We start from the raw sequence: 130,449 nt of genomic DNA on the forward strand, positions 1-130,449 counted from the left end.
ACCTGAGGCTGAATCCAGAGCAACTTAACTTCATGGGGCCCCCTGTAGCGTGGGGCCCTGAGCAATTGCCCTGCTTGCTACCACCTAACACCGGCCCTGGCTTTTAATCTACTAGATATGCAGAAAACCAGTTGTTGTGGCACAAGTGAGCCATGGAGTTTTTACAGCATGTTGCGTGCGCAGTGGGGGGCAGGGGGGTGTCAAAGGTTGAGAACGCCTGCAATACAAGTCTGTAACAAACATCACTCTCCTTTTTAAAAAGTGGAATTTAAAAAGCAGGCTGAAAAGGAGCAGGTGTGTGTTATGTGTGTGGGGAGGGAGACAAACTTTCTTTCTTGGAAGTAATATTTATCTGATGGGCAATGTCACTCTCTAACTAGATAGGGATTCACTTGCATCACACTTGAACAGCCATGAGCAGGCAGTGAAACTGCAGCATTTTAAAATCTGGTTGTCCCAAAGCTCCTGTTAACATCTCTAGCAGTGAATGCCATAGCACTTGGAAGTACATTTTATTCTAAGCTGGGATGCAAGTTATGAAATGGGAAATTACTAGAGAACTTCTAGTGCTCACCAGCAGGGTCCATATTGGCCAGTTGGTGCACAACTCACTAATTTACACCCCTTTGGTGCAGACTAAAGCACCACATAGAGAAGTCCTAGGAATATAAAAAGCAATCACTATACAAATACAATTAGAGCAGAATAATCAACAATGCAACATTAAGTCACTAATTTGTCCTTAGGAAAAATACCATATGAAAATTTTTAAAAAGATTCTCCAAGTGGACAAAATCAGTAACAAGATGGGATCTATTAACATTCTTTCAATGCTCAACTTCACTCAAACTTACAGTTCAATGCAAAAAAGTTGCTAAATAAAATAGAAATCAAGGAATTTGAGATTATAGTCCTTAAAGCAACCACAACTCTTATAGCACAAGTGTAGCACCTATACTGTTCAGAGGTATCATTTATGCCAAACCAAAACATATTCTCTTCCACTGAAGAGTGTTTAAGACACATTCGCTAGCCCCCCCAACGGTGCACACACAATTGTTTAAAAACCATGTCTGACACACAAACCATCTACACATTTATTTCAGTTGAATTGAACTAGGTTTAAAATTTCAGATGTGTACAGATAAGTAACGCTCTTCCTCTCACTAATCCATCCTTTCTTTCTGGCAACATTAAAAGCTACTATAAATCAAACACTTGAGTAGGTTTAAACTTTCAAGGAACCGCTGATGTTTCTCCTTTTTCCCATAGCTCTCCTCTTGCTCAAAACAAAAAGCAAACAAAAACCCAAGAGAAGGCATCTTCAAAACTAGTGTAATTTTTTGTATGAGCAGGCCTGTAAGGGCAAATCACTATTGTGGACTGTCAGATAAGCAAAACTATATATATTTTTATAACTGATGTAATAAATGGAGTTAAGGTTGAGAGTATTAGTACTTTAACAGTTTAAAAAAAATACAGGGATGTTGTAATTATCCCCAAACCAAGCATTACAAAAACCCAAAAATTCAGAGTCAAGTTTACACTTAAAATAAATCCAAGATCACACTACCATATGATTAAGGCTGATCGTGGTCTCAGATTAGAGTAATGCATCCATAAAAATCAGTGGTAGATTTTTCTCCTTCAGCTGCATCACTGAACAGTCTACAGAAGAAGAGTCTACTAATGAGTGATCTTGCAATGGAGCCATCACTGTCATCAAAACATATCCAACCCGCTCCAAGCCTTCCAGCAGCTCTTTAGCACCAGTTCAAGTGCTGACCCTTTTAATCTTCAACACCCCAAAAGTGGCAAAGATCTATCAATCAATACGGTCATTACAGCAAGTGAAAGGCAGAGTTTAACCGAAGAAAGTTGCAACCTTCTTTTAATGTTAATAACACCTTCTGTGTAATAAAAATAAGCAATTTAAAGAAATGATTGAAACAATTCAACCTGAATATATTCTTCCTAAACTTCTAATATACTTATGTTCACCATACTATTCAAATCTTGTTGAGAAAGGAGTAACAGGTAGCATAGTTCTAAGCCACATTGCAGAAGTTCAACATTTCTTCTGCAACCACCAGCTTTGTCAGCGGTATCTGAAAAAGGAGGACTGATACCCCAGCTTTCCAATGGCATTGAGTGGAACTCTCAAAGATTGTCTTTCTGTATTTTCTATAAATGTGTTGAAATATCCATGGATCTCAGGACAGTCTTTGATCTAAAGATAGGATTTGTTTTACACAAAAAGGACAGAACTCTATGGAGAGACTCAATTTACAAAAGCAATTTGAAGGTTGCTTTTCGCAATTCGAAGGGCTTGACAAATTACAGGCTGAAGATATTGTTGTTGCTGTTTCGATATGGCTTGATTTAATTAACAAAACATTGGAACCACACACAGATACTTCAAATAAAAGATTCTGAGCCAGCAGGACTGAATTAAAAAAATAACTGTCATAGCATGAACCCATATGAAGATGCTAGCATGAGGACAAATAAGCTTAATGCTAGCTCATGAAACAAACATGAGTTCCTTCCTTTTCTATCATTTAACGTCGAAGATCCAGATTTGTATCCCAAATATAGATTTGCAAAGGTAGTTTTTCAACAATTAATTATATCAAATTGTTGACAGTAAGTTCACAAAAGCCAGGATATGTTGAATTCAGAATTTTATACAATTCTGAACACCTCTGCATTCCTTCCAGCCAGCTCAGCATCAAACGGAACATGTTTTAACACACACAGATTGTTTTGGATAAGGATAGGTATTACAAAAGCAAATAAGTTGGTAAAAGATACTGGTATCTAAGGACAGGGTGAAGATTGGTAGGCCTACTGAATTATCGGACCGAGGGACTGTATTCTTACATTTTAATGAACAGAAAGGCAACCATTATAATTTGGAAAATGCGTGCCTCTTTAGATTTGAGAAATGCATACACATACAAGATGAACCAGACAATATGCCTTTAAAAAAAATCTTTGTGCATTTGGGAGGGATGGGAACCTGTTCCATTGTGCTTTTTCATGAAAGAAAAAAGCCACAATAACCTTGCAGATTACACTTTGGGGACTTTTTTTGGGGGGGGGGGCAGAGGGGGAGGGTCTCATAATATAGAATACATGAGATAATGGCGAAGAAATGAGCAAAGCTTGCCATGACAGTCTTCCTACTAAAACTTCACAGCTTGTGTATGGTTTAGCCATATTACCTATATAACATTTCTTTCACAGGGTTATTCATGCAAATATTCTAGAAATATATTGTGCAAGGTTCTCAGTGAAACAAGGTATTTTGCTCTAGAACACACTAAAGCAAAACTCCGTTAATTTTATACTTTTAACTCATGTAATATACTAAAACAAATAAAGCATTAGATTTTTTGTTATGTAAAAAGAATTACCCAAAGGGAACAAAGGTATCATGATGCTTCCAAGCAATTTCCTGTAAAACAGGAAATTAAAGACTGTGGAGATGCTGAGTTCTGAATCCTTGACTTTTGCTGAATGAGTTTTTTAGTTATTAACTGATGAGAGATAACACACTGATGATATTAAAAACAAAATCTGTACTGATTCAACTAACTCTTTGCCATGTTTGCTCACAACAGGTGTGAGAAGTTGAACCAGGTCTCCAGTCATTGCAATGATTTGCTTTATCGACTGAAGCCTTTTTGTGTCAATTTAAGTATTTGCTTTGGACAGTTCCAGCATCATTTATAATAGTAAGTTGTTCCAAAGTAGGAGGGGGAAATACCTTCTCTGCCTACTCACTATCAACAACCGCCTTGAGATGAACAATATATTCTGTTCTGGAGAAATCAGATTTTTCCATTGCCCTTCGTTACCCATTCAAAACAAAATTTAAGTGACTTGGAAACTGCTATTAGCTATGTCCCATCTTCTATCTGTTTTCTCATATCAACAACCATACAATTAAGTTTTTTCTCTAAATATGATTTAATTAAAAACACTAAATTGGTTTTGAGGTTTATTTTATAATATGTACAATAGTTGCAAAATAACAATGAATATATTGAATCAGTTTTGTTAAATACCACAAGACTTAAGAAGATCATACAGCATGGCATGGTATAAACTCACACGGCCTTTTTCATATACAAAAGAATGTTTTATTAAGATCATTGTGATTACTATTTTCCAATAGTTTTGTACCTGCTTTTAAATGCCCTAAGGAGTCGGACATAGAAACAGTTTAAGTAGGAGTTTACTGATCAGTTAATATACTACTAGCAAATTTAATAAACATTATTGGTAAAGATAAACTTTGCAAGAAATTAATTGTAAAATTACACCAGGCGTAGGACTGATCATGCCCACAAGAAATAGTTATTATTTAGAAAATAGTTTTCAAAAAGACCCCAGGTTGAAATTGTTGTGTATTAATTTGGTCAAACTGACTAATGAACAGTGAAGTTTATTCAAATATTGAAAATATGCCTATCCTTTTAGTATTCACAAATAATTGCTTATGTAGATAGTATATATATGTAAGTGAAGAGATGTTAAATGTAAAAAATATATTGTTTGTCCATTTTGGGTTACACATAATTCAGCATCTGGACATTAAAACGTCATAAGTCAAAACGTCCATTTCAAATCTACATTCAAACAGCAACAAATATTTTTGTAAACATTTGAGAAGGAAAAACCTCTGTTCATTTACAAAATGTTCCTCTTCTGGAAATCAGCATCTTTTCAGCATGGAAATGCTGTACAGGAGCTTCAGTTTGCCCATTTTGAATCTGATCAAAACCAAAGAATCACCAAAGCTTAGAATAATAAAAGTCAAAATTCAGCAGATGCATCATTTCCAAATCACCCACCTTGTAACTATTAGCCATTTCCAGTTCATCACCAAAAAAGAAATGCACTTTGCTACAAAAATAGTAAGGAATGTTATTGAAAACAAAAGGCTATTTCGGTAGAAGTATCTACAAAAATAGTTAGGTCAGGTCATGTTGTAAAGCTTTAATGCAAGAGCATTACAGTACAGAATTTCTTTCCAAAACCTTAAAGCTTAATCAAACACCAAATTTTAAACATCCACCTCTCAAGTGCTTGAAAAAAGAGCTGCAGTAAAGTGTCTCTTCAAGAATTTAACCAAGTGTAATTATGTAGGTGTCAATCTATGGGCAATATGTGTCACAGCCATATGTTGTGCGTTATCTTTTGTTCCGTTGGCAGCAGTTACAGGCATGGAGATATTTTGATATGTTGATGCAGAACGACTCATCATAGTAACACTTTCATCTTCTCCAGTGTCTGAATCTGGTGTTGTTACAGCACTGTTCTCCATCCCCAGGATCTCACAAACTGCTTGAGGCAATTCCTATGAGGAGGAAACATTTATCATTGTATTTTTTATTCTATTAAACAAATTAAATTGAAGAGTTAATTGAAACACATTAGCAAGCATATTATGCTTAATAACTTCTTGAAAGCACTTATAAGAATAAAAGTCTAATCTGTAGTGAAAATGTGTTTAAATATTAATTTTGCATAAGGGTTGCTTGTTTTCAAGAAAATTACCAGCTGCTATCTTTGCTCCCTGAAAAGATCTTTAAAGGTGATAGGGAACCTTTATGCCACAGTCTAAATTATATTAATGTAATTATTATCTGATTAACAATGCTATTCATCTTTGCTCTGAACCCAAAGTATAAGTCAAATCAAATCAAACCAACCATTATAAATTTCATAACACTGCCTCAAACTTTTTCTACCAATCTATCAATACTCAACTTTTCAGCACACAACAAAACTAAGTCTATGTGCTTTTAGTCCAGCAGGCAGCAGGGTAACTCAGACTCCCCTCTCACCCCTCCCCACACATCAAAAATCAACTCAACTGTATACCAGCTAATCTAACCTGAACGAAGTAAAAATAACCTATCCAAGAGCAAAACTCCAGCTTTTTTCACACAATAATACACTTTTGATAGTGAATGTACAACTCTTGCCTGGACAAGTATATGAGGCTTTTGTAAATATCTAATCAAAGGCTGACAGCATATTTCCATCACTTCCAAAAACTGAACTATTTCAAAAGGGACTATTTCAAAAGCTATACATGTATATGAATATAGACAACTATGTATTTTTTTACTATCTCAAATACTCATAGATATACTTTAAAATAACTTTACCTTGCAATTCATCATCTGGATAGAAATTGCTTCTGCTTTACAGAGTATATCTTCCACATCAATTTTCATAGACAGTTCATTTATATGCTAAAAATATATTCACAAAAAATAAGAATGGAAAACAGTAGACTAGAAAAAAATATGCTGTTGTATTAAAATAATAATATTCTCCTCTATTGTAAGTGCCATGATGGACATTAAGGGGTCAAACCTCCAAAATGCTCAAAACACTGCACATGCATTGATAAACAGGAGCTGAATGTGTTGAATATCTCAAAGCAATTGATCAGCATTTTATAGGATTCTTAAAATGAGTATGTATCAGTGTTTCTTACTCTAATGTAATATACAATAGCATATCACACCAGGCAACCATAATTCCCAGAGCTGAAGAGGTAATAAATAAGCGTATAGAAGATAAGGTAACAATGATTTAGATTTATGCAACTTCCTAGACGGTTTAAAAAGAGTAAGTGCTGAATATTCTATCTACTAGAGTGAAAGTATTATTGACACTTATTAACCCAACACTAGAGGTTTAACCTCTAAATATAGGTGAAAAATTACTGATCCATAATTACATTTGTTGGGTTGCCTTGCCCCTTAAAGAGTTCTGGAATGAAGTAACTGTAACTGCTCAGGAGACACACTGTACATCTATGTCTTTTTCAGCGTAGAACCAGAAAAGAATCCATTCAGAAAGTTAATTTACACTTAAAATTAAGAACCTCAGCAGATACCTTTAGTATTTCATTAAAACCATAATGCTTGTCCATTATTTGCTGCTTTTCAGATTCCAGGATAGCACAACAGATGAGAAGATGAAAATTCTGGCAAGGCAACTCTGTCCACATTACCTGTTAAAACGTTAAAACTGCTTTTTAAATTGGAAATGAGAATTTATGCCTTTCTTCTGAAGAGCAAGACAGACATTGAAGTATAACAACTTTTCACATTTAATAATAATATAGCTTCAGTATGCTTCCTAAGCCTAATGGTTTAATTAAACAACAAGCTCCTTTTTTAAACCAACTGAATATTACTATCACTGGCCGAAAAACAGTTAGTGATAAATAAGTCTAAGTAGTTACATGCACAGTCCATCAAGACCATAGGTCCGCTGAGGATGTCTACGATGGATACTCTCAAGCCCAATGTGCTTTTATGGTCTTACTGATGCCTGCTGGTTCTGTCCTAGTTCAGGAAAAAAAATCTCTTACGCAAACAAGAGGACAGGTAATTGTGTACAAAACATTTATGAATTCTAATTGTTTTACATGGCTTGACAGGTCTTGGTATAAAGCCTGGAGAATCCAGCGAATTGACAGAAACGCTTACTGTGCTTTCAAATCTTTACAAAAGGTTCTTATAAACCAAACTGCCCCTCCATCCTCACCCTACCACTCTATAACAAGCCTGTAGTCAAAGAGCATGTATGCAAACTAATGGCTTGCTGATTTGGGTCAAATACTGATCAAAGAAATCAATAGAAAAACCCTTCATTGCGTTCAATGGGACCAAGATTTAGCTCTTTGAACACAGTACACTTATAATTATGATGGCTCCATTTTAACATTAGGATTGGTGACTAAAAGGGTAGATTATAACAATTGTTTGACGGAAGGGGAAATCAAAAATGAAAGACCGAAACCTGAAAAATCTACTTGCAAGAGTAGTCCTTATTCAAGTAAGTAAAACCACCGAAGTTAATGGGACCTACTCCTTTAGCAAAGATTACAAACAAGAGTAAGAGTTCAAAGAATCAGGCTTTGTTTAGATATGACATGGGGGGGGGGCGTGAAGAGCGAGAACCTTATATAAAATAAGGTTCTGAAGTTGCTGCTTTCCACAAGGCCCGCACAAGTTTATCCCCCCCTCCACCCCCCACACACAGTCATCTTGCATTCTTAAATGAATATTCAATAAAAGAGGATATTTTCTAACTAGAAAACTCTTCACTGAACATCCTTCAGGGAATAGTATGGAAATGATTAATCAAACATCTTTTGTGCCAGGTATTTTCCCCCATATACATACAGGCACGATGGCAATCGACAATACAATCAGTAAGCAATATTCTTAACATATTTCAATGAAAGAGTGGCCTTCCTGACAGCATCTTATTGGATTTTTACTTTTACTAGTGAAACAAAGCATTTTACACTTCCAAGCATTGTACAAACATCAATCAATCAATCCTCAACACGCTTTTGTGGGAAAATTGAGGCAGAATGATTAAATGACTTGGCCCAGGTCACAGTGATTCAGCAGTAGATCCAAGATTACAAACACAGGAGTTCTTGATTCAGAGGTCCAAAATCAACCCACCAGACTATGCTATCCAAAGACAGCTTGGATTCTGGGTTTTTACACTGAGCTGTTCATGTTCTAGAAACACAACTTTTTTAAAAAAGGAAGCAAAAAAACTGAACACTACACTAACCATATGAAGATTACGACCTAAAAATCTAAAGCTGGAGGCTATACAATTACATATAATTCATTACTTATATTAAAGTACTGCTTTGCAATCCCAGCTCAGACCAATGTCACATTGTGGCTGTATGTCCAGTGGTGGATTTAGAGTTAGTGGGCCCCGTGTGCAGCTTCATTTTCGGCACCCCACCCCAGGGGACCCAGCCAAGAATAAGAACATTATATCTCCCCCGCCCATTTTTCATTCTTTTTTCCTTCATCCTCCTCCTATATTATAAGTAATGGGAAGTAAATGAAAATGAAGTGAGGTACCTTGATTGGGGCAGAGGGTTGGGGTGTAGGAGGCCGTGCAAGGGTTGGAGTCTGGGAGGGAGTTTGGGTGCTGGGTGCAGGCTCTGGGCTGGGGCAGGGGTGTGGGAGGGGTTGGGCTCTGGGAGGAAGTTTGGGAGCAGGCTGGAGCTGTGGAGTCGGCACCCAAGGCAGGGGCAACGTACAGAGACGCCCCCACCCAGAGGCGGCAGGGATATGCCGGCCGCTTCCGGGAACGACACAAAGAGAGGGAGGCAGAGCGGGCAGGGAACCACCTTAGCCCTGCTGCTGGCAAATCTCTGTGCGACCCTTGGGGGGAGGGAGGCAGCAGGCCCCTGTGCACTGCCCAGGGTGGGGGCAGCATGCAGAGTTGCCTCTCCCCAGCCAGGTGCACACAGAGAATGCCAGCAGCCGGCCCCTTCCGGGAGTGGCATGGAGCCACTGGCCAACGGCATGGAGGCTGCCTGCCTGCGCCTTGCTGTGCCACCGGCCGGGACTCAGGCAGGTTGTCAGATGAGATCTGTCCTGCATTTTGGGGGCTCCGTGCCATCGCACAGTCTGTTTCATGGTAAATCTGCTCCTGCGTATGTCTGCCGGAGCTGGGAATTACACCTCCCAAATGCTGTAACCTAAGTGACTTGCCTGATGTCACACAGCAAGTCTGGTAGAGCCAGGAATCTAAATCAGATCTCCTGAGTGAGTGCTTTAACTGCAAGACCATCCTTACTCTTAAATCAACTAATGATTAAGAGACCGTCAAGCAGAACTAGAAAACATTTAAAATTCCCAGAGCAGATAGCCAATTGTATAGGCTAAGCCCCACCATTCACACAGTAAGGGTAATGGCAAGAACTCAGCAAGAGTCACTGTTACTTTCTATGTTTACATTTACCTTTTTCAAATTTCCTGCCAAAATACTCTTTTGGTTTAGAGTAATACCATAATAAATATATGAAATGTCCTTTCCCCTTCACCTCCTTGCCCATGTTTCAACAAGTATCCAGCAGTTGTGTTCCACATTTCTTTATATTACTGTGGTATCTCATATAGTCCAAAAATATTTTTTTGCTGAATTACAGAAAAAACAAGTGATTTTTTTACTACAATAACTTAAGACGACTAGAGAAAAACACACATGAGTTTTGTGTCACTTTTTCCCAATCTACATGTAGAAAGTAAATGTTTTCATTTAGGTATGAGCAGCAGTACTTTCAGCAACAGTCAGGAGCCCAATTTTGTACAACTCTCAGAGCAAACAAAGGCAGCCTCAAAACTGTTCATCATGTTAAGAGTCAGCAGAACAAGCAAAGGATGTGATGTTCTGCTCCTCTGCTTCCAGCAAATGCTTCATTCTCTGGAGAGCAGAAATTCTGATTTCACCAAAGAACTCTGCAGCAATCCATTTATATTCCAATTTTCTCTCCATGTCTTTGGAGACCAATTATCCCATTTTCCTTCTTCATGCAGATTATGGGAACCCACTGGGCTCTAGGAATTGTAGGAGAGGGCAAGTTTACAGTCTGAGGCCTAAAAAAGATCACTTTTCCATGATCCTCTCCTGAGAAACTGTCAGTGGACAAAGGCCATGTCTACACTGCACACCTCTTGCAGTGGCATGTAGGGTATGTGTAGCTACACGCTGCAATGAAAAGCAGGTGTCAATGAAATCACAATTGACTCAGAGCTCTCAGATTTGAAGGTAACTATTTCCACCTCTCAGTAAAATAGGATCATACGTAGTTCTCTGAAGTCAGTTCTGACCATTCCTAACTCATGTTCCCATTTGGAGTGGGATCAACACTCAGTTTTCACCACCTCTGGAACTAGTAGCCAACCACTTCTAGTGACAGTGGTGTAGTTTTTTTTTTTTTTTTTTTTTACTAACTAGATGATTTGTCCTTCAAAGAAAATTCCCCTCAAGGAATGTGATTAAAATTCTAAGTTAATTGTTCTATTTCAGAGTCTAGGGCAATCAAAATAAATTCATCTTCTAGTTAACAGATAATGTTTACAATAATCACGCCGGGATTCAAGGGTATCAGCTGCATTCCTTCCTTCTGACTTTTTCTGGAGTTCTAGGTAGCAGCCTTGACAGCAAGAAGATTTCAGCTAGAGACATTACTTTTTACTACTATTTATTTATTCTTATTTAACAGCCTCATGTACCTCCGTGACCCCCTTTGAAAAGATTAGTACTGGGTGACCTCATCCTAAATTTATGCCCACCCAACAACCTGGGACCATAAGGTACAAGTTGATTTAATAGTATCTTCCTCACAGGGATATTAGCCATCCCCAGCTTATAGGAGGAGGACCGGAGAAGAGGCCCATCCGCTATTTAGGCAGTTTTGGAAGCTAAGGGAGGCCATTTTGGGTATAAGATTGCCGCTGCAGAGCTCTCTTCCCACAAACCACAGGAAAAAAGTGGTCCAAGTTCTCAAAGACAACACAACTACCACATATGTGTTTGCCTTGCCTCTGTCAGGAATTAGAACAATGATGCAGAAAAATGGAGGTTCCCTAAGTGGTTTCTGAATTTTATCAGAATATAATCATGTCTTCCAGTTAGTTTGTTTGGGATGTTTCTTTGTTTAATACACAAAGCAGCACAGCAATTCTGAGGTATGTTATGCAGAGCACCAAATCCTTTGCATCAAAAAGTATTATGCAAAAGCACCAAACCCTTCTGGAAATCATCCTAGTTCGAGGTTTTTGGCAAAAAGTCTAAGGTGAAGCAATTTTTGCCCCGAAATTATTTAAACAATTTAAGTTTTACATTTAAATCAGCACTAGAGACACATGATACTCATTCTGCCAGAATAGCAACCACTTCCAAGATTTCTCTCTGAAAATGTATTTATTATAGATATTTGTCAGATTGCCACTTGTCACTTTTACTCAATATTACTATTTCATAACTGGAGCCAAACTGAATGCTCATTTCAGTGAAGTAGTCCTCCAGTGTTTAATCAGCTAACCACTTTTCAAGTAGTATTTCTGAGGAATATTGCCACTTGTTCATCTCTTGTAGTGTAGATCTGCATAGGTAATTTCAGGTTGGGGAAAAATTACTTGCATATGGAATTCTCTGAACATATTTTCTTTGCACAACCACACTGACCCCCTTTCCTTCCCTACTTCTTCAGATTTGTACAACTAGTTTAGAAGAGGCAGGGAGGAACCAAAGGTGGTTATGGGATAGTACCTTTTATAACCATGTTGGAACATCTGAACTGTAGGACAGCATTTACATTACTTTAAAATAGTTCTGGGATAATAAAGCCTAGCAAATGACTCTTACAGTGGGAATGTGAAGAGGCAATATATTTTGAGAGCTCGGTACTGGCAAGTAACCCTTAATTGTTTGAATTTTTTTTATTATTATTATTACAAACAGATTAATATGTTATTTCCAGCAAGATTATCTCAAATCCCTAAAGTTCCACTTTAGCTAATATCTTGCAAGCTATATTATTTAAATGAGATGGGCATATAGTTACTACATTTATCTCCTCTCAGTCTCAAGTGTTATAAGTGCACTCTTGTGAGAAACAAGCAGTAAACCCTCTTGAAGGCTGTACTAAAAGTGTTTCCTAAATTTTCAAACATTTGAAGGAAAATAGAAGTTGAGACGTCATTTAACATGCCTGTCTTTCTACAGCTCAAATCAATTTAATACCAATTCCAGAGCTGCAACTGATTGACCTACATTATCTTTCTGGGAACTTAATTACCTTAGCAAATATATTTTTCAGAAAAAAAATCATTCAGTTGGCATTGGCAGGGTGACTGACTATTCTTTTCTGATACAGATTTTCATTTGAAGATATAAAATATTTCATTAACATTATCAATGGCTCTACTCAAACCTTTTTTCAACAGGTCATAGCATGTCCATTTTATTGTTATTTTGCTTGTTTTTTCTATAAATTAAAGTTTCCCTGCGTTTTCTCTCAATTCAAAAATTCATGCTTTACTACAAATAATGAAAACAGTTTAGATTTTCTTTCCTTACAGGCCTCAGGTCTAGTTTTCATCAGTTGTGTTAATAATTATTAATGAGGCAGAAACTTTAAGGAACCTAGGAGGGAAGCACTTAGAAGTCCTGAGGAAATTCCTCTACAGAACATCCAGGGCTGAAAAGAACCAGAAGGGAGCTCCATTATAAAATTCTACCACATCCCTTTTCGACAAACTCAAAAATAGAGTGAAGAATTCTTAGCTCCAGTCATCCCTGCCCAAGTATCAAAAAGAGGAACATTGCCCATGTTTTGCAAAACCTTGAAATGATGGCAACCTGGAAAAGACCTTGTTTGAAAGGCCAGGATTTTGTATTACTGGCACTGGGTGCCAATCTCTATAGCAAATATTTGCTTGGTGGTGTTCTCAATTATCCTATCACCAATGAGCCAAATCTCACAATAAGAGATGGGCAGATTTCCTTTAGCCTTCATGAGGCAAGACAGATGGCAGTTTGACTGGGCCAACCTAATATGCAACTTAGTTTTCCTGGTACACAGTGGATCTGACAAATAGCAGGAAGTTTTGATGCTTTCTGTAACGATGCTTTGCTTTTCAAGACTTTCTTATTAGTTGACATAGATGGCTAACGCTATGCTATTGATAAAGAGAGACTTAACTGACAAAGAACAGTTTGAGACTTCTCAGGGATAGCACAGGAGTAGCTTATCTATTACAGATCAAGTGCAGCAGCTGCCTCTGTGTCTTCTCTTCTTAGAACCATAGTTTAACCCTACACCTAAACCAAAAAAAAAAAAAAAAAAAAAAACACACCTGCACTTGAAGCATAAACAAGAGTACAACAAAAAAATAAAATCCAACAGAAGTCCAAAACCCTTTACCTCATGAGTGCAGGGCTCACCCCAGGTAGCTCAGGGACTCTCAGAAGTCTTTTGCCAAACAAAAACTTACCCCACTCTGAGGCTCTGTACACAACTCCCTGCCTCCTCCACAGACCTTTAAGAGGCTTATTCTGACACCTCGTCCAGGCAGTTCTTCCCTGTCTCCCTCTCAGCTAAAGACCCTACAGCAGGTCATGGCCAGTCATCAGTCACTGGAGAGCCCAGCACATTTTTGCTTGGCCACCTCACCACTCAGTGGTTTAGGACGACTTATTTTAAAGAAGCCAGCAGAATGACAAACTAGCTATGCTTCAAAGTTTCAAATACCTTAAGTATTGAGTAATGTCTACTTAAACTACATAAAAACATATTTATATTGCATTTATGGTTGCAATATCCATGTGATGAACACCACCACCATACAATATATCATGCACATTTTACCACATCAGCAACAGTCTGTCCAATAATCCCTCTCTAATGAGACTACTTGTAACATTCTAAACTTTTGAACAGCTTTACACAGCTGCCTTTCCTTCTTATGTGGAATTTCCCTGTGTAATTATACTGGTCTACAATAAAGAGCAATCCTATAAAACAACTACAAATTTATGGTTTGGTATTTGGCAAACTATCAATGGTAGAAATGGATGTTTTATAGCATTGAAGCACTGGGAATTCCCCCTTTCCAAAATAATTTGTCATTTATTTTTAGCCCTTATTGTGTGTGAGATAGACATTAAAATAATATTAAGATGATCTATAATAACTTTTTAGAATATACATTATTAGAGGCTTCTAAAATGAGTTAGCTATAATTTTCCTCCCCTTCGAAGACCTGGTATCTTGGTAGCCTGGGAGATCACAAACGATACAATATTTTATTGGCACTATTTTTTGTAAAGGTGGTTTGTTTGTTTTTTGAAGACTTTCTAGAGTTTTTCTGGAAAATAGGTGGCTTAAACCAAATACACACTTATATGGCGAGGTATAAAGGTTTTACTGCCACTGCATAATCTACTCATAGTATTCCAACTCATGAATAATAAAAGTCATTCCAAAATCATACTGACAGAACATTTCTATCTCAACTAACCATCATAAGAACATAAGAACGGCCATATTGGGTCAGACCAATGGTCCATCTAGCTCAGTATCCTGTTTTCTGACAGTGGCCAATGCCAGTTGTTTCAGAGTGAATGAACAGAACAAGAAAATTACTGAGTGATTCATCCCATCATCCACTCCCAGGTTCTGGCAGTCAGAGACTAGGGATACCCAGAGCATGGGGTTGCATTCTTGACCATCTAATAGCCACTAGTGGATCTAGTCTCCATGAATTTCTCTAATTCTTTTTCTAATTCAGTTAGTTTTGGCCTTCACAACATCCTCTAGCAACAAATTCCACAGGCTGACTGTGCATTGTGTGAAGTACTACTTGCTTTTGTTTGTTTTAAACTTGCTGCCTCTTAATTTCACTGGCTGACCACGAATTCTGCGTTATGTGAAGTAGTAAAAGACAGTTACCTTTTCTGTTACTGGTGTTCTTCAAGATGTGTTGCTCATGTCCCTTTCATATCAGGTGTGTGTGCTTGCCACATGCACCAGTGCCGGAACTTTTTCCCTCAGCAGTATCCATAGGGGACTGACTCTGACACTCTCTGGAGCGGTGCCCACATGGCGTGGTGTAAGGAACGCCCCTGGCTTCCCCAGTCCCTCCTCAGTTCCTTCTTGCCGGAAACTCCGACAGTGGGGAAGGAGGGCAGGTTGCGGAATGGACATGAGCAACACATCTTGAAGAACACCAGTTACGGAAAAGGTAAATGTCTTTTCTTCGAGTGCTTCCTATGTCCATTCCATATTAGGTGACTCCCAAGCAATACCCCTGCAGGTGGGGAGGAGTTAATGGACATGTAGATTACAACACAGCTCTGCCGAACTCAGCATCATCTGTGGCTTGCTGAGTGATGGCATAATGAGCGGTAAACGTGTGAACAGAGGACCACATTGCGGCTCTACAAATATCCTGGATAGCAATGTATGCCAGAAAGGCTACCAAAGACGTCTGCACTCTCATTGAGTGGGCTCTGACAATCGGCGGCAGTGGAACCCCCACCAGGTCCTAATGCACGAGGTGATCCAATTGGAAATCCTCTGCAAGGACACCGAGCGACCCTTCATCCTATCCGCTGTAGTGATGAAGAGTTGAGTCGATTACGGAAAGGCTTAGTACGTTCTAAGTAGAAAGCCAAGCCTCCCTGAACGTCCAGGGCATGAAGATGCCTCTCCTCACTGGTCTTGTGTGGTTTGGGACAGAACACTGGGAGGAAGATGTCCTGGTTCAGATGGAAGGTGGAGACCACCTTTGACCGGAAGGCTGGGTGGGGCCACAACTGAACCCTTATCTTTGTAGAAGACTGTGTATGGAGGTTCTGAAGTCAAGGCTTTACTTTCAGAGACTCGTCTTGCCAACGTCACCGCCACCAGGAACACGACCATCTACAAGAGGTGGGAAAGGGAGCAGGAACCCAGCTGCTCAAAGGGTGGGCCAGTGAGCCTAGAGAGGACCAAGTTAAGATCCCACTGTGGGACAGGGGCCCGTACCTGCGAGAAGAGTCTCTCAAGCCCCTTCAGGAATCTGACTGTCATGTCATGAGAAAACACCATCTGTCCTTGGATCAGAAGGTGAAAAGCGGAGATGGCTGCGAGATGCACTTGAATGGAAGTGTGCGCCAGGCCCTGGTTCCTCAACTGGAGCAAGTAGTCCAGGACAGCCTGTATGGAGGAATGTAAGGGAGAGATGCCCCATTCAGACACCCAGCAGGAAAACCTCGTCCACTTGGCCAGGTAAATCAGTCTAGTTGAGGGCTTCCTACTTTCCAGGCGGACCTATTGGACTCCTTCCGAACAGGTCCGCTCCTCCAGGTTCAGCCACACAGACAGGTGGAGAGACCTGATAGGTTGGGGTGTAGGAGTTGACCGTGGTCCTGTGACAGTAGGTCCGGTCGGTTAGGCAGGGGCCAGGAAGGGGGCGCTGACAGGTTCATGAGCGTGCTGAACCAGTGCTGGTGAGGTCACGTTGGGGGTTCATGATGACCTGTGCCTTGTCTCGCATGATCTTTGCCAGGGCTCTGTTGATGAGTTGAATCAGAGGGAATGCATACATCAGGCTTCCTGAGCACGACAGGAGGAAAACATCGGAGAGGGAGCCCTTTCTCAGACCTTGCCAAGAACAAAACTGGTGGCATTTCCTGTTCTGTCTGGCAGCGAACAGATCCACTTGGAGAGTTCCCCATCTTTGGGGGATCATGCAGGCTACCTCTGGATGGAGCGACCACTAGTGGTCAGAGGAGAAGTCCCTGCTGAACTGGTCCGCCAGCGTATTCCTAATGCCAGGAAGGTGACAAGCTTCCAGGTGGATCTCGTGGCTGATGCAGAAGTCCCAGAGACAGAGTGCCTCCTGACAGAGAGCCGATGAGCGTGCTCCCCGTTGCCTGTTTATATAGAAGATTGAGGCTGTGTTGTCTGTCAGGACTCGTACCATCTTGCCCGACAGGTGGGGCAAGAAGACTCTGCACACCAGATGGACTGCTCGGAGCTCTCTGACATTTATGTGCAACCACATCCCCTGAGTCTAGAGGATGCCGGTATGTGCCCCCCCAGCAAAGGTCCAAGGCGGCCAACACCAACTTGATTGAGTGCTGAGGGTTGTCAAACAGAACCCCCTCCAGGACTGTCCTGCGGGCGGTCCACCATCACAGCAAGATAAGTATCACCTGGGAAATGGTAACGATCTTCTCCAGGGGGGTCTCGGGACTGGGAATAGACCATTGCCAGCCATTGCTGCAGGGGCTGCATCCGGAGCCTGGCATGGTGGACCACGTAAGGGCACGCTGCCATGTGACCCAGGAGACGCAGACAGACCCTGGCTGTAGTCAGAGGGAATGCGGAGACTTCTGTGATGAGGTTTGCCATTACATAGAACCTTTCCAGCAGCAGGAATGCCCTAGCACAGGTCAAGTTGAGGACTGCTCCGATTAACTCTATCCTCTGCATTGGCACGAACGTCAACTTTTTGTCATTTACCAGAAGGCCCAGAGAGTGGCACGCAGCTTGAAGCACCACAACATCCCTTTGGACTTGAGACCTGGAGCTGCCCTTGACAAGCCAGTTGTCGAGGTACGGGTAGATCTGGATACCCCGGCGCCTGAGGTAAACCGCTACTACTGACATGCACTTGGTAAACACTCTCGGTGCTGTTGCCAGGCCAAACAGGAGGACCGCAAACTGGTAGTGGTGGGGCCCCACTGTAAACAGGAGGAAGTATCTGTGTCCTTGAAAGATCGCTATGCGGAAGTATGCGTTTTTCAAGTCGAGGGTGGCATACCAGTCTCCAGGATCCACAGAGGGGATAATAGAAGCTGGGGAACCCATGCAGAACTTTAGCTTCTTTCGGTACTTGTTGAGGTCTTGCAAGTCCAGGATGGGCCACAGACTGCCCTTGGTCTTTGGGATTAAAAAGTACAGAGAATAGAACCCCCTGTTCCTGTACTCAAGAAGAATATCTTTTATTGCACCCAGCTGTAGCAACCCCTTTACCTCCTGCACGAGTTGACTTTCGTGAGAGGGGTCCCTGAAAAGGGATAGGGAAGACAGGTGGGACGGGGGCAAGGTGGATTTGATTTAAATCACTAGGCAGGAAGACTATTTAATCATGGATTTTTACATAAAAGTGTATTCTTGTTGGCTGTTACAACCTTATCTACTCAGAGATAGATGTAGGTTTCATTTTTAGAAGGTACACACTATACATTTTTAAAGTGATTTATTTTGAAAACTTTTCAGATTAGTTTTACAGCTATATTAGAAAATGAATGATTGTTTGGTTATTTCATTTACCAACGGTAACTGAAGCACGTATTTATGAAGTCATTGGGAGGTGAACTATCTCCAGTTTAACAAGTTAATCATTAATATTTGGTTTCAGAGTAGCAGCCGTGTTAGTCTGTATTCGCAAAAAGAAAAGGAGTACTAGTGGCACCTTAGAGACTAACCAATTTATTTGAGCATAAGCTTTCGTGAGCTACAGCTCACTTCATTGGATGCATTATTAATATTTGGAGGATTTTCTTGCCTGGCTGTATTAGGAGGAAAACATCACCAGACAGACATTTAAATTGTTTTATTTAAATAAAACAACAACGTTATGTACTCTTGATTTTTTTCTTCAACAGCAAACATAATATTTTAACAAAACAAGCATATGAATTTTTGAATTTAAACAGTTTTTTAAAATCAGGTTTGTTTTTGTTAAAATTGTTAATTAAAATAGTTAAATGAAATAATTAAAAAAAAACAAATTAAATTAAATGGACTATGTCAGCCAGCTCAAAGGTAACTGAAGCAAATATTTATGAAGTCATTGGGAGGTGATCTTCAATTCAGAAAGTTAATCATCAATATTTGGAGGATTTTCTTGCCATGCTGTATTAGGAGGAGAACATCACCAGACCTTGCATTTCTTTGTTGCACTGTTTGCATTTTGCACACATGCCTGTCTTAAGGAACTTCACTAAAATATTCCCAAACTGGGTCTCTTTTACGGCCTGCTGCCATTATAGGTTTTCACTTCTAGTGAGAGAATGGTATGGTAAATCTCAAATCAATGAAGGCTACACTCAGAAAGACCTCAAGACTTCTGGAATATGCTGCTCAAAGACGTTTCACTTTTGTTTCTACTGCCTGTCCCTCCCTTCTCACATTTATCTCCAGACTTCTTCTCCTTGTCCAGATCTAGTCCACCCCCAACAACCTTCTATTCATTGAACTTTTTAAAACATTGTACTTTTAGAGAAAGTTAAGGGATTGACAATGTGTACACAAATTTGCAGAGGGATAATAGGGTTGAGGTCTGTTATTTCTCACCTCTATATATTTAGATATTTATTTAAAAACATTTTTGCTGTTAGCAAGCATGTTATCTCTGAAGAGACAAATCCACAGTTTGAGAACTGCAAAAATAAGCATCTCGGATGGTATCTTCTAGACTGAGCACTGAGTCCCACTGCGTAGATTGAAAGATTAACCTAAATAATCTATACAGGAGCCCCCGGAATCCCATAAGATTGGGTCCCTAATCCATGAACTACTGGAAATCATTTACAAAACTTTTCTTAAACATTACATGAATATATTGTCTCATACTATAGAATTAGAATTTATAATCCCTATTCCATGGTGAGATATCTTTGAGCTATAATCAGGGCCGGCTCTATGTTTTTTGTCGCCCCAAGCTCCAAGAGCGCAACTGCCCAAGCAAAAAAGGATGGCCAGAATGCTGCATATGCTTGGTTTGATGGTGCCTAAAGCTGGTCCTGGCTATAATGTATCTTAATTAAAAATATCTTCAGATCGGTTTTTTTGATAAAATGCTTTTTGAGGAAAAAATACGATTTTTATTTATTTATTTTATTTTTTTTAAAAAAAACATTGATTTTTATCCACCCTGGAAAGGGCGGGTAAAAAGGAACTATAGGGTATAACCCTGTTCCACTGTGCTGAGAACCCAGTGGTCCGAGGTTACAGCCTTCCGACGGGGAAGAAGAGGGAAAGGCGGTTGGAGAACATTGGGAAAAATGGATCTGGGGAATAGTATGGTAGGTCGCCCTCGGGCGTACCCTCAAAATGACCATTTGGCCCTCTGCTTATTCTAGGTCGAGCCCAACTGAGAAGAGGGTGGAGGTGGGTGGCTCAGACGGTGCTTGTAGCCCTTGGCTTGTTTATGGGACTGGTCCTGCCGAGTCTGGTTCCCCTGGCCCTAAGGCTACTGCGGTTTCAACTGCTTATGCGCCGGGGCTGGGACATAGAGACCCAGGGTCTTCAGAGTGGTGCAGGAGTCCTTGAGGCAATGCAATTTTCTGTCTGTTTGCTCTGCAAATAGGGCCCAGCCGTCGAAGTGCAGGTCCTGCATAGACGCCTGGGCCTCGGTGGACAGCCCAGAGAGAAGCAGCCAAGAGACTCACCACATGGAGATAGCGGAAGCCATAGTGTAAGCAGCAGCAATGTCTGACACCACCTGGAGGGCTGCCCTGGCTGCGGTCATGCCCTCATCGAGGATCCCTCGGAACTCCTTCCTGGAAGCCTCAGAGAGCAATTCTTCCAACTTGTTAAGTTTTGTTACTTTTATATATATATATATATATATATATATATATATAGCACTTTTATCCCAAGTGCTTTACAACAGTTAGCAAATGGTACAAACAACATTTGGAAAGATCATTAAGTGGTTCGATGAGACCCTCAGCAATTTTCAAGTGGTCTGCGAAAAAAAAAGTTTAAGAACCACTGGTATAAACTAATTTAATTCCTCTCATTTTGTATGTATAATTGGGATTATGTTTTCTATTGTGTATTAATTTGCATTTATCAACACTGAATTTCATCTGCTATTTTGTTGTCCAGTAACCCAGTTTTGTGAGATCCCTTTGTAACTCTTCACAGTCTGCTTTGTGCTTAACTATCTTGAGTAATTTTGTATCTGCAAATTTTGCCACCTCACTGTTTACCCCTTTTACCAGATCATTTATGAATATGTTGAACAGCACTGTCCCAGTACAGATCCCCGGGGGACACTGGTATTTACCTCTCTTCATTCTGAAAACTGACCATTTATTCTTTCTTCCTACAGCATATGAAGCTCTTGATTCATGAACTAATGTCCTACACCCAGCATTTCTAAGATATAATATACTATGCTCAAAACATAAATCGAACTACTTTCACATTTTATCAGAATTTTCTACACATCCTAAACTGATAACATTTAATTTGTATCAAACAAAGAGAAAAGGAGTACTTGTAGCACCTTAGAGACTAACCAATTTATTTGAGCATGAGCTTTCGTGAGCTACAGCTCACTTCATCAGATGTATACCATGGAAACTGCAGCAGACTTTATATACACACAGAGATCATGAAACAATACCTCCTCCCACCCCACTGTCCTGCTGGTAATAGCTTATCTAAAGTGATCAACAGGTGGGCCATTTCCAGCACAAATCCAGGTTTTCTCACCCTCCACCCCCCCACACAAATTCACTCGTTTTCTCACCCTCCACCCCCCCACACAAATTCACTCTTTTCTCACCCTCCACCCCCCCACACAAATTCACTCTTTTCTCACCCTCCACCCCCCCACACAAATTCACTCTTTTTCTCACCCTGCAACCTGAAGCAAATACTCACCAACAACCACATACCACACAACAGAACCACTAACCCAGGAACTTATCCTTGCAACAAAGCCCGTTGCCAATTGTGCCCACATATCTATTCAGGGGACACCATCACAGGGCCTAATAACATCAGCCACACTATCAGAGGCTCGTTCACCTGCACATCCACCAATGTGATATATGCCATCATGTGCCAGCAATGCCCCTCTGCCATGTACATTGGTCAAACTGGACAGTCTCTACGTAAAAGAATAAATGGACACAAATCAGATGTCAAGAATTATAACATTCATAAACCAGTCGGAGAACACTTCAATCTCTCTGGTCACGCAATCACAGACATGAAGGTCGCTATCTTAAAACAAAAAAACTTCAAATCCAGACTCCAGCGAGAAACTGCTGAATTGGAATTCATTTGCAAATTGGATACTATTAATTTAGGCTTAAATAGAGACTGGGAGTGGCTAAGTCATTATGCAAGGTAGCCTGTTTCCTCTTGTTTTTTCCTACCCCCCCTCCCCCCAGGTGTTCTGGTTTAACTTGGATTTAAACCTGGAGAGTGGTCAGTTTAGATGAGCTATTACCAGCAGGAGAGTGAGTTTGTGTGTGTATGGGGGTGGGGGGGATGTGAGAAAACCTTGATCTATGCAGGAAATAGCCCGACTTGATTATGTAAAGAGTTGTCACTTTGGATGGGCTAGCACCAGCAGGAGAGTGAATTTGTGTGGGGGGGTGGAGGGTGAGAAAACCTGGATTTGTGCTGGAAATGGCCCACCTGTTGATCACTTTAGATAAGCTATTACCAGCAGGACAGTGGGGTGGGAGGAGGTATTGTTTCATGATTTCTGTGTGTATATAAAGTCTGCTGCAGTTTCCATGGTAAACATCTGATGAAGTGAGCTGTAGCTCACGAAAGCTCATGCTCAAATAAATTGGTTAGTCTCTAAGGTGCCACAAGTACTCCTTTTCTCCTGCTGGTGCTAGCCCATCCAAAGTGACAACTATTTACATAATCAAGTCGGGCTATTTCCTGCATAAATCCAGGTTTTCTCACATCCCCCCCACCCCCATACACACACAAACTCACTCTCCTGCTGGTAATAGCTCATCTAAACTGACCACTCTCCAAGTTTAAATCCAAGTTAAACCAGAACATCTTGGGGGGGGGGGGGGGTAGGAAAAAACAAGAGGAAACAGGCTACCTTGCATAATGACTTAGCCACTCACAGTCTCTATTTAAGCCTAAATTAATAGTATCCAATTTGCAAATGAATTCCAATTCAGCAGTTTCTCGCTGGAGTCTGGATTTGAAGTCCGAAAGCTCATGCTCAAATAAATTGGTTAGTCTCTAAGGTGCTACAAGTACTCCTTTTCTTTTTGCGAATACAGACTAACACGGCTGTTACTCTGAAACCTATCAAACAAAGGTTAATTATAAAGGATGGTGTATACAGGGTAATAACTTTTTACAATATTTTCATTTTGTATGCATATGCAATATGAGAACATTCCAATATTATACTGGTAAATGCTGAAATTATGTACTCGGATGTAACCTAACAAACTTTTCTACAAAAAATGTCACTATACATATATACATGAATGAGTCAATTTGAAAAGACAGCTTGTTAGCTCTATCCCATTCCAAAAGTTTTAGCAAGACATGTAAGCTCTCTTCCAGCTTACTCTGAAGAAGTTGCTTAATTATTACAATTACACGGTAAGAATGGAAAGTAGTAGTTTAGTACTTTGGTGTTGAATGACCTTTCACACTATTCTATTACATGTTTTCATTTTAAAATATTTTTGCACAGTATTACTTTACTTGACTATTTCAAGTAAGAACTCTTTCACTCAACCTACTGTATTTAGTTATTACAGGAGCATGAAAAAATGGGTTTACTCCATGGTTAGAAGTTGATCTTGCAGCATATAAAGCAGGGGTCGGCAACCTTTTAGAAGTGGTGTGCCGAGTCTTCATTTATTCACTTTAATTTAAGGTTTTGCGTGCCAATACTACATTTTAACGTTTTTTAGAAGGTCTCTCTCTAGAAGTCTATATATTATATAACTAAACTACTATCGTATGTAAACAAGGTTTTCAAAATGTTTAAGAAGCTTCATTTAAAATTAAATTAACATGCTGATCTTACACCGCCCGCACGCTCAGCCCGCTGCTGGCCTGGGGTTCTGTTCACCTAGGCCGGTAGTGGGCTGAGTGGGGCCTGCACCCGGTACCCCGGCTGGCGAGGGGTTGGCAGCCAGAACCCCAGACTGGCAGCGGGCTGAGCGGGGCCAGTGGCCGGGACCCCAGACCAGCAGTAGGCTGAGCGGCTCAGCCCACTGCCACTCAGCCCACTGCCGGTCTGGGGTCCCGGCCCTGTCCACATAGAGTAGGTACCTACTTTCTCCCTGATTCTGGCCCATTCTCTTCCTCTCTCTGCACTGAGATGAGGGTGGGAGTGCCCTGAGAACAGGGCTGGGGGTGAAGGAGCAGGCTCGGGGTTGGAGTGCAGGGTCTGGCCAGGAGCTAGAATGAGGGAGGGGGTTCAGGGTTGGGGCAGGAGGTTTGGGTGTGGAGCGCTTACCTGGGCAGCTCCCATTTGGTGCGAGGGGTGCAGGTGTTTGTGTAGGAGCTCCCATTTGGTGCTCTGGGTGGGGATGTGGATGTGGGGGGTGCAAGAGTCAGGGCAGGGGGCTGGGTATGTGTGGGGGGTGCCGGAGTCAGGGCTGGGATTGTGCAGGGGTGAGGGCAGAGGGCTGGGGTGTTTGGGGGGTGCAGGGGTGAGGGCAGAGGGCTGGGGTCATGGAGGTGCTCCCAGCCGCCTGCCCTGAGCAGCTTACGGCAGGGGGCTGGAGGGGATATGCCGATTCCACCTGCTTCCCCAAGGTCCCTGGAGCAGAGAGCGTGCTGTGGCTCCGCTTTTCCTTCTCCCACTCCATAGCAGGGGCCATCAGCTGATCGGCCACAGGGCAGGAGAGAAGGAGGGGCAGGAACCCTGCACGCTGGGGGAAGAAGCGGGGGTAGTGGGAAGCTTGCCTGCCCTGCAAGGAGAGAGCGGTGAGTGGGAGCGGAGAAGAGTGGGCCGGGCTGGGCAGGATTTTTAATTGTATTAAAAATTGGCACGCGTGCCATAGGTTGCCAAACCCTAATATAAAGTAAGGAGAGACTGCCAGCCTTAAACTCATAAGCAATTCAGAGTTACAGCAGACCTTTCAAATTGCTGTAAACACCTGTTGCATTTAATTTTACTACCATATAGATCTCACTTATTTCCTGTGGCAAGCTTTATGAAGGATATTCAGCTCTATACAGGAACTGTTATAATGCATCATTAGTTTTATGCTGTTACATCCAGAAATCAATAAATTCCCTAAAGCAAATGCTGCACAGAAGGCAGACATTTATTAGGCCAGTTAAACAAGCCTGGTAACAGGGAAAAGGTATAAGCAATTCCTCCTCGAAATCTTCTGGTGCTCCGTTTGTGTCTTTGATGTCAGGAGGTTGATATTAGAAGTAATTTCTGTCCTAGCTAGCACAATTATAGTTTCTGCACTATTTAAGATTCGGGGTCACTGCTATTGAAGCTAAAAGAATAGTCTATTTCATTCTTGCACAATTGTCATTGCAATGCACCCAGCCCTTCACTAGAACTGCATAAATCTGAGTGATATCCAAACTAAATTCAATTAAAAATGTTTAATTATAATGCAATTAACCTTGACAGTTTCAATTTACTAAGCCATGACACAGATTAAGAATCTATTTCAAATATCCGATATTCCTTTTTGTAATTAACTGTAATTCATTCTTTAGAAAGAAACAATGTAAAAGGGTTGATAAATAGAACAAACTGTATCAAAGTGAATTGCATGCAGAGTCCACTTCTGTGATAATTTTCTTTTAATTCTGTTGTTCTCACACTATAAAATAAACACACATTGATTGCCACGCAAGGATGTTGCTAGCAATCAAATTGTTGCCCACCCCCCCCCAACTTCCCTGCAGTATACTCATAAATTCCCCTGGTAGATACATCATTATTAAGGTCCTAATTAATTCGCAATATTGAGGAAATTGTGGATTCCAGAGTATTAGGCTTTCACCGTAATTTTGCTTTAAATTAGCTTACTTTGCACAGTCCACAATTTTACGTACATTTTGAGGTTTGCAACACACTTTTTTCTCCACTAGTACATTAAATAATCTTGGAGAGTTTTGGGTAGGGCTCTAACTAGGGTGAGGCAAGCTGCGTATCCGCCCAGGGTGCACAGCCGGATGTGGCAGTGGTCAATGGAAAAATGACTAAAAAAACGGAAGGGGGTAGAACCCTGCAGCAGGCATGGTATTGCCACCCTTACTTCTGTGCTGCTGCTGGCAGAGGCTGCACTACCTTCAGAGCTGGGCAGCTGGAGAGTGGTGGCCGCAGGCCAGGCGCCCAGCTCTGAAGGCAGAGATGCCAAGAGTAGCAGCGCAGAAGCAAGGGTGGCAATATCATACTCGTTTCAGGGCTCTATCCCCTACTTTTTCTTCTTCATTCCCACCCCCCGTGTTCCACCCGTCCCCAGCTTTGCACCCTGGATGGCTGCCCCACACACCGTACCCTGGTTATGGCCCTGTAGTTGCATCAAATTGTCTGGTTATCAAAAACATTTGAAGGCATAACATAATAGTTGAGTGTTTATATCGTTCCAGCAAATTTTTCTTAAATACATCTACTGTGGCTTTTCCAAATTACTGCTTTTAATAGAGGTCTATTACTTTTCTGAGATTTTCCATATCTTGAACGCAATTATTTGAAGATCATCCTGTGATTCAGGTAAGGTCTTAATCATTATATATAAACATAATCACTAATGTAACAGGTATAGTTACTATTAACAGAGATCTAGCAGCATGTTAAAAGGAATATGGAGCTGAAAATGTCACCTCCAGGAATTTAAAATTGTACATCAAAACACAAATGATGGACACCAGCCTACAGTAAAGATAGTGGAAGCCTATCAAAATACAGCTTTGGTTAAAGATCTGTCAACTTGAATATTTTTTCAAGTTTAAATTTCTTTAAAAAAATGTGGTTTTCTAATAGAAACCCCTTTAAATCAGATATACTGAATTTTAAAAATATCTTTTAAAGAAGAAGTTTTTATAAGAGGAGATTACTCACCCTGTGCAGTAACTGACGTTCTTCAAGATGAGTGTCCCTGTGGGTGCTCCACTTCAGGTCAAGGTGCATCCCAGCGCCTTCGATCTGAGATTTCTACAGCAGTACGCCTACGGACTGCACATGTGCTGTGCCTGCTCCTTGAGCTGTCAGCGTTTGAATAGCGAGTGCATAGCCCGGGCTCCTCAGTTCCCTCTCTACAACCGTGTGCGTTACTAATTCCAAAGTAGAGGGGAGGAGGGGGGCAGTGGAGCACCCACAGGTATACTCATCTCAAAGAATGTCAGTTACTGCACAGGGTGAGTAACCTCCTCTTCTTCGAGAGATGTCCCTGTGGGTGCTCCACTTCAGGTGACTGAAAAGCAGTATCCCTTAGGATGGTTGGGACTTCGGATGAGGCAAGAAGGCTGTTGACAAGACAGCTCTACCCCATCTGGTGTCAGATGCTGCTGTGTGGATGAGAGCATAGTGATGAGTGAAGGTAAGATTCAATGCCCAGTAGCTGCCTTGCATATGTCAGACAGTGGGACATTACGGAGAAAGGTCGCGGAGGTGGAGACAGCTCTGGTAAAGTGGGTTCTAATTGACATAGGAGGCTGTATTTGCTTGAGTTGGTAACAAAGGCGTATGCAGTCAGCAATCCATTTGGAAAGTCTCTGTGTAGAGATAGCATTTCCTTGTGAGCGCTGAGTAGTAAAGACAAAAAGTCTGGGGGTTTTCCTAAACTGTTTTGTTTTATCCAGGTAAAATGATAATGCTCTGTGAACATTAAGAGTGTGCATTGTCATTTCAAAGGCGTTAGCATGAGGTTCTGGGGAAAATGTTGGAAAGTGTATAGGTTCACTGAGGTGAAAGGAAGAGTGTATCTTAGGTAAGAACCTTGGATGCGTTCAGAGTGTGACCTTATCGCAGAAGAACATGGTATACGGAGGGTCCGCCATAAGCGCCCCCACTTCTCCTACTTGTCTGGTAGACGTGACTGCTATGAGGAAGGCAGTCTTCATGGATAGGAGGAGAAGGGAGCAGGTAGCCATCAGTTCAAAGGGTGTATCCATCAGGGCTTTGAGGACTAGGTGTAAATCCCAAGGTGCAGCAGGCGGTTTCACGTCTAGGTATAACATCTGGATACCCTTCAGGAACCTTTTGGTGATTGGATGGGCAAAGACCGTTACGTTGTCAATCTTATGGTGGAAGGTGGTGATTGCCGCGAGGTGGACCTTGAGTGAGCTTGTGGAGAGGCCAAGTGTAACAGGTAATCCAGTATCAGTGGGAGTGAAGCAGAAACTGGAGAAGTCTGCTTGTCAGCGCATCAAGATGTGAACCGTTTCCATTTATGCAGGTAGGTAGTGTGCGTGTGTGTGTGTTCTGCTGTGTAGCAAGACAGTGCATACTTGGTCCGAACATGTTACCTCCGCATTACAGACCCATTAATCATCCAGGCCCTCAGGTGGAAACGTTGTACGTTGGGGTGAAATAGTTGTCCCCTGTGTTATGAAAGAAGGTTGCTGAGTGGGGGAAGGGGAATAGGTGGCTTGACCAACATGCAGGAGGAAGGGGTACCACGGTTATCTGGCCCACGCTGGGGCTATGAGAATGATGTTGGCTCTGTCTGTGCGTATCTTCTGAATTACTCTGTCTCACAGAAGCATTGGTGGGAACGCATACATGAGAGTTTCAGTCCAAGGGAGCATAAAGGTGTCTCCCCAGGCCTACTCTGGAGCAGAATGTCGGGCATTTGTTTGTTTGTTGCTGTGGCAAGTGGATCCAGTTGGGGATAACTCCAGGTCTGGAAAATGTTGGAAAGAATGGTGTTGTTGAGTTCCCACTCGTGCTGTATGGGGAACGATTGGCTGAGCTTGTCCACGGTGGTATTCTGAGAACCTGGCAAGTACAAGGAGGAGATATGGATCTTGTGTTGAAGGCACCAGTTCCAAAGTTTTACCGCCTCTGCGCAGAGGGAGTGTGACCGGGCTCCCCCCATCTGTTGACATAAAACATGCATATGATGTTGTCGGTCATTATTCAAATTCGGCAGTTTTGGATGATGGGAAGGAAATGGAGACAGGCATTGCGTACGGCCCGGACCTCTAGCAAATTTATGTGAAGCCTGGTTTCTGAAGTGGCCCAGAGACCCTGAGTGGTGAGGTGTCCGATGTGGGCTCCCCATCCTGTGAGGGATGCATCTGTGGTGATGGTAATTCAAGGGGGATCTCGTCAGAAGGGAATCCCGGTGCAGAGGTTGATGGGAGAGGTCCACCAGACAAGCGAGTCCTTGACTTTCTGGGGCATAGTTAGTAACTGGTTTAGCCTGTGCTTGTTTGGTTTGTATACCATGGCTACCCAACCCTGAAGGCATCACATGTACAGGCGAGCATTTGCAACCACAAATGTGCAAGTAGCCATATGTCCTAAGAGCTGTATGGAGTCTTGGACTGCAGTCTGTGGGCTGGCATGTATCTGGGTAATAAGGATGCCCATTGTGTGGAATCTGTCCTGGGGGAATTGAGGTGGGTGCCGATGAAGACGATTTGTTGAGTAGGTTGTAAGGTAGATTTGTTTTTGTTTATTTGCGTGCCCAAGGTGCGGAAGCAGTGAAGGGTTGCAAGAGTTGCGTGGTTTGCTTCTAACTGAGTGGGAGACTTGAGGAGACAACTGTTCAGGTAAGGAAATATGAGAATTTCTTCTTTCCTGAGATGTGCTATTATAACTGCTAGAATCTTGGAGAAGACACGTGGTGCAGCGGAAAGGCCAAATGGGAGGACTTTGTACTGGTAGTGTTGCGCTCCCACAGCAAACCTGAGGAAATGTCGATGGGCAGGGTGGATAGAGACATGGAAGTGTGTGTCTTGGAGGTCGAGGGTTGAAAAACAATCTCCTTGTTCCAGCATTGGAATTATCATTGGGAGAGTAACCATTCGGAATTTCTGTTTCTTGACAAAATTTTTAAAACATTGAAGATCAAGGATGGGGCGCCAACCACCATTTTTCTTTTCCATCAAGAAGTAGTGGGAGTAAAACCTTTTCCCTCTGGGTTGAGGGGGTAACTCCTCTATTGTTCCGAGATGTATGAGATGTTGTACCTCCTGACAGAGCAATTGTTCATGGGAAGGATCCCTGAAGAGGGACGGGGTGGGAGCGAGGTAAGGAGAGGAAGGAGATGGCATAACCCAATCTGATAATTTCCAGGACCCATCTGTCCATAGTGATGGTTTGCCAGTTGGCCAGGAACGGACGCAAACGGTATAAAAAAAAATGGTTGGTTGGAGTTGGTGCTGGAGAGGGTGCGAGGTTTTCCATACCCTCGACCAAGACTTCAAATTTGTTTATTTGGGTTAGGAGGGTGGGTTGCTGTTGTTAGCAGAGGGCGACGTTGTTGGTTCCTGGGCCTGTGTCGTTGTTGCGTATCATAGTGTCTGAAAGGTGGATGTTGCACAAAGGTATGGTAATGTGGTTGTTGGTATGGCTGATATCTATATTGTCTCTTCTTTGAGGCAGGTGTTTGGATGCATAAGGATCGGAGTGTGCCACAGGAGCCCTTCATAGAGTGAAGGACCTCATTGGTCATAGAGATGAAGAGCTTGTCTCCATCGAAAGAGAGATGCTTTCCTTTTGCCTCTGGAGGGTGTCACAGAGGTTTGCTGGGTCAGACGCAGGTCTGAGGGAGTTTTCCAGGAGAAACATTGTAACCCTGAGCTCCCTGTCCTTGCGGGTCCGCGCTTTTAATTTGTTACAGTGGATGCATTTTTGGGGTACACGAGACTCCCCCAAACAGCATATGCACTGTGAATGCCCATCTGAGATGGGGATGGCATCCTTACATGAGGCACATCTCTTGAAGCCTGGGGAGCCACGCATCTCCGAAACCACAGAGGCTGCTGGTTTTTTTGGTTTTTTTTTAAATAAATGTATCAGCTAATGTAACTTATCACTCTAATGACTGAAACTAAACAAACTGAGAAACAAACTAACTTGTTTCTAGTTAGAAACAAACTAACTAGAAACAAAGAGCACTGCTAAACTCCATCTCTAGCTGGGGACAGTAGTGAAAGAATTGAGGAACTCAGTCTGCGCACGTGCTATTCAAACACTGACAGCTTGAGAGGGAGGCACAGCACGTGCGCAGCCCGTAGGGGTACGGCTCTAGAAATCTCCAGTCGAAGGCGCTGGGACACACCTTGACCTGAGGTGGAGCACCCACTGGGACATCTCTTGAAGAACAGTTTTTCTGCTCCATGATGAAATCTTATAGGGCCTAATTTAACTACCATGGAAGTATTGTTGACATCCATCAATTTTACTGGGAACAGAATACGGCTGAGAGAGCAAATGAATGTGCTGGGCTTATCCATATCCTATCCATATACACAGCTGCCAGCTGCTGCTTCCGTTCCAGACTTTCTGATAACAAGTCTTTCACAAAACAAGGAGAAGAGTGTACACATGAGCTCCTCCAGGGGAGTGCATGACAGTCATGTGCCAGATTAGCAGATGCGAAAGGAAGTGAAACCAACTAACAAAAATTAAATTGAGCATATACAAGTGCTATCAAAATCCACAATCTCAAAAAATTGAGAACAAGGCTTCCCCCCACCTTCTAACTTTTCAGATACAGTCATCTTAGGGCTTACTTATGTCCACTGCTACCTCACTAGGTATGAATATTTGTAACAAGTACTAACACAAAAGTCCCAGTTCACCAGTGTCATTCAAGTCTTATGTCATTTGACTTGCACCAACGTAAAATGGGTTTAACACAATGGTGAATAAAGCCCTTACATGTGTTTAGTACATATTGCAAATACCCGTGACATAAGAGTGGAATGGTCCAACTCTGCTAAATCACACTTCCGTCTGAAAATATTGCGTTTACTGTAGACAAGTAACCCCTACATTTATTGTATGTGAAAGAAGTTTGACTTAAGAAATGGAGTATTTTTCCTGTTTATATTGTACATTTGACAGCACTCTATTTTTGTATCAGTAGAATGGCCTGGGTATAAAACTGGAGTGATGTAGTGGTGAATCAGGCTCTAACTTTCTAAAAGAAAGGCATTAATCTTCAGATGGAGGAAATGTTGGCATAAATGCCTCAACTTGATTATATGTTAAATAGGTTTCTGAACATTTTAAAAAGCAAACTAAGCATGTGATTTTTAGCTCCACTTCTCCTGGCAACAAAACTGAAAAATAATGTTCGTACCATATTTTTTAAGATGCACTGGAAGGACCCAACAAATTATTTTAGGAGGATTCCACCAATATCTTAGATGCCTTTATTCATTAGTTGAAAGGGTTTAAAATAGCAAAAAACAATCACTACAGAAAATAAATTGTGTGTGTGTAGACCATATTTAGATAAGATAGAGATGTTATACAAAACTGACATAAAATGTCAAACCAATAATTAGCAATACTGAGTTTCAGATTCCTCTATAGACTTTTTAGAAATATATATGTGTTTATATAGTTCATTCAGAATCAATAGTGCTCAAAATGGCATTATCCTGAACTAGATTTCTCCTGATTAAATTTTGAGGGTCTCATCTTACAGCCTCTTTGTGCACAGTACCACACACTGAAGAAAATGACAGCAGTGGTGTTCTGTGCTCATAGCACACAACTTAAGGAAGATGTTATTGAGGATATAAAAAAACCCACCAAATATGAGAGAGACAATTTAAAACTGCTATATCAGAACAGCCTGTGGATCCACTGTCTGGTAACCTGTCTCAGCAGATGCTTCAAAAACGGTGGGGTGAGGAACCTCAGAAAAACAAAATAGCCAGCATACAGTGTTACAACATTAGAAAGGGAAAAGGAAAGAGAGGGTGGAAAAAACTTCTTCCAAACTCCTCTTTTGTGATCACCTTATGCCATGGAATAATAGGCTAAATTCTTTTGTATTTGTGAATTGTGGTTCATTAGTAAATGTTGTTTATAAAGTTACCTAATCATTTAAAATTCTGATAACTATTTGCCTCAATAACCTCTTAAAACAGAAAATTCCATAGGCTGACTTTACAATGGCTAAAAATGATTTTCTCTTTGCAGTTTTAAATGTACTGCCCTTCCCTTTCGTTGAATGACCCCTTTTTCATTTATGGAATAAAGTGAATAAAAGTGTCAAATCAGCTTTCATTGTAATAATAACTGTACATACCTCAATCCGGCTGTCTCCATTTTTTTTTCTGTTCCAGGCCAATTAATTCCAGTTTTATGTAATATCTTTCTATTGCACACCCATCTGCACTGAGCCATTCATTGAGCCATTTTATTTATCCTGTCTGGACCTTTTCTATTATCTACTATACCCTTTTTGAAGTAAGTTGATATATATTTGGGGTAAGATCATGCTAACATTTAATATGGTGTTGTATTTTAGTTTGTATTATTTCTCACTTTTAAAAAAGATATTCAAGATTTTAATTTATTTAATTGGCATCATCAGGATAATTCCTAGACCACCTCAGACCACAATAGTATCCCACTAGCTCAGAGTCCAACAGTATTTCCATTTTTCCAGTAAGCATTGTTTTATATTAATCTACATATTTCTGGTATTGTGCAGTTCAATTACCCAGACTGATTAGATCCCCCAACAGCATTTTACAACCCCCTCCATTTGGATTAATTTAGTTAGTTTTGTGTTAAAAGCAAGTTTCCTTGTCTCACTATTCACTTCTAGACACGTCATTTATAAAAATATGGAACACCTTTAACCCCAGTACCAATCCTGGGAATGTCCCAATAGACTTTTCACACTTCTGAGAAGCAGCAATTTATTTTGGCTGTTTCTTATGACCTAACCACTTTTTCAACCCTGACAGAGCATTACCTCTTATTCTCTGGTTATTTATTTTCCTTAAGAGTCTTTTCTGATGGATCTTGTCAAACACTTTTTGAAAAGCCAAGTAAATTATATCCATCGCATCACTCCACTATTACAGTGTAACTTTAAAAGTCTTCTTATAGGTTAGAGCGCCACAACTTATCTACAAAAGCTGTACTAGTTTGTCCCCATCATGTCAGATTTATTCCACTGTTTTACTACTCTGCCCTTGATTTTGCTTTCAGTCATCTTCCATAATCATTGCTCCTTATCTGAATAAGGGAACCACATTCAGCCACCTTCCAAAGACAAATGGAATTAAGTTTAGATTAAATATCTATGTTCTTACCTCCCATAATCGAAGGATATCTTGAAAGCTAAATTCTCTTTTAAATCGGATCAGAAGCCACCGGAAGCAAAAATAAAGGTATCCCGAATCTTGAGATTCTAGGGCAAGAATGTCACATTTCTTATGAATATCAAACAAAGAAAATATGATTATTATAGGGCTGTTATCCTGCCATCAATTTGTAAAACTAAGTCTCCAACAAAGTCAGTCGGAAGTTTTGCTTAAATATCAATGGCATGACATAGCTCTGTTATATTTTGCTATCCACGAAAACCAATTAAATATTCAAATTAAAAACATTTAATAGATTTTTTTATTGTTCATTTAGGACAACAGCGTAGATAGTGATACATTAAGGACTCTGCACTCTAGGGCTCAGAGAAATACAACAGTAAGTTTCTATTCTTTCAGAGGCATTGTACTAAAGCCAAATTACTAGAATGTGGCAGTCCTGCATTAATAATGAAACAGATTCATTTGGAAAAGTGTTTAAGGGCACTTTAGAATGTCTATGCATTTCTCTCTCTAAAAGTAACAAGTTGTTTGAGTTATTACACATACCTAAGTAACTGCAAAATCCACTGTCTAGCAAGCGGAGCAAAGTACTCAGTTGAATTAGCTGTGTCTTCATACCCTGCATTTGTTCCTCAAAGTTCTCATGCTTGATAGGAAATAAATATTAGCACTCTGTCAGGTATTGATACTGGTAAATAGTTCACTGGGTCAAATACTGTTATAAACCACAAAACTATGATTAGTTTACATGCAAGTTAAATTAACTGTCCTGATGACAGACAGTATTATCCTTTAACTGTTTCACATACTAAGCATTTAAAAAGATGGAGCCAAGGTCTGGTAAATTTTTGCCTTCAACTGGAAGCTTAAAGCAACAAACAACAAACCGTGTCTCTCTGGCTCAGGGATATTTGTACTTAATCTTCCACAATCATACTTACACTGAAACTTGGATACAAGATTTGGAGTGAATAAATTCATCTGCCTCCAAATTGGAGCTAGAGAGTTGCAGGCAGGAATAGACAGACTGGAGAAAATTATTAAATTTTATCAGAAGACAACTGACTGTATTTTATTCTAAACCACTGGATTTATGTTTCACAACATCCCATATACAAAGTTATTCTTGGAAATGAGCACTTGTTTAAATGAATAAAAATTATCAAAACTGTAAAAATTATATTACCCCTACAAGAGCTTGGGCATCGACATCTTTGCCGTGTATCATACAAGCAGTATACCATATATGTAATAACAGTCATTCTTTATGGACCAGACCCTCAGCTCCATCACTGTTACGCCCAATCCAGCAGGACAGAAGAGGAATTTACTCACCTTGTGCAGCAACGATGGTTCTTTGAGATATGCGTCCCTATAAGATGTTTCACACTAGGTGTGTTTGCCTCCCTGCACTGCTGATCGTTGAACTTTGGTAGCAGTGTCCGTTCGGCCCACACATGGGCTATGCCCACCCTTGTGCTCTGCCACGAGGCTAGCCAGCATTGTGCAGGCAAACCCTCCTTAGTTTCTTCTCTACCGCAGAGTCAATAATGAGAACTCCAAAGTAGAGGGGAGGAGAGAGGGTTGTGGCGCGCCCATAGGGGGACACATCTCCAAGAACCATTGTTATGGCACAAGGTGAGTAACTTCCTCTTCTTTTTCAAGTATTGTTCCTAGAGGTGCTCCACTGTAGGTGACTCCCAAGCAGTATCCCCAATGGGAAGCTGGGGCTTCAGAGTCGAGTCTGCTATGGATGACTGCACAGCTGAATCTAGCATCGGCATCAGAGTCTCCCATGATGGCATAATGTTTTGCAAAGGCGTGTGCAGATGCTCAAGTAGCTGCTCTGCAGATTTCCAGGACGGGGACATGGTTGAAGAAGACAACCGACCTTGTAGAGTGTGTATGGATTGTAGATGGAGGTACTAAATTGCGAGCCTGATAACAGAGTTTGATGCAGTTCGAGACCCATTCAGAGAGTCTCTGGGCTGAAATCACTATGCCTTTAGACCTATCTGCAATGGAGAGGAAGAGCCTATGAGATTTCATATAGGCCTCTGTCCTGTCCAAATAAAAAGCCAAGGCTCTCCTTACGTCAAGCGTGTGTAGAATAGCTTCTTTGTTATCCTGGTGAGGTTTGGGATAAAAGGTAGGGAGATGAATGTTTGGATCCACGTGAAAGGTGGAAGTCACCTTGAGGGTGAACTTTAGGTGTGGTCGGAGCATGACTTTGTCAGGAAAGAACAGTGGAAAAGGGGTTGCGCCATAAGAGCCACTATCTCCCCTATACTCGTTGAGGTGATGACGACTAAAAAGGCAGCGTTCACTGAAAGGTGTGCTAGTGAACAAGTGGCCATGGGTTCAAAGAGCAATCTGGTCAACGCTTTTAATACTAAAGTCAGGTCCCATGGTGGGGTAGAATGTCTGGGTTGGAGAAAGAGGTTTGTTATGCCTTTACGAAACCTCTTTGTAGTTGGGTGAGAGAAAACTAGTTACCCTTCTATCTTTTGATCTTTTGCCGCCAAGTGTACCTTTAGTGAACTAATAGAGAGTCCTGATTTCTTAAGAGTCAGAAAATAGTCTAAGACTAGTAGTAGAGTAGTCGATGTCCGGTAATTCCTCTAGAATGCACCATATCTGAAATCTGGTCCACTTTTGTAGATAAGTATGACGAGCAGTCAATTTCCTGCTGTATAGTAACACTTCCTGTATCTCCTCAGCGAAGGATCTATCTATATGCTGGAACCATGAAGAAGCCAGGCTTTGAGACAGAGTGTACATAGGCTGGGATGGAGAGTGCATCCTTCTTTCTGTGAGAGGAGATAAGGAGTGGGCTGATGAGTGATCGGTGGACACACTACCAGTTGTGACTGTTAAGGGTACCACATCTCTCTTGGGCAGGTAGAAGCAATCACTATGACATTTGCTTTTTTTCTCTTTATTTTCAACAGGACTTTCAGCAAGAGTGGAAACAGTGGAAGGCGTAAAGAAGGCCCTTGTTCCATGAGAGGAGGAGAGTACCCCCCAAAGAGTGCTCTCCGAGGCCTGCTCTGGAGCAGTACTGCGAGCATTTCTTATTCAGGTAAGTGGTGAACAAGTCTATTATTGACGTCCCTCATTACTGGAGTATGTTGTGGAGTATCCAGGGCTGGCCTTAGGGGAAACGGCACCCTGGGCAAACTTGTATTTTGGAGCCCCCCGTTACTCCTGGCCCCCATGGGCTCGCTCGGCTTCCCACACACCCCTTCACCTCTGGGCTCCGCTGCCTCCCCCAGTGTTGAATTTGTGTTGAAAGAGATGCCAGAGCTCAGCCCTGGCATAAATTAAGCACTGGCAGGGCAGCCTGATACCGGCGGGTGCTGGCTAGGCACCCAGCTCTGAAGGCAACGCCACCGCCAGCAGCAGCTCTGAGCTCAAGGAGGTAGATGTTAAGACACATCTCAGAGGGCGACCATTTATCCTGTACTGTGAGGTCATTGAGATGTGCACCCAACCCTATGAGGGATCCGTTGATGGTGAGGAGTGGTGGAGGAGGAGGCTACACAAATGGGATCCCCATGCAGACGTTTGCTGGGTTCTTCCACCAATTCAAAGATTGTTTTATCTTGGTTGGTAGAGATAGTGGTTTATTCAGGCTGTCTTTGTTCGGTCTGTAAACCAAGCTGAACCATGACTGGAGGCATCTCATACGAAGTCTGGCATGAGCCATCACAAATGTATCCATGGCCACGTGTCCCAGAAGCTGAAGACGACAATGTCTGGCCAATATCTAAGGGCCGGTTTGCACTGTCTCTATAAGCGTGGAGAAACTGAGCAATCTGTGTTATAGAAGGAGCGCTTACACTTGGACAGAGTCAAGACTGGCTCCTATGAATTCTACACTCTATACTGGGGTTAATGTCTATTTTTGTACGTTAATTTGTAGGCCCAGTTTTCTTAATAAATCCAAAGTCGTATGGGTAACCTGCTGAGTTTTGTCAAAGGAGTGTGCCCTGAAGAGACAACTGTCCAGATAAAGGTAGATTATGATCCTCTGAGAGCGTAGGTGGGCTGCCACTACAGAGAGGACCTTGGGGAATACTATGGGAGCCAACAAGAGGCCAAAAAGGAGTTCTCTGTACTGGTAATGGTCCTGCCCTTGTGTAAATCTGAGATATCATCTGTGAGAAGATATGACTGAAATATGGAAATAAGCATCCTGGAGGTAGTGGATTGAGAACCAGTCTCCCTGTTCCAACGCTGGAATAATTGTTGCTAAAGTGACCATCTTGAACTTTTGAGCCTTGACAAATTTGTTGAGTGCTCTGAGATCTAAAATGGGTCTCCAATCTCCCTTTTTCTTGGTATCAGGAAGTAATGAGAGTAGAAACCTTTGGTCTATCTGTTCTCGTAACAGACGGTTGGGTTGAGAAAAACCGTGTGGGCAACTGTGGTGAGCCATGAACACTCCACCTGCCCTAGGTCGGGGGCCCCGCAGGGCAGGGACACAGGCTGGGGGCTGCTCTCAGCCCCCTCACCCTGGACAGATGTGGTGAGGGTCCATGGCTCCTGGCCTGCTCTGGCTTCCAGTTTGGCCTGGGGCAGGGCCTCAGGCGGAAGAAGCAGGGCAGGGCCACGGAGGGGGTGGGGGCACTGCCCTCCCCCACTTTTGGGAAAGCTCTGGTGGTGCTGACCTTTGGCGTTTACCACCTCCACAATGATTGAATTGGGGTGTGGGGGTGGGAGAAGAGAAATTCTGTGTCTTTCACTGGCATGTAATATTTCTTATTAGCCTGCCTACAGGTTGGCCGGACCGCTGCAGGTGTCTGCCACATAAGTTTGATTGGGTATAATAGAGCCTCGTTGATAGGGAGAGCTACTCCGGATGAGGCAGAGGGGTGTAAAATATCCAGTAATTTATGGTGGGATTCTGTCACCTCCTGTAGTGGTAACTGCAGTATGTAAGCCACCCTCTGAGCTAGTTCTTGAAAAAATTTAAAGTTGTCTGCTAACAGTGGTGGAGGGACATCACTGTTTCATCTGGTGATGAAGATGAGAAATTAGTTTGGGGTGTAACCTCTTCCTCAATATTGTCCTCCTGTTCCTTCCTCATCTCTTTAGGGGGCTCAAAGGCTCTGGCTGCAGTGGCAGAAGGAGGGTGCCTCACTGGTTCCTGGTAAGCCATGCTAGAACTTCAGGAGGCACGATGTCTATATGCCTGCCATGAATCCCAGTAAGGCCACTGGGATGGCAGGAAAGGTCCCAGTGTTTGGTACCATGGCTGACCATACCAGGAGGCTGAGGGTCAGATGGACAGGGAGGCTGAAGAGGTCCAGATTGGTAATGGATACCATAAGGTGCATGAGGAGCAATGGGAGACTACCTCCTCCTGCTCATTGTCCGACTCCCTGCTAGAGAATGCGGGTGAAAGGCAAATGCAGACGGAGAATCTGGAACTCAAGGCAGACTTGATACCAGAGCCCTGGTAGTAAGTAGAGGAGACTCCAGTACATCAGACACTATAAGGTCTCTTGAGTATCTGAAGTCAGGAGGTGCAGTAGGTAGCGGTACTGGGGTTGGACGATGGTGCCGGAGTGACTATACCAATGGAGTTGGTGATGCGGTCCTGGTTGAACGGTTCACCAGTGGTTGGCATACCTTTGATGGTACAGATGCCATTGTCCATACCAATGGAGCTTTCCCCAAGGCAGAGTATCTCTGTCTCACCCAGTCGTTACCGATGTTTCATTGCTTGGGCCCATCGGGTCCTTAGGCAGCCTAACGTGTTCTGCTGGAATAGTACCATGCGAGCTCTAGGTACTGCATTTGGATGGCTTCTGTACCGTCCGTACCGATGATAGTGAGTGAACTGGCGGTTTTCGGGCTTGCTGTGGGGACTCATGGCTCTCTTTTTAAAAGCCTTGTGTGAATGGCTCATAGGTGTCTTCTTAGGCACACCCTCCTTGGATGTAGAGAGCTGTGGTGAGGATTCCCACCATACTGAGTCTTGACATGGGTCTGAAGGCAGTTGGAGAGCTGCTTCCACTGGAAGAAGTTTAAGTCTCAGTTCTCTATCCTTTCGGGACCACAGTTTCAACTGCTGGTAAAATCCACACTTCTGGGCAATGCGATTTTCCCCAAGGCAACAGACACCAGGGTAGATTCTTTGCAGCTGAGATGGGGTGGTCCCAGACGTGTACGTGTACGTGAGAGAGAGAGAGAAACCAAAATCAAAAATAGATATATTTTTAAGACTAAAAAAAGGGCACACAAAGGAAACTTCAAGGAGTAGTTAGAAAAGAAATGATTAACAAGTCTTTGGTAAATTAATAATCTGATAAACAGCCAGCTAAAAGCTCCATCTCTAGCCAGGGGTGGTAGAGAAGGAACTGAGGCGGGTTCGCCTGCGCAATGCTGGCTAGCCTTGTGGCAGAGCACAAAGACGGCCGGGGGTGCAGGGGACGGACGGACGACGGACAAACCATGCGTGGGCCGAAAGGAAACTGCTACCAAAGTTCTTTGGTCAGCAGCACAGGAACGCAAACACACCTCTACTGGAGCACCCATTGGGACACTACTCAAAGAAGAATAATGGTAGCTTTATCTTGGTGCCAGCCAGGGGCTATTTTGGCCATCAGCATAACTCAGAATAGCTTCAGGGCTGCAAGCCCTCCCAAGAGAGCTATGTTCCAGCATACAGAGATCACAGCTGCACTCAGAGAGGAAATAGGGGTCCTTAGAGAAGACACTGTCACACCCAAGACCTCCTCTTACACTAGGAGAATTTCCCCGTAGCTGGTAAACTTTCTGGAAGCTTTATATTCCCAGAAGATCAAAAGCTACCATAAGCTGTGTCAAGGACCAAATGTGTTTATTTTACATATAAACAAACAGAAGAAATATAAGGGAGAAAACAGGAGACTTGGAAAAAACCCTATCTTCCCAATTTTTGTCTGTCGCTGAAGTATGTATACACATTGATAAACATGAGCACTTTTGGGTAACACAATATGGCCAGCTTCTCACTGATGGTGTAACAGGACTTGGAAGCTGAAAGGTTGTGGTGGTGGTGTACTTTTATCAGTCCACAGATGGTGTAAACCTCTAGTGACTGACTGGCCATGATGGGCATTTGATCCTCCTATCTTTAAAAAGAGAAGATAAACAAGTGCCACCTACTTTACATGGGCATAGTCCATCTATTGGACAAATGTGCCTCTGAGCTATTCTGCAGTCATACATACACCAATATTAAACTGTTTCTTTCTGCTTTGCAAATATTAAACACTTCTTTCCATTAAAGACAACAGAGGAAGTAATGCAAAATTTTCAAGTCTAGTCATGAAGACATAAGAGATAAAATGACAACGTTTTACATCTAAATTCAGATAATGAAAGCTGCATGAACACTATGAAATAAATAATCTTGTTTTTACCATTTGATCCATGTATGATACAAAGCACCAAAAGGCATCCACTTCATTTTCCATGATATACAAGACAGGAGAAAGCAAGTCACTCATTCCCTGAACATACCCTTAAAAAAAGAAATAAATTAAACTTAATCTTAGACTGTTAACTAGTGATTTACACAATTATGAACTCTAAATTAAATGATTTTCCTTCCTTATCTTCCAAGATGCCAAGCTTCAAATTTGTTACTGAACACTCATTGTTTGTACAATTATTCAATGGTACAGCAGACTGGTAGTTATGTTCCAAATCAGCATAACCAAATAGTCTGAAAATTCAATTTCCTCTGTATGACTTAAAAAAATACCTGCATTTGATCATTAAAAGTTTATGTTCTGCAAACATGGACAGAAACTGTATACATATATACCCTTGATTCTCCAAATCTTTAGAAAACGTACACCCACATTTCTATTTAATTTAACTTTAACAACCTTCAGAAAGTATATAATTATACACTAAAAGATTTTTGAAATGCAGTAATACTCTGAAAAGTGATCCTTGATCACTAACCATTAACTCTTTATAAAAAAATATTCAGACAAGTCCCACTTACCTAAATCAAAGTCATACATACAATAGGTCATCAAAATGTCATGAAGCAAGATCAATCCTGGATTATCTTGGCCTTCATAGAACTTGTTGGTTCGGTCTGTTCTGTTTACATCTTTTTCTGAGAAATAACCCACAGATACAAAACACTTTCAAAACAATTTTTACTAAGCCTATATCTAACAAATGCACAATGCTCTTTAAGTTACTGATTTCTCAAAACACTATTGCAGAGCTTTGAAGTGTTTAAGAAACCAACTATATTCACTGAATGTCATTACAAAATATTTAAAGGGGATTTTAAGAGTAAGTATTTAAAAGAAAATTCTTCCTGTCTGGAAAAAGATATACTTACAAGCAGATTTTCCATTTTTTTTTTTAATTGTTACACACTTTTTACAGAACCCTCATGATTAAATATAAAATATTTTTACTGAATTCAAAGCAACAAAGAAGACTACTTTAGATGAGTTAATTGTAAAATGCCACTCAAATGCATATGATATGCAGCATAATTTAAAAACTATAATGGGAAAAAGCTAATATGCAAACAAGCATAAAGTGATTTTGTTACACTTGTAATTGGTTGGTTCATTATAGCAAGTATTATTAAATTTTAGTTTGTCTTGTTTCTCTAATCATTACTGAGCTGAAACTGCCTGCTTGCTCCTAGATATAGACTGTACATTTTTTGTTGTTTCAATGAACAGAGTTCACACTTCCTGAATTTGATTACAAACTGCACTTCTCTTGTATGGCTGGGGTAGAGCAGCAACTACAATTTCACCTAAAGTTGATTGAGCCAAGTGGCTACATCAGGAGTAGCAGAATTTATTGCAGTGATGCCTCCCTCATATTTATAAATTGGGCAATAGATAGGGATATGTTCGATGGTCTGTTACGGGGAACCACACACACACACCAAGGAGTCCTTGATTTTCCATTTGTGCATTAGATGTCCACATCTAGCATGGTTGGTTCAAATTCGGTTTAGAGGTGACCCAGATAACTATAGAAGGTCAAATCCAGGAACCTTCTGCGTGGGATCTGGCAAAAGGTGCTTATTTTTTTTTAAGTCTTGTTTAGCCCAATCTGCTTTCCAAGCCTCCTCCTGATCATAGCCTGATTGCATGAGGTTAAACAAATGTTCCCAGAAAGGCTTGCAGGACTTAAGACATTGTGAGGTGGGGGGGTGGGGTGGAGGGTGTCAAGGTCTTGGTGAACAGGAAGACATCTGTTTTCACAGGTTCACTGAGCTTCGCAGAACGTTGCACCAGTTCGGCGTATTGGCGGGGGAGCAACGTTAGACAGGACAGGTAGCCATGGTGTTGAAGTCAACTTAAGGGTTCTCATGATGCACCGCATCACTGTACTTAGCTGGGTATTCACAATTTGTGTGTGGCTGCATCTGCTCCATACTGGTGCACAACAGTCAGCTACTAAATATACAAGTGCTATTGCAGATGTTCACAACACTGATGCACCCCACGTCGTACCTGCTAGTTTCTGGATTATGCTGGCTCTCATTTTTATCTTAAAATGAGATAAAAATGACAAACTGTACTCAATATTGCTTTCATAATTTCAGAGCCACTGAAGACTGGATGGTACTCCTTTAAAGCAAGCCAGTGCCCTTCTTCACTGGGGAGGTCTCTAATTAATTGAGGACATACCCATCCACTCCAAGAAGCTTTTTAAGAAAGTTAAGTGAAAGCTGAGATTTTGGAGCTTGATTATGCAGCAAATTCTCTGGCCACAAGATACACTGACCAATGGCTCTAGTATTCTAAATCTCAAGAGCGTCACTTCTCTTTTTTTTTTAAATCTCGCCATTAATCTAATCCATATGTTGCACCCTAAACCTACAAAAGGAAAATTACCTATAAGACTCTTATAGTCTCTTAATCTTGAATTTCGTTTTTCTTGCTCATCACTGACTGATTTCCACTGAAGTTTCATCCTGAAATATTCATCTCTAAAGAAAAAGAAAGGTCATTTTTAAACTAAATGCAACTTGCTAAGCCATTTCACTTTTCACAATTTGAATGTCACAATCTCTCAAAAAATAAAAGAACAGCGCAAACAGGAGTAAGCCATGGATAACTGCATTCAATAACATTAAACAGTTAGACTTAGAAAGACTTCCACATAACTACAATAAGCATATGCTTGAAAAAATTCTGAAACTATTTAAACCTACTTCGTAGTACAAAAGTATGTCTGTACTCACGTTTTTCTTTTTTGCAAATTAGTTCTTTCCTCTCTGGTACTGTGCCAAGGAAAATAACCCAAAAGGAATTTCCATACTTCTTTTCTCAAAGCATGGCAGAGTCCCTAAGGGAAAATATGCATATGCAATAAATAAGAATCAAAGAATGTAAGATTCTAGCTCTAGCGATGAAACAATGCCACAGTAAGCAGACACGGCTGAAAGTAATAATTGAAAACAAAGGTTAAGATGACTTTTCAGATTAGCTGAAGGCAAAGAGTATCCTCCCATACAGCTTTACAGTACCTACCACCTCACCTTATTAGGTTTCACAGGCGACGTCTACATTACAAGCTAGGGGTGTGATTCCCCAGTTTGTGTACACATACTCGCATTCTCAACACAATAGCAAAAGTATAATAGCAGTGTGGCCAGGGTAGCACAGGCAGCAGCAGCAGAGAGACAGCTGGGCTGTGCTGAGTACATACCCACTGATTTCAGATGGGGTTGTACTCAGCACAGCTCAGATGCGCCTCCACTGTTGCCCTGGATTTGAGGGGTGTGTAAACCCCAGAATGTGATTAAGCGAATTGCAATCATGTTGTGTGCATTCAGCCACCCTGAATTAATTAAACAGGATGCCACATAGTTAAGGGTTAATTTGGACACTGGCTTTTAGAAACAAGGTCAAATCTAGCTGGCAGTTTCTGCCAATCAGAATGGGAGGAAGGGACAGACACGTAAACAACTGAGTCTGAAAACCTTGGTGGTTGGAAAACCTTGAATTTAGACACCTCTGATATTAAAAGTTTATTGAAAGTTAGAAAAGTGATGATACAGTAGGGGTCATTATGACCTATTTGTTTTATAGAAGTAAGTTATAAAATATTAGCTAATAGAGTGTGCTTTGGAGCAGTCCTCTGAAGCCATCTTGAGAGACTTTTTCCTGACACCCTTTCTCCCCGGTGGGCCACTGGCCACTGCAAACCTGCTATTAATTACTCAATACCATTCCAGATGTTAGGTTTAGAACATCCCACGTATTTACCTATTGCTTATGTTTGTGTGTGCTTAAATCTAATAAACTGCAGTTTTAGAGCATGCTTACTTGCATTTTTCCTTGATCAGACAGAAGTGCTGAGTTCCTGTTGATTTATTCCTTATACCGCCTGGAGTGAAATAGTTTAGTTGCCCCTGTTGGGGGTTCTGAAAACCCTGGATAAGACCACTACCCATGCTACTGTGGCCTCACTACTATTTATATTCGTATTAGCTTGACGAGTAGGGCCCTCCCAAATTTCATGGCCGTGAAAAATGCGTCATGGACCATGAAATCAGACTTTCCCTGTGAAATCTAGCTATTGTAGGGAAGGGGGATTGGCAGGGCTGTGGGTGCCTCACGGGGGACTCCCATGCACAGGGCTCCAGCTACTAGTCCCAGCAGGGTTCGGGAGAAACGAGACTTGCTCTGCACAGCTGCTCCTGCAGGGAGATCAGACCCACCTCCGGGTACCTCCCCTGGCTTCAGGAAGCTCCAAGGCTGTGATCTGAAGACAGCAACCACTGAGCTTCCTGAAGCTGGGGGAGGTTGCTGGAGATGGGTCTGATCTTCCCCATGCTGCTGGGGAGTGCCCCAGTTGGGGGTTCCTAGCTGTTAGTCCCGGCCAGGCTGGGGAAGGATAGGACTTCCTCTTCCCCTGCATGGCTGCTCTCAGGAGGGAGATCAGGCCCACCTCCGGAACCTTCCGTATCTGTAGGTGGCTGCTGCCTTCAGAGCCCAGCCCAGCTCTGAAGGCAGCACAGAAATGATGGTAGCAATCCAATGACCCCACTACAACAGCTTTGCGACCTGCCCACAAACCTCTTTTGGGTTAGGACCGCCACAGTTATAACATGATGAAATTTCAGAGGAAAACATCTGAAACCTTGAAATTGACTATTTTAAAAATATGATGGTGAAATTGACCAAAATGGACCAGGAATTTGGTAGGACCCTGCTGATGAGGATCTACACCAACAGGGGAAATCACACTCCTAAGCTCATAGTGCAGACAATCAGAGACTTGGACAGAGAGAATCTGATTAGCCTTTATCTAGAAACACATTTAAAGAACCAATGCAATTGGTTTGTCAAATGACTGGAATAAAATCAAATGATTACATAGATGCTAGTGAAAACTACCAAAGCATCAGGCACAACCTGGCAACAGTGAAAGAAAATATCACTAGAAGATTAAGTCACATTTCACCCTACACTTCTCTCCCTCCTCAGAAACATCATTCTTGAACCTTTGTATAAGCATTAAAAGATAAGAAATTCTAGACTTAAAACTCTGTACTGTAACTAACGAGTCCAAACTTTATTTTGCAACCCCCAAACCTGCTCTCCATTAGACCCAATTACCCAATACTCCAAGGTCTGGTACACCATTTGTAATATAAAATACACCTGGTGTCATAACTATAAATAAGAGCATATAACATGCAGATGATGCCACCACACAACTCATAATATGGGTGTGTACTTAAGAATGTTTATTTCTCAATAACCTTTCATAGTAAATCTGGCACTTCCTACCACATTTCTTTCCTATATCAAGGACTACTCCTGCCTGAATGTTACCTGCCTCAAATAGGACAAGCCCCTGCATCTCCTATGGGCAAGCATCTGCACTGTGCCTGGGAGGACAAAACAAATCTACTTCTTGAACACTGTTCAATAATGAAATATTAGCCACTATAGCAACAGTATTTCTTTACTCCTCACTATATTCCCCTCTTCTACTAGGTTAAAACAGGTACAATAGTGCCAAATATTTGCTGTATCACTTGGCTATGCCACCAAGTCAAGTGTAACCAAACCCAACAGATGGGAAGCAAGTTGGGACCTGGGTTCACTTCTCAGGCTGTCAGATGCTTAGGGCATTAAAACATGCTGGCCTTCTACGTTTAGGGTTTGCAGGGTAATGCTGAGAGGGCAAGCAACACGCACATGGGCTGCACTGTGACAACAGCCAGCCAATGAGCCTGCTCTGCAACAGGCTCCTGGACTGACTGCTTTGGGTACAGGGTAGTTAAAACACCCAGGCCAGGTGGAAGAGGTCCTCATTCTTGCTCCACCCTCCAAGGCATGTTTTCCATCTTCATGCATATGAGAAATAGTTAAAAATGGATGGAAGACTGTATGTGTGAAAGAAAGTGGTGGCCCAAAATAAAAATGGTGGATATAAGGTTATTACTCCATTTTAAGAGGTCATGCATTTCTAAGTCCCTGGCTCAAACAGGCAAGAACTCCCTAGCACACTGTAGAGATTCGAAAGTGAGCAAGAGAGCCCACTGGGCACCTGGAGCAGCATGAAAACAAAAAAAGCAAACATCACACACGACAACTGATTAGGAGATGTGTCCTTGCTATAACTGTTCTTCATAACTTTAGTTTGTATTTACTACTAGATTTGCACTACTGAAGCTGAATTCATATAATACAGGACTCCACAAAACAAGGCTAAAATTAACGAAAATCTTCAGGGTCAGCTTTAGCACAGCCCACAACAATTTCGCTACCAGAACAAACCACAGAGAGCAAGAAACAAGGGCAAGATAGGAGAGGAAGACTACGAATTCAGAAAAAAGGGGACTCACTTCCTAAAGAAAATAGCACTTTCATTAAAGCATTAACAGTTTCTTGGGAGGCACCTTCTTAGTCCTGGTTTACACTGCAGAGTTAGGTTGATGTAAATAGCTTTGCATCAACTTGTTTGCACTCACATTTATCTCCTGTCAATGTAAGCGCCTCATTACGGCAAGGCAGCAATACCACCTCCTCGAATGACGTTGAGCCATGGATGACATATTGTGGTCACCACAGCGCAAGCGCGGACACTGTGAGACCCGTATTGACGTTAATGATCCTCCAGCAGCTTCCCCAGTGACCGACAGTGACCGCTCTAGTCACATTTGTGAACTCCATTGCCCCTGGGTCATGGAAGCCACCCCCTTCAAAACTCTATGTATTTTTGAAATGCTTTTTTCCTAATTGCACTCCTTGGAGAGCACACCTAGCAGCTCTCCCTCGTTGTATGCGACTGCCCAACTGACCTGCTGGCTACATGCTCTACACTTGCTCCTGCCTGGAGTGGACAGGAGGTATTGGATCTCCTGGGCCTGTGGGGAAAAGAGGCTGTGCAGCCACAGCTGCAGACCAGTCATAGAAACATACACAATGATCGCACAGGGGATGCAGGTGAAGGGGTATGACAGGGATCAGCAGCTGTGCCACACGAAAGTGAAGCAACTGTGACAGGCGTACCAGAAGGCCAGGAAGGCCAACAGTTGATCTAGTGCTGAGCCATAGGCCTGCCACTTTTACAATGAGCTGTACACCATACTTGGTGGAGACCCCACCAAGCACCTCACATACCACTGTGGATACCTCCAAGGAGCCCAAGGCCTCAGCCGTGAACAGCAAGGAAGAAGCAGAGGAGGGAGATGTAGCAGGAGGGTCCAGCTGTGCTGCGAGCCAGGATCCTTTTGAGACTCTACCACAATCTAACCAGTCCTACCAGCCGGGCACGGGTGAGCTCAATGAAGGGAAAGGAATCTCAGGTGTGCGCATGCATTCTCCTTTACAGTGTTTAAATGTGAAAATGGCACTCAGCCCAATCCCAAGGTAGAACTACATAGTTATCTACTTTTCATTGTTTTTCTCATATGAGAAGAGATACAACAGAGGTAGAGCTCTCATCTGCTTTTTACTCCACTGTCAGGTTAGGTGGGGAAAGGGGAGCCATGTGGAGCAATTTGTTTATGCACATTGGGATGTCCCTAGAATCCTCTTGAGAGATCTTGATGAAACTTTCACGGAGGTAACTCTGCAATCCTCTTTTGAAGACTTCTAGGGATGGCAACCTTATTTCTTCCTTCACAATAGGACATTCCCATGCCACTCCATGATGACTTCTGCAGGACTCAGTTGCAGTAAACAGGTCAGCAGCATACAGACCCAAGCAGCTTTAGGACACCAGCAGCAGCTGTGTTCACTGTGCCTTTGTTGCCCCAAAGAATGAAGTTATCAGCTGAAATCATTACTCCCTATGGAAAATAGTGCCAGTACTCATTGCCACTACCCTGTGCTCATACCCATGGAAACGGGATAAAATTTTATTGTTTCATGCAACCGAACAGTTGCCTCATTTCCTACCCCACCATCCATCCCTCGCAGGTCAGACTCCCCATTTCAAAGAGGCACTTCAAAGCTGCGGCTCCAGAAAGACTCGGGCCTTCCACCCTCTGTGGCTCTTGTCCGGGTTCAGGAACCTGGGCTGGAGGCTGCCACTCCCTGCAGCTCCAGCCCCTCTTCCGCCTGGGCTTCCACCCCATGGCTCCTGCCAGGGATGGGGCACCCATTTTTCAAATTGTCCAGGGCCCCTGGGCCCATACATTAATCCACCACTGGCCCCGACTAGCAGCTAGGATCCCCTGGTTGGGGCGTTCCCAGCAACACTGGGGAAATCAGACCAGCCTCCACCTCCGGGAGCCTCCTCTAGCTGCAGAAAACTCCGCAGCTGCTGTCTTCAGAGCTTGGCTCTGAAGGCAGCACAGAAATGAGTATGGCAATCCTGCAACCCCCCTACAACAACTATGGGACCCCCCCCACCTCCTTTTGAATCAGGATCCCCCCAGTTACAACAGCATGAAATTTCAGATGTAAACATTTGAAATTGTGCAATTGACCAATTTTAAGACCCTGCGGCTGTAAAATTGACCAAAGTGAACCCTGGATTTGGTAGAGTCCTATTAATAACATGCCTAGCAATACTCAAGGCACATCACTTGTAACAGATCAGGACCACAGAACTCACAGGTTCAGTGAAAAAGTCGTGTAATAATTATAAATGTAAAATAGACAGCACAAAGTTCACTGGTTCATTTAAAGATGTGATTCATAAATGTACACCAAGTGCTATGCAATTCCTAGTAACCCTCAAAACTTCAGGGCCAAGTAGAGCATAGTCCAGCTGAACACACTACCGTGGCTGACTATTAAAGTGCTCTTTCAAGTTCTCCTATCAGCCACATAGCGTCAAGCTGAGTTCTTCTATTTATCTTTCGTCTTGCTGTTCAAAGTCAGTAGACAGCCTCTCCACCTTTGCCCTCCACTCCTGCTGCAGCAGCTTTTGCCCCTTTGCCTCACAGATATTAGGCAGGGCACAACAGGCAGATATAACCATTAGGATATTTTTCTCACTGAAATCTAAACTAGCGAGTAAACACCGCCGGCATCCCTTCAGTCTACTGAAAGCACATTCAACTGTCATTCTGCACCTGCTGAGCCAGTAGGTGAAACTTTCCTTGGAGCTGTCAAGGTGACCAGCACACAGCTTCATGAGCCAGAGAAGCAAGGGGTATGCTGGGTCTCCCAGGATCACTATTGGCATTTCAACATCACCAATGGCAATCTACTGGTTGGGAAAAAATATCCCCGCTCGCAGCTTCCTGAACAGTCCTGCATTCTTAGAGATGTGAGTATCATGCATCCCTGACCAGTCCACATTGATATCCATGAAGAATCCCCATTGATCCACCAACACTTGCATAACCATACAGAAGTAGCCCTTTCTGTTGGCTGGTACCGGAGAAACTCCCCAGACTCCATTTTATATTTCTAATCTCCATTTTCTAACCCTAGCTTTCCACTTGAATAAGCAGGAGTCACTTCACCACTGAGTGTTGTGGGTCACGTGACCACTGCAAGTAAAATGAGGTCTAACCACAAAGTGTTTCTAGGCTGAGTATACCCAGCGCAAAAAATGGGGAAAAGGTCATTGGCAGAAAGCCAAGAGTATGTAAGATGGTGACTTGGCAAAAAGTCAAGTAGGGCAAGGTCTTAACTGTGCAGTAAATAACAGCAGTGAGCATGTGCAGAATGTTAGCATACATCCAAGAATGAGGTAATGTTGAACAGTGAGCATGCTGTCAGAATAGAAAGGTTTAAAAAGGTGAGCAGTTAAAACAGTTGAGAGCAGAGCAGAGCAACTGCTGAGGGAGGTCAGCAGTGTAGCTGAAAGAAATGAAGAGCGGAGCTAAGAAGAGAGAGAACACATGCCACGCTGATAACTAATGGGAGTTGGCAACAGCAATCAAAGAGTGACATCAACGGATTTTAGAGCGTTTGCTAAATCTCATTATAGTATAGTGTGGGATTAGCGTGTGTGTGTGTGTGTGTTGATAAAGGTGCATAAAATGTTGTGTTCACTCCAATTTACCTATGTAAAATTGGAAGTTCAATTTAAGAACTGCTGTCAGCACCCTGTACAGACTGGTCATCTGTAACAGAGCACACCCACTTAACGTCATTCAAACTGTACTGCAGTTTGAGTTCTCTTTAATTTGCAACAAGTGATTTGTGTTTAATCCATGCTTTTAGATTACACTGTATTAGGGATTATTAGTTATAGTAATAAAAAGATACTTTGTGTTGGAAAGAACACTGCCTGTGTCAATCATTTTAATCAGAAGGCTATATCCGTAGCCTCAAAAGTGTTTCCTTGACTACCCTGGAGACCCATACCTAGGGAAGGACAGATTAAGGGAATGATAGGAAGATTATTCTAGGGGTGCCCGCAAACCTATTTTTCAGAGTAACAGGGCTGGGGCCAAAATAGGAACGTGCATGCCATCTATCGCTCCACTGCAGATCAGGAACCCAATAGCTGCAAATCTAGCCACAATATCCTGCACACGGCCTAGAGTCACAGTCCTGCATTGCAGGATACAATTAACAGCTCTAAACGCTTGCATGACAGTGGCTGCCATTATGGATTTTCCAACTCCGAAAAGATCTCCCACTGACCGGTAGCAATACAGCACTGCAAACTTCCCAGAGTGCAATCACCACTTGCTTCTCAACTGTCAGTGCAGCTCTCATTCTGGTGTCTGCGCTGAAGGGCTTGGGTGAGCGCTGTATACAGATCCAGGAATGTAGCGTTTCACATCTGAAAGTTCTGCAGCCACTGCTCATTGTCCCAAACCTGCACTACAATGTGTTCCCACTAGCTGGTGCCTGTTTCCCAGGCCCAAAAGCTCCATCATCTGCAGCTACTCCATTAATGCCACCAACAACCTTGAATTGTTTTTCACTATGTTCCACAGTCATCTGTCCTCAAAGAAATCAACATGTCCTCTGTTGTTGCAGAACTTCCTGCAGCTCTGAAAATACCAGAATATTGTTCATTCTGTGTTTGCAAGGTTAATGACAATAGCGCAGAGTTCTACGGGCTCCACGCTTCTGTCAGAGATGGTTGACAGCAAAAAGTGCCATGCGGGTTTGTGGGATTTTTAGAAAAGGCATAAATTGTGGGATGGGGACCACATTATGGGATGGGAAAAGTTGCATGATGGAATCTTGACCCTTTATTCACAGCTCCCCCCTACGCACAACTTGTGTGTGCTCTATAATGCACTGCAAAAATTCTGCAAGAGGCACTGCACCACAGGGTAGTGTGTGGCATACTGTAGTATCTACCCATGATGTACCACACTTTGCATCAACACAAGCACTCCTGGAGAGCGGTCAATGCAATGCAAGCAGCCAAATACGAACTCACAAGTGATGTATTAACCACAAAGGCTTTTACACTGGTATAACTTGCGTCAACCAAAGTCTGTCGCATAGACATGGCCGTAGTTAGAACACTTTCCCTCCCTAAGTAGTTTTGCATCTTCTATTGTATTGGCCAAGGTCCAGTCACCTATCTCCGCCTTTTTACTTCCAAATTCTCTTACCAGCTAATAAAAGTCCTCTGTGTCTTGGGACTGCATTTCTTTGTGTTGCTGCAGACTTGCCTTAACATTGTTTGAACACCTCAACAGACTTTGTTTAATCTGTCCAACAACACTGACAAGTTCAAAGCCTTCTGGAAATTGCAAGCATGATGAAATCAGCTCAGTAGCAGAGTTTGCAGGGAAGTGGAAAGAGAACTAAAATTTGACCGTACGGGGTTGGTTGACTCAGTTCCTAGCAACAGCTTCATTAATGAACATAAATTACCCCTTTGAATATCATTTGCTTTATGAAGTCAGCATCTAAGATTCTTCCTTCTGAATCCATGTTCTTAGTCCATTCTTCAGCAGACACTGGCTCTCTTCTGATAACGTCAGGTCGTTTACCTAGATCAATCTAAAATATTAAAAAACCCTATGTTACATGAATGCCATTACACTGATCCATTAATTTTCTTTTAAAAAAACCCAAATGATAGTATTAAATCCAGCTCTCTCCTCCATATTCACTTGGGGCTATGGCCACAGCAGATGCACTGTGTATAGGGAGTTAAAAGGGAAGGGGGAAATGGACAGATTTGAGGAGCATGCCACAATTCCAAAGGGGGTTCTTGCACATCATAGCATAGTAGGGATTTGGGGGTTAGACTAGCAGATCATTTGCTGTGTGTACACACTGGCCATTCTCCCCTCAACTCCGGAGAGAGGGTAGTTTTGAAAGTGCAGCAAAGCTCCATGGCCAGGAAATTACTTTCCCCTCAGTCCTCAACCCAAATATGTGAGCACTGAGTAGGGCTCAGGCTTCAGACATAGTTTCTATTTTAGCCCTGCTGCTCGAAATATTTTGCTCATGGCAGCAACAAAGCCTACTTCAGCTCAAGTGGGTTTTAACTGCTTAAAAGCCACACAAGTTTAGCATATCAAAGCACACAGGTCAACATTATCTCAAATAAATCATATACTTTCTGTAATATCCATGGTTAACTGAACAACTGCTGGGTAGTAAATCCAAGGAATCTACAGATTACAGTTCTACAGATCTACAGTTGAACTTGCTGACAATTTTCATTTTCAGCTATTGAGAAAACCTGAACAATTTGAGTTTTTAAAAAGTTTTATAAAAACTGCTTCTGATATATTTAATGCCACCTCAAAGCATTGGGCTGTTTAAATAATTTCACGGCCATGAATCACTTTATAAAATAATTATGTTTTATTTATATAACTGTAAAAAATTTATATCCACAGAGTTCACAATAAGTGATTCATGGTAGAATTACAAGTGCATGGAATTACTTGCTATCCCCCAGTCTTTACAATACAACTGATCATTCCATTTAGTATTTTGTTTTAATACAATTAGACCTGTGTAAGTATAAATGGATAGTCTAAACTGTTTAAATTAACCATACAGAAATAAGGTTAATTGCACATATATATTAAGAGAGATTGAAGGTATAAGTATATAATATAGATCTAAAACCAAACACAGGAAATAAGCCAAACATGAACTGAACCAGTTTCTATGGGGATGGTCTTGTAAGATGAGCAACCTGAGCTTCCACTGGCGTCAATGGGAGATAAATTGGATGCTAATAAGCAACAACGCTATTTTTCTCTGAATGCATGAAAGGAAGCATTTTGATATACATTCTCAAGCTATTAGTATTGATCTTATGCTATGTCATGGTTTATAGTAGTGCCCTGCAACAAGATGGGACGCAACTACAAGTGCATGGTCCGGATCGTGTGGAAAAACAACTGGACCCCCTTGGGCTCTCCTCCTCCAGCCTGTGGGGTTGGCACAGCAGTGACTGCGTGCCCTGCTCTCGTCATCCACTACCACCTTGCGGCGTCGTGCTTTTCACTTCGCAGCGCACACTTTGCGCAGCAGAGGCCGGCATTCAACAGTAGCAGAGCATGCAGCTGCTGCCATGCCAACCCCACAGGCAAGAGGAGAGCGGACCTCATGGGTAGGAGGTGCTAGCTCAGGTTCAAGGAGAAGGGTCAAGGTCTGGTTGGGCTGTAAAATTTGCTGACCCTCTCAGGCTCAGATTAAGTCAGGCGGGCTTGGATTCAGCCTAAAAAGTTAGGCCTGAGCAGACCTCTACTTTCTAGACAAGACATAAACCAAAGCCTCAAGAACACACACAACATGCTTCAACAATTCTAAATTCAGTGATTGTAGCGGTGAAGATATTCAGGATGTAAGAAATGTGCTTTATGTCTGTATTATGCTACTATGCTATCTACACACTCACTCGTGTAATAACTTCAAATCCTGGTTCCTCCTGTTGATTTATCTTTAGCCCTGGAATAGCATCACTGAGAAAGTCTGCCATTTCAGATGGTGGTCGCTGTTGAGTTGAAGAGTCAATTCCTCGCAAACTATCAAAAATATAGTTTGTCACTTTGGAAAATCCTCCCATAGTTGCTGTATATGGATCCTTCTTCAATTTCTATGTAACAGTAGGAGAGGAAAACAAGTTAACAGTAACAGCCTCATATTTCACACAACTACCCTAACAAAAATATAAATTATAACCAAAATTATTCTGAAAGTTAAAGGTTTTAGAATAGCAATTTTGCATAGCATAATTTTAATGTGCTAAAAAAGTCTAAAATGAGAAATCACAACAGGTAGTAGTATAACACTAATGATTTAATTTCAGAGATTGGCCAGTGATGTGCTAGCTAAATCTAGCCTACTTATATCAGAATAATAAGTCATGTCCAGTGCTTACTTTCCAATGGTGAATGGCCCAAAATGTCTTTCTTCTGTCTAGTTGCTCTACCTTCACAGAGAAAATACATCTTGAAGCAAGAAGCATCCTGCTAGAAATCTTACAGAAAAACTCTCTTTGATCACTAAATCTGAAAACTAATACAATTTAGTCAATATTACTTCCTTTGTAAATCAAATCAATGGGATGAGATCCTGGCCCCAAAGAAGTCAATGGGAATTTTGCTACAGCCTTCAGTGAGGCCAGGATTTCACCCAGTAATTGGCAGTTATAAAACAGAATAGTTTCCATCTGTGCAATATTGTGCACTGAACAGCACATATATTAGGTGAAAGAACATTATTGGTGAAAATATTCTTTCCTTGAATAATTACCTAACATTTGGGCAAGACTTGCCTTGTGTTTCTTCCCCCACCCACCCTATGAAAAAAAGTTATGGAGTATATTTGAATAATCTAAAATACTTATATCTTTATGTATAAGGCCGTAGGCAAAGCTGAAGGAAACAAGGTTTTGCCTATTGAAATAAAATCTGTACAACATGGAGGAGCAACACTTGGACCTTAAGGAATAGCTGATCATATGAAAAATAATGAAATTTCATGAACACGTAGTTATAGTATACAGGTAGAACATAAGTTCTTCACTTTCTACAGAAAGCTTGCTTAATTGTTTGGGAAGCTTTTTGGCAGCGGAAGGGCAGAGGTATTTTTAGATGACTTCCTTTTAAAATCTGAAAGGAATACTGAGGAGTAGTAGGTTTTATACATAGTACATACCTGTATTAGACCATATGTTGGTTCATCAAGGAGATTTTCAAAAGACTGTGAAAGACTCTTGTTCTGACAGTTGACAAGAAGAATTCTTTTATCCTGTGGAGATCTGTAATAAAATACAGTTTGTATCACAAGATGCCAGTTTTTCTACAAATGTTTTTAAAATTTTAGGTTTTGTAAGTTACAATTGGTGCTGTGTGTGAGAAAAGCTGATGCTGAACATAAAATCATTCTTAGTCCCTTTACACAATACACTTACAAAAATATTTACAATATGAAATTTCTTCATTTTTATACATAGTTCTCAATCTATTTAATTGTCAGAGTCGGATTGCCATTTACAAGGTGCATTAATTTTGTTATACTCATTATATTCTGAAACAGAACTGTCATATTACAGCCCTGCAAAAAAAGTATTCTAGTTTGGAATCCAAATGCTAAATCCACTCTGAAACCTGATCATCAGATGGCTGCTTTCAATGTACTTGAGCAATCTAGTATTTCAGAGAAGCATCTAAAAAATTATGACAAACCCCACCCTCCACTGCCCTTCACCTGAGGCTCACTATTCGGGAAATCAATTGGTTAAATTCACTATTTCTAGTCTTTGAAACAAAAATTATTTTATTTCATTGCTACATAGAACACATACTTGGCTATTAAAGCCTAAGATAAGAACTTTAATAACGGTTATCTCTTTTCAGTTCCAACATGACAGGATACAATGTTAATGCAGGAGGATATGAAATTCAACAAGAGATCTCATTTCAAGTCTGCCAGACCACAGTCATAGGTCTCTGGCAATGGCAGTTAATAAACCTCAACTGGGTTTTGCTAAAAGCAGCAGAGGGGACAAAGGTTGAGTCAAGTACTATGATTTGTCAAGCCAGGAGGATGAAAACCCTTGTAAGAAATTTCCATTTTAAATTAAACATTCTCTCTCTGGACAGATACTTGTTCAAAACAAAATGCGGAGCTACGCACATTCACAAAAGCAGTTATTCACAGAATTCCAGCTTTGACAATGTGGCATCAGAACAGGATTGTATTCAATAAAAACAGAGATACAAAGCCAAACTAAATAGCACAGACTGTTCAAAGTGATAAATCCAATAAATATATTTGTTCCATCTCAGCCACTTCAGACATACTGACTTGAGCAGTGACTGAATACTTTCATAACAGAATATTATTAGATGGAAGGCAAAAAGGTTATCAAAGTTCAGGAGGAGGGGGGAATGCCAGCCTGCCCTATTATTATATTGTTTTACAAAGCAGTTATGCTATCCCTATATGAATATCAAGGGTACAGTATGTATGAATAATGGAAACAGCAAGAAAGCAAAACATTAAATAACTGATTATGTAACATTTTTATATACTATGACACATCACAGAGATAATAAAAATAGTGCCTTTTCCCAGAAAATATTGTAACTGAGGTTATACATGTCAGGAAATAAAGCAAGGAGAGATGATACTAGCAAGAGGAGGGAAGGAGATTTACACATAATAAGGTCTGAAGTTGGTTGTTTTCACAAGGAACATATGATCTCTTATTTTTCTTTATGTTGATCATATTAAGCAGACACAGAAGTTCAAATATTTGTTGGAGAAACTATAGAAAGAAGTGGGTTTAGAAGAGAGGGAAGATGTGGGGTACAGAATAAGAAAACATTATTCCAAGTTGAGGAGGGGAGAAGAAGACTGAAGAATTTCAAAAACACACATTTATTAAAATTAAGATTTTTAAAAGCAGATAAGTCAATGACACTTGATTATAGATCTGCATGGAGCTAGGACCACACTAACAACCTCGATTTTTGTTAGCTACCACAACCATGCATAACTCTCAAGCACTCAAGGCACCCTACTTCTCACCATATTAAAGTAAAAATCATTATTAGTCAAAAAAAACATTAGAAAGCACTTTTTATATCAACGTACTATGCACAGTAACAAGCTGAAGAGCAAATGATGGGCAGAACAAGGAAACATCTATAATGATGCAACAATAAAAATGTAATGTAAGAACGGCCATGCTGGATCAGACCAATGGTCCATCTAGCCCAGTCTCCTATCTTCTGACAGCAGGAAATGCCAGGTGCTTCAGAGGGAATGAACAGAACAGGGCAATTTATTGAGTGATCCATCCCCTGTCACCCACTCCCAGCTTCCTGCAGTCAGAGGCCAAAGCATGGGGTTGCATCCCTGACCATCTTGACTAACAGGCATTGATGGACCAAGCCTCCATTAACTTATCTAATTCTTTTTTGAACCCCGCTATAGTTTTGGCCTTCACATCATCACCTGACAATGAGTTCCACGGGTTGACAGTGCACTGTGTGAAGTAGTACTTTCTTTTGTTTGTTTTATACCAGCCGCCTATTAATTTCATTGACTGACCCCTTGTTCTTGTGTTATGTGAAGGAGTAAATAATACTTCCTTATTCATTTTCTCCAAACTATTCACGATTTTATAGACCTCTATCATATCCCCCCTTAGTCATCTCTTTACCAAGCTGAAAAGCCCCAATCGTTTTAATCTCGCTGCATATGGAAGCTGTTCCACGCTCCTGATAATTTTTGTTGCCCTTCTCTGTACCTTTTCCATTTCTAATGCATCTTTTTTTGATATGGGGCGACCGGAACTGCATGCAGTATTCAAGGAGTGGGTGTACCATGGATTTATATAGTGGCATGATGATATTTTCTGTCTTATCTATTCTTTCCCTAATGGTTCCAAATATCGTTAACTTTTTTGATTGCTTCTGCACATTGAGCAGATGTTTTCAGAGAACAATCCACAATGACTTCTAATCTCTTTCTTGAGAGTTAGCAGCTAATTTAGATCACATCAAAAATAAAAGTTCCGTTATCATAGGATGCACAAGTCCTGACCAAGACAAGTTGCTAAAAATTTTAAAGAATGGGCACACTGAAGATAAATCAGAACAAACAAGTAGAAAAGACTTCTCCCTAAACTGTATTAATTATTCTTTTTGGGAATTTTACTCCTCCTTCTGAAGCATTTGGTACTGGATACTAGATCTGGATAGAGAAAGCTGATTATGTTTAGCAGAGGATTTCAAAATTTGGTTTCATTCCAATTTGCAATGAAAACTAAACAAATTTCAGAACTCTCAATGACCCAGACCCTCTTGATAGACTGTACCAGAGCTGGGGACACTTGAAACCAGGGGGAGATAGCTGGAGGAAACCAGACAGATTTCCAATGGAATCCTGCCTGGGTTCTGTCAGAACTTTGTCAAAATTAAACTGTCTCTGTGAAATGTTTAGATCTCAACCAATAGCCAAATTCCAATGAAAAAATGTTTCAGAGTGTTTCACCACCAGTGCTAGTGGACGCTACCAGAAAGAAGACACCATACTAGGAAGACCATTAGTCTGATCTAGTATGGTAGTTCACATGCTCCTAATCACATGCTACTTTGGGGCCAGGTTGCAGCCTGTGCTGCATACCAGCTCAAGGGAGTAGAGGCAGGGGTGGACATGGGGACACCCTATTGCTCCCTTGTACCACTGCTTCCTGTGTGAAAAGGGAACTGGGCTTTGCAGAACTGTTAGGTTTCCCCTCCCAGACAGGTGGGCAAGAAGGAAGGGAGTCATCACGGCACCCCTCGAAAGGGCCTGGCAGCATAATACACCAGCGCATCATGAAGTGTAAACTCCTCCCAATGGTCTAGGGAAATCTGGAGGGAAACTGACTTCCTAAATCACAATCTCTCTCCCAGGCTGCTCCAGGAGCAGCCCTTTACTAAGGACTGGACCACAAACTGACAATCCAGTCTTTGGTAGAAGTATACTTTAAACAGCAGTTATATATTTGGACCTGGTTTGCACTTAAAAGTTTTGCTAGTATAGATAAGTTACTTAGGGGGTATGATTTTTTGCTGACATAATTATTCAGGCAAAAGCATTAACGTATATGTAGCTATACCAGCAAACCTTTTAAACAAGGTCTAATAATCCTGCCTTATTTCTTTTTGTGATACTGCTATTATCATGTTTATAGACAAACAAAGAAGGATGTTTGTTTTGGTTCAGAGCACACTTAACGTCTTACAAATAGTACTGAATGCATGTTGTGAGAAGGTATCGACTTTACTGTCGAAAGAGTGCCACTTCAAAGGAGAGTTGTCAAGAAAATAAGAGACCATACATTCATCTTTGGGCTACACTAATGCAACAACAGATCACGCTGGAAAAGAAGTAGTACAGAATAAAATATGGGCCAAATGGGATAGGTGGAGATAAGGATAAATTATTCTTGGCTTATTCTTCAAATGCATCAGATTTATACTTAGCTACAAAAAAGAAAAAAGCATTAAACTTTTGTGCTAACAAACTAAAGTGATATTAAAGTGTAATACTAAAGTATTACAATTACTGTATTTACAGATTCATAATTTATCTTGCTAGTTGCCTTAAATTACTTTTCTAATGTAACAAGAAAAATAAATTGAATGTGTTGCTACCTTAATGTTATTTCTAGAAAACAACTGGAATATTGTTTAAAAAAAAAAGAGAGAGAATTAACTCACAAATATAGCTAACATGCTTCCGAGTCACAAAGTACGTGAACATGAAGCACTCGCTCTAATCCCCAAAACATATTTTAAACACTAGATAGATCTGTAAGAAAATACAAAGCACTAGACAGCTTTTCAAATTAGAGGGGAGTTGCATATCGAAAGGATATTTTTCAGCTGGAAATTATAGTCTATAATGACTATTATGACTGTCTATAGTAACTATGTTAACCCTGTGAAGCTTGTCACACAGTGAACTGGTCAAAATATTTATTACAAAATTTCATAATCACTATTTCCTTTTTTGACAAGGTGGTATGTTGTGGCCTAATGTAAAACCATCAGATTTGTACTAAGAAAAATTGTTGGGTCAAATGGAAGCCTCAACTAAAAGTGTGCATTTCTTTCCTTATACCTCACAGATCAGTACAGAAAATCTCCTAGTTTGGCTTCAGTACCCTCCAGGAGATAGGGCCTGATTCCAGGAGACTCCCAGTGAAACCGGGAGAGTTGGCAACCCTAGATCTGCCCCGAGGCCCTGTCCTTGCTCCCCCTCCGGTGGGCCCTCAGCTCAGGCCAGTGGCCTGGAGCCTGGGGCTTGGCAGGCCAGTGGCCTGGGCCAGCTCCGGGGTCAGGCCAGTGGTCTGCGCCAGCTCGGGCGGGCAGCTCAGACGATTCGGCCAAGGCTGCTCCGGCCGCGGGGCGCCTTGGGGCTCTGGCAGGCAGGGTAGGGGCACGGGCTCAGGCAGAAGGGGTGAGGTCAGGGGGCTAGCCTCCCCAAAGAGGGGGGTTCACCCCACACCCACCTAGCCCCTCCACAGACTGGAATGGAAGATTTCTACCACCAAATCTCTGTACCCATGGAGGGCAAGGGTAGTAGAACATAAACAGAGCAGAGATAGAGAAGTGGAAAAAGATCAAAATACTGCTGTAAAGATCATTTTCCTGGCTCATAGCTTTGACCACATCTACTGTCTTTCATCACAAGAACCAACTACTTGTCCTCATTTTCAAGATTCTTCACAACCTATACCCACCCTATCTGTCATATCTCAGACACTATTGGGATGCTGACTCGCCCCTCTGTTCTGCCTTTGTTGCCACCCTTCATCACCCACTTGCTTTATTTTCCAACCACCTTCATGTTTTCTCCCATACTGCCCTTCTCGCATTGGAGGAAGAGCTCCCCATTAAAAAAAAAAAATCTTCAAAGCCATCTCATTATCACCCTTCTAATCCATTCTTTGCCATGATGCCTACAAAATACTTGATAATGGTTAGACAGTTGATGTGTCAAATTTAGAGTCTAAGCTCTTTGGGGACATAGTCTTTACACTGTACAGTGCCTAGAACAATGGGGTCCTGGTCCATGACTGGGGCTCCTATGGGCTACCGCAATACAAATAATTAAAAAAAGATACCAAACAACAACTTCTGGAGCTCAATACAGTGGGAGGTATTATGAAACATAAGATATGCACCTGATCAGAAAACAAATTCTACTAGCCAGAGGCCAACACAACAGAAGTTCCTGCAAGGCAGAACCCCAGTGAGAAAACCAGCCCCTCTGATACTGTACATAAAGCTAGTCTAATAGTGATGTAATATCATCTCAGGAGGGTATCAGTGTTCAAGATTTGTATTTAGTCCTTCATTTCTGGGTCAGCAGGAGCAACTTTATCAGAAACTGGAAGGATCCATGGTCAGTTTTCTTGGCCAGTTTTTTTTTTTTCCTTCAAATCCTTAAGAAGAGAATGTGAAGTTGTTAAAATCAAAACAGGAATAAATGGAATTCTGAAGACCACTTTGGAGGAAACATTTATATATAGATTTGGATGACAGGGTGTTACTTTTTTTTTTCTTAAACAAAGTTTAACTTCTAGACTCATTTATCCTGACAATGTCACCTACAATAGAAATTATCATCATCAATAATAATTATTTTGCTTATATGTGAGACACACAAAGTGGGTGAGATAACATTTTTTTTTGTACCAACTTATGTTGGTGGAAGGGACAAGCTTTTGAGCTTCACAGAGATTTTCAGGTCTGGAGAAGAAAGCTGACGATCTAAAGTGATTTACACCGGTTGACTATTATCACCCCTATATTTAGATGAGGGAACTGGAAGAAAGGATAAACTCACAGTCACAAAGTCTGACAACAGTGAAGTGAGCAACAGAACACAAGTCTCCTTATTCCCATTCTGTACCCACTAGAGGGTGCTAATATCATAAACCATTATAACATTTTGCAAAGGTTGTTTGATTTTCAATAGATTGATGAAGCTTGTTTAAATATATCAAAACATTTGAAATGAAAACATGCTTAAATCAATTGTTAGAAATGAGATAAATTATTAAAGTAGTGAGAAATAAGATTAAAGGGAAGGGATTTTATTAACTTGTCAGTGTTAAATTTTCAGAACCTACTTTCATACTTGCAAATGTATTACTAGAATTTACAATTATTGCCGTTATTTATATGATATATTAACATAATTAAGAACTTTTTGATACTTACTCACACAACACCACATATTTTTCAAGGGACACAATCAATAATCTGCTATCACCATGATGGAAGTGAAGAGCTGGGAGGATGACATCATCCTTTAGACAGAATACCAAATAAGACCATCCCATGCCTTCTTTGTTTTGTTTGATTGACTTCAGATCTGTCAAACTGAACTGGAATGACCACTTGCTTTCTCCATTTGCATGAGTTGTAGCATCTTTAAAGACAAAATTGTGACAATTACAGTTTGGCTTCCACTATTAGCATCTACATATACCCAGGAACGGATTTACAATGAAACAAACTGTGTAGTGGCACAGGGCCCCCAACGACAGGGGGGCCCACAAAATGCAAGACAAATCTCATCTGACAACCTGCTCCTGAGTCCTGGCCAGTGGCACAGGCTGCCTGCATGCCGTGACCAGTGGCCCCACGCCACTCCCAGAAGCTGCCAGCTGCTGGCACATCTCTGCAAACCCCTGGTGGGGAGAGGGGGCTCCGAGTGCTGCCCGAGACTCACTGCCCTCCCTCCCCACAAGGGGCGCACAGAGACGTGCCAGCAGCACGGCTAAGGCAGTTCCTTCCCCACTCTGCCTCCCTCCCTCCACACCACGCCCATGCTGCTCCCTGAAGCGGCCTGCTTGTCCCTGTGGCCCCTTGCAGGGGGGATTGCGGCCAATGGGAGCAGCAGGGGTGGTGCGTGGAGACCCTCTGGCCCTCCCCTGCCTAGGAGCCACTGCCAGAGGGGTGGATGCGCTGGTCACTTTGGGAGCCGTGCCACGCGAGGTAAACGCCACCCCACTGACCCCCTCCTGCACCCCACACCCAAACTTCCTCCCAGAGCCCGCATCCCACACCCAAACTTCCTCCCAGAGCCCGACTCCTCACCCCCCCCACACACCCCAATCGCCTGCCCCAGCCCGCACCCAAACTCCCTCCCAGAGCCCACACCCCTCACCCTCTCCTGTCCCAATTAAGGTACCTCACTTTATTTTCATTTACTTCCCTTTACTTATAATATAGGAGGAGGATGAAGAAAAAAAAGAATGAAAAACAGGTGGGAGGCAGAGATAAGAGAGAATGTTCTTTTTCTTGGATGGGTCCTAAGGCGAGCGAGGGCACAAAAATGAATCTGCGCACAGAGCCCCACTAACTCTAAATCTGCCGCTGCATATACCCCATATCAATACTGCCAACTTTTCAGAAATGTAACACTAGCTCTGGGAATGAAGTGTGCACTGTAGCATTCTTCAGTTCTCACTGTACCTGTCCACATCCCAGAGGCTTCTAAACAGTTGATACAGCTATCAGACATAATTTTCCTGCTTATTTCCTAGACAGTTTGTCTACCATCTGTAAATTCACTGGCTATATGAAATCCCAACTACAAGTGCCATGTCCCATGATCCGCCTAATGGCTCCAATCAGATTGGGGCTCTGTTGTGCTAGGCACCGTACAAACACACAGGTAGGCAGAATCCTTGCCTCAAAGGGACCATTATCTAAAGCCCTGATCCTGCAGCCATATACCTGTGAGTAGACCCCTCACCCCAGTCAGAAAAAAAAGTTATTCACTTGTAAAGTTAATTCCATTCTAGGTACATGTCACAGATCCTAGCAAAGTATCTCCTCCAGGCCACCTTCTAGGACTCTTGTGAGGGGAATCCAAGCCTCTCCTGCACTGGATTACCATGGTGTTTCAACCTCTTGGAGCCTCAGCTGGTTAAAGCATTGGTTCCTCCCTTGACCCCTCCAGCACATTTCCTGGGCACGGACTCTCAGTCTGCTAGCTACCACTTCTCAGAAATGGAGCTCCGCAGCCCACCTGCCCTAAGCCCCCAGGATCAGGACTGACCTTCAAGATACTCAAGTTACTTAAATACACCCTATCCCAGAATTCCACCACAGACGTGTGAAGCTTTTGCTTTACAGGTTCAATCTCTCAGGGGCACACAAGCAGTTGCGAACCACATAACACATTGATACTTAATATTACAGAGCACAGGAGAGTACAACTCATACAAAACAACAAACATCTTAAACATGCAGGGTCCTTCACAAGGGAAGGTGAGTTAGCGAGTCCTACTTGGGGAACCATCTAGGTCCAGGAAAGTAGGCAAGGTGTCCCCTGCCTCATGCAAACTGTTACATGGTGACTCATCTCTCCCTCATGGAGCCCCTTTCTCAGCTTGTGGCCCTGCTCTCTCATATCCCACATTTCCTTTTCCTGTCAGGCTCATTGTTCTTGTGCATTCCCTGATTTCAACTCCTCCTGGTCCCCTGGGCTGCCTCTCTTCTGCTCCTGGTAACGTTGTACTGCTCTTACCTTCCCCCGCTCCCTTCAGAAGGGTTATGCTAAAACCAGATTTCTAAGGATGCAACTGCTTTTCAGCCTAACCTTTCTGAGGTCTAAATACCATTGTTAACCTTGAGTATTTCCCATTGTTCCTACTAGTGTGAACCTGCTACAAGACCTGTCAGCAATAGCTGATCCCCATACACATAGGCACTCATGATACAGCAGGTTTTCATAATACACCTTCACAATATCAACCAGAATTCATGAACTGGGACTACGTTTGTACAACTTATAGTATGCATGCACCCCATGTGCTTGAGACAGGAGATTTTAGCTAGCAGTGTCCATTTGTTCTGCACTGCCCTTTATACCCTTGGTATGAGGCACAGTACTCAGCCTCATACCAAGGGTATGAAGGGCAGTGCAGAACTAACTACCACTCCAGTTTCTTTGCCATCTTGGAGCCTGAAAGTATAGGACGACTCCAAAGCAAGGGGAAGGAGGGTGGGTCATGGAATATACATATAAAAACATCTCAAAGAACTCCAGTTACTGCACAGGTAAGTAAAGTTTCTTCTTCAGATGCTTCTCCACATGTGCATTCCATTCTAGGTGACCCCCAAGCAGAGATCTAAATTAAGGTGTTAGATGCTCAGTGTCTTATCTAAAAAGAGACTGAAGGACTGTTCTATCAAAAGAAATGTCTGCTCTAGATCTTTCTGTCACGGTATAGTGGTTACTAAGGTGTGTATGGAACCGCAGGTGGAAGCTTTACAAATATCAATTATGGGTTTTTTTTTCTCAAAGTAGCAGCTGATGCCACCTATTTCCTAAGGGAATGGGCCCTGACAATACTCGGTGGACCTAGTTTAGTCAATTCATGATGCCCTGAAACCCACCTTAACAACTTTTGAGTAGAAATATGACGGCCTCTCATCCTTTCAGCAAAGGAAACAAAGAGTCTTGTTGAAGATCTAAAGGGTTTTGTCCTCTGAAGGTAAAAGACAAGGACCCTTCAAATATCCAGGGTTTATAATCTCACGTCAGCATGTTTACGAACAGGGCTTTGGAAAAAATATGGGTAAATGAATGGCCTGATTTAAAGGAAATTCATGAACTTCGGCACGAACTTCGGACATGTCTGAGGGATACATTACCAACTTTAAAAAAACTGTGGGGGCAGGGGTATCAGCCATAAGGGTCCCTATTTCTCCCACTCTCTTTACTGATGTGATAGCTATAAGGAAGGAAGTCTTCATAGACAAGTGCAAGAGGGAGCATGAAACCACAGGTTCAAATGGAGGTCTCAGGAGAGCTGTCAAATTACATTTAGATTCCATATAGAAGATTCCATTCCCTTATAGGTGGGAATATCCTCACTAGACCTTTAATAAATCTGATCACAGGTAGGTAGAAAAACACCAAAAACCCCTATGTAAGTGGGTAGTATGCCCTTATGGCACCACGATGTACCCTGAGAGAGCTGAGTGATAGACCTAAGGTTGTTGATAACAGCAGATAGTCTAAGATAGTGGGAATTTGCAACTGAAGAGGCACAAGTCTACAATGCTCACACCAGGTGATGAAAATTCTCCACTTTGCATCATAGTTTTTTTTTCTAGTGGAGGTATTTTCTGCTGTTGATCATAATATTTTGAATGCTAGTAGAACATGCTCTTTCTACTTCCGACACGCATCCAAAATTCACAGAGATGAAGTGAGGATAGGTTGGGAAGATAGGTTCAACTCCCATCCTGAGATAAGAGATCTCATACAGTACTAGCAAAAAGAAATGTTGGGAGGGCTGCTGGAGAAACATGAGAGCTCCAGAAACCAAAACTATCTTGGCTACCAATGCAGAAGTTATGAGGGAAAGTGTGACTGCATCTTGCCTGGCCTTCCTGAGCACTCTTGGAAGTAACAGAATTAGTGAATATGTATACATCAGAACACAAGACCACAGAATGAGGAACACATCTACTACATGTTCTGACCACCTCTGGAACAGAAAGTTGGGCATTTCTTGTTCTTGTGTGTCACAAATAAGTTCACTGAGGTGTGACCCCGCTTCTGGAAGATTGACTGAATTAGAGTTGTGTATTTCGTATTCATGATCTGCTGAAAAGTGTTTGCTCAGCTTGTCTGTCAATGGGTTCTGCAGACCCGGTAAGTAAACTGCTGTGAATGTAATGCAATGCTGTATGAACCAATTCCACAGCTGCTCTGCTCTCTACACAGGGGAGATGACGTGCCACTCCCTGCATGTGTATATAAAAGATAATAGTTGTATTGTCCGTCATAATCTGAATGCAGGCATTTTGGATTACTCTTAGCTCCAGAATATTTGATGTTCTGGGTGGGTTTCCCAACCCAATAGAGATGCATTTGTAACTATCACTTTTGTTGGAAGAGGTGGGGAGAAGGGAACTCCCATGCACAGTGTGGGTTCTTCCACCAATTAATGGAGGCAAGAACCTCAAGGGACCACTAGCGGCAGGTACAAACTGTGATGGCTCAGTGTAGGGAGCCAGGGTGGCTCCCCTCGGAACCAGAGGGTAAAGAGCCACCCTCTCAGCCTGAGTGGGCGGGGCAGACCAAGTTTATTCCAATCCCCAGAAGGGGAGAGGTGGAACAGGAAGTACAAAGGGCGGGGCCCTTTGCCCAGTGAGGGCAGCACCAGGGAGGGAGACAGACACAGGCTGCTGGCTGTTCCCTCCAGACCGTGCTGCCGACCCAGGGGAGGCCCTGGGCCAGGAGAAACCTGACCAGGAGGAAGGACTGAGGCGACCAGAACTGCCAGCTGCCGAGTACCCAGAGCGGCCACACTGTAAACCGGGCCAGCGTGAGCCTGACACAGAGGGGGAGCTGGAGCTGCCAGCAGCTGAATACCCGGACGAGCTGGAGGGACCGGAGAGGCCGGCTTGAGAGACCGGGTAGGAAGTAGCCCAGGGGCAGAACTGCACAGTGTGGTGGGTGTATTTGGTCAGTGTGGCGCGGATGGTTCCCCGCTGACCTGGCGGCGGGACCCTCTCCTCCCGCCACTGTCAGGGCCCGGGGCTGGAACACAGTGGAGTTAGGTGGGCCTGCGTTCCCCTACCCCGGCCAACCCGCCTTGGGTAGCAGAATCCCAAACACCACAGACTTGTGCCAACGCTCCCCTGCCTGAGGGGCGCACCGCAGACTCTGGCCAGCACACCTTCTCTGCTAATTCCCCAGTGACCGAAACGTGTAACTAAAGCCTGCCAGTGGGACAGTAGCTCTCCATCACCCCCTAGAGGCTCGATGGACCGATTGAAACCTGTCACACTTAGCACATGAACAAACTTCATCCAACCTTGCAGGCAGCGTAGGTGTCATCTGGCATGCAACATTATGAAAGTGCAAGAGGTCATACGGCCTAGTAAGCTGATAAAAGTCATTGCCAACTTCTGAGGCACTGTCTAAAAAGTATTGTGGTAAGTCTGGCCATAGTCTCAAACCTGTTCTTGAGGTAGATAGGCCCTCGCTGTTTTGGAGTACAGTATAGCCCTGATAAATTCTATTAATTGTATTAGAATGAAACAGCGCAAGTGCTGACTCACAGACAGAGATCCAAACAGATGGAGAATGGTCTGAGTGGAGGTCTGACCTTCTTGGTAAGAGTTCTCTTGACCAAGCAGTTGTCTAGGTATGGAAATACCGATATCCCCTGTTTTCTTAAGTGAGCAGCCATTACTGCTATGACCTTTGTAAATACTCCTGGAACTGTGGATAAATCAAAGGGTAAGATACTCTTTTGGCCTACCACAAACTACAGGAATTTTCTGTGTGCAGGATATATGGCAACATGAAAATAAGCATCCTGCAGGTTGAGAGCTGCAAACTTATCTTTCTCATTTAGCAATGGTAACGCAGATATTAAGGTAATCATCCTGAACCTTATTTGCTGAATGAAGGTACTGAGCATACTGAGGTCCAGAACAGGTCTCTAACTTTCCTTCTTCTTGGGCATGAGGAAATATTTGGAATAGAAACCTGGAATAGGACTGAGCAGGGCATGAGATCACCTGGATAATGATTACAGGGATAATGCTCTCTGTAGCAAGGAGGCTGCTTCTTAGGTTAATATTTTGGATGCCTATTTATGAGAGCAGCCACTTCCTCTGCTGCAGGTGATAAATTTTTTGATACACAAGAGATGTGTATATGTCTAATGATTTCAGGCTTGCTATTAGAGTTTTTGGGCAAGTGTAACATACTGTTTTCTCGCCAAACAGCTCTGACCCTTCAAACAGTAGGTCTTTTGTAGAGACCTGTACTTCAAGCACTAAAACTTCTCTGAGAGGAAGTCTAGAGAGCTAGTTTTGTGAAAATATGTGGGAAATCTTCTCCACTATGCTAGGACTGAATAAAATATATCCGACTCAAAGGGAGAAGCTGCACAGGCAGGGGGGGTAGAAGGTAAAGCCAGCTTTGGGGTAAGTACAGGAGAGGAAGTTGATACCATTGAAGTATTAACCTCCCAAATCAAAGAGATATGCACCCTTCCTAATAGTAACAGAGTCAGGCTTCCCAGTACTACATCCCTTGGTACCATGTATTTAATCAGTACCAATGTCAAATGAGCTGGGAACCTCAAAATAATATAATCCCTTTGGGGGCGGCTGTGATTAAGGTGCTCAGTACCAGCCTACCCTATGCCAATAATGAAAATCTGTGCCGATGTTACAGCACCCTAATAGGCACCGATGCCTTGGCTATAGGAACCAGACAAGTGGTACACCACATTCCACAAGAGATCCACCACTATCCATTCCAGGCCATGGAGTCTTGGGAAGCAATTTAGACCTCTTCTTCTATCATTTATGGAGAGATCTGCCTCTAGATTGAGGGAGATGGATATCCTTCAGCTCTTTCCACAACATTTCCCTCCAGGATTGTTTAGTAGATGAAGACCTATCTTGTCCCACGTTCTTGCATTACTGGGAGCAGAGCTTGAGGGGCACACTTTGAACTTGCTGACCAACAAACTGGGGGTGGGGCTATTGATGGGTCTGACTCCCTGGCTGGTCCCAAGGAGTAGTCCGATATTTTCAGTCTTGTCTCCGGTTTTCATACCCTTTTTGAAAAGGACTTATACACACTGCTTTTTGAGGGGGATGAGTGATTCCCATAACAAAAGACAACATTGAGTGCATTCATGACTAAGAGGAAATGCTAACTTGCAAGAAGAGCAATATCTGAAGCTAGGTGATTTAGGCTGAGGCATTATCACCCAAAAAGACCAAAAAACCCTAAGGGGGGAGGGGGTGGGGGGAAGAGGAAATGTGAATGAAAGCTTCCTCATAGCTAACTGAAACCTATCAAAAAATTATAAACAGCTATAAAATGATCATCAACAGGCAAATCACTAGTCTAACATTAAATAATCACTATGTGCAACAATAAAATAATTGGAGTGCAGGACACTGAGCACTCCATCGCAGTCTTGGGCAGTGAGAAGGAACTGCAGTGGTGGTTAGTCCTGCATCGTCCTTTATACCCTTGGTTTGGGGTACAGGGGTACTTAAGGTGCATGAATAGACTGAACAGTCACCGCTAACTAAATATCTCCAATATCCAGCACAGACGGCTCATGTACACCTGGAGTGGAATACACGTGGACATACACTCTAAGAACCACCATCATTGATGGGGTGCCATATAAACATAAGGATCCCTTGTCACCAGCTCCTGGTGTGGTCTTTTGTGGGGTCTCTGCTGCCCCCGACTGGTCCAACTTAGTTTGCCCCTGGGCAGGGCAGTTCTTGGACCCTCAGCTCGAATTAAATCTAGAAGTATGTTTCAGTCTCTTGGCTGTTCATAGAGGCAGCCTGGTGCAAGGGTGTTACCCATTTGCTGTCTCAGGCTGTTCTGCATCCCTTTCCTTCTCTGCACTCTCCCCTTTATAGCAGGCTTTGTTTCCTCTACTGGATGAAGCTCTTGGAGCCTGCCTCCATGACTGGCAGCTCTGGCAGCTGCATGAAGGTGTGGTCAAGCTGTTTGCCTACAAGCTGTTCTCCTCCCCCTTCTATCTACGCTCAGTATGGGGTTTGTTGGCCCCATTACAATCCCCAGTTACAGGACTGGTGTTTAATATAGTGCAAGTCCATGAATATAAAAAGATGGAGGGGGATTACAGAGGGAGGACAAACCTAACTGTAAGAAGATCACACACTTACAAGCAAAATAATAATGGGAAACATAAGAACTGTGCACACGCTAGCTATGAAAACTTGATGGTTCCAAATTCTTTAATTCTTTCAATTTTCCTGTATTTATTTTCTTATTTTACCAGAACTTGAGTGTTAGGTGTGAATAGAGTACAATTCTCCAGCTATATCTCTTTTTTTCTGATGTGCAAGCTCTCACTGCACAGTAATATACTCAAACTCCCTCTGGTGTTCCAGTAGTGAAGTAGCATCTGCTTAATACAGCATTAATCTTCCCATTCTCTCTCCTAACTATTGCATACATTTGTTCAAGTTTCACTTGCTTAAGAGAGATGTGAAGGTATTATGCATATTAAGACAGGCATACCAATGCTTTGTTACACAGTAGGACGAGCTCTTAAAATGCTGGTTAGACATAAGCTTCAACCACACAATTCCCCCTGGAGTGATTTGGAGAGGAAATCAGACTGAAGAAGCAGACAGCTTTGTGGGTGCAGAGATCAATTCAGCTGGGAAAATGGAAGCAATTCAAGCCACAAGTCACCTCAGCATTTCAGTTCCTGAGGGAACACATTTGAGAGTATTTTTATAAACTAATGATCTTTCAAAACCAAGTTAATACCAAGGGAAATATTTAAAATTTCAGAATTTATTTTTTCACGTACCTCCATTAGAACGTGGCTTCTTTTTAAACGAGACTGTGTTGACCATGTCCCATTCTGCCTCATAATTATTCTGGTGGTCTGACCCTCGTGGAGATTTTTCTTTAGGGGTTTGTGTCCACTCTACAACTGAACTGGAATCCTAAACAAAATTAAAAAAAAATAAAAAATAAAAAATGAAGTCATAAAAACTAAAACTAAATTTTATCAGTAGTGAATTTCAAGATTTAAAAAACACAAACACCTTTGGTAAATTGGAGTTAAGGCTGAAAGTACAGACTTGAGTGTTAAAATCCTCAGAAGAACATAGTTATCAAACAACTATTAGGAAAAAAACAAGAAATTCCATGTTCAGTTTAAATTCAAAAGAAACGCAAACATTTGAAACTTATAGAAAAAGACAGTGAAGATCACACAAATAATCTTAAATCTGCCCAACTAGAGATGCACTAAGAACAAGCAGAAATTTTAATACAACCTTACCTATTCATAATTGACAAATTGATCTCATCCCAGTAATGACAGATGTATCATTTATTACTCTAAATTGTACAATTCTTGAGCCACTTCCACCCTTCTTTACGACCATAGACAACAGAAAAGGATGCATTTTAACAATTACAAGTTAAATAAATAGTATTTTAAAAGCAATCATTCCCAACTCCCTGCAAAGATTCGATGTGTCAATTATACCATAGCGAGAAACAGAATTGGCCTTTGTTCTAAATCAAGATCACAGCATTAAGGCAGCAACACAGAAAGAGTAAAAGTTATTAAGATGGCAAACATTATACTTTGTGTCCATATTGTGTGCATTCACCAATAGCGATGGTTCGCCATGTGCAGCTGCTCTGTGAATACCAAAAGTAATCTAGAATTGTTTCAGTCCATGGCACGCACCACAGATTCCTGTTCAGATTTGTAGCTCATGAAATACTGCATGATCAGCCAAATTATGTTCATAACACTCATCACAAGACCAGAAGGCAGTGCAGGATCCATGTTTTTAGGCAGAGATGGTAGGTGCACAGTTTACAGGGGTGGTTGAAAAATGCCACAAAACGTAGTTGGAAGCTCATGAAATGACACGACACAAAAAATGCATCATGGGACAGGGAACCCATGCCCATGATGCACTGCAATCCGTTCCCACAACTTCTAGCAGCAGAATGTGTCGAGTTGCACAGTGAGATAGCTACCCACAGTGCACTGCTCGCTCTCTCTATGCTAGAGCATCAACTGTGCATTCACTCTGACACAAGGAGCACTGTGTGAACACGCAAAAGCAATGTAATGTATAGCGGGTTTCAGAGTAGCAGCCGTGTTAGTCTGTATTTGCAAAAAGAACAAGGAGTACTTGTGACACCTTAGAGAGACTAACAAATTTATTTGAGCATAAGCTTTCGTCAGCTATAGCTCACTTCATCGGATGCATTCAGTGAAAAATACAGTGGGGAGATTTATATACACAGAGAACGTGAAACAATGGGTGTTCCCATACACACTGTAACGAGAGTGATCAGGTAAGCTGAGCTCTTACCAGCAGGAGAGCAAGGGGCGGGGCGGGGGGGGTGGGGAAGAGAACCTTTTGTAGTGATAATCAAGGTGGGCCATTTCCAGCAGTTGACAAGAATGTCTGAGGAACGGCGGGCGGGTGAGGGGGAGGGGGAGAGGAGATAGTTTTACTTTGTGTAATGACCCATCCCACTCCCAGTCTTTATTCAAGCCTAAGTTAACTGTATCCAGTTTCCAAATTAATTCCATTTCACCAGTCTCTAGTTGGAGTCTGTTGGAGTCTGGAACCCCGACCAGGGATATTGTATCTGCTACCCAAGATCCATAAACCTGGAAATCCTGGACGCCCCATCATCTCAGGCATTGGCACCCTGACAGCAGGATTGTCTGGCTATGTTGACTCTCTCCTCAGGCCCTACGCTACCAGCGCTCCCAGCTATCTTTGAGACACCACCAACTTCCTAAGGAAACTACAGTCCATCGGTGATCTTCCTGAAAACACCATCCTAGCCACTATGGATGTAGAAGCCCTCTATGCCAACATTCCACACAAAAGATGGACTACAAGCTGTCAGGAACAGTATCCCCAATAATGTCACGGCAAACCTGGTGACTGAACTTTGTGACTTTGTCCTCACCCATAACTATTTCACATTTGGGGACAATGTATACCTTCAAATCAGCGGCACTGCTATGGGTACCCGCATGGCCCCACAGTATGCCAACATTTTTATGGCTGACTTAGAACAATGCTTCCTTACCTCTCATCCCCTAACGCCCCTACTTTACTTGCACTACACTGATGACATCTTCATAATCTGGACCCATGGAAAAGAAGCCCTTGAGGAATTCCATCATGATTTCAACAATTTCCATCCTACCATCAACCTCAGCCTGGACCAGTCCACACAAGAGATCCACTTCCTGGACACAGTGGTGCTAATAATCGATGGTCACATAAACACCACCCTATACCGGAAACCTACTGACTGCTATGCCTACCTATGATGTACCTATGTACCTATGATACAACCGCATTGTCTCTGTCTGAGGGGTTGGAGCAAAACATCTACAAGATCTCCATCAAGCGTTCTTACAACTACAATACCCACCTGCTGAAGTGAAGAAACAGATTGACAGAGCCAGAAGAGTACCCAGAAGGTACCTACTACAGGACAGGCCCAACAAAGAAAATAACAGAACGCCACTAGCCATCACCTTCAGCCCCCAACTAAAACCTCTCCAACGCATCATCAAGGATCTACAACCTATCCTGAAGGACGACCCATCGCTCTCACAGATCTTGGGAGACAGGCCAGTCCTTGCTTACAGACAGCCCCCCAACCTGAAGCAAATACTCACCAGCAACCACACACCACGCAACAGAACCACTAACCCAGGAACCTATCCTTGCAACAAAGCCCGTTGCCAACTGTGTCCACATATCTATTCAGGAGACACCATCATAGGGCCTAATCACATCAGCCACACTATCAGAGGCTCATGCACCTGCACATCTACCAATGCGATATATGCCATCATGTGCCAGCAATGCCCCTCTGCCATGTACATTGGCCAAACTGGACAGTCTCTACGTAAAAGAATAAATGGACACAAATCCGATGTCAAGAATTATAACATTCAAAAACCAGTCGGGGAACACTTCAATCTCTTTGGTCACTCGATTATAGACCTAAATGTGGCAATTCTTCAACAAAAAAACTTCAAAAACAGACTCCAACGAGAGACTGCTGAATTGGAATTAATTTGCAAACTTTGGCTTGAATAGAGACTGGGAGTGGATGCGTCATTACACAAAGTAAATCTATTCCCCCCCCCGGCTGTTCCTCACCCATTCTTGTCAACTGCTGGAAATGGCCCACCTTGATTATCACTACAAAAGGTCGTGTGTCCCCCTGCTCTCCTGCTGGTAATAGCTCAGCTTACCTGATCACTCTCATTACAGTGTGTATGGTAACACCCATTGTTTCACGTTCTCTGTGTATATAAATCTCCCCACTGTATTTTCCACTGAATGCATCTGATGAAGTGAGCTGTAGCTCAAGAAAGCTTATGCTCAAATAAATGTTAGTCTCTAAGGTGCCACAAGTCCTCCTTTTCTTTTTGTAATGATAGCGATTTATGATAGTCAGCATAGCTTGCGTCAACTTAAGCTATATCTACACTACAGACAGCCCCCCAACCTGTGAGTTCAGTTCACCAGTGAGTTCAGTTTTCAACCACAGGGTATAAAGGGAATGAAAGAGAAGTTGGAGACTGACATTGCCATAAAGAAAAGAAAGTTATTTGGGTGACCTTAATTGTGCACTCTCACACTTTCATATGTTTGTGCTTTTAGTAACTATCAACACAGAATTTCCTGGCTTTCTAGACTTGTGGGTCATGTGTTTTAAGCAACAACGTGAAAGGATCTTTAACATTCTAATCTTTTATAGTGCTTTTATTGTAACAGACTTAGTAGGCAGAGGCCAAAATTGGGCTTCTCATAGTGGGGAAGTAGAACCACTATAGCTGAGGTAGATATAAGCTTACTGTTAAAGCACTTAGAAAAATTGGAAGTTAACATCTACATACATATGAATATTGCATAGATCCCTGACCAGCCCATGCAGAGAGATTTCTGCAACATCAAAAGAGGAATAGGAAAGAATTACTTGTCTTAGGCCTAGTCTTTCTTGACTAGGATTTAAATGTCTGATGTTCGGTCATGTTACCTACCTCAATTTAAGACCTTCCAAAATGCTAAACAAAACAGGGCAAATTTTATTCATTTGTATTATAATAGCTTTGTTTTAGCACATACCAAACTAGTACAGTTAAAGCCTCTAGGCTTTAATCAAGATATTTTCTCTCCTAGACTTAAACCATTTTAGTTAGGGTGTGTGAGCTAATATCCTAACACAACATCTTTAAACCCTCGTATAGGCAGATCCACAGAGGTAGCACTCCCCTCTTTCATACTCTGAAGATCAGGTTTCATTGGACCCTAGCACCCTCCACTCAGACAGCAAAACATAACCATCTTTTTGTTCTGTCTGAACAGTGCTTAGCATAATGGGGTCCAGGACTAGGGCGCCTAGGCACTACAGCAACAAAAATAACCATCACCCTGAATAAGTAAACTTCCAGTTTTAGGATCATCTAGCTAAATTTAACAGATGAACAATACATACAAAACCTGCAGAGAGAGATGAAAAGGTGAATGCAAGTAATTAATAAGCATACCTTTCCAGCACAGAGGATATTGGAAGAGTCCAAAGTATCATCCAATGGTCTCCAGTCTACTATTACTTCAGCTTCCTACAATACAAGTTACACTTATGCATCAGCACAAACTCAGTAAGATTATAATTAAGAAAATGAAGATCTCCCTATTTATGCAAAGAATTATGTAGGTTTACTTTATACATACATTTTAGGTATAGCTGCCAAACATCATGGTGTACATTAACAAATACAAACACTAAGGATTTTTCTTTTAATATTTTAAACTTGCAAAGGTATGTTAGATGCACTGAAGGTAAATGTAAGGAAAAAAAAAATCTAACAACTGTATCAAATGATTACCTTTTCTATGACACGTAGTACTCCTGATATTATACTGTCCTGGTCGTCATTTTTTGCACAGGATGAATGAATGAAAACCCCTTCTTGTTCATACACAACCTGGTGGGGGGGCGGAAAATGGATCAACATCTTGTTTTAATGGCAGAGCAACATTTAGACAACATAAATACCTAGATGGATAATACAGGGGGAACTTTACTCTCAGTATTACTATCATGTCCTAAAAATCAGATTTACAGCACCAAAATGGTACTATACAAATAATTTGATCTATAATTTTGATTTGTCCTGCAATTCAAAATTAATCCTGCTGCACAGACACAAAAAGTGAGTTGCCACATCCTTATTCTGGAAAAAGAAATAGCTGTTGCACAAAATACTTGATTTCAACTTCAGTATACTGAAAGATTAATTTATAGGATCAATGAAATACTGTAGTACAAAGTTACTTGGGAAGAATTTTACATCTTTAAAATGAATCTGAATGGTGATCTTTGAATGTATCTATATGATGTAAATTTAAGTGCATCAAAAGTTAAAGACTAATTGTGTAAAAGTTAAAGACTTATTGTGTATAATCTGCTGAATGAGATTATATTTTCCTTTATATACAAATTAATTTGCAAAAATCTAAACACTGTGTTCTCTGCCAAGATTCAGCATGATCTCCTGGGCTGCTTGATATAAATAACCTTAATCAAAAGTCTACCAAAGGAAATGAAAACCAGGGTCGTTGTAAACCTGAACCCACCCATTTTGCTGGGGGGGGGGGGGGGAGGGAAGGAGGGGGAGAACCCAGTGAAAAAACCCCAAACATTCAACACTAAGGTTTTGAGAAGTGAAAACATAAAACATTATGTGATTCATTTTGTGGACATATTTGTTCCTCAAATATAAAACAGTATGCATTGTTCAAAATGGAGAAATGTACACATCTGGAAATAAAATGTAATAATCCCCTCTACTAACTAGTTTCAGAGTAGCAGCCGTGTTAGTCTGTATTCACAAAAAGAAAAGGAGTACTTGTGGCACCTTATAGACTAACCAATTTATTTGAGCATAAGCTTTCGTGAGCTACATTGCATCTGATGAAGTGAGCTGTAGCTCACGAAAGCTTACGCTCAAATAAATTGGTTAGTCTCTAAGGTGCCACAAGTACTCCTTTTCTTTCTACTAACTAGCTCGGCCTTTTGTATCTGTGCTAAAATACCAATACCCTTTTACAAATTTCAGAGTAGCAGCCGTGTTAGTCTGTATTCACAAAAAGAAAAGGAGTACTTGTGGCACCTTAGAGACTAACCAATTTATTTGAGCATAAGCTTTCGTGAGCTACAGCTCACTTCGTCGGATGCATACTGTGGAAAATACGGAAGATGTTTGTATACATACAAACCATGAAAAAATGGGTGTTTACCACTACAAAAGGTATGGATTTGTGCTGGAAATGGCCCGACTTGATTATCATAATCAAGTCGGGCCATTTCCAGCACAAATCCATACCTTTTGTAGTGGTAAACACCCATTTTTTCATGGTTTGTATGTATACAAACATCTTCCGTATTTTCCACAGTATGCATCCGACGAAGTGAGCTGTAGCTCACGAAAGCTTATGCTCAAATAAATTGGTTAGTCTAAGGTGCCACAAGTACTCCTTTTCCTTTTACAAATGTATTTGCTTTTGAAAAGTTGTTGCCAACTTAAATACTTTGTCACTAGATTTAGTGACCTTTTGGTTTCCCTAGCGAGAAAATAAAGTGTCAAACTGACCAGTGACAAATCTAGCGACTTTCACTGCCAATTAGTGACATACAGAGAAAGAAGTCACCAATATGTATAGTCAAAAAATTATTCACAAGCAACTCAGTAGTGTTAACAGAATCCATTCCATGTTCTTCTTCCTACATTCTTTTGCACACCAAGTCAATGTCATTACATCTCAACTGAACATGTCCTCAGAAGGAATCGCATTCCAGGGCTTCTTGGACTGAGACCATTATAATCTGCAGGAGAAGAAAAGAAGTCTGTGGAGGCTAATTAAATACTTCGCTAAAGTCTGGCACACTTTGGAGAGAGCACCACATTAGCCAGGGCTTATTTCACCCAAATGTGTTCTTTCTTGCTGCTCCATAGTAGGTAGAAAACCCTGTGATGCAGGGAAAGATGGCTAATGAAGTGGGCAGGATTGGGAAGGCAGGTTAGCTGCGCGGATGGAAGGTGTGGTGGGATGAGAGAGGGCGATGTGCGCCAGTGGGAAGGGGGCACCAAGGATGAAGCCCTTACTATGGGATCAAAGGTAGAACTAGCTTGATTTCAGCTCCTCTTCACTCTTTCCCCTGGTTTGGCTTGGGGTTAGGTGCCCAGCTGTTTTCAGAAATCAAATCCTGGAAGAGTGGGGAAGGGGTCTGGCTAGCAAATTTTTGTTTTTAAACCTACTTTCTTAGCTCCCTGCAGCCCCGAGCTCAGGTCAGGTGAATTCTTTTTTTCCTCTGGCTCTGGGCTCTCCATTTCACTAACCTGTCCGCTCACAGCCAGGCTGGCAAGAAAGAGGCTCAGCTGAAATTAACCAGCCTCAGACAACCTGGGCTGCAGTGTACAGAGCCTTCCCAATGAGCAGAGGGCTGCAGTTTCCTTTCCAGTGAGCAGAGGGCATCCTCCTGATGAGGACAGTGTACCGTACTAGTTGCTTGAGGTATGTAGCAAGAAAAGCATAGAATGGATTTTATTAACACTATTGAGCTGCTTGTGAATGATTTTGTGACTATATGTGCCTGCATGCGCACGTGCATGTATGTAATTCTCTGGAAATTGTGTTAGTCACATTTTTGACTCCTTTTAAGTGCTTAAACAGCTACATCTAATGACTTGCAGAAAAAGACAGAAAGAAAGTCAAGAAATTGGATTGTATGTGGAGTCAGCATGCTCAACAACCATTCTGCTTTCCTTGTTGTCTTTTTGATGGATGCAGTAAACAACAACAACAACAAAAGTATCCGTGTTTTGCATGTCTGGTGATGGACTCAAAAGTAACTAAGATCGGGTTGAAAGCCACGAGCACACGTCTGTCCATTTTTCACTCTACTTCGACTGGAAAAAAGTTTGAAGAACCACACTGGAATTGATGGTGCTCTTCAAAAACAAGTTGAGGAAGAAACCATAAAAAGCCATGAAATTTTGAAATGCATCTTAGATGTCACATTGGTTTTAGCTGGTTTCATTTTGCAGATCTAACAGCAAAACAGGAGACCAAGGGAACAGCCTTTTCTTTTGTACTTTACCACTGCTTGAGGTATCAGAATGGAGTTCATAAAAGACGGTTAAAACCAAATCCACAACACTTATCCAAAATGTACAGAAGGCATTCTACTACGATATGACTGTTGCCAGAAAACCAGATGCTTCCTATAGAGAGCAAATTATTTTTTGCTTTGTGATACGCTCAAACTCAACATAACATATGGGAAATTAAAGAGTGCTTTTTGATGTCTGAGGACTCGGGGGTGGGAGGGTGGGAGAAAGGACACTGCAGAGCCAATATGCAGAGTACTTGAAAAGAGTGGTATCGACCTTCAAAATTGTAGAGGTCAAAGACAGGACAATGGGTCCAACATGGCTAGAATTTCTGAAGGAGCACAAACTAATTTTACAGAAGAATCCTCACGCAATCTACTCTCCACATAGTTCATGCAGTCTGAGTCTTTGTGGAGTGCACACAGCAGACCCAAGTGTGACAAAGAGTTTGTTTGGAAACGTTCAAACTCTGCAACTTGTTCAATTCCAGCCCTGCCTGATGAAAAGTTCTACAGAAAGCTGCAAACATTTTGTTGAAGACTTAGTGGAATTCAAGAACTGAAGCAGTGAAACCACTATCAAAGTAATAGCCCTGGCCTACACTAGCAGTTGAGGTTGAATTTAGCAGCATTAAAATCGATTTAACCCTGCCCCCGTCCACACGATGAAGCCTTTTTTTTTTTTTTTTTTACTTAAAGGGCTCTTAAAATCTATTTCTTTACTCCACCCCCAAAAAGGGGATTAGCACTGAAATCGGTCTTGCTGGATCAAATCTGGGGTACTGTGAACACAGTTAGACAGTATTGGCCTCCGGGAGCTATCCCAGAGTGCTCCATTGTGACCGCTCAGGAAAGCACTCTCAACTCAGATGCACTGGCCAGACAGACAGAAAAAGGCCCGTGAACTTTTGAATTTCATTTCCTGTTTGGCCAGTGTGGCAAGCTGCAGGTGAGTGCAGAGCTCATCAGCAGAGATGACGATGATGGAGTCCTAGAATCGCAAAAAAGCTCCAGCATGGACCGAAAGGGAGATACAGGATCTGATCGCTGTATGGGGAGAGGAATCCGTGCTATCAGAACTCCATTCTAGTTTTCGAAATGCCAAAACAGTTGTCAAAATCTCCCAGGGCATGAAGGACAGAGGCCATAACAGAGATCCAAAGCAGTGCCACGTGAAACTTAAGGAGCTGAGGCAAGGCTACCAGAAAACCAGAGAGGCAAACGGCCGCTCCAGGTCAGAGCCCAAAACATGCCGCCTCTATGATGAGCTGCATGCCATTTTAGGGGGTTCAGGCACCACTACCCCAGCCGTGTTGTTTGACTCCTTCAATGGAGATGGAGGCAACACGGAAGCAGGTTTTGGGGACGAGGAAGAGGATGATGATGATGAGGTTGTAGATAGCTCACAGCAAGCAAGTGGAGAAACCGGTTTTCTTGACAGCCAGGAACTGTTTCTCACCCTGGACCTGGACCCCTCGAACCCACCCAAGGCTGCCTCCTGGACCTGCCAGGCGGAGAAGGGACCTCTGGTGAGTGTACCTTTTTAAATAGTATACATGGTTTAAAAGCAAGCGTGTTTAATGATTAATTTGCCCTGGCATTCGCGGCCAGTACAGCTACTGGAAAAGTCTGTTAACGTGTCTGGGGATGGAGTGGAAATCCTCCAGGGACATCTCCATAAAGCTCTCCTGGGTGCACTCCCAAAGCCTTTGCAAAAGGTTCCTGGGGAGGGCAGCCTTATTCCGTCCACCATGGTAGGACACTTTACCACGCCAGGCCAGTAGCACGTAGTCGGGAATCGTTGCAGAACAAAGCATTTCAGTGTATGTTTGCTGGCGTTCAAACAACATCCGTTCTTTATCTCTCTGTGTTAGCCTCAGGAGAGTGATATCATTCATGGTCACCTGGTTGAAATAGGGTACTCTTCTTAAGGGGACATTAGAGATGCCCGTTCCTGCTGGGCTGTTTGCCTGTGGCTGAACAGAAATGTTCCTCGCTGTTGGCCAAGGGGAGGGGTTAGCCACGTGGTGGAGGGAGGCAAAATGCGACCTTGTAATGAAAGCACATGTGCTACATATGTAATGTTAACAACAAGGTTTACCGTGAAAGAGAGTGTACCCATTGTTCTATAAAATGTGTCTTTTTAAATACCACTTTTTTTTTTTTCCTTCCACCAGCTGCATGCGTTTCAAGGATCACAGGATCTTCTCCTTCCCAAAGGCTAGCAAAGATTAGAAGGCGAAAAAAATGCACTCGTGATGAAATGTTCTCTGACGTCATGCAGTGGGAATATTGGTTTTGCTGAGGTCTAACCGAGTCAGTAAACTGCGCCAGAGCTCTTTTAAACGTCCAAATGCCCACTCTACCACCATTCTGCACTTGCTCAGCCTGTAGTTGAAACTCTTTCTTCTCCATTTTGCCCTGGGCCCCAAAAACTTCTGAGTAGCCCTAAGTCTTAGCCAAATCAAAACTCCCTTACACAGCAAAAGTATAAAATGTGGGGCATGTAGATAGGCTGTTGCCATACTCAAATGTGGTCTCTTCACCTTCACAAACACTTTCCTAGTTCTCTGAGATTTTTCCTTCAGTTGTTGGAAGTACAAATTGTTCATTGCATTGGGTCAGAATCTTTACCAAATTATCTAATTTTAGACCATTTCACAGTTTCCAAGAAAAAATAAAAAGAAAGCCATCAGCAGTTAGCTTAACTATTGCAAATTATCAGAATGTTAATATGTTGGTGTGAAAGCCATATACATTAATGTAATGCAGCTGCCATCCAACTAAGATGCTGGAACACGCAGGTCACTCTCGGAACAGCAAATTAAGACCTTTGAAAATGCCTAAGAAAAATATGAATGTATTCTTTGACTATATCTCAGCATATGATGATTAGTAACTTTAAAAGTTATGCTACATTGTACTGAAACAGAGGTAGAACAATTGATTGTAATAAGACTACACTTTACATAACTACTTCCAAGCACAACAGGCCAAAGAGGAAAATGTTTCCTTCATTAATATTCCAAGAATGGAAACTATCCACTAACTATTAATGTTTTTTCCATATCTGGTGCTCTTCTCCTTTAATTCCTTGGATGGGTCAAATTGTCAATATGAGTATGCTAAGAAAAGAACCACCGTGTAAGCACCAGCTTTCCAACTTCCTTTTATGTCTGAACCATGAGGCTTATCACAAAAAACATACCACTATGGCAATTTCATTTTATTTATTTTTTAATTATGGGAAAGGAAACAGAAAGGTTGTTATACAGATCATGATAAAAGTGCAAGCTTTTAAAGATTCTGAAGTTTACAGTTTGGAATAACATGCATGCACATCATAAATTAGCTAAGCAAAACATTGTGAATGGTAACTGTCTATGCCCTGAAAATGTATCCATATACTGAAAATACTCAGGGTGTGTGTACTCTAAAAACTTAAATCGACCTACATTAGGTCAACTTACAGTCACCCCAGTAATTACTGCGGTGGTGCATGTCCACACTACCCTCCATGGGTTGGTGGTGCACATCCTCACCAGGAGCACTTCCACCAAACTAAGAGAAACAGTGTGGGGAGCTGAGAGCCCCAGCTCTCTCAGCTCTGCTGGAAGCTCCCTGCCAGGAGCCTGGCTGCCCCACAAATTACCAGCCTTCCAGCTGGCCTCCCAGGGCTTCTCACCTCCCAGTTCCCCACCAGAAGCGGGGCTTCTTGCCCCTGGGGAGCGGAGTCCAGATCCCCAGTCTTCTCATCCACCTCAGCCCCCACCTGCTCCCCACCATGAGCTAGGAAGCCTTGTCAATTTCACAGCTCCAGCATAGAGCTGTGAAAATGACAAGACAGCCAATTCCCAGCTGAGAGCAGGGGGAGAGAAAGTCCTTGGGAGCTGGGTCCATTCTTGCACCAGCTCTAAAGGCGAGCGAAGGGAGCTCAGTTCTAGCTGCCCAGCTTTCTTGTCAATTTCATGGCTCCGCTGGAGAAAGCTAACAGCAGATATTAGTAATGCAGTCCACAGACACTACATCGCACTAACTACACTTACATAATCCCTACACCTCTCATGGAGGTGGAATTATGTTGGTGTCATACAGCACTTACATTGCCAGGACAAGGCTGCAGTGTAGACAGTGACAATTAGGTTTCAGAGTAGCAGCCGTGTTAGTCTGTATCCGCAAAAAGAAAAGGAGTACTTGTGGCACCTTAGAGACTAACAAATTTATTTGAGCATAGGCTTTGGTGAGCTACAGCTCACTTTCTCAGATGCATGCAGTGGAAAATACAGTGGGGAGATTTATATACACAAAGAACATGAAACAATGGGTGTTACCACACACACTGTAACAAGAGTGATCAGGTAAGGTGAGCCATTACCTGCAGGAGAGCTGGGGGGAAAGAACCTTTTGTAGTGATAATCAAGGTGGGCCATTTCCAGCAGTTGACAAGAATGGGCGAGGAACAGTGGGGGGAGGGAGAGAGAAATAAACATGGGGAAATAGTTTTACTTTGTGTAATGACACACCCACTCCCAATCTTTATTCAAGCCTAAGTTAATTGTATCCAGTTTGCAAATTAATTCCAATTCAGCAGTCTCTCGTTGGAGTCTGTTTTTGAAGTTTTTTTTTTTGAAGAACTGCCACTTTTAGGTCTGTAATCGAGTGACCAAAGAGATTGAAGTGTTCTCCGACTGGTTTTTGAATGTTATAATTCTTGACATCGGATTTGTGTCCATTCTTTTATGTAGAGACTGTCCAGTTTGGCCAATGTACATGGCAGAGGGACATTGTTGGCACATGATGGCATATATTGCATTGGTAGATATGCAGGTGCACGAGCCTCTGATAGTGTGGCTGATGTGATTAGGCCCTATGATGGTGTCTCCTGAATAGATATGTGGACACAGTTGGCAACGGGCTTTGTTGCAAGGATAGGTTCCTGGGTTAGTGGTTCTGTTGTGTGGTGTGTGGTTGCTGGTGAGTATTTGCTTCAGGTTGGGGGGCTGTCTGTAAGCAAGGACTGGCCTGTCTCCCAAGATCTGTGAGAGTGATGGGTCGTCCTTCAGGATAGGTTGTAGATCCTTGATGATGCGCTGGAGAGGTTTTAGTGGGGGGCTGAAGGTGATGGCTAGTGCGTTCTGTTATTTTCTTTGTTGGGCCTGTCCTGTAGTAGGTACATTCTGGGTACTCTTCTGGCTCTGTCAATCTGTTTCTTCACTTCAGCAGGTGGGTATTGTAGTTGTAAGAACACTTGATAGCGATCTTGTAGGTGTTTGTCTCTGTCTGAGGGGTTGGAGCAAATGCGGTTGTATCATAGACAATGGATCATGTGGTGTGGTCTGGATGAAAGCTGGAGGCATGTAGGTAGGCACAGCAGTCAGTAGGTTTCCGGTATAGGGTGGTGTTTATGTGACCATCGCTTATTAGCACCATAGTGTCCAGGAAGTGGATCTCTTTTGTAGACCGGTCCAGGCTGAGGTTGATGGTAGGATGGAAATTGTTGAAATCATGATGGAATTCCTCAAGGGCTTCTTTTCCATGGATCCAGATGAAGATGTCATCAATGTAGCGCAAGTAGAGTAGGGGCATTAGGGGACGAGAGGCAAGGAAGCGTTGTTCTAAGTCAGGCATAAAAAAGTTGGCATACTGTGGGGCCAGGCAGGTACCCATAGCAGTGCTGCTGATTTGAAGGTATACATTGTCCCCAAATGTGAAATAGTTATGAGTGAGGACAAAGTCCAGTCACCAGGTTTCCGTGACATTATCGGGAATACTGTTCCTGACAGCTTGTAGTCCATCTTTGTGTGGAATGTTGGTGTAGAGGGCTTCTACATCCATAGTGGCTAGGATGGTGTTTTCAGGAAGATCACCGATGGACTGTAGTTTCCTCAGGAAGTCAGTGGTGTCTCAAAGATAGCTGGGAGTACTGGGAGCGTAGGGCCTGAGGAGGGAGTCTACATAGCCAGACAATCCTGCTGTCAGGGTGCCAATGTCTGAGATGATGGGGCGTCCAGGATTTCCAGGTTTATGGATCTTGGATAGCAGATAGAATACCCCAGGTCAGGGTTCCAGGGGTGTCTGTGCAGATTTGTTCTTGTGCTTTTTCAGGGAGCGTCTTGAGCAAATGCTGTAGTTTCTTTTGGTAACACTCAGTGGGATCAGAGGGTAATGGCTTGTAGAAAGTGGTGTTGGAGAGCTGCCTAGCAGCCTCTTGTTCATATTCCGACCTATTCATGATGATGACAGCACCTCCTTTGTCAGCCTTTTTGATTATGATGTCAGAGTTGTTTCTGAGGCTATGGATGGCATTGTGTTCTGCACGACTGAGGTTATGGGGCAAATGAAGCTACTTTTCCACAATTTCAGCCCGTGCACGTCGGCGGAAGCACTCTATGTCGAAGTCCAGTCTGTTGTTTCAACCTTCAGGAGGAGTCCACCCAGAATCCTTTTTGTAGTCTTGGTAGAAAGGTCTCTGTGGGTTAGTATGTTTTTCAGAGGTGTGTTGGAAATATTATTTGAGTCAGAGACGTCGAAAGAAGAAGTCTAGGTCACCACAGAACTGAATCAGGTGGTGGGGCAGAAGGAGAGGCCCCGAGATAGCCCAGCAGAAGAATCTGTCCTAAGAGTATAGTTGGATAGATTAACAATATTGCTGGGTGGGTTAAGGGAACCACTGTTGTGGCCCCTTGTGGCATGTAATAGTTTAGTGTCCTTTTTCTTTTGTAGAGAAGCAAAGTGTGTGTTGTAAATGGCTTGTCTAGTTTTTGTAAAGTCCAGCCACGAGGAAGTTTGTGTGGAAGGTTGTTTTTTTATGAGAGTATCCAGTTTTGAGAGCTCACTCTTAATCTTTCCCTGTTTGCTGTAGAGGATGTTGATCAGGTGGTTCCGCAGTTTCTTTGAGAGTGTGTGGCACAAGCTGTCAGCATAGTCTGTGTGGTATGTAGATTGTAATGGATTTTTTACCTGCAGTCCTTTTGGTATGATGTCCATCAGTTTGCATTTGGAAAGGAAGATGTCTGTCTGTCTGTATCTGTATGAGTTTTTTCATGAACTTGATAGATTTCCACTCCATACGGCTAAATTCAGTGCCTTGCATAATGACAGGTTTCAGAGTAGCAGCCATGTTAGTCTGTATCCATAAAAAGAAAAGGAGTACTTGGGGCAGAAAAGGAGTACAAAAGGAGTACGGAGGCTCGTTCATCTGCACATCTACCAGTATGATATATGCCATCACGTGCCAGCAATGCCCCTCTGCCATGTACATTGGCCAAACTGGACAGTCTCTACGTAAAAGAATAAATGGACACAAATCAGACGTCAAGAATTATAACATTCAAAAACCAGTCGGAGAACACTTCAATCTCTTTGGTCACTCGATAACAGACCTAAAAGTGGCAATTCTTCAACAAAAAATCTTCAAAAACAGACTCCAACGAGAGACTGCTGAATTGGAATTAATTTGCAAACTGGATACAATTAACTTAGGCTTGAATAAAGACTGGGAGTGCATGTGTCATTACACAAAGTAAAACTATTTCCCCATGTTTATTCCCTCCACCCCACCCCACCCCCACAGACGTTCTTGTCAACTGCTGGAAATGGCCCACCTTGATCATCACTACAAAAGTTCTTTCCCCCCAGCTCTCCTGCAGGTAATAGCTCACCTTACCTGATCACTTTCGTTACAGTGTGTATGGTAACACCCATTGTTACCATATGTAACAATGTATGGTAACACCCATTGTTCTCCGTGTATATAAATCTACCCACTGTATTTTCCACTGCATGCATCCGACAAAGTGAGCTGTAGCTCACGAAAGCTTATGCTCAAATAAATTTGTTAGTCTCTAAGGTGCCACAAGTTCTCCTTTTCTTTTGACATAATTAGGTCAACGTAAACTGCCTTACATTGACCTAATTGTACAGACCAGGTGATAGAAATGTTTAAGTACTAACTAAACAGTTACTTATTTTATATTTCAACTATCTGGAATAGTTGCAACTTTAACCATGGGTCTATCACACAAATCTGTTCAGTTCTAATGACAGCTTTTGTGATGCCAAACCAAACCATGCTAAAGAATGTCCATATCTGACTTAAATAAAACAAAAAACCCTAACTCAATAAGAAGTCACACATGGATAATACAAGTCTGGAAAGGAGTGGAGACATGGTACTCCAGTTTTATCAAATATATTGGACATAAAGGTCTCAATGAATCAATCCTAAATAGGTATTCTATGGTACAGTAACCCTAGTAAATGATGAAGCAGTGCTAGCAGTCATCAAAATCTCACTATTGCAAAGCTTTTCCTAGGAGCAGAGGGCTGAGGAAGAACTGAGGCTGAAGACTCAAGATAAAAGCAGTGCAACAGTTCATATCTGGAAGCTTATCTTTCAAACACTATTTTTAAATTAAAGCTTAAATTCTGCAGAAATTGAGGGGTCTGGGTTCTGGTATTGCCAACCATAAGCATTCAAAAAACATCAATCAGGCCCCTAAAAGATCATGAGATGGCTTAGAATTCAGAAGCTTTTTTAAAAAATTAAAAAATAAACTGAGTCTTTATGTGGCTTCTGCTTTTGGAGCATTCAGGGCTCACGTCTTCGAGCGCTTTCAGGGCAATGATGAGGACTAGAAAAATCAGCTTTTTTATTTATTTATTTAAAGTGGAATTCTCATTTCATTCCAGGAGTTGGGGCTTTAAGTAAAAATCCACCCAATACTGAAAAGCTTGCCAGAGTTGGAAACTATGGGAACCACACACACAGTAAAGGTTTCTTACTTGACGGAAATAAGCAAATTTTTCAAGTCCTGCCATAGATGCATTGAAAGTGTCTTGAGCTATTAGAATAATTATACAGTAACAGTGGTATTTAAACTAAAATACAAGTCTCTTAAGCACAGACAGGAGAAGAGCCTCAGGTAGTAATAAGCAAATTTTACTGTAAGCATTTATGCAAGAGAAGTTCTATAATGGATATAAAATGCAATTAAGAATAAACAGAAACTTTCAAATTATGAGTAAAGGAGAGTTATACTTTATCTCTTCAGCACAGTGAAACCATAACTGAGGCCTGGTCTATACTTAAAAGGGTTTACCAGTACAGATATATGCTATAGCTTAAACCAGTTCCCTGAATGTAATATACTATGCTAGCAAAAAGTCTTTTTGCCTGCATAGCTTTCGCTGGCATAGCTATGTCAGTTAGAAATGTGAAAGGCGCGGGGAGTGGGGGGAAAAATCACATTCTTAACAGACATAGCTACACTGGTAAAACACTCTAATTTAGACAAGGCCTAACATTCAGAAGAACTCCAGGCAGGCACAGGCCTCTGCTCACAGCATACTATGAGGCTTGGTCTATACTAGCAACTTATGTCCGTATAACTACATCATTCAAGGGTGTGGAATATCTACACCTGTAAGGGACACAGTTATGCCAACCTAACTCTCAGGTTAGATAGCACTATATGAATGGGAGGGCTTCTCCCATTGACATAGCTACTGCCTTTCTGGGAGGTAAAGTACCTATGCCGACGGGAGAAGTCCTCCAATTGGTGTAGGTGGTGTCTTCAGTGCAGTGCTACAGTGGCGCAGCTGTGCTGCTGCAGCAGCAGCATTTTAAGTGTAGAGAAGCCCTATATCAATCTGTCTGTTAAGCGATGCCTTAGATTTAGAGGATATACAGAAAGGCGTCTAATTCCATGAAGGTTACAGAGATTCCTTTGAAGCAGCACATATCAAATGACTGGAGATGGCTGAAATCAAATATTGAATAAACTCACATAATGGAAAATGTATATTGGTCTTAATGACCAATATATTTAATTAGAGGGCTATGCACGTAACACAGAATATTCCCACCATGTAAAGAAGCACACAAGAGAAAATAACCTCCCTGATGACAACTGTACCAATGAGTGCGAGATGGTAACACAGAGGGAAAGATCTAACAGCCAAGATACTGAAAATACACAAACTCCAGGAATGTAAAAACTGTATTTGTCCATAAACAGACTAATTATAAAGTATCCTATCTAGTGAGGTTGCTTTTCAGACTTTAAAATAAGATTTTATGCCACAACTTTTTATTTTTACTTTATTTTCTAACAAACCTTGCTTTCTGTAGAAAGAATAGTAAATATGGCAGGCGACCAGCTTGGCTTAACAGTGAAATCCTTGCTGATCTTAAACCCAAAAAAGAAGCTTACAAGAAGTGGAAGATTGGACAAATGACCAGGGAAGAGTATAAAAATATTGCTCGGGCATGCAGGAGTGAAATCAGGAAGGCCAAATCACACCTGGAGTTGCAGCTAGCAAGAGATGTTAAGAGTAACAAGAAGGGTTTCTTCAGGTATGTTAGCAACAAGAAGAAAGTCAAGGAAAGAGTGACAGAGGATGTGGAAAAAGCTAATGTACTCAATGCTTTTTTTGCCTCTGTCTTCACGAACAAGGTCAGCTCCCAGACTGCTGCACTGAGCAGCACAGCATGGGGAGGAGGTGACCAGCCCTCTGTGGAGAAAGAAGTGGTTCGGGACTATTTAGAAAAGCTGGACGAGCACAAGTCCATGGGGCCGGATGTGCTGCATCTGAGAGTGCTAAAGGAGTTGGCGGATGTGATTGCAGAGCCATTGGCCATTACCTTTGAAAACTCATGGTGATCAGGGGAGGTCCCAAACGACTGGAAAAAGGCTAATGTAATGCCCATCTTTAAAAAAGGGAAGAAGGAGGATCCTGGGACTACAGGCCAGTCAGCCTCACCTCAGTCCCTCGAAAAATCATGGAGCAGGTCCTCAAGGGATCAATTCTGAAGCATTTAGACAAGAGGAAAGTGATCAGGAACAGTCAGCATGGATTCACCAAGGACAAGTCATGCCTGACTAATCTAATTGCCTTCTATGACGAGATAACTGGCTCTGTGGATGAAGGGAAAGCAGTGGATGTGTTGTTCCTTGACATTAGCAAAGCTTTTGACACCATCTCCCACAGTATTCTTGCCAGTAAGTTAAAGCAGTATGGGCTGGATGAATGGACAATAAGGTGGATAGAAAGCTGGCTAGATTGTTGGGCTCAACGGGTAGTGATCAGTGGCTCCATGTCTAGTTGGCAGCCGGTATCAAGTGGAGTGCCCCAAGGGTCAGTCCTCGGGCTGGTTTTGTTCAATATCTTCATTAATGATCTGGAGGATGGTGTGGATTGCACCCTCAGCAAGTTTGCAGATGACACTAAACTGGGAGGAGAGGTAGATACGCTGGAGGGTAGGGATAGGATACAGAGAGACCTAGACAAATTAGAGGATTGGACCAAAAGAAATCTGATGAGGTTCAGCAAGGACAAGTGCATAGTCCTGCACTTGGGACGGAAGAATCCCATGCACCGCTACAGACTAGGGACCGAATGGCTAGGCAGCAGTTCTGCAGAATAGGACCTAGGGGTTACAGTAGACAAGAAGCTGGATATGAGTCAACAGTGTGCCCTTGGTGCCAAGAAGGCCAATGGCATTTTGGGCTGTATAAGTAGGGGCATTGCCAGCAGATCGAGGGACGTGATCATTCTCCTCTATTTGACATTGAGGAGGCCTCATCTGGAGTACTGTGTCCAGTTTTGGGCCCCACACTACAAGAAGGATGTGGAAAAATTGGAAAGCGTCCAGCGGAGGGCAACAAAAATGATTAGGGGACTGGAACACATGAGTTATGAAGAGATGCTGAGGGAACTGGGAGGGAACCGTTTAGTCTGCGGAAGAGAAGAATGAGGGGGGACTGGATAGCTGCTTTCAACTACCTGAAAGGGGGTTCCAAAGAGGATGGATCTAGACTTTTCTCAGTGGTAGCAGATGACAGAATGAGGAGTAATGGTCTCAAGTTGCAGTGGGGGAGGTTTAGGTTGGATATTAGGAAAAACTTTTTCACTAAGAGGATGGTTAAACACTGGAATGCGTTACCTAGGGAGGTGGTGGAATCTCCTTCCTTGAAAGTTTTTAAGGTCAGGCTTGACAAAGCCCTGGCTGGGCTGATTTAGTTGGGGATTGGTCCTGCTTTCAGCAGGGGGTTGGACTAGATGACCTCCTGATGTTCCTTCCAACCCTGATATTCTATGATCCTATGATTGTTTTATAAGGAAAATCCCTTGGGGCTGGTCTACACTAACACTGCAAGTCGATATAAGATACACTAGTTCAGTTACGTAAGTTACATAACTGAAGTCGACATAATTTTAGGTTAACTTACAGTAGTGTCTACACCGCACTATGTCGACGGGAGGCACTCTCCCATTGACTTAGGGTATCTTCACCAAACCCGCTAAATCGACACCACCGCATCTATCACAGCAGTGTCGATTTACCCAGTAGCGTAGACATGGCCTTGGAGACCATTCCCAAAGACAAAGAAAACAAACTGGCCTCTGGTAAGCAGCAGAAAGAGGTAAAGGTACCCATGCTGAGGCATATAATCAAAAGCACCAGGGAAGAAGGTCCTCATTCCCAAAAAAAAACACTTGCTGTAGTTACTTGCATGCACAGAAAAACATGATGACTGCAATGAAGAACAGAGAACTGAAGCGCACGAGTGTTTTAATGTAGACAGTCACTATTTGAAAATGAATCTGAATCATAACCATAATTCAAAGAAAACAAATACTTTGTTGTGGGTGGAATTAGGTGGGCAACAAAAACAAAAACCCAGACTTTAGTAATCTGCTGTAAAACGTTAAATCTCTTATCAGTTCAGCATGTAAAAATTGTGTCTGAATTCTAATTATGTATATAATGTACTAAATGACCATGGTTTTTGTTTGTTTGTTTGTTTTTTAGTAGCATGGGGGTATCAGTCTCTCTTGCGGGATTGGCAGGATCTAAGGTTTTTGCAGGTGGAAGTGTGATAAAAATGCAAGAAACAATGCGGGAGTAGGTGGAAGTTGGAATTGCAGAGTCGGATGGGATTAAAAAAAGTCCCATCCCGGGCTCGACCATGAATCAAAGAACACAGATATTCATGTTAACGCAATTATTAGATTTATGTTAAACTATCTTCTCTTTACAGACCACACTACATCCCAAAGTATCAAAAGGTGGACACACCCACGTCACTGAAACCCAACCAAGCCTGGCAAAGAGCGCGGCTGCTAAACACCAGGATACCATGGCCAAGGACAATGGGACAACTCCACTTCTTCACAAAAGCGCTACGATTTTAAACAGCCACAAACTGACCAGCAGCCTGGCATTCTCCTCGGAAACACACACACCGCCGAGCGAGTGGAGCGGGGCTGCCTCCGCCAGAGCAAGGGCCGAGCAACAACTCGCCGCCCCCAGCACTGGGGACACGCTGGCGCTGCAGCGGGACAGGCTGGCGGGCCCGGGCAAGACAGACGCCGCCTCAGTCGGGGCCAGACACCCGGTGTCACCAGCTCCTCGGGAGGGAGCAAGGCGCTCGCTGTCTGTCACCAAGCACCTCCCTTCCCCCACCAAGGAGTCCCCAGCGAACCAGCGCAGGATGCCCGGCCTCCCCCCGCTCTACAGGGACATCCCCCCCCCCCCCCCCCCCCTGGGCGCCACGGCCTAGGGAGACACCCCCAGCAGCAAAAAGGGATTTCCGCTGCCCCCCGCCCCGCCAGGGCTAAGGAGCAATAGAGCCCAGCAGTACGAGGGGCCGGGCCTCGCTTCCCCCACCAGCCTAGGACAAACAGACACGCGGCGGCGGCAGCCGGGCCGGGCCGGGCGCTCCCGTCGGCACAGGCCTCGCCCCCTCCCCCCGATCCAGCCGGCGGGCACCAGGCGCCCCCTTCCCCCGTTACCTTTCCGCTCCCAGGAGCCGCCATTTCCCCTACTAGTGTTTATGATGACGTTGCGCGCTTCACGTGCTTCCAACAGCTTCACAACAACCTCGAGCCCCCGCCTCTCGCGAGCCCCAGGGCCAAGCGGCCGGCGCATGCGCCCCGGACAGCTCGCCTCGTGGCGGCGGAGAAAGGTGAATATGGCGAACCGGGGGCGGGGTTGTCCTGACCTCGCGCTCGCCCCGCCGGAGCCTCTCTCCCGGCAGCTGCCGGCGCACCGCTGGGCCGCCTGCGGGTGGGGACGCGGCCGGTGCCGCCGCCGCCTGTGGAGATGTACCCGTGGGCGAAGCTCTCCCCTACCCACTCCCACCTGCTAGGGCATGGCCGTTCCCCTACACACCACCACGGACCCCGCATAGACGTGTCCCTGCCTCACATACCGGGGTTTGACCCCCTCCAGGGTATCGGGGCCCTGCGGAGTGATGCTGTTCCGGTTCCTTTCTAGAGTCGCGTGGGCTGAGTGGGAATCCTCTGTGTCTGAAGTGACCTCTGTGTGTATTCTTCCGGACCTGTATATTCTAAATCCTTTCTTTTATTTTTCTTAGTAGTGAGGTTTAGTCTAGTTAGTGTAATTTAGTTCTTCCTCCCCTCCCCCTCCCCCCCCCCGAGCATTTCTCTGTAAAGACCATGCCCGGAGTCAGGGTGTCTTCATTCTTTCTCCATGAGTTCTGAGCACCAGTGTTGCCTTTATTGCCTTGGGGAGGGTCACATCTCTTTCATGTACAGCATTTGTCAGTCCTTCCCTCTGTGAATCATAGAATATCAGGGTTGGAAGGGACCTCAGGAGGTCATCCAGTCCAACCCCCTGCTCAAAGCAGGACCAATCCCCAATTTTTGCCCCAGATCCCAAATGGCCCCCTCAAGGATTGAACTCACAACCCTGGGTTTAGCAGGCCAATGCTCAAACCACTGAGCTATCTGTCCCCACCCGTTGTCCCCCAATGAACCCATGAGGGATGATGGCTCCGACTAAAGAAGCATCTCATGGAGAAGGCCATAAGAGCTCAGCTGGACCTGGGCTAGAGAGGCGCCCTCCAGACAACCGCTTCAGTCAGAGGGCAGTGCCCCTCCAAGCACAAGCTCAGGATCCAAGGCCAAAGCAGCTAAGTCTCAACAACTGTTACCTAGGGCTTCTCACAAGAGTAAGGGGCACTTTTGCAAACACAAGAACAGATATCCTTCCAAATCTGCACCTAGAGTAAAAGATCTCTCCCTGACTCCATCCAAGTCAATTGAGTCCTTGCATGCATGTCCTAAGGACTTAGGTCCAGTCAAATCTTCTGAACATGAAGGTATGGCACAAAGGAATAAGGATCTGTCAGTACCAACTTCCGTTCTAATACATAAGCCCAAGGATCAGCACCTACAAACACCATCTAGGAGTTCCAGATGAGACTCTGCTCTGGCAATGCCCCACGCCCCACAAGAAACCACTTTCCATCACAACTTAGGATGCATTGGATCCATCTGTCCTGACCACTAGAAAACCCTGCACTCTAGGATGGACTGAAACCTACGACTCCCCAGAGGATATCTTTACCCTACCTTATCCACAGTTTCCTCTCCTGGTGGGTATGACCCTATTTAGGGTCATTACAGCAGTGGAGAAAGAAGCCAATGTGAAGAGATAGGAATGCTCCCCCACCCATCCAGCCAGAGTATTTGTCCACCAGTACCAATGGCTCTGTTGGTTGAACTGGAACTTACCTTCTCATTGGCCAAGTCAGAGGCTTCAGACAAAACATCACCTCTGCACAGGGATGCTAGCCCAGACAAAAACTCTCAAAAGTCTGGGATCCATCCTTCACCCAGACATGCCTGTCCATGGGGACTGATGGTACCCAATGTCATAGGGTCCACCCAACCAGTCAACCCTACATACTGGCATTATTGGGGTCCATGGAATTTCTATGCTAGACACCCTGGACCCTTGTATGAATCTCACCTACCATTTCCTAGCCAAAACCAACCAGCTTTGTTAGAGTACAAGAGAAAAGAAAATCAAGCCAGATCCATTGGGACCAACAGTTCCAATGGGAGTATCCTTCTCATCAGATGAGGTGATTGTCCCTCCATCATCATTCACTCCTGATGACCACAGGCAGTATCAAGAGCGCCTGCAAAGGGTGGTGACTGAGTTCTAGATCCAACTCAAGGAGGTCCAGGATATTCAGCATAGGCTCCTAGACATTCTGCAGCCTTCTGGTCCTAGGTGGATGGCCCTTCCAGTGAATGAGGCTATTATGGAACCAGCCAGGGTAGTTTGGCATATTCCTGCTTCCTGCACCCCCCGCCCCCAAAAGGGCTGAGAAGCATTATTTTTGTACCAGGCAAGGGAGTGGAGTTCCAGTTTACACCCCCAGCACCCAACTCCCTGCTAGCGTAAGCAGACACAAAAAGGGCTAGGCTACCGCATCTCAAGGCAACACCCATGGACAAGGGTACTAAATGCCTTGACTGCCTAGAGTGGAAGGTATTTTCTTCCACCAGCCTTCAGTTTCGAATTGTTAACTACCCGGTCCTGTTAGCAAAGTATGATTTCACCAACTGCTCCAAATTCTGGACTTTAAGGACAAACTCCTTCAAGAGGACATTTCCAAGCATTCATTGATGAGGGCAGACTGATAGCTAAAACATCTCTTCAGGCTGCAGTGGATGATGCTAATGCCACTTTGACAGGGATAGCTACAGCAATTGTCATGAGGCGCAAGTCTTGGTTCCAATCCTGAGGGTCCCGCAAGGAGGTACAAAATACCATTGAGGACCTACCCTTTGACGAGGCTAACTTATTCAGTAAATAAAATTGACGAGTCCCTTTACTCACTCAAAGACTCCTCATTGTCTGGGTAATTTATACCCCCATCTCCATAGAGGAAACACCACAAATAGAGGTATAGGCCAAGATTGCCCCCTAAGCCATTCTGTGACCAGCACCCTTACAAATTGCTGTTCATACACAGGTTTCAGAGTAACAGCCGTGTTAGTCTGTATTCGCAAAAAGAAAAGGAGTACTTGTGGCACCTTAGAGACTAACCAATTTATTTGAGCATAAGCTTTCATGAGCTACAGCTCACTTCATCGGATGCATACTGTGGAAACTGCAGAAGACATTATATACACAGAGACCATGAAACAATACCTCCTCCTACCCCACTCTCCTGCTGGTAATAGCTTATCCAAAGTGACCACTCTCCTTACAATGTGTATGAAAAATCAAGGTGGGTCATTTCCAGCACAAATCCAGGTTTTCTCACCCCCCCCCCCACCCCCATACACACACAAATTCACTCTCCTGCTGGTAACAGCCCATCCAAAGCGACCATTCTCCCCACAATGTGCACGATAATCAAGGTGGGCCATTTCCAGCACAAATCCAGGTCTTCTCACCGCCCCCCCCCCCCCCACAAACTCACTCTCCTGCTGGTAATAGCTCATCCAAACTGATCACTTAAGGAGAGTGATCAGTTTGGATGAGCTATTACCAGCAGGAGAGTGAGTTTGTGTGTGTGGGGGGGGGGGTTGGAAGACCTGGATTTGTGCTGGAAATGGCCCACCTTGATTATCGTGCACATTGTGGGGAGAATGGTCGCTTTGGATGGGCTGTTACCAGCAGGAGAGTGAATTTGTGTGTGTATGGGGGTGGGGGGGGGTGAGAAAACCTGGATTTGTGCTGGAAATGACCCACCTTGATTTTTCATACACATTGTAAGGAGAGTGGTCACTTTGGATAAGCTATTACCAGCAGGAGAGTGGGGTAGGAGGAGGTATTGTTTCATGGTCTCTGTGTATATAATGTCTTCTGCAGTTTCCACAGTATGCATCCGATGAAGTGAGCTGTAGCTCATGAAAGCTTATGCTCAAATAAATTGGTTAGTCTCTAAGGTGCCACAAGTACTCCTTTTCTTTTTGTTCATACACAAGAAGGTACAGAGACCTAGATCTGATGGTGCAGCGAGTCAGGACCTCTTTTTGCCTCTGGAGGGGACAAGCAAGTCCCAGCACTCCAGTTCTGGCATGCCTGAAGCAGGGAAAGCGAGCTCAGGTAAGCACACATTTTGCTTTGATAGTGCACAGTGAGAGGAGATTGAGCTGTCATGTACTTTGTTATTTGGTAGAGGAGTGATAAGGGACTGCAATTAACAGATGATGCTATGCAGTGGGGGCCCAATGGGAAAGTTTGTTAATGTACACCAGGATGTCCCAGGAATCCACAATAGTGATCTCTAGGAAAGTTTCCTGTAAGTATTCTGCAATCCTCTGCTAAAGGTTCCTTGGCAGAGCTGCCTTGTTTGTCCCCCCGCTGTAGGAAACTTTGCTGCACCAACTGGCAATTATTTCTGCAGGGACCAAAGCAGCATATGAACCCAGTCTGAAGCCACACGTATGCAGGAGATGCACCCTTGCATCCTGGGTTACCCTCAGGAGTGAGATATCGAGTTTGATTATCCCAGCCTGTGGAAAAGGGTGCCAATATTCAGAACACTCTCCCTAGGTGCATTTAGTGACCCTCTTCGCAAAGCACCCAGACCCTTTGTCCCTTCTTGCCCATTCCCTCTTCAGTAGCCACCCCCTCCCAGCCAAACTCACCATATTTCGGGCTCTCGCTGAGCTGTGTGCTAGCAGAGAGACAGTCAGGAAGAGGTGTGTGTAACTTTTGTGATCATGGCTGTGAGTGAACTCACAATACCGTCTCTGTTCATTGTTTCTTTGGTTTTGCAGAAGTGCCCTTGAGGACCTACTCCTCCACACTGGTGGAGCTCCTTCATCGGATAAGGTGGAAAACCGGGAGGAGTAAGGAGGATACATTTCACAAAGTGCTGCAGTCAACAGATGTAGCACATAGTGAAACAAGAGAGTAGAGTAAGACTATAAAAGAAAGACTCGGGCTGGATAGCCTGGAAAGGACACAGGGGCAGCTGGAGGACCAGACAGAGATGCTCAGGTCCCTCATTTCGCTGCAATCTGAGCACATCCATGCATGACTCACCCTGCAGGCAATACAGAACTCCGTTCCATGCCCTCCCCAAACTCCTGCGCCACATTCCTCGCATGTTCCTGGTCCCTTGCAGTACCCCATGCACTCTTCCCTAGGAACTGGTTTTACAATGAAAGCTGGAGTTACAGTCAGCTGTGAGAGTCGTAACCGAGAGACTGATCCTCATTTCCACGTCCCCTGTTTGACAAAAATTTTGTGTTTTGTCCTGTTATTACATATTAGTCTTTGAAATAAAATGAGACTTTATTTGTGTCATACACACGTTAGTTGGTGCTAACATTCAAACACAATGGCTATATGCAGGAATATTTGCTCAGTACAATTAACACGCAGGAAGCAAGTACTGCAGGGGTCATTTAAGATGGCAAGTAAATATTGCCTGGCTGAATGCATCACATAAAGACACATTACTGGGAATCATTGTCAGAATGCTCCTTCAAAGCCTCCCTCAGTTGATCTACCTCAGTGCTCCTTTTCCCCCTTTGCTTCACAAATGTTATGCAGAGTTAGTACAGCAGGCTTCAATGATCCTTGGAATATTTTCCACATTGAGGTGTAATCTGCCAAATGGGCAGTGCCAGCAACCTTCTAATCAGCCAAAGTCACATTCATCAGTCATTCAGCACCTGCTGAAGCGCTCCTTGCTGCTGTCTAAGTTCCCTGCGTTTATAAGCCACGGGAGCAAGGGGTAGGCAGGGTCTCCCAGGAGAGACTATGGTCATTTCCACATTGCCCATTTGAATCTTTTGGTCTGGAAAGAAAGGCACAGCACACAGCTTGCTATCAGTTCCGTGTTCCGAAAAATGCGCCTTCCCCGACCCTCCCACATTGATGTCAGTGAAACAGCCCCGTGATCCACCAGCACCTGCAATACCACAGAGAAGTAGCCCTTTTGGCTGAGGTATTCCATCGCAAGATGGTCTGGGGCCAAAATTGGGATATGCATTCCATCTATTGCCCCACTGCAGTTAGGGAATCCCATTGCCTCAAAGCCATCTAGTATTTCCTGCATATTACCGAGAGTCACAGTCCTTCGTAGCAGGAGGCAATTAATGGCTCTGCACACTTGCATCATCGCAGCCCCCAGGCTGGATTTTCCAACTCGAAACTGATTCACGTCTGACTGGTAGCAGTCTAGAATTGCCGGCTTCCACACAGCGATTGCCACTCGCTTTTCCACAGCGAGGGCAGCTCTCATTTTGGTGTCCTTGCACCACCGTGCTGGTGCGAGCTCTGCACACAGTTCCAGGAAGGTGGATTTGTGCATCCAAAAGTTCTGCAGCTACTGCTCATCATCCCATACATGCATCACAATGCGATCCCACCACTCAGTGCTTATTTTCTGAACCCAGTACAGATGGTGTACTCCGTGCAGCTACTCTTTGAATGCCAGCAGCAATCTTGAATTATTTCTTTCCATGACACACAGCAGGGCAGGCACCACCAATTCACTTTCTGATTTGCAGCTCATGAAATACTGCAAGACCAGCCGCGTTGTGTTCATAATGCTCATCACCAGACTGGTGAACAGTTCAGGATCCATGTTTTCAGGCAGAGATGGCGGGCACCCAGTTAACAAGGGCTGTTGAAAAATGGTGCGAAATATAGCCGGAAACCTATGGAATGATGGGATGGAAAGAACTGCATCATGGGATGGTGAGCACTCCCTCATGATGCACCGTGATCTGTTCCCAGAGCTCCCAGAGGCAGAGGGTGACGAGTTGCACAATGGAATAGCAATCCATGATGCAACGCTCTCTCTGTCAGTGCAAGAGCACCAACTGTGGACACACTCTGCCAACACAAGGAGTGTTGTGTGGAAGTGCACAACCGATGTAATTAAAGCGGCTTATGATCATCAACATAACTTAAGTCAACTTAGCTCTGTAGTGTAGACATGGCCTTAGGCTTGACTGACAAGCACTAATTTAAGATGGAGCTCATCTGGGCAGGAGTAAACAGACGTGTATAAAGCCAGAAAGGGAAAGCAGAATGGGCTGTAATGTGGAAGTCTGCAATCAGTCTCTGGGCCTAGTGAGGAGAGAAGGAGGAAACCCAAGAGGAGAACAGAAGGCATGGGATCCTGATGCTGAGGGAAGGGGTTTATTGAGTAATAGAGAAGAAAGCCAGCAAATGGCAGAGAAGGAAGAAGGCCAGGGAAATGTGAGCAAGGGTGAGAGGTGCAGACCTTGACTGCTGAATGTACGGACTCTGGGATGGAACCCAAAGTAGCTGGAGGGTGCAGGTTCCCCAACCAACCACTGGGAAATGGCACAGTCTTGAACAGGAAGACTGCCTGGACATCAGGTCTGTTGAGATTTTGTTACCCCAGAAGGGGAAGACCATATATTGACTTGGCTGGAGGGACAAGCCACAAAGAGAAAGTACTGCAACTCCTAGAGACCAAGAGGGGCTGTGGCATGAGTGACTGAAGGAAGGGATCATCAGACCAAGCAGAAGTAATCCCATGTAACCCATCTACTAGGTGGAGTTGGCAGCACAAAGGGCTGGGTTCAATATTTAGGGGTTCCTCTTAACAATACAAAACCGAACAGGCTTTAGCGCCACCCAGTAATCTGCGAAAATGTATCACCACTCCTGTGCACCTCCAAGAGGCAATACTCCCGCTCTTGCAAGCACAGAGTCTGTGTATAACAAATGAGAAATGTTAATAAAAGGGAAAGAGAATCAAGTATTAGTTTGGGAAAACACCACAACCACATTCAAAAGCACACAACCATAAGCAAACACCCGACCGCACAATGTGTTGGGCAGTGCCCTTTTCCTGAGTTTCCCACCTTTTGATGGGAAAGTCTGACAGACCTTTAACACAACACTCCCCTCTCCCTCCGTTGCACCCCACCCACAGTTGGCTGTCCGAGGTCAGAGGTGTGTTTGCAAGGGTTCACCTCCCACCCCAGAGGGGTCATTGAGCAATGTCTCTGCGGTCACTGCGCACCTCAGCAACTGGCTGGGTTTACTGCTACTTCTGCTGCTTTTTTGTGCTGCCAGTGGTTGCTTGCTGTCACTGCTATTCTGTGCTTCTGCCATTGGACGCTTACTGCCACTTCTGCGATGCTATATTCTGAGGTTCCTCACTTAACCCAGGTCTGTAGTGATTTCAACTCTTAGCGATTTCACTGGGTAGCAAAGAACCTCATTGCCAGTACAGCCTCTGCAGTGTCTTTTCCTTTCACCATTATCCCAACACCAGGGTTAAGGCTTATCTCCTTGTTTTGCTTATCACTGAACAGAAAAAGATACTCTCAATTGAGTCTAATTAGCTCTGTCATTAAACGCTGGAGAGGAGAAGATCAAATGGTGTCTAAGACTCTTTAGGCAGTCCACATCACCAGGTAGGAACACCTGTTCTCACTTCCCCCTTTCACTGGTATTTGACATCCCTACTCCCTGCTTACCAAATAGGATTCAGTTTAGGGTGACCCCCCTCAATCAGGGCAGGCTAAATGTAGTTCTGCTGCTCTTTCCTCATACAGTAAGGATAACAACGTTTCATTACCCCACACTCAATATTAAAGTGATTTGTAACACAACATAAGCCAAACATGATAATTTTGCAAATAATCCATCATGCTGCTCTATGTAAACACGGTCTGTTCCTGAAGTCTTTTCCCCCCAGCTCATCTCTAGATGTCAGGGGAAAGCTCATTCAGACCCTTCTTATACCCAGATTCAGACACAGGGAGGTACCCCAGCGATGAGCAAACCCTGTGACACTCCACCTTAACTGCTGCTGCTCAATCCCACCCATCACCTTGGGGTTTCTTTTGATGGGACATTCACGAACTGTGTTCCTCTCTTAATACCATCCTACACTGCCCCCCAAACTTTTGGTGGCCACCTCACCCATTTCACTCACAACTGGAAAGCAATAACAACAGACAAGTGGGTGGCAGAGATCATTCACTCCAGCTGCACGATCAAGTTTGTCTCTGTGACGCTGCACTCCATAATGCTTTATAAAAATATGCATATGAGTGTAAATATGACATAACTGGAATATGTTTTATGCTAGATATGCCATGTAACATATCTTTGCAAAGATTATGAGCTACTGAATATATTCATCCTATTTGTATGCATGTATCATTTTTATATCTGACTTATGAGCATTGGCTCTATACTTGTATTTAAAGTGTTTGCTGTAGGGAACACATAAGAAAGGTTTGACCAACATGTTGTGAAGGAATTACTCAAGTAATTGGGAGTACTTAACTAACAATGGACTTTGGGAGATGCCAATCCACACCTGAGCTTTCCTGGGAACATTCAAACTAACATGTAAACAATGGTGTTGGCCTTCAAAAAGCTGAATCATTCATGGATACGTGACTTGCCCAGGTGGCTACAAACTCCATCTTGTTGCTGTGATTTTGCATATCAGGTCATAGTCCCAAGGGGATTTCTGTGATCCAACCCATCACAGTCTCATTTCCCCATAACAAACCCCCTTTCTGGTACCTCTATGAGGAAATCCTTCATCAGGAGATGGACTTTCTTCCTTAGCAAGTACTACTTCACCAAGGGAAAGGATTTTACCCCCCATATTTCTTAGTTCCCAAGAAAAACAGATGATGGAGGCCAATTCTCAGTCTACACCAACTGAATGTTGGTATTCAAAAATCAAAATTCTGCATGGTCACATTGGCATCAGTTATCCCCTCTCTGGAGCTGGGCACATGGTTTGCGCCTCTCAATATGAAAGATGCTTACTTTCATATAGACACTCACATGTCCTGCACAACGTTTCTCAGGTTCCTGCTAGAACAGGAGCACTACCAATTCATGAACCAGATGAACAAGTTTAAACCAATTTACCTACTATTGAAGTTAGACTTACTAGCCTGTCATTGCCAGGATCACCTCTTGAACCTTTTTTTAAAAATCGGCATCACATTAGTTTCCCAGATCTAGTGACTCAAGAGAATGGTGAGATCAGACATACCAACCCACACCCTCTTCATTTCAGAGCTTGGGATTGGGATGGGCATCAGAATTAGAGTGTTCTTGTTCAGAGGCCTTCCAGTCTATTTTCCCTGAGCCAGGACCAGAGTAGAGGACAGACACGGGTCGCCCTACCAGCCACTGGTGGAGTGGCACCAGCGAGGCAGTGAGCAGGAAGACTGTCTGAGCCCATTTGTTAAGAGGGATTTTGATACCCTGGAAGGGGGGGGATCATATATGGTAGGATTGCCAGGTGTCCAGTTTTTGACTGGAACACCTGGTCAAAAAGGGACTCTGGCAGCTCTGGAAGCACAGCCTGGTGAAAATGAGCAAGTGATTGAGATTGGAGGAGAGCGAGTGACGGAGGGAGGGAGGATTGAGTGAGTGTGGGGCAGGGCCTCGGAGAAAGAGCATGGCAGGGGGCAGGGCAAGGGCATTTGGTTTTCTGCAATTAGAAAGTTGGCAACCCTAATCGTGACCCATCTGGAGAGTCAAATCATGAATAGGAGGCTGCAGTTCTTGGAGTAAGAGGGGTCTTCAGGGCGAGAGGACGATGAGAGAGATGCCGCCGGGGAGGCACAATGCCTGGCCTGGCTGGAGCTAATCCCCAGGACGGCCAGCAGGAGGTACCACCACCAATGAGTGGATCCCATGATACCCAGTGCAATGCTTTCTGCAGATTTGCAAATACAGGAGAATTGTGTGTCCTCTATTTGCAACATTCATGAGGATAGCGCAGAACTCTATAGGGTGCATGCTTCTGTCAGAGATGGCAGACACTGAAAAGTGCTACTCAGGTTTGTGGGATATATTTTTTTTTAAATGATGGGATATGGATAGCATTATGGGATGGAGAAAATTGCATTCTGAGAACTTGGCTTCCTAGTTCCCAAAGATCCCCGAGTGAGTCATTTCTATCCCACAACACATTACAAAATTTTCCCAATAGTCATTGTGCCAGATGGTGGCACGTGGCATACTGGGATGCAAACCCATTTACTCACCGCACTTTATATCGACACAATCACTTCTAGGGAATACTCGCAGTGCTGAGGCAAGCAGCCAAATATGCACATGTCCAAGCAATATACAAGCTTCAGCAGCTGTACACCAACATAACTTGTGTCAATCGCAGTTTGTAGTGTAGCCGTGACCTAACATTAGTTGTCTCATCTGCATATGCCTGTGAGTGTCTCTGCCAGAATCAAACTCTTCATAAGAGGCTTTTCCTGTCAGTGGCTGTGAGGATGTGTTACTTTAATCACAATCAACTAAACACAGCAGGAAAAATACAAAGAATAAACAGCAGAAGATCATTAAAGTCCTGGATACATCTGTTATTAGGCATTGCATTCTATTTTATTCCCACCAAAGAGAGAGAAACAAAATAAAATTGGGAGGACTACGAATAAGTAGAGAGACAGGAAAGGACAAGACAACAGGGTAATGGAACTGAAACATATTCAAGTAGAGAGAGTAAAAAACTAAGTGGAAAAAAAGTTTAAAACAGCTATAAATTTGTAAGGCTATAGATCTGAAAATCAGTCTGATCTGGTTCTCTTGGGCTAGTGAAAACAGCAGCAAAAAGGGTGAAATCGGTTAAATCAAGTAGTGAAGTAGTGCAAATAGTGAAGTGAGAAAATTCAGTGTTTTAGTTCCCACAGCAACCAGAACTATTAAGATCCATTAGTAAATTACCTTCCAAGTCTTTCAAGAGACATCACATGCTTTTTAATTACTGTGACGTACTTCCCTGGGGTGCAACCTGGAAGTGGGGTACTGCTGAGCCCTCTGTACTACCAACCTGGGCTCCCTCTCACATTGTGATGCTGTGACAAGCTGCAGACCCCTCCAGATCCTGCACTCACACAAACAGTCACAGACAGAGACACACCTAGCTATGTTACATGAATGCTTTCACTATTTACCCATGAACCAACAATACAGAGGCTCCAGCCAACTTCCCCTAGGTCTCCAGCCTAAGATCCCAGACCTGTACCGTCTTGCCCTGGTCAAAAGCCTGACCAGTGCAAGTTATTAACCAGTCCACCCCCTCTCAATATGGAAAGGACAATGCACCAGCCCCTGTTCCTGAGATTTCCCTTTGCACTTCAGACAACACACTGTCTTAGGTAAAAAAATATAAAACAGATTTATTAACTACAGAAAGATAGATTTTAAGTGATTATAAGTAATAGTGTACAGATCAAAGTTGGCTGCCTAAGAAATACAACAAAATCACAATCTAAGTTCTATACTCTAGACAGGATTTGAATCAAGCAGTGTCTCACCCTGATGGTACAAACAGTCCACCAATCTTCCATACACAGAGTAGAAATCCTTTCATCCTGGGACCACCTCCCTCGTCTAGCCTTTGTTCCTGAGGTGTTTCCAGGTGTTGAGTTGTGGGGGGATTTCTGTTTGAATAAGCACTCTTTCTTTTTCTGTTTCTTTTTTTTTTGTTTGTTTGTTTGTTTGTTTTGTCACCAAATTGTCCTTCATCTTTATCATTCCTTTTTTTGACAGTGTTCATGTAAACTCCATTTGAGGCTCTCTTACCTCTTTAAAACAGCTCCCTGTGAAAGGCCCTATCTGAAGCATTGGCATTTTAGTGGAAACTTTCCATCATCTTTCACAGATATAATAGGTGATAAATATTTATCTCAGCACATCAGCCTTTCAGAATTTCAGCCAAAAATATATTTTATAAAGCCTTTCTGTTCAGCAAAGCCAGTGCTGAGATGCTTCGCTCAAAGAATTCAATTGGAATCCTCACTTCACTAATCATTTCTTCAAAGAAATTTTGAGTTTTTCCATTTTTCTAATAAAAATGACAGGTCTTGTAAACCATGTAAAATTCCATAAACAAAAATTACTCGTTGAAAGGAATTAAGAATGGTGAAGCATATCAGGTCTGTATCATGAATGAATTGGAGAACTAGGAGTGGAGAGTGCTTCTGGTGTTGCAAAATGTGACAGATCTTGTTCAATTTGCCATAGAGGCCTTTATCACTGATGTCAGTTCCTCCAGTGATTCCCCATGTATCAGCATCCAGTGAAGGTCCGTACAATTGTTCAAGAGTATCCTGTCTGCTGGCAGCTTACTACGGTCGTACAAAAATACCCATGTCTTTTTGTGGTGCTTCATTTGTCCAAACCTTTCTCCTATGGTCACTCGAGCAGTTTCAATGAGTGAGCTGAAAAAGTCCGTATTGAATTTTTCTTCCAAACTTCCCATCACCTCATCTCTACACTTGTAAACAAACTTTCTCTTCTTCTGATGCATACGAGTTTTCTTGAAGACTGGTTCAACTCCTAAGTTTTCCACCATTTCTTTGGCAGCAGTGATGGCATCTTCAAATCCGTTATCTCTGTAGGCCACAATGAAATCAAGGCAACTTCTCATCAAAGTAGTAGCGGTCACGATGTCCATTGACTGAGTTTGTAATGCCTTGCTTACAACATTTACTTGGAATAGGATATTGTGCCAAACAACAATTAAGACCAGAAATCTGAAGTCAGTGATCTGGTTCGCCAAGCTTTTAGCCTCATCTCAGATTCCAGCCTCAGCTTTACTTGACTGTGCTAGTGTGACGTTCTGTACCTCGGGGAAACACCTAGCACCCCCATGTTCATCCTTATAATATGATTGTGTAGTATCTAATGGAAAGTTTGTCATGTCAGGTATCTGCAGAAGGCTCATGATGCACTGAGCATTGTTGTTATAGTAATCATTGTTATAGTAATGTTATAGGTTGTAATTTCATATATATAGTTATGAGGCTGAGAATGTGTCCTCATGACTTAAAGCAAGCCCAGGCAAAAACTCTCCAAGAGCAGAGGGGCAGTTCACACCTCATCAGGGCATGTTTGGGACAAACCCAGCCCAGCCTCACAAGAACAAAGGACACTGGCCTAGGAAACAACAAAGGATCTGTTTGACTATCGAGTGAGTCACCCCTCTTCCTTTGGTCAGTTTGGGACTGCGATGAGGTAATGCTCACCTGACTCTGAAGGTGTTGGGGGGAGCAAAGCCAAGAGGAAAGAAAGACCATGATAAAAGGGAGAGACATTTGCCATGCTCTTCCTCTCTCTTCCACCTACATCTACAGACACCACCACCGCCAAGCGACTGAAGCGCTGATCAAAGGGGAGAGCCTCACTGAAGGGCAACCAGCCAGCCTATGGTGAGCAGCATCTAAGTTTGTAAGGGCACTGAAAATGTTAAGATCAACTTAGAATGCGTTTTGCTTTTATTTCATTTGACCAAATCTGACTTCTTGTGCTTTGACTTATAATCACTTAAAATCTATCTTTCATAGTTAATACATTTATTTGATTATTCTACCTGAAGCACTGCGTTTGGTTTGAAGTGTGTCAGAGACTCCCCTTGGGATAACAAACCTGGTACATATCAATTTCTTTGTTAAATTGACAAACTCATATAAGCTTGCAGCATCTAGTGGGCATAACTGGACACTGCAAGACAGAGGTTCCTAGGGTTATGTCTGGGACTGGAGATATTGGCTAGTGTCTTTCAGTTACAAGTAGCTGGGAGCAGCTTACATGCCAGAGGCTGTGCATGAACAGCCCAGGAGTGGGGGTTCTCACAGCAGAGCAGGGTATGGCTGGCTGCCAGAGTCAAGGATTCAAGTGACCGAGCAGATCACCAGTCCAGATAACACCAGAGAGGAATGTCACAGCCAGTTCTCTCAGGATATCATAAACCTCAGTAACTTGGTACCTCACTGGCCTCATGCTGTCAGTGCGGCTCTCCCAGCTTAGCAGAGTCACGGTTAGATTTGTAACCTTGTCCATGAGGATCTTCCACCTGATATTTGATGCTGAAAACAAGATGTACGTCCTTTGCAGTACTCCGAAGAGAGATACTGAATCTAAAGAAGATGATGCTGCATCTGACACAACCAGGTTGAGGAAACGGCAGCCACAAGGCATGAAGAAAGCTCTTGGATTCAGTGCAAGGATCATTGCCTGGACGCCACTGTTTCTTCCCTTCGTGTTCATGCTGTTGTCATAGGCTTGGCCGCGGCAGTCCTGAAGATTTATTTTATTCTCATTCAAAACATTCATAAACAGTTCTGTTAGACCTTTTCCAATAGAGTCATCCACAGACTGGAAATAGATAAAGTGTTCCTTTACTTGGATACAGCCATCCTCGTCATGAACAAAACTTACTGTAAATGAAATATTTTCACTGTGACTAATGTCAGGGATGTAGTCTATTACTACTTCATCAGTATGTTATCAAGCACCTTCTTTGCCATAAGGTTAATCAATTCATTTTGAATTGTTTTGCTGCAGTAATTGTAATAGCTACTTTATGAACTACTCAACGTAGGTGCTTAGTCATGACATCATCATATTTCCCAAGGAGCTCTACCAAATTGAGGAAATTACCATTATGTTCAGTGAACAACTTATCTGACAAGCACCAGAAAGCCAAATTATTCTTTGCAAGGAAGAGGGTAATTGAGATCAGACACTCGAGCACATTCCTCCAGTGCTGGGTTTCTACATTAATAATGCACTGGTTTTCTGCATCTAGGCATTTATTCAGCTTGAGCCTGGATTTGACCTCCATCCATTTGGAGTATGCCATAAAATGGCTGGATGACTTTTCATGTTGCTTCAGAACATCAGCAGTTAGGCTAGTAATTGTACCTGGAAAGTGCAAGCAATGATTTGGCATTCTTGTCAAATATTTTGCAACAAAAAGAGAACACTTTTTCAGTTGATTTTGAGTAAACTAGCCAACACCAATTCAGTTTCTCACCATTCTTGAGCCGTTTTTTGCAGTGTGACTTTGAGAAGTGTCACTTCTGCTCATTTACTGGAAATGTCATATCCTCAATTTTGCCTGGCCTGTTCAAAATTGTATGATCAATATCAGCAGACTTTAGGATCATCGGCCATAAAGCAGGATCTGACATATCGATTTCTGGGGTGTAGTTTTTCTCACTGATGTTTCTGTCATCATGCAAAGCTGATTCTTCTTTATCATTTATCTCCTTTTCATGTAAACCAGATCTTTATTTGTCATTGCTCTCCTTTCCATGTGAGCCACATTCTTCTTTATCATCACTCTCCTTTACGCCATCAGGAAAACTTGACAATTCTCTATCACTTTCCTCACATTTGCATTCCTTATATTCAGGTAAATCTGCTAATTCCTTAGTAATAACACTTCCATCATTTACACTTCACTCCTCAATTTCTTCTGCACTGGGACAATCGCTACTGTCTAAAGCCTGGTCTGTGTTGTTCTGTTTCAGATATTTCCCCATCAGTTTTTCCCCTTGGTGCAAACTAGATTGCAGTTGAGCTTTTCACTTCCTACACTGAGCTCCTGAAGGCTTCCTCAGAAACATCTTTTATTTTCTCTGGGGAAAACAGACAGTATTAGGGAGAACAAAAGTCTATGTTCTGCGATCTAGAAAGTCTCAGACATTATGTGTTAAGCATGGCAAAAGAAGTAACAGTATTTCATTTATATTGTTGCGTAGATAGGGGTTTGATAGATATCTCTTGTGTCTCATTAAATATGCTCTTTATTAGTGACCACTTAGATGTCTTCAAGTCTTAAAAGACAAGTACACTTTCACAATTACACAATAAAACATGGTTCACAATATAGCAGCTGGGCACTTACTTCACTTCACTTCACTTCACTTTGTCCTTATATCTCACTGTCTGACTGGCAATGCCCAGCCCCTTATAAACCTATGAGGGCATGGCTGACAACTTTCTAGGAAGCATGAGGAAAATGTAGTTCTCAGAAAGTCTGGAAGTCTATTTACAGGTAGTAACTGAGAAGCATCATTACCATACGACCTTAAAGGATTTTTCCAAAAATCATACACACTATACGTTGTTACAGGGATACTTATTATCATTAAATTTATTAAAATTATCTTGTTATCCCATGCCTTTTATTTAGACAATTTGTTTGCTGACCAGGTATGTCCTTTATCTGCAGCTCCTTTGTGCTTGTGTCCTTCCTTTATCATTTAGGTAATTTGCATTTTCACAGAAACTTCCTGCTTTTGGATTTAAAGCCATCAGCAGCTCAGAGACTCTATCTTAAAAGGGACACAATCAACTTTCACCAGAGTTTTGATTACTTTTAACTTCTGCTTCCAAAACACACAGCAATCTGAAAAAGAAAACCCAACCTATTGTGGCTCCCTTTGGAGCCCTAATAGCATTTTAATTAAGTAGCATGGTATGTTTGCATTTCTTTTGCCCCTTCTACAATATACCCTGCACATGTTCTGGGGCAAATGCACATTCCTTCCATAGTTTAACTTCCATAACATTATCCAGATCCATTTTTACATAAGGTGTCACTATTTCTTTTTTTGCTTACAGAGTTTTCATGCACCTTTATCAAAGTGACAGTCTGATTACTCAGAGCCATTTTAAGACTCAGTGTTTCTAACATTGCTTCTTTTTGTTTTGTGCACCTCACCCCTGCTGTTGCTTCAGAGAGGCACTGTCTTTTTTTAATATTTTTTTTTTACTATAACTCTCATCTGCTATTTTGTTACAAAAACAAACAAAAAGAATCCAAAAAAAATTTTTTTTTTTTATATTCTCCTGATTTTGACTGCCCTGCTGCAGCCACAACTTAAAAACATTTTAAATTTTGTAAAGCATTGAGTTACCTTTTAAGGGTTAAATGCCAAATCCCAAAGCCAAACAACACTAATTACCTGTGTCTAGCAAAAAGGTCTGTCAGTTTTGCAACTTTGAATTAAAGAGTCAAATGGATTTTTAGTGGCATTATTTAAAACAAAAACAAAACTAACTGGTCCTTAGAACTTTACATATTTACACACACACAGACAGATACATACACGTTTAACTGCTTAATTCCCTCCAGCCTCTGCAGAGTTAACTTTTTCACTCTTTTTGTATTCCTGGAGTGCCTCTTTCACTATTTTCAGCTGGCTTTGGGTATTTGTAGCCAGCACCTTCCAATTGTCTGCTCCCTTTTCCGTTTGTGCCTTTTCCTCTTTACATGAAGACAAGCGGAGGGAAGAATCCTTACATGCCTCCCACAACAACCAAATTGCTGCTGCATCTCTTTTGGCAGCACTAGAAGGTTTGTATATGAGGATATACTGAGCCAATCTATCCTCTAGGTCCGAAATAGTGCAGACATCAGCTAGGGCTTGTTTAGTCCAAGGACTGTGCCCACATTTTTGAAGGATTTGTTTAAAAGGTGTAATTTCTTTAACAAAAGGTGAGGTTGGAGTTCCTTCTGACTCCATTCCTCCCTCTGGTACTGGCTTACCCTGTTTTCTTTTAAACATCTTAACATGGATATTTCAATCTCTTTGTCACTGCTGGTATTACTTAGCATGTGGCCAGCAGGTCCAGTTAACCTATTTCTCCCTGCTACCTTCTCGGAGGCCAGCAGGTCCGGTTAACCTGTTCTTCCCTGCTACCTTCTCGGAGGCCAGCAGGTCCCCTGCTACCTTCTCGGAGGCCAGCAGGTCTGGTTTAATCTGTTTTCCCTACTACCTTCTCAGAGGCCAGCAGGTCCCCTGCTACCTTCTCGGAGGCCAGCAGGTCTGGTTTAATCTGTTTTTCCTGCTACCTTCTCGGAGGCCAGCAGGTCTGGTTTAATCTGTTTTCCCTACTACCTTCTCAGAGGCCAGCAGGTCCCCTGCTACCTTCTCGGAGGCCAGCAGGTCTGGTTTAATCTGTTTTTTCCTGCTACCTTCTCGGAGGCCAGCAGGTCCCCTGCTACCTTCTCGGAGGCCAGCAGGTCTGGTTTACCTAATAGAAATGCCTAGCTCACTAGAGCTGGTGGTGTGCACACCAATATTTACAATAACTGAGGTTTTTTACCAATATTCCCCCTTTCGCAATTCTCCACCAAAATGTGGTAGTATTAAAATAAAAACCAGCAGGATCTTATTAAAGGGCAAAAGGCAAAATACCACATTTATTGTGAATACAGAAAGAATCATAGCCCTGGTCTACACTAGGACTTTAGATCGAATTTAGCAGCGTTAAATCGATTTAAACCTGCACCCGTCCACACAATGAAGCCCTTTATTTCGACTTAAAGGGCTCTTAAAATCGATTTCCTTACTCCACCCCTGACAAGTGGATTAGCGCTTAAATCGACGTTGCCGGCTCGAATTTGGGGTACTGTGGACACAATTCGATGGTATTGGCCTCCGGGAGCTATCCCAGAGTGCTCCATTCTGACCGCTCTGGACAGCGCTCTCAACTCAGATGCACTGGCCAGGTAGACAGGAAAAGAACCGCGAACTTTTGAATCTCATTTCCTGTTTGGCCAGCGTGGCAAGCTGCAGGTGACCATGCAGAGCTCATCAGCAGAGGTGACCATGATGGAGTCCCAGAATCGCAAAAGAGCTCCAGCATGGACTGAACGGGAGGTACGGGATCTGATCGCTGTTTGGGGAGAGGAATCCGTGCTATCAGAACTCCGTTCCAGTTTTCGAAATGCCAAAACCTTTCTGAAAATCTCCCAGGGCATGAAGGACAGAGGCCATAACAGGGACCCGAAGCAGTGCCGCGTGAAACTGAAGGAGCTGAGGCAAGCCTACCAGAAAACCAGAGAGGCGAACGGCCGCTCTGGGTCAGAGCCCCAAACATGCCGCTTCTATGATGAGCTGCATGCCATTTTAGGGGGTTCAGCCACCACTACCCCAGCCGTGTTGTTTGACTCCTTCAATGGAGATGGAGGCAATACAGAAGTAGGTTTTGGGGACGAAGAAGATGATGATGAGGAGGTTGTAGATAGCTCACAGCAAGCAAGCGGAGAAACCGGTTTTCCCGACAGCCAGGAACTGTTTCTCACCCTAGACCTGGAGCCAGTACCCCCCGAACCCACCCAAGGCTGCCTCCTGGACTCAGCAGGCGGAGAAGGGACCTCTGGTGAGTGTACCTTTTAAAATGCTATACATGGTTTAAAAGCAAGCATGTGAAAGGATTACTTTGCCCTGGCATTTGCGGTTCTGCCTTTGCAAAAGGTTTCTGGGGAGGGCAGCCTTATTTCGTCCTTCATGGTAGGACACTTTACCACTCCAGGCCAGCAACACGTACTGGGGAATCACTGTAGAACAAAGCATTGCAGTGTATGTTTGCTGGCATTCAACCAAAATCCGTTCACGCGGTGGGAGGAGGCAAAATGCGACCTTGTAACGAAAGCACATGTGCTATGTATGTAATGTTAACTTTCAAGGTTTACCCTGAAAGAGTGTAGCCACTGTTTTATAAAATGTGTCTTTTTAAATACCGCTGTCCCTTTTTTTTTCTCCACCAGCTGCATGTGTTTCAATGATCACAGGATCTTCTCCTTCCCAGAGGCTAGTGAAGCTTAGAAAGAAAAAAAAACGCACTCGCGATGAAATGTTCTCCGAGCTCATGCTGTCCTCCCACACTGACAGAGCACAGACGAATGCGTGGAGGCAAATAATGTCAGAGTGCAGGAAAGCACAAAATGACCGGGAGGAGAGGTGGAGGGCTGAAGAGAGTAAGTGGCGGGCTGAAGAGAGTAAGTGGCGGGCTGAAGACAGGGCTGAAGCTCAAATGTGGCGGCAGCGTGATGAGAGGAGGCAGAATTCAATGCTGAGGCTGCTGCAGGACCAAACCAGTATGCTCCAGTGTATGGTTGAGCTGCAGCAAAGGCAGCTGGAGCACAGACTGCCACTGCAGCCCCTCTGTAACCAACCGCCCTCCTCCCCAAGTTCCATAGCCTCCACACCCAGACGCCCAAGAACACGGTGGGGAGGCCTCCGGCCAACCAGCCATTCCCCCACAGAGGATTGCCCAAAAAAAAGAAGGCTGTCATTCAATAAATTTTAAAGTTGTAAACTTTTAAAGTGCTGTGCTTAAAGTGCTGTGTGGCATTTTCCTTCCCTCCTCCACCACCCCTCCTGGGATACCTTGGTAGTCATCCCCCTATTTGTGTGATGAATGAATAACGAATGCATGACTGTGAAGCAGCAATGACTTTATTGGCTCTGCAAGCAATGATTAAAGGGAGGAGGGGAGGGTGGTTAGCTTACAGGGAAGTAGAGTGAACCAAGGGGCGGGGGGGGTTCATCAAGGAGAAACAAACAGAACTTTCACACTGTAGCCTGGCCAGTCATGAAACTGTTTTTCAAAGCTTCTCTGATGCGTACCGCGCCCTCCTGTGCTCTTCTAACCGCCCTGGTGTCTGGCTGCGCGTAACCAGCAGCCAGGCGATTTGCCTCAACCTCCCACCCCGCCATAAACGTCTCCCCCTTACTCTCACAGATATTGTGGAGCACACAGCAAGCAGTAATAACAGTGGGAATATTGGTTTCGCTGAGGTCTAAGCGAGTCAATAAACTGCGCCAGCGCGCCTTTAAACGTCCAAATGCACATTCTACCACCATTCTGCACTTGCTCAGCCTGTAGTTGAACAGCTCCTGACCACTGTCCAGGCTGCCTGTGTACGGCTTCATGAGCCATGGCATTAAGGGGTAGGCTGGGTCCCCAAGGATACATATAGGCATTTCAACATCCCCAACAGTTATTTTCTGGTCTGGGAATAAAGTCCCTTCCTGCAGCTTTTGAAACAGACCAGAGTTCCTGAAGATGCGAGCATCATGCACCTTTCCCGGCCATCCCACGTTGATGTTGGTGAAACGTCCCTTGTGATCCACCAGAGCTTGCAGCACTATCGAAAAGTACCCCTTGCGGTTTATGTACTCGGCGGCTTGGTGCTCCGGTGCCAAGATAGGGATATGGGTTCCATCTATAGCCCCACCACAGTTAGGGAATCCCATTGCAGCAAAGCCATCCACTATGACCTGCACATTTCCCAGGGTCACTACCCTTGATATCAGCAGATCTTTGATTGCGTGGGCTACTTGCATCACAGCAGCCCCCACAGTAGATTTGCCCACTCCAAATTGATTCCCAACTGACCGGTAGCTGTCTGGCGTTGCAAGCTTCCACAGGGCTATCGCCACTCGCTTCTCAACTGTGAGGGCTGCTCTCATCTTGGTATTCATGCGCTTCAGGACAGGGGAAAGCAAGTCACAAAGTTCCATGAAAGTGCCCTTACGCATGCGAAAGTTTCGTAGCCACTGGGAATCGTCCCAGACCTGCAACACTATGCGGTCCCACCAGTCTGTGCTTGTTTCCCGAGCCCAGAATCGGCGTTCCACAGCATGAACCTGCCCCATTAGCACCATGATGCATGCATTGTCAGGGCCCATGCTTTCAGAGAAATCTGTGTCCATGTCCTGATCACTCACGGGACCGCGCTGACGTCGCCTCCTCGCCCGGTATCGCGTTGCCATGTTCTGGTGCTGCATATACTGCTGGATAATGCGTGTGGTGGTTAATGTGCTCCTAATTGCCAAAGTGAGCTGAGCGGGCTCCATGCTTGCCGTGGTATGGCGTCCGCACAGAAAAAAGGCGCGGAACGATTGTCTGCCGTTGCTCTGACGGAGGGAGGGGCGACTGACGACACGGCTTACAGGGTTGGCTTCAGGGAGCTAAAATCAACAAAGGGGGTGCCTGTACATCAAGGAGTATTTCAGGCAGGACTGCACGGAGGGTTCCAATAAGAAATGGTGCACCTAAGTTATCGTTGTTATTGGAACAAGGAGGTTAGCCTGGCCTCTGATTGATACATGGCTAGATTTACCTCGCTGCACCTTCTCTGTGAGTGACTGCAGTGTGACCTAGAGGAATGAGTCCCCTAGACAGGGGAGGAGGCAAATGAGTACAAAACAAATCTGGTCTATTTCTTGTTTTGACCCACTCCATCTATCTTTTACATCTTTGGCTGGCAGCAGACGGTGCAGAAGGACTGCATGCCATCCACATCTCATGGCTGCTCGGCAGAAGATGGTACAGTACGCCTGCTAGCCATCCCCATCTCTTGCCTGCCTGGCAGAAGATGGTGCAATACGACTGCTAGCAATCCTCATCTCTTGCCTGCCTGGCAGAAGATGGTACAGTACGACTGCTAGCAGTCCGTATCGCCTGCCTGCTCACCATAAGACGGTTCAATAGGACTGACTGCAGGACTAAAGAGAATGACCTGGTCAAGTCACTCCAAATGTAGTCCCTGCGCCCATGTCTGCCCAGGCGCTCCCAGCCGACGCGGCCAGGAGCACCTCGGACACGATGAGGACGACTACCAGTCGTATTGCACCGTCTGCTGCCAGAAGGCAAGGGGTTACTGCTACTGTGCAGCAAAGCCGTACCGCGTCTGCCAGCACCCAGGAGACATAGGGTGACGGTTACCTGAGCGGGCTCCATGCTTGCTGTGGTATGGCGTCTGCACAGGTAACTCAGGAAAAAAGGCGCGAAATGATTGTCTGCCCTTGCTTTCACGGGGGGAGGGAGGGAACGGGAGGCTGACGATATGTACCCAGAACCACCCGCGACAATGTTTTAGCCCCATCAGGCATTGGGATCTCAACCCAGAATTCCAATGGGCAGCGGAGACTGCGGGAACTGTGGGATAGCTACCCACAGTGCAACGCTCCGGAAGTCGACGCTTGCCTCGGTACTGTGGAAGCGCTCCGCCGAGTTAATGCACTTAATGCACTTAGAGCATTTTCTGTGGGGACACACACACTCGAATTTATAAAACCGATTTCTAAAAAACCGACTTCTATAAATTCGACCTTATTCCGTAGTGTAGACATACCCATAGAAAGCAGTTAGTTCTAGTTATAACATTCCATTCAATCTCATATTTATTCACACATTCATTCATACACACACACACACACACACACACACAGGTTCTGCAAGGTTGTTATCATAGTTACCAGCCTTAGAGTTGCTCATGCCAAGCCACTGGCCAGGTGGCCTGGACATGAGGAGGGAGCAGGGCCTTGTCAGATGCTCATCTGATGCTCCTGGAAGTTGGTTTGCAGAATCAGACCCCCAAAGTTCTCACTTTTTAGAGTCTATTTTTATAGGAATTTCTTCCTATGCCAGTCTATGGGAATTGCTTCATCATGCCGTTGCTGAATCAATCAGCAGATAGCACATTCCTGACGGCTCCAAGATGTTATCTTGTTCTTTGGTTCTCCCATTCTTGAGGCTGTTGGGTGGATTCCAGTCTGCCCTCCGGGGGGGTCCTCTGGTTGTTTCCACTTGACGCCTTCTTCAGCCGATGGACACTGGATTCTTAGGCTGGCACCTCCCTGATCATTCAGTTATTATCCACACCAAGCATCCATCCACATACATCCTCTATCTCTATTTTAATCACAATTGTTAATACAACAAAAGGGTGGGGAGTCTCTGGGTGTTGTTTCTGTTGTTAGAGTATTGCTTTGAGTCTCTCTCTCTGTAAATTGCTTTGAGAACAGACTCTGTCTTAGAATGTACTAACACAATTAGCAGCTTGCAAGTTTCACACATAGAGGGAGAGAAACAGTACCAAAAACCAAGAGACTTCTTAATTAGTAATACCCTGGAATTTAAACTATGGGGAATCAAACTCATTTGTGATTTTAATTCAGAACTTCTTTAATATGATCCAACAATCTCACTCTGTCAATAGAAGAATTGATAACATAGTTAGAGCCATAATCTATTAGACTTTATTCCCTGAGTAGTAACAACACAGAGAAAAGCCCACAAAAAGGAAAGCTATTTACAAGTAAACGTTAAGCTTTCAGTATGCAGCCACAACAGGGATCAGCAGGCTCAGGCTACCTGGAGTAGCTGGCAAATAATTGGAAGATTCAGGGATAAATCCTGCTCACATTACTCATGCAAGTAGCCCTATTAGCCTGAATGCAAGAAAAGTAAGATAATATGGCTTCAGCTCATAGGAGTAAAGCAGGGGTAGTCAATTATTTTTGTCAAGGTCCAAATTTCTTGGTCAAGGTAGAGTCAAGGTCCAGACTCTAGAGAAAATAATAATAAATAATAATAAAATAACAACAACAACAAGTAAATAAGAAGATTTTGGGATCTGTTCAAAAGTGTCTAGTGGTCCAGATTTGGGCCACGGTCCACCTATTGACTGCCTCTAGGGCAGGGGTTCCCAGACTTGGTTCGCAGCTTGTTGAGGGTAAGCCCCGGCAGGCTGCGAGATGCTTTGTTTACCTGCTGCGTCCACAGGTATGGCTGCTCGCAGCTCCCAGTGGCCACGGTTTGCCGTTCCCGGCCAATGGGAGCTGTGGGAAGCTAGTTCCTTTGAGTGGGATAGGGAAGTGGTTTTTAATACCAGACAGCCAAAGCAGAGTACTAAAATGAAATGCTCTGAATTTGCCAATTGGAGAACGTTGCATGGTTGTATCAGCCTCCAGATAAACTAGAGCAGAGGTGGGCAAACTACGGCCCATGGGATACATCCAGCCCATGGGACCGTCCTGCCTGGCCCCTGAGCTCCTGGCCCGGGAAGCTAGTCCCCAGGCCCTCCCCCGTTGTTTCCCCTCCCCTGCAACTACGCCGCCGCGTGGGCAGTGGGGCTGTGAGCTCCTGCAGCTCTGAGCGGCATGGTAAGGGGGCGGCGGCGATGTGCGCATGGCAGTGGGCGGTTGGGTAGGGGGTCCCAGGGGGCAGTCAGGGGACAAGGGACCAGGGGGCGGTTGGATGGGGCAGAGATTCTGGGGCAGTCAGGGGTTGGGGAACGGGGGGGTTGGACACGGCCAACAGCAGGGGATGGACAGGGAGCAGGGGGGGTTGGATAGGGAGTCCTGGGGGGCCTGTCAGGGGGCGGGGGTGTGGATAGGGGTCGGGGCAGTCAGGGGACAGGGAGCAGGGGGATTGGATTGGGGGTGGGATCCAAGGGGGGCAGTTTGGGGCGGGGGTCCCAAGAGGAGGCAGTCAGGAGACAAGGAGCAGGGGGGGTTGGACGGGTCGGGGGGTCTGAGGAGGACAGTCAGGGGGTGGGAAGTGGGAGGGGGCGAATAGGGGGTGGGGGCCAGGCTGTTTGTGGGGCACAGCCTTCCCTACCCGGCCCTCCATACAGTTTCACACCCCAATGTGGCCTTTGGGCCAAAAAGCTTGCCCACCCCTGGACTAGAGGGATGGGAGGTGATCCTGTGAGTGGTGACGAAACAGAGGCTGATGTGTTGCTCGCTGACTGGCAAATGGCAATATTGCCAAATCTGAGCGTTCAAAAGCAGAAGACAAATAAAAATAAGCCCATCCCCAGTGCTCATGCACTACAGCACTATTGCAATTAGCAACATTTCCTGGAAAAAGCAGAAAACATACAGGACAATTACTGTAGGGTGGGGATAATCACTGCTGTACCTCGCTTCCCATTCAGAAAGCACGGCTTAGGACTTGGCCATATTACACAACAGCTGCCTCTTCCATCAGTGACCCCCTTCCTCCAGCCCACCTTCAGACCCACCTCAGAGTTCTCTATTTTTTTCTAGCCAGGCTGCTACCCTGAGCCACTCAGCCTCTTATTAATAATAATAATTTGTATTGTGGTGGTGGCTAGAGGTCCAGTCAAGGTTCAGAGACCCATTGTGCTAGGTACTGTACAAACATAATGAAAAGATGGCCCATGCTCTAGAACTGTTACAATCTAAATATACTTTAAAACTTCTTTAAGCCTGGATAATCCATCCACTTCCCTGACCAATAGGAGCTGGTCTCACGGTCCAGCAGTGCAATGTGGCTGCTGTAATGTCGTAACAGATTGTCTTCTGGGACAAGGATCTCCCACAAAATAAGATTAGCTGTGTTGAATGCCTCTTGCTAGGTGAGATATTCAACCCTTAACTATGATTACAGGATGTCATTCAAAATAACACATTTGCTGAAACATAGAAACATAAATGGGATAGTGACAGTGTGTGGGAAGAAGTTTGTAAAACGAATTTGCAAAGGACCCTTTTAAGGTGCTGACAGACTAAACAACTATCTTCATGGTTTTTTACTGTGGCACTCATTAACAAGAGAGAATGAAAGGACCAGCCAGTGCCAGAAATAGCCCAAGCGTCTGCCACGTTGCCCTGCTCGCACACTCCTATTCTCATATCAGCTGTCCTAGCTAATTCCTAGGTTTTCTTGTGCAGACACTTTCAATGGCCCAGTGTTCACAAATGTCCATTAGTGACTTGTGACTCAATCAGGATTTGAACAGAAATCACTGGAGTTAAAAATCCAGGGTGAGCCTTGGTTCCGCCTAGCCTTTTGTGCTGCTCCAGTAGTATGCAAGGGATAGAGACCGACCCTGCCAGGGCAGGGTGGTGTAAAGTGGGCATATGTGGCTCTCTACCACCTTCTTCTTTCCACACCCCAGGAGGCATCGGGGGCTTTTCTGGGTAACATGGACAGGTGAGGGAGGGAGAGCTGCACTCTGATGATGCCCAGCCTGTGGTATAGTCTTGAGGGGACTGTTTTAACTAACTGGTATAATTTAGAACAATCCTTCAGCCGCTCTGAGTTCTGCCAGGGCTGGTTTGGCCCCTTAGAGCCACCTTCTGCCCCAGCATGGGTCCTGTGCTGAGTGCAGCTCTGAGGGACCCAGAGTCGGGAGCCATATTTGTCGCACGTGCATTAAAAAGAGTTGCCGTCTCACCAGCGCTCATCTCTCACTCTTTTAGCAAATCTTTATTTATCCAAGCTCTAAATTTTCTCTGCTCTAATAATTCCAGGACTGGCTGTATTTCAGACTGTTCATCACTGACTTTGAGTCTTGTGGCTTGCTATCCTTTATATTGTACAATAATGCTACTCAATCATAGGCCAAGTGTTTTCGACTCTCCGGCTCTATTTTCTTTTATCGATCTTCAGTACACTAATGGTGTCCCATCTATTGATCCACACTACCTCGTATTAAGAGTGTGGTTTCTAAATATTTTTTTTACCTCTTGTATTTGGCATTGAATGAATAGCAGTCATACTAAAGGTGGTCTTTAATCTTGTTTCCCTTTCTGTTTGATTGATAGGTTAGTATTCCTTGGAGTTTTTCACGGAATTGACTCCGGTTAAAAATGGTGTTGAATAAAACATTTGATCTAAAAGGTTTTCAGAATTCCAGCAGCAGTGATACATTGGGAAAGTGAAGGTTTTGTGAAGTACTATATGTACTATTTATGAGGGTATCATTTCTAGTCTCCCGTGCTTTCCAATTTCCAAATGGAATCCTTCTACAAGACCTGACTTTGCCACTTTAGCTGATGTATGGTTTGAAGTATTGCATCTTTTTCATTTACTCCTGCTACTGTGGTAACTTTTATTTTTGGTTTGGAGCACAGTATTCTATCAACTTGATAGCCCTTGATGAGCAACATTCCCTTGATGAAAAAGGTTCATTGTGACAGCCTCTGAGATACCCTAGAGGGAATAAATAGGATCAACAACATGACACTCTTTCTGCCTCCATTTCTCTTATTTTACTAAGAGAAATAGCCCATTTAGGCTTTGTTTAATTTTCTGGGTTGCACAGGGGAAAGTATTTTCTGTCCGACATGACAGGTCACAATCTAATAGCCTTAAAGAACTGAATAATTGGTCACCATGGTAATGGTTCATAAATAATCTCCTTTTAGTCCAAAATATCGGCATGGGAAATGCAGACTCTTTCCTCCACTTTGCCAACAATGCCTACAAACCACTTGACAATGTTCAGGCAGCTGGTGTTTTGTGATTGCTGTTTATAATTGTCTCACGGTTTGTGCTCTCCCATATCTCCCCTCTGTCTGTTGTTGCTCATCTTAAATGTAGATTGTAAACGCTTTGGGGCAGGGATCATCTTTTTATTATATATTTGTACAGTGCCCAGACCACAAGGCCCTGGCCTCTAGGTGCTACCACAAGACAAATAATGATACAGGCAACATGGAACACTATATTTTAACTGGCTCTAGTCAGGTAAGTGTTGTGCAAGTTTTGTCACACATTTATGACTGCTAAATCAGTTCATTCTTGACCTGCAGACCCTGACTAGTCTAGTCCTCACTCTTTTCTAGGACAGCTAGTATGGCAGTTTAGTATCGTGGATAGACATTCCCTAAGGATGCAGTGGAGACCACCAAACTAATTTCATCAAAGGTGATCTTTAGTAGTAATCATGAAGGGTCTGATTAGCAGAGCTGTGAGACGCAAGGAGGTGGAGGAGGGGAGATGGCTTAATTCCACCTTGCAGCCCCTCAATTATAGGGGTGGCTAGGGTCCAGTTCTTGCCCTGACATAAGTTAAAGCAGCCTCAAGGCTGCTTAGACTTACACCTGGCTGCTAGCAACTGAAAGGGGCCATTACAATAACCAGTAATAGTATGAGCAGAGGGACTCTAGCCCCACCACCTTTCCCTTGCCATGCTCCTCACGCTGGCGGCTGTGAATGGAAGTGGTATGGAGCAGTATGACATCTGTACACTACCCAAAGATTCTCCTACACTGGTGCAATTTCCAGATGCACTAGCTTTATGGCCAGTTTGTACTGGCAGAGGGTCTATAGTCTGATGGAAAAATCAGGGCCTGAATTTTCAACCAAGCTATTGTCCACTGCTCTGGCCAGGTCAGATGTGATGGAGCTGTAGAGCTGGATGTCAGTTAGCATACTGTATGCATTGCAACTCATGTCTCTCTACTAATCTTCCCATTGGGCTCATATCTTCATTGCAAAAGAGGGGTGACATTATAGGGACCCGCATGAGAGAGCAATCAGGGCAAGGCAAACAAGTAATTACTATTTGGGTTCTCTCCACAAAATAAAAGTGGACTCACTCCTGCTCAAGTCTAAAATATTATGACCAAGACCTCTCAAAAGCTGCTGACAAATCTAAAATATTCATTTATTGGTAGAGGAGATCATCAGCTAGTGCTGTTTCTAACCTATACCCAGGTGTATAATCCAAATGACTGGGGTCAAGGAAATGTAAGGATATTAAGTGTAGTGAGCCCAAGGGTAGAAGGGACTATTTAGCATAATAATAGGGGTGGCAGATACAGGCTAAAATCAAGGTCCAGATTGAGGCTGGTCCTGCATGAATGCACAAAGTGGGGAGAGGTTCTTTTCCCTACCCCCTCACCATCCCTGTTCTGGGACCAGCTTCAGCGTGTTTGGGGAGTGCAGGCAAAGCACTAGACTCCCTGAAAAGGGAGTCAGGAGGGGAGCACCACATTTCCCAGTAGCCAGCAGAGCTGCCTGGGTGCAGGCAGGTGGAGTACATTCTGTATCCATCTAATGAGTGGCAGAGCCTCCCTCTAATGTGCATTCACAACACAACGCTATGTTTTAAAAGCATAATCTAACCCTATCGAAGGGGGAAATTAGGCTAAATTAGAGGAAAATCCTTCCTGACAATGAGTGTAGTCACCCATGGGGAAATGGTGGGAAGATACATCACTCAGAAAATTTAAAAGAAAGCAGGGTTTGGGAGCTCTTTGGGGCAGCAACCATCTGTGTGTTCTGGGTTTGTGCAGCACAATGGGCTCCTGGTCTATGACTGGGGCTCCTTGATGCTACAGTAATGCAAATAAATTATAATAAATTAGCTTTTTAGGAGTTCTCATTCTGACAAATGAGGAAAGTCATCCTATGCTTTGTGAGGAAAAATACTAGGGTCCAGATCCACAAAGGGACTTAGGTCCCAGTTTTGGCTCCACTGCGGTGCACAAAACTCCAGCCAAACCCAGTTGACACCTAAACTTACTCAGTGCCTAAGTTTTCAGGGCAAAAGTTCGCTAAGCACTTATGTTTCTGCCTCTGGGCATTTGCACTGCTGCCTCCCTCTCGGCATCCAGACACCTATCTCCAGCCTACATCCCAGAGCAATTCACAAGCCAGGGGAATACAAGCATTCAGCTGCCTATGTCACGTGTGGGGCCAGATCCAGGAAGCATGCTCAGGAGCCACATACTGAACTGGGTCCCTTTCAAAATTTCACCACAGAAGGCAGTGGCACCAGCCTTCTAACTTTGAGCCAAATGGTTCAGCTACTCACCTGGGATGTGTGAGACCCAGGTTCAATTACTCCCTCTCTGCTAGAAAGGGAGAAAAGATTTGAATAGGGCTTTCCCACTTCTCAGGAGCATGCTGTAACCACTGAGCTATGGGATATTCTGAGGTGGGCGGGGGGACTCCTTCCATTTTGCCTGTTGAAGCTGTTTCACTATGGATAACTAACGAAAGAGTGATTAGAGCAAGAAGACTAAATCTGGGGGTCTCTCTCACTTCCCAAGTGGGTGCTCTAACCACTGGACTACAAAGTAATTCTCATTCTTTGGCCCAGTGACTGTTCCATTGTGGATAAATGCTTAAATGGCCAGAGGAACAGAGTGGGCATGATTCTGTAGTCCAGTGGTTATGGCAACCCCCTGGGAGGTAGGGTACCCCAGACCCAGCCACCTACTCCAGTCATTCATTTATTATATATCCACGCTGGAATAGTTTCAACGGGAGCGATAGAGTGAGCCCCACAAAATACGTGAACTGTATACATTTCACCAATGAAAGTATCATTCATTTCACTGTCTAGGCTAATCGATTTTTAAATGTATTGGTATTGTCTCTGGAATTCTGTTCACACAGTTAATAGTTGTCTCTATCTTTATTAAAACAACAGGTAACTCACTGAGGAGGAGTAACCTAGGAGACCAGTTTATAGGAATCTACCTGAATAATCTAATTACCAACATTAGATGATAACCTAGCAACTCCACCAGGTCCCAATAGCTCAGGAGACTGCAGAGCTGACTTTCCTAGCTTCAATAGCCCAGTGCCAGACCCCTCACTTGCCTATCTCTTTCTATCCCACTTCTTCCTTCTGCTCTCATGACCTCCACCTCTCCCTTTCTTCCATTCTCCCGTACCTTCATCTCAGTGCTGTTTAGTCCTCCTCTTCATAGCTGCTAGTGACAACTATTCTACTTCTGGTCCCAAACACCCCTCCCTTACCTCTCTTTTACACTATTTATGGTAACCCTGTTACTTTTCGCTGCACCATCCCATCTCTTCTGGAAACTCCATTTATCTTCCATGGCCTTTTAATGTCTTACAAAACTCCTTTTCCTCACCTGACTTGAAACCTGGGAGAGGATAAGGGTTGAAATGATTACATCTGTTTGAGAGAGGATTGAAGGTGGAGGACTGGCTGACTGAGTCAAGCAGTTAGAGTGACAGGAAAAATGTGATGGAATAAAAGAATTAATAATGTTTTTAAATATTATTGGAAGCAAGCAACTACTCACAATCTGCTGTCATCACTGAGAAAAACTGGCAAGCCAGAAGAGACTTATAACTGCTTAATTGTCTCACTAAATACTGGAGCAAGCTACTCTAGTTTAACTTAAAAAGTTAATTACCACCAGACATGGACCCAAGCCACAAAACTCAGATTTGAATTTCAGATGCCCCCAAGTTTGGATCTGGGGTTTCAGATATTTGCAAAATACAAATTTAGATTTCAAATAAACATCCCCAATGTTCCTAGACATTCAGAGTTTGATTTAGGCTCATCTCTAAGGATCATAAGTCTAAAATAATTTTATGGATAGGGATTTCCTCTATCTTCTTGACTCACAATCAGCCTCTCACTTTTTTATTAAACCTCTCCTAAACAGATCTTCTAGCCTAGTAGATGGTATTTTAAAAAGTTCGAAAAGACTTTTATTTTAATACATTCTAGATAGCTTGTGCTAGATAATAAATTACATGGTGCAGCATAAAAGTTTTATTGACATTGGTTTGTGATTTTTGATTTCCTCAAACATAAAACAATGAGTGGAGGCGTGAAGGTCATCCCAAATGTACACCAATAAAACCTTCATGCAGTGCTATTATGTTCTATGTATGCCACATGGTTTATAGAGAAACTAATATAAAAATGCTTTAAATTTATTTTTTTTATTGGTAGTATATATAAGAAGGGTCTGAATGAGTTTTCCCATGACATCTAAAGTGATGAACTAGGGGAAAAGACTTCAGACTGACCATATTTGCATGGACACACCTACTCTACCTGGGTGTGTAACAGACGGAGCTGCTTTGCCAAGGTGATCAATTTTGGTAGATTTTGGGTTACAATTCACTTTAATATTGAATGCAGGGGTGATGAAATGTTGTTATCCTTATTGTATGAATAAAGAGCTGCAGAACTGTACTTAGCTAGCCCTGATTGGGGGGGGGGGGTCACCCAGGGATAGCAGTGCCCAATTCTAATTAAAAAAAGAGGGGGTGGAGATGGATATTTCTATGTAGTGGTGTAGACTTTGCTTAAAGTGTCCTGGCTGCTCTCCTCAGTGTTTAAACTCAGAACTGATAGGACTCAAGGGACAATCCTTGTTTCTGTTCTGTGATCACTGGAGCTAAACTTACTGATAATTAGATCCAGGGACTAAGCCTTGGAGTTGGGGTGGGGGCAGTGAAAGACACTGCAGAGACTGCACTAGCAGTGTGGTTTCCAGCTACCCAATGAAATCACTGAGGTGATCTGATTCTAAGCGGTAGAACCTCTGAACACAACATGGCAGAAGCAGCAGCAGCAGTGATGACTAGGGCCCTACCCAATTCATGGTCCATTTTGGTCAATTTCACAGTCATAAGATATAAAAAATCATAAATTTCATGATTTCAGCTACTTAAAATTGAAATTTCACAGTGTTGTAATTGTTGGAGTCCTGACACAAAAAGGAGGCTTTTGGGGGGTTGCAAGGTTATTGTAGGGTGGGGTTGTGGTACTGCTACCCTTACTTCTGTGCTGCTGTTGATAGCAGTGCTGCCTTCAGAGCTGAGCAGCTGGAGAGCAGTGGGTGCTGGCCGGGAGCTCAGGTCTGAAGGCAGATCTGCTTTCAGGGGTGGGGAATCACTTTTGGCATGTTGTTCCTACAAATGTGGCAAACAGTCCCCTTTGATTAAATGGCTAGGGCTGCATGCTGAGGTAGGAGAACTACAAGTCCCATCCTGCTTTGGTAACCATCTGATTCTTGGAGGAGAGAGGAAAAAACGTGCTTCACTGATAGAAGTCAAAGGAGTCTGGAAATGTTGGAGTTAATAGGGCCTGGTGCTCATGTGTAAATCAGCCATGCTGTAGGCCTGCAAGCTGAGCTGGGGTATGTATGTTGATGACTCATACAGGTGCTGACAGTCACTCACCAAGACATATCTAGACATCACCATAGAGCAGTGGCCTGCTGTTTATATGTGCAAGGCACGCATTGCATGCCCTGCATGCTCAATCAGCTGTGTGCTGTCCAACTGGCAGCCCGTGGGACAATTCTGACTGGACCCTGTGATAAATGAAGCGGGGAGTAGGAAAGCTCCCTTTTATGGATACCCAGCTGGCTAGTTAGCTATGAAATCCCTGTTTGTGGCTGTTCTCTACTTGCTTTACCTGTAAAGGGTTAAAAAAGTCCACAGGTAAAGGAAGGGAGTGGGCACCTGACCAAAAGAGCCAGTGGGAGGGCTAGAACTTTTTAAAATTGGGGGGGGAAAAAAAACAAAAATTTCCCTTTGTCGGTTGTTGTTGTTCTCTGGGGAAGAGGGGAACAGGGCAGCAGTTATGCTAGGAGAAGGTTTAAGCCAGGTATGAAAAATCATCAGGTCATCCCTAGAACTACTTATTTGAAACCCCCCAGATGTGTAAGTAGATCAGGAATGTTTAGAAAGATGCAATTAGGTTTCTTTCTTGTGGTTAGTGGACTCCTCTTTGCTAACCCAAATGCTTTTGTTTTGCTTGTAACCTTTAAGCTGGACCTCAAGAAGATTATTCTTGATTAATTTTTGTAAGTGGGATTTTTAAATCTAGCAAAGGCTTAAGTTCCAGATTTATTAAAAACAAAAAATACAATTTACCTTTAAGAACAGGATTGGATTTTTGGTGTCCTAAGAGGTTTATGCATGTTTTGTTTAAGTAGCTGGTGGCAACAGCTGATTTCCTTTGTTTTCTTTCTCAGCTCTCCCTGCCCAGGGGGGCACCCTACAGGAAGGAATTCCCAAGTGTGTCTTCCTGGGTCCTCAAAGGAGTTTTGCACTTGGATGGGTAGATGCTGCCACCACCCAAGGTCAAAAAAAAAAACCTGTAACCTTGGCAGTTTAATAGCAGCCTGGAGGGGCCAGTATTAATTTTTAGAATCCTTGCGAGCCCCCACCTTCTGCACTCAAAGTGCCAGAGTGGAGAATTCAGCCTTGACAGACACCATGGAGGATGCCATTTTGGC

At 43.4% G+C, this 130,449-nt stretch overlaps 1 protein-coding gene and 1 long non-coding RNA gene across 4 annotated transcripts; one reads left to right on the forward strand and one right to left on the reverse strand.

Annotated features, from left to right (window-relative positions):
• Positions 1-3,993: 3,993 nt before the first annotated feature.
• TBC1D15 (TBC1 domain family member 15) lies at positions 3,994-95,454 on the reverse strand. Of its 3 annotated transcripts, XM_048835755.2 has the most exons (18): positions 95,314-95,454; positions 78,227-78,325; positions 77,885-77,959; positions 73,127-73,265; positions 63,978-64,188; positions 56,905-57,007; positions 56,126-56,176; positions 55,643-55,840; positions 53,650-53,778; positions 44,622-44,725; positions 44,272-44,366; positions 42,396-42,512; positions 41,803-41,903; positions 34,934-35,033; positions 34,373-34,470; positions 6,926-7,042; positions 6,186-6,272; positions 3,994-5,368 (listed from the first exon to the last, which is right to left on the reverse strand). In XM_048835755.2, the coding sequence occupies exons 1-18, from the start codon at positions 95,335-95,337 to the stop codon at positions 5,150-5,152; spliced, it is 2,067 nt and encodes a 688-aa protein (XP_048691712.1). In that variant the 5' UTR covers positions 95,338-95,454; the 3' UTR covers positions 3,994-5,149. The 3 variants fall into 3 exon arrangements, with proteins under 3 accessions (XP_048691712.1, XP_048691713.1, XP_048691717.1); XM_048835756.2 differs by lacking the exon at positions 56,126-56,176; XM_048835760.2 differs by lacking the exons at positions 34,373-34,470; positions 34,934-35,033.
• Positions 95,420-100,605, forward strand: LOC142070596 (uncharacterized). The gene is made up of 2 exons (XR_012666465.1): positions 95,420-95,486; positions 100,072-100,605. It is a non-coding gene; the product is annotated as an uncharacterized LOC142070596 (long non-coding RNA).
• The last annotated feature ends 29,844 nt before the right edge of the window (positions 100,606-130,449 follow it).

This window comes from Caretta caretta, chromosome 1 (genome assembly GCF_965140235.1).
Source record: "Caretta caretta isolate rCarCar2 chromosome 1, rCarCar1.hap1, whole genome shotgun sequence".
NCBI classification, from domain to species: Eukaryota; Metazoa; Chordata; order Testudines; family Cheloniidae; genus Caretta; species Caretta caretta.

What these genes read in the sequence shown, in the direction of transcription:
- TBC1D15 (XM_048835755.2), bottom strand. Translation starts at nt 95,337, where the DNA reads ATGGCGGCTCCTGGGAGCGGAAAG. An exon ending in AGCAAATGATATTCAAAGGG is followed by an intron (nt 44,726 to 53,649) that starts GTAATTTATGTT and finishes ATTTTCCCTTAG; the next exon opens with GGACTCTGCCATGCTTTGAG. An exon ending in AGACTATAAGAGTCTTATAG is followed by an intron (nt 42,513 to 44,271) that starts GTAATTTTCCTT and finishes GTTATTTCTCAG; the next exon opens with AAAAAGATGTAAACAGAACA.